The sequence below is a fragment of the Rhopalosiphum maidis genome, chromosome 2 (assembly GCF_003676215.2).
Source record: "Rhopalosiphum maidis isolate BTI-1 chromosome 2, ASM367621v3, whole genome shotgun sequence".
Lineage (NCBI taxonomy): Eukaryota > Metazoa > Arthropoda > Insecta > Hemiptera > Aphididae > Rhopalosiphum > Rhopalosiphum maidis.
In genome coordinates, this window is record NC_040878.1 from 48,648,869 (window position 1) to 48,762,152 (window position 113,284).

Below are 113,284 nucleotides of genomic sequence, written 5' to 3' on the forward strand. Positions count from 1 at the left end.
AATTTTGGATCGAAAATATTTTAAATCAAAAAATAATAATTGAAAACAAAATCATCATTTTAAAAGATGCTCTTAAAGTAATAACTGATTATAATTATTTAAGTGAATTAGACACAAATATTGTGTTAAAAGCTTCAAAAGCTCTTTACACTGCTCAGAAATGTAAATATTCAAACTTAATTATTCATGCATTTCATATTTTTTTTGAAAGCATTTCATCATGTCAAAAATTGCCAACTGATAATTTAAAAAATAATGACCAACCATTGTCAAATACAAATAGAATAATATCTTTAAAAAATATTATAAAACGTATCGTTGACCTCAAAAAATATATCGCAAAATTTATATATAATATATACTATTTGATGAATTTAAGTTCAACATTAAAATCTTCTGATCACACATTAATAAAATCATTATTATCTATTAATTTATATTTAGATCACATAAAAATCCATATTGATCAACATGAGAATGATGAAAGTGAATTAATTTTATTATACTCTATCGATGTCCAAAAAATAATTGCTCAAATGATTAACTTAGTTGAACGCTTTAGGTGTAAACATTGTTATATTGAAAATTATTATAATTCGTTAAGAAAAAAAAAAATTTGTGCTAAAGTAGACGATACAGCTAATAATAGTGTTCATAATTTAATTAAAGAAACATTAAATAATTTAGAAAATTATTATAACGATGGAACATTATACATGATTTATTTGAATTACGATATTCTGTTTTCGATAGATTTGTACGATCAAAAATATATGTTATTAGAAGATATATTCAACATTTTTAAAGATGGATCGTTTACTATTTCCGATTTAGTTGTTGAATGGAAAAATGCTACCAAATGGCCAACATTAAACAATGTTATGAATGAAGTGAAAAGTACTTACAATCTTCAAAATATATTTGAATATCAAGTATTATTAATTGAAGTAATAAAAAGCATTTTTTATATAAAATATATGAAAAAAGAGCTAGTAACCTCTATAGACGACATAGTAACATTATTAAACGAATTTGATGAATTTATTAATACAATGATACCCAAAAATTATCCAACAAATATGTATTATTCGATTAAACAATTTAGAAATTCACTATATAATCTAATATTAACCAAATCTATTTCGGTGTTATCAATTTTTTCCATGCAACAATTACGTACAATTTTGATTAATACAACATGGGTACTACACAACAATTGTGAAACATCTAACATAATTACAACTATAGAAAGTCTATCGATGAAAGAATTAGTGTCAAGAATTGCTGGACTGAAAAATTTTAAAATATTTATGAACATTTTTGAAGAGCTTTCATATGAATCAAATACGTTGAGTAATTATGATTTACAAACAGTAAATACTTTAAAAAGAATTGAAAAAAATGATAATCTAATAACAATATGCAAATATTTTTCATCGCTCCGAGAAAAATTACTGTTATTTCAAATGTTAATTGTTGGATTTCATCAAGCTAGTAATACTCAAAGAAAAATTGATGACTCAGATGTCGAAAGAGCAAAGACGTTTATTTTTGAAATACTTATGCATTTATTCCAAACATATACAAATCATGATACAATTAAAAAAATTATTTTACCTTTAATGATTCATTTTAAATATAATCAAAAAACAAATGAAAATTTAAAAATATCGCTTCAAGTTTTATTTTTGAATATTAATATTATAGAACACTTTGAATTGAATAATTGCGATTCAGCAAAATATAGTATTGATGTGTATTATAATAAAATAAAAGATGTTTTAGGAATTTCAGATTATCAAATTTTCAAACACGATGAGAGAGGTATTATTCAATTGAATAATTTATTTTGGGATAGTAAAGAAAGTATAATGACAAATATGATCGAATCAAGTACAAATTTTTTTCATAAAGATAATGTACGAATGGATATTTATTCAATGGTCGTTGATCGACTTATACAAAATGTAAAATTTGGTAGTTGTAGTAGCAGTGAATCCGGTCATGATGTTTCTGAACAACTTTTTCTTTGGGATGGGTCAATGGAAAGTGTTGAATCTGTTTATTCAGTAATAACAAGAGGTGTAATCGATTATCAGTATTTAGTCGCACTTCAGTGTTCCATAGTTAAATGGTTCATAACACAAATTATCGAAAATATTTTAAAATTTAAACAAATATGTAGTAGTAGTACAATTAAAGGATATTTTTCGGATTTTTATAAAAATCAAATCAAAAAATATACAACAGAATTTGAAGAGATTTCTTTTTCAAATTCTATAAAAATGTATTTATACAATACTTTTCATTCTTTTAACGTATCATCAGATAATATTAAAGAAGAAAGAAGTGTTACGGAGTCATTTATAGAAACGTCAATGTTGTTTGTGAATATTGATCGATTTATATCGAATCAGCCATTAAACGAAGATAATACTAGTCAGAGTATCATGTCAGAAGAGATGACAAAAATAAAAACAATAATTAAAAATAACATACAATTCTTAAAAGGTGTTGTAAAAAAGGTAAACGATTATAAATATATTTCTGAAGATGTACAATTTTCTACATGTATTTTTGTATGAAATTGTCGATTTAATACAACAATATGATATATGGTACCTTTTAATGTTACCATTATACATGTTTTTCATATTTTTTTTAAAATTTTAAAATTTTAAAAATTTATTGCATATACATTTCATTTATATTAATCATAAACCATAAAATATAAAACTCCTAACATAATATATACATATATATTAATAAATCAAAATAATCTATATTTTTTTTATTCTTTATTGGTTAAATAATGTTTATAATATCAGTTATAAAAAACATAAATTCTGATTACATTCATTAAAACATTATATTAATATGTAAATATTGTAAATTATAAATACTTAAATGTTATTTATTGAAAAAAAATTTTAAATGTTTCTTATAATTTATTAGAATACGAATTTCGATGTTGTTTCCTTTTTTTCTATCGGTTCACACTGTTCAAAGCGAAGCCTTATAAACTATAAATATGATTTATATAAAACGTAGAATTAATGTACATAATTTTATTTTACTTTTTTGGTCTAATAAACGGTTTTATGTTTTTTGTTGTCATTTAATATACTTATATACTTTTTGAGTTTTAATCAGTTTTAATGTACCTAGTCCACTACCTAAATACCAATATTTCGCGATTTTCTGCATAAACATAGATAAGTAGTAAACAAATTATTATTCTAAGCAAATCTACGTTACAAAAAAACTATATATCGATTAATTCTATATATAAATAAAATTAAAAATATTAAACATTACGTTAAAAAAATAAAATTTATAGATGTCAATTGACGAAACTACTAATGTTGAAGTGTGATATGTAGGCAATGTTTTAATTGGTATATCGGAAATAAATAATCCTGGGATAATATCTACTTAATTCAAAGGTGTTAGAAAAAGTCAACAACTCTACTACCTAAATTATTTGACGGATTTTTTTTTTTATATTATGGCTTGAAGGCTATACTGTATGTAAATGTTTTACTATTTATGAATGTATGGTACCATATATATTGTGAAAACAAGAAAACTTATACAATTTTTTTATTCAAAAACGGCGAATTTAATTTGTTTGGCATAATATGTCCTACACATAGAATGGTTGAAGAAGTTAGAAAATTTTTTCTATAAATTAATAGTTTTTTTTAAGTTAATTTTTTAAAAAATTAAAGCTTCATACTATACAAATTTGTTTAATAATTTGGCTCTTGTTGATCTTCTATTTTCAGAACCCTGCAGGTACTAACTCTTTGGGGCACTTGGTTAAATTCCGTTAACTATTATTGTGAATGTTTTCAATATATTAAATATGTTATACTTAAATTGGACTAAGATGATATACTGGCAATTAAAAATTCCAAATATTTAATTTAAAACGCAGAAATAGAATAAAATGTAATGAATACATAAAAAATAATTTTAGATTATTGGTTACTAAAATTACATACATATATTTAGAAATATCTGGAGGGATGTAACTAACAAAAAAAGTTTGTTCATCTTTTGTAAAGAAATGATTAAACACAAAATTAAACAATATCTTCGGAAAAAATAGGAAATTCAGTTTCAAAAAAAAATTAATAATATGCTAAAATTATTTTGTTTTAACTTCTTACAATAATATCGAGTATTCTTATTTTCTAAGAGGCGAAAGAATATCAAGAAAAAAAAGTCCCTGAAGATTTGATATCGATATGTAATTATTTAATCCATTATTAATTTGACCCTATTTCGTATGTACCATGTATACGCTGAATATAGCTTTTCAAAATACAATCATATTATATTGTCCGATCGTCAAAGACGAATTAAAAAAAAATGAATGTTCAATACAAGTTCTGATATAGGTAAAATAGGTGACTATTATTTCACTTATTTTTAAAAATTATTTTGGACAGAAAAAAATTAATTTATAAAGTAACTGTAGAAGAATAAAACAGCGTGTCTGTGAGTAATAATATAATATCATTTTATTTGTTATGAACAATAATGTAACAAACAATTTAATAATATATATTTTTTTTAAATCCCGTTTTTAAAGTTTTTGAAAAATTTGTAAGTACTTATGTTGAATGTTTTTCAAAATTTTTTAGTGTTTCAAAATCTGTACTTCAATTATAATTAGGTATGTGCATTCCTGCAGGTACCATAAAGTCTAAAATATATTTAAAACATAACTACAATTTTTGAAGACATTTGAATTTTTAGTTTTTACAAAATTGGATATTTAAACAAAGAATAATTTTTTATTAATTTTGTTATACTTCAAAAATATTATTCATAGACAATTGAAAGTTTAAAATATTCTTAGAAGTAGAGACTGACAAATTGTTTTCGCTCAGAATTGTTTATCGTATACTATTATTTATTATTTATTTTAATTCAAATTTAACTTATCTATTACAATTTAATGTAACCAACTTAATGATAATGTACATAAGTACATTCGATATATATAATAATATGTATTCAGAATTCAGATCAGTTCCCTACATTACTTGGTCAATTAAATCTTTTTTTGTTTAAAATAGTATATGCAAAGGTGCCTAAATAATAATTTACAAAAAGTGTTAGTAAATATTTTGTATAATTTTCATTGTAACTTTTTTTACTATTTAATTTAATTTTTGAATAAATTAAAATAATGAAACATATTTTGTAATAATAGTTTTATTTTTAAAATTTATATTTAAATTATTATAATCATTTTATTATTAAAAAAAAAAAATACTACAATTTACTCGGGTGGGTAGATAATAAATAATTACTAATATTTAATAAGTTATCGATACAAAATAAAAATACATTTTTCATAGTTTATAAATTTATAATTGATATGTACCTATAATAAATTAATAATGCTTTCACTACTAACCTAAAATAATATAGTAGAGAATTGTTGTTTTTCGATTAAATTATCATCTTTAATGACTGTTAAAATATCTTTTATATTTTTAATGGTGTTTTGCAATAAATGAATAAGATCAGATTTAGATGTTGTATACATATTACTTTGTTTTATATAATATTCTTCAGAATACTTTACTGTTGACATACTAATTATTTTGAGTTGTTGAAGTATTTTATCTTTGCATACTTGCATAATTGGTGTATTTTGGTTTCTTAATGCTATTAAATATTGATATAAAGAACTTTGTATATATGAACTTATAGACTCTGGAAACGGGAGATTTTTAAATACGCTTACTTCATTTTCAATAATTGTCAAACAATAATCATTATCATAATTTATTGTTTCACCATTATTTTTTTTTAAAATAATAAAAAATAATTGCTCAAAAATTCTTGAAATTACCCATTTAATTTCAAACATTTGAAATCTAACTAATTGTTGATAATCTACTATTGTATTAGATGATGTATAAATACTGTTACATACTTCATGAATAGACTTTTTGGATCCATTCCATAAGAAATTTATAATTCTACTTCCATCAATGATACTACAAATATGAATTGAATTTTGAATAAATTTGTCAACACTTGTTGAATAAACTGCTTTTTGGTTCTCATAAAGCTGATATATTTTTATTTTTTCACTTATAGCATTTACTGGTGTGTCTCTATAATTGAATAATAATGCAGCAAATGGTAAGTCGTAAAGTTGTTCACCCTTAACTTCACGTAATATTTCCCGATTAAATTTTAACAATTTACAGTTTTTTAATTCATAATATTCAAGTAAGTTTAAAGCTAATATCATATTTTGTCTTAAAATAAAAAAATTAACAGTATTTGTATTATTTTTTAATTTGGAAAAATTGATTATTAATGGTAATAAAATTTTATTGAGTTGATCATTATATAAAAACGTTTTATAAAACCACAATATATTAATGTGAACATTCTCAATTATTGATGTATCAGTTAATTGTATTACATTTATAAAGGTTTTATTAACAGTTACTTGTACATTAATATTCAGCCAAACCTGAAATGTGATAAAATTATAACGAAGTTGTTCAATGCTCTGATTACATACTATTCCATTATTGCTATATTCAATTTTTTCATCGGAATTCTCTCGATGAAAATAATAATCTCCCAAAGTATTTGATTCGTATGAGATCAATTCAAAAATCTGAATGAAATGGTTAAAAAATTCAAGTTTTAAAATATCCTCTAAAAACTGGGACATCACTAATTTATTTATTGTTTTACTTATTTCGATTGATTCGTTCCAAGTTTGTATAACCGGGGTTTTGATTAATAGTATTAAAGTATTATCTGAAAGAACTTTGCCATTAGTAGGCTTAGCCAAGTGAACATCATGATAAAGTGAATTTCTTAATGTTATGATCGGACTATATAAATTTGTTGGATAATTATTCGGTATTATTTTATCCACGAATTTATTAAATTCATCAAGTAATTCAACTATTTTAGTATTATTATTATTATCTTGACAATTTTCTATATGTAAATTGATAAATTTTATATAAAAAATCTCTTTAATTACCTCAATTAATAATATTTGATAATTGAATATTATTTTTATATCACCAGTATTTTTAACTTTATTGTAAATATTTTGTAGTTCATCCCATTCATTACTATCTTCCCATTTTACTTTAAGGGAAGGAAAAAATGTATATTCATTTTTAATGCTGAATATATCTTGGAACATTAAGTAATAAGGATCATAAATCTTAAATATTATATTTTTCGAAATATTCATTTCATCTTCATAATTTATGGATACACTCCTCAAATATGGATCAAATTGTTGTTCTGTGAATTTTTTCAATAATTCATAGTTCATTTTATATACATCGTCATTTTCTGAAGCTAAACGTTTAATGTTCTGATCTAAATCTTTATTAAATTTATATGCATCCTCAATATAACAGTGTTTGCAGTTATAACGTTCAATTAAATTTATCATTTGAGAAAGTACTATTTTTAAATTAATTTCATTGCTTTTTGTTTTAAAGAACTCATATAACTCATATTCTGTTGCATAAGTTTTCTCATGGTATAAAAATAAATTTATGGAGATTAAAGATTTTAATAAAACTTGATCGGTAGATCCCAGATTTGGATGTATTTTCTTAAATTGCATTAAATCATTTATCATTTTTGCAATATACTTTTTTAATGTATAGATAATTTTAATAACACTTGCTACACATTGTTCTTTTTTATTAATTTCTCCATCTTCAATTAAGTTATAACATGAAGTTGTGCAGTCAAAAAAATAAGTATATGTACTAATAATTAAATCAGAATACTTACACTTTAAAGCCGTATACATATACATGGAAATAGGTAACATTGATTCGTTAAATTTATCGACTGTCTCGAAGTTATCATCATCAGTAGAAAATGTGGATACGTTGTTACATAGTTCGCTGTAATCCACAGTTTTTAATTCATTGTCTATAATAATTTTTTTTGATAAAATATTTAGCTTCCAGAAAGAATTGTTACAAAAATATTCCATTGCTTTTTTTCTTTTTGCATTAGTTAAAATTGATTTAAATTCTGCAATTTCACTGTATATTCCCCAAAAAATTAAAAAAATTAAAAACTTCATCTTGTACGTTAAATAGCTTTTTATAACTAATTTAATTATATTATATTGGCAATTTTAATCAAAATAACGTTTCATAACGATAAATCCTTGAAGCTAATTTGGTTATTAAATTTATTATATATTAACAGAAAAAATATATAAAATATGGTTAACTCATTTTTTTTTCACTAACTGTATATCTTTCTTTATCTCTTTATTATTATTTAAAATAAGTTTTTGGTTTATATTCATTATATAATACTTCACATAAACCCGTCGTACGATATTTTAAATATGTATTTTAACAGTTGTTTATGGTTAAATATTTGGTGAATACCATCTGCTTTAATTTTTACTTTTTAGTTAACTTTATCATATGCGTTTGAAAATATGTTCAAAAACTTTTTAAATCTAAAATAAACGATTTTAAATTAATAACATAAAAGCGGAACTCAATTAAGTCGAATAAAACAATTTTTCTTTAAAAATTTAAAAAAATATCTTATTTGACGACTTTGACTTAGAACTTCAAACCAAGAAAAAAATGTACATTCACGATTTGCAAAATATTTCTCAAATTCTAAGACTAAAATAAATACGGAGAAATCTCATTACTATGAATGTATGAAATATAGTATAGCCAGTTTAGGACACTCTTATATATTAATATACAGCAGAATTACTTACTTGTCCACCTTGTCCTTTAATTATTTTTTATATTCTGATTTTTGAAAGTATACTTAAAGATATTTCCAAATATTTAGATTTTGCATGTAATTTAATTGTCCTGCATTGATTCCAACTTACTTTTTTTTAACTAGTTACTCGGTAAATGAGGTTTTTTTTAATTGTTGATGTAAATAGATCAATAGGTAGCACTGGTAGTAGGTACACGAACCACTCGTTTCTGAATAATGAAATTTAATACTTTAATAGTAAGTACTAGACTAAATATTATATCTATTTTAAATGAAACAATTTTTAAGGACTAATAATTAGACACTAATAATTAAAATTAAAAAAAAAAAATGATATGCTTTACATTTTACATTACCTACTTACTAAAAGCACTTTTCGTTCAATATAATTATATATTTGCAGTAGAAAACTCTTTAAATGGAATAAACAAGTATTTGATTTTGGAATATACTTCAAAATTCTAAGTATCCGAATTTCAATAAATCCATTATTAAAGAATAAAAGGGAATGATTGGTGATCATTGTCCCGGTGGGCCGATAGTCGTATTATAACTCTGGGTCGAAGTACTTGGTAATTGGTGAGCCAATCATAGTAATTTCCCGGGCTGGATATTTTAGTCAATCCACGGCTGAGCATGCTATTGATATATTACGTCCTAAAAATGTCTTGACAAAAGTATGGCGAGTAAGAAAATATCCTTTCCACAATGCAATTTATAAAAATATGATATATGGTACAATAAATACATAATTTTAATATTGAAAAAATGAAAATGAAAAGTATTAAAATGTATTACCATTTGTTATTACTATTTATACCATATTATTAAAATATGATACTAGAAAAATAGAATCATGAAAATGAAATATTTTTATGACGTGTATAATTAAATAATATGACAACTAAGAATTTTGGACATACGTCAACACTCAACGTAGCTTCACTTATTTGGATTTGTTGATAATTTTCTTTACCAATATTTAATACACATATTATAATTTGTATGGATTTTTGCAAAAATTTTCAAAATATATATAATTATCTTTGTTTTTTCGTTATAGAAGAAAAATAGTGAATTGCAGGATTGAGATCTGATTACAACCACAAATATGATTAAAAATTAAATATTCGTATGCTTAATTACACCATATAATATTTAATACGTAATTTGTATTTTATGAGTACTTTTAAAATGTTTACAATACCGTTCAGTGGCAATTGCGTTTATTTGAAAAAACAAAACTACTCCACCTTAGCAAACAACAACATTTCATTTTATTTTTGTATCTTATAATGGGCGGTAGTCGTTTGGGTGAAGGCAATAATTTTGACCAAAAAAAAATAATAGTCCGTTTAGGCGACTATCATTTGTACCGTTTGGGTGAGTGAAATTGTTTTTACCTATGCGAGTAAAATCCTGGTGACAGATACGGATTATATCGCTGAATATTATAAGCATTTTCATATAAAGCCAATAGATTACTTTAAAATGTACTAATTATATAATATGTAATTATGCAGCCTTGACCCTAGGCACAGAGCCTTTAATTCCTATGCGCTTTATGGCCCTGTGATATCCAGTATTTAAATGGCTTTATATGTGTAAAACCATCTGTTTAGGGGAGGAAGGATTGAATTTCGGTGTTAGTCCTTTAAAAATAAAAAATAAAATAAAATCTAAACTTTGATATGGTAATAATTTTAACAAATCTTAAAAACAATTCATTTTACTCCAAGTCTCCGATTATATAGAAAATTAAATAGTTAAAAACCATATAAAACAACTTATTTTACACCAATTTGAATATTTCTTTATCCCTCGTATTTAAATTTAAAACAAGATAATTGTAACAAATAAAAATCGTAGCCATACATTTTATTTTTGTTTGGCTCTAAGCACAGTGCCTATAGTGCCTATGTGCTAAATACAGCCCTGCCTACAATCTACAGTTCTACACCAACAATTTTATAACTCTTATCAGGGGATCAAACGATGCTGATATTATAAATATTTAAATATTTAATCAATCGATGGTATGCTCTATACCACGATTAAAGATATATCATGTTACTATTTTATGAACCACTGCGTACCATCAATACCGGTGGTTTTGAGGTTATGACTGATGTGATAATGAAAAATTTTCGTTTTCTTCAGACTACTAGATGATATTTAGCTACATTTTTTCGTTTTCTGAATTTTTTTTATTACATTTTACTAGTTAGGCAATAAATTATAAAAAATCTAAGTATGGACAACAAAATGAACGACTTTGTTAACAAAATGGGAGCTGCTAAAGGCTTGAGTTTGGGCATGAAACTTGTCGCTGGTGTTGGACTCGTTGGCTATGGTTTGGCGAATTCCATGTTCACAGGTAACATTATATTGACAGATTTTAGTTTATTCAAATATTAACATTTATGAATGTATTTTATGAACTACCCCATTTTGATTATTTATGTAATATACTTTTTATTAATGTGATGTCAGTTTTAATCGTTCAGCAATTATGACTATATTTCTTGATTTCTGGCTATTAGAAGTTCATACTTTATTATATATTTCAGATGTACATAATATATATAATCATATATTCGTTAATCTTATAATTATGATATTCTTAATAAATATATATTATTTATAAACATGTTACATACATTCATTTTTATTTATTTAAAGCTATTTTTTGTATGTATTTACAAAAATACCATTTTTAAATTTTTTGCTAAAATATTTCCTTTTTAAGCACTGAAATTGTTAAAAAAATTAAATACGTCAGTCATTCCTATTTCTATGTGGCATAAAAAAAATGACATTTATTTATTTTGTTATTGATCTTTATTACAACTCGGCAACAAGGGCCATTAGTTACAGTTTCATACAACTTAATTATATTTATTAAATTTTAAAAGTTAAGGATTTGCTTGTTTGGTAAAGAGTTGTGTCCAAAAGGGGCGTTTACAGTTTTGGACATGTTGAGATTTAAATTTATTTTATTTTAAATAGTTGGTTGTTAGTAGGTATATAATGTATTATTATTGCACAATAGTGTGGCATCGTCATAGCCAGATCTACTAAGGGGAAGTAAACCGGAGCACTTGCCCCGTAAGTTTTAGTCTAGGACGAAATTGCCAAATAATAAGTGGATTGATTAACAGTTAAATTTTATAACTATGCTAATTTTATACTTTTTCTTAATATGCTAGATCTGGTTCTGAATATCATAATGTTTTAATACATTAATTTTTGGTAATTACACATATTATAATATATATGTACCAAGATTTTTTGTAAATCACTAAACTATTAATAAATAATACTAAAATCAATATGTTTTAAAAATTATTGAATATTATAAATTGCATAATAATTAGCATAAATGATCGTTTTTTTTTTGTAAATTATCAAAAACTATAAACATTTTTTAAAAAAAGTCAAAAACATAATGTCAGGTTTTCAATGTCTTGTATAGGTGAAATATACTTAGGATGCTTCTATATTATATCATTATATTATGTAAAAACATCTTTGATATGAAATTAATTATTATATAATACAACCCCTTTACTATAAAATTAACAATATAATTAATGTTTTTAGACTAAGTTGGTTTTGTTTCCCAAGTTTTGTTTTATTTCTAGAATTTTCACATGTATACCTATTTGTTTAAGATAAAAAAATTAATTTTTACCTATATTATTTTTATAGTTGAAGGTGGTCATCGTGCTATTATGTTCAATCGTATTGGGGGCATACAAAGAGAAGTCTACCCTGAAGGATTGCATTTTCGTCTTCCATGGTTCCAATACCCAGTCATCTTTGATATTAGGTCAAGACCAAGAAAAATCTCTTCACCTACAGGTTCCAAAGATTTACAAATGGTAAAATTGTAATCATAATATACTGGTTATATTGTTTTTATACATGGGTTTTTTATCAGGTCAACATTTCACTTCGTGTATTATCCCGACCAGATGCCATTAAATTACCAGATATGTACCAACATTTAGGTATTGATTATGATGAAAAAGTTCTGCCTTCGATTTGCAATGAAGTTTTAAAATCAGTGGTTGCCAAATACAATGCGTCACAACTAATTACACAAAGACAGCAGGTATTAAATATATTACAAATTATTTTTATTATATTTTAATTAATAATTATACTCTAAGAAATACTTTGTTTAGCAAGGGAACTAATCTGCATAACACCCTGCTAAATGCCCTTAACCAGACTGGTTGTAATCAGTGACACTAGTAGCGCTGCCAATCAGTGCTGTGTCTAGCATAATCATCAGGGCTAGGATTTGTATGCAATAAAAAATTGTAAAATATGCATTTAAATTTTTATAAGATAAAAACAAAAATTTAGTTACAAAAAAACTATTTATTTATTGTAATACTTCAGTGATTGGCTGTTTGTCTTAATATAGTATAATCGAGAAATAAAATAAAATTTATAATTCACATTCAATAGTGGAAATAAATACGTGTGTTACATGCTAGGACCATATATTTTTTTAAATTTTCGAATATAAATGATCGGTGATTGGATCGTAGTATTGATTTATATTGACTAAAGATTTAATCGTATACCTATTGTACCATAAAATTGTATTTATAAAAATAAAATTTATGTTTGATAAAAAAACAAAGTTTTATACTTTAATCAGCGCAAGGCTATAATTAAATATGAAATGTACTATAAAATATGCATATTTTGCATTATTATAATCGAAATATGCAATAATATGCATTTTATTCAAAATATGCAAAAACATGCTGCTGCATATAAATCCTAGCCTTGGTAGAGAGCAGATGTTAATGTTCTAAAAAATTTAATAATATGCATGCAATTATGCACTATAAAGTAAAAAAATATGCTTAGAATTTATTAAAAATATGCATCAATAACATATTTTTTGTTTATGAAAAATTTAAAATAATACATTATTAATAATTTAAAAAATAAAATGAAATTTATTATTATTAAAATTAAAAATTAAAAAAGATATTTGCAAACTGCTGTTGAATTTTTTTGTTAATCTGTAAATAATATATATGGGTATATAATATATATTAGAAACCAAGTACCGATATGAGCGAAAATCAGCTATTCCCGGTTGGCACGAATATTACATATAGGCCAATTAGGCCTACAGCGGCGAAACAGTTTTATCTATTAATATTAGTTGTGCCGAGTCCGTTAATATAATACGAAAAACTTCAAATATGTATTAAAAGCATGATGAATATAGAAATATGATCAAACAAGTAAAAATCGAACAAATATGCAAAAATATGCAAAATTAAATTGATAAATTTTGAGTGATGAAACAAATTTCTATCTTACTCCGCATTAATCTAGATGTTATTAAAAAATATAATAAATGCATAAACATCCACTCCTTATTTATAAGTATTAAAGTATAAACATGCTATTTAAATACATGATATTGTGAGAAATTAGGAAAGAAATAATCAATATAATTGAAGATACTTCTCATTAAACCGATATTATTTATTTAAAAATCAAATTTGTTTTACATAAAAATTAATTACCTTTAAATAATTGTTAATGAAAAATAATTAGGTATCCATGTAACTTCTGCATTAATGCAATATAACGTGAACACTTATAGCTTCTTGAGACAGTGCATAATCACCTATTATCATGCTGTAGAGACTGTAAATGTTGAACGTGAAAATAATACAAATTAATATTGTTAACTTTCAGTAATATTAGGATAAAAAAAAGCTTTTGGTGCCCAGTGCACGCTCACCTAGGCACGACACTGCTGCCTATGGTTAAAAATAATGGGCAGCTAAGTATGCTAAAAACAGAAACACGAGATCTTAACGAGCCATCATTCCACATATTTTAACTCTTAGTAGTGTTCTCTTGTTGGATAATGTATAGCAATATTTAATATATTTTAATTTAATTTTTTTTTAAATCTATTTTAATTTTTGTAGTTACTATTTTCAAATTTTTTTAGTTTGATAATTAAAAATTTAAACTTACAATGTATATAGTGACTTTATTCTATACATTTGTAATATTATGATCACTTTAAAAGTACTTGTTTAATATTGCCCCGCCAGTACGCCTCATAAAATGTATCGCTCCGCCACTTTTGTTTGTTATCACGCCGCCATACAGTATGCTGTTATTGTTCCTACAATTATCGTATTTAGCTCGTGATGGATGGACCTACAATCAAAAATATATAAGATCAGGCTCAATAATATTTTCAAATTGTTGGAAAGCTTACAATAATTTAAAGCAAGCGGGATTCCATTACAATACTGTTAACCATAGTTACAATTTTGTTGATCCGGACATAGGGGGTACACACCCAAGACATCGAGATGTTGTGGGGTTCTGCTAAATGGCAATATGAAAAGCGTCGTGGAACAAAAAAAATTTTCCGGAATCGTACTTGACAGAATTTATGTGGAAAACAAGATACATTTGAAACTATTTTAAAAAATATATCTGAGTTTGGCCTCAATTCTAATTATGATAAAATAAATACTATACCTTTACTTATACATTTATATATATATTTTTTTTAATTTACAAGTATAATAGGTACATTTATTTTTTAACCTTTTATTATTAACAATAAATATAATTTATTTTATTTATGGCGGGATGATAAATTTTATGAGGTGTACTGGCAGGGCGAAGCACTACAACAAGAATACCATATATTATTTTATACCTATATTTATTAATTTAAAAATCGTAATATTTTCTTGTCTGAAGTTATAAAATAATAATCTACCTATCTTATGAAATTATATATTACTTGTATAAATATTTAAATTAAAATCATTTTTGAATAAAATTAAGTAAATATTATTGTTAATTTATTTATTAATTTCAAATTATTGTAATTTAAACAATTTTTTGTGTTACATTTTGTATTTTTTTTGGCTCATAATATATGAGCATTAAAAATGAACTAATATTTTTATTTTTACATATAGGTTTCTCTGCTAATTAGGAAACAACTTGTTGATCGGGCTCGTGATTTCAATATCATTTTGGATGATGTTTCTATTACTGAACTGAGTTTTGGTAAAGAGTATACTGCAGCTGTAGAGGCAAAACAAGTAGCACATCAAGAAGCGCAGCGTGCTGTGTTCTTTGTTGAAAGAGCTAAACAAGAACGTCAACAAAAAATTTTACAAGCTGAGGGAGAAGCTGAAGCAGCAAAAATGATATCCTTTTATTATTATATATTTATAGTACCATAATATTACGTATGATGTGACTTTGCCTTAACTGAAATATCTACTTAGGAGAAGCTGTTGGTAGAAATCCTGGTTATTTAAAACTTCGTAAGATCAGGGCAGCACAAAATATTTCTAGAACGGTATAATAAGACCAATAATTTTAAGAATATATTTAATTAATAATCTACTTGTTGTTTAGATTGCCACTTCACAAAACAAAGTATTCCTCAGTGGAAACGGACTCATGTTGAACATAAGTGATCCCTCATTTGATGAACAAAGTGACAAATTGAAAAGTAAGAAGTAAACTGGGTGCATTTATATCTCCTGTAGTACGAAATTATTATGTGAACTGCTTTAATATATTCCATACACAACTTTGTATAGTATCATCTTAAATTCAGTATAATGTGGTTCTGTTAAATTAATTTTTTTTTATGTGTAATATATACTTTGCTAGAAGTGTATAAATTTAAAACTAATAAAAAATAGTATATTGAAAACATTTCTTGGGTGACGTTTTTTGTGATTATTTTAGGCGGATCATATAGCATAGTATCGAATTATGAGACCAAAATTAAAGTTCAATCCAATGAAACTGTTGGTAGTATTGCGAACAAAACTGTAACCAACTTAATTAAACCAAATAAATTATAATAAAGATGAATTTTATTTTCGCTCTCTATTCTATTTGGTATTTTAAAATTTTAATGTATTTCTGTATAAAGACAAATGAGTAATTCATTATATTTTTATTTTAAGATATATTAAATAAATGGACTTAGTGTTCTAGATCCTTGATGTATTATTTAAAATTTGTCCATATCACTTAAAATATCATACTAAAATGAACAGAAAATTACCATACATTTTATTTAATGTTAAATATTTGTATAGTAATACATTTTATTATTTTAATTTAACTCATAGAAGTATTCATTATTTGATAGTGAAGCTTAACAGTTTAAATTCCATAAGTGTTATTGCTTAGGTTTCATCCAAATTCCACATACTTGACTTGACATCTGCTATGTTTATATTACAACTGAAAATTTCAAACAGGACAAACAAGTATTTGACACAAAATGAAATCAACCAAAATAAAACTTTTTAAAAGACTATTATCACAAGGTTTATTCTATTATAAAAAAAAATATGTATATATAGCTCAAATCTGAAGTGATAATAGTACAGGTGAGAAATATACAAATTTATAATTATTATCCATCACAGTAAAAAGTTTAATAATTGGTACAAACGTATATAACAAAAACGCTAAAACAAACATATAGACAAGCCAAATATTTATGTATGTATATGTAATAATAATATAAAAGGACACGCGTTAAATCTGCTGGTATATATATAATATAAAAATGTGCTTAAATAATAATAATAACAAAAAAAGGTAAATTAATTAGGAACCAATAAAAATCAACATTAAGTAGGTATTTATTATAGGTACGGCGTTAAGAAATCGTATGCGTAATTTACATTGGATGAGCATTTTGGTCCCCCAAATAAAATGGTAATTTGAATGTCCGTCCGAAATAAATTTTTTTTTAGGTATAAATAATATATATGTTATGCGTCATATTAATGAATTTATAGTATCATATTCGATAAATTTATTATTGTTCAAAAGCGAACGAGCGATAAACCGCACCATTGCTCCAGGTCCAGTCATATTATTTATAACGCCGGATGCTGCGATATACCGTACCGATAAATAGACTAATAGATTATATCAACACAATCGTAGACGATATCGACAGCAAGCAAATAGAGAGAGAAAGAGAGAATAAGTGGAACTCGGAAAATGCGAATAGATACCGACTAATTCGTCGTTCGCGAGAATATACTTAATAATTAATATCTTTGAATACACCGCGGCGATTTCCATCGTTCGGCAAATACGCAGCGTGTGCAGATGTCGTGAACGTTTTCGTTCTGCAAACAGCAGCTGCCAGACAATTGAAAAGGTTTCTGGTGTTTCGACGGGCGCGACGTAAACGTTCGCTGGTCAGTTTGGCAACGAGTGAGAACGTTCGGAATCGCTGCTGTTGTTCGACCGCCAACCGCTGGTGGTCGACCACGGCAATCATACAGACGTGGCCGTGGACTTGTACGGCGAACTGGTGACGGACGCCGTGCCGGAACCGGCGGTGGTCACCATCGCAACGCCTCCGCTGAGGATGGCGGCGCCGGCGGTGGCGGCCGTCGTCAGCTTGCCGTCCATGTTGAAGCAGTACAGGAGAGCGGCGCCCACCGAGCTCCGGCGCGTCGGCATCGGCGTCGACATGGTCCACCGGTTGATCCGCGGATCGTACCGCTCGGTCGAGTGCAGACTCGAATTGCTGTCGTTGCCGCCGAGCACCAGCAGCCCGCCGTCCAGTTCGACCATGTCGTGGGTGGCCCTGCAATACACGACAACCGTACGCATTATATCGTTGTACCTGTTGTTGTTGTGGTGGTGGTGGTGGTCGAATGGTGTTATAGGTAATAATTTAGTCGCGTATGGGCACACGTCAATAATTGACGTGATCGTAATGCAATATTAGTGGGTCGAACTTCGAATGATAGCGATTCAGCAGGTAACTATAGACGAAAAACAAGTCCGATAAAGTGTAGTATAAACAAAAAAATGCCCCTATTCAACAACTATTCGGCCGTCGAAACGTTATTAGTGTTGTTACATAGCCGGTTTTACGACCAGGCGTCCGGGCTATAAAGTGCCAAATCGTGTAACGTTCGTTCCGTACAGGACTTATGATGGCTATTAGGATAAATCCGCTTAAACCGCTTGGGAACTAAAATATGTTCAACTTAAAACGGACTGTAGCCATGTCTAGTATATATATAGATATACTATAATGTATAGTTCAGAAATCGTGGTACCTATGGAGAGGTATAGTTTGTAGTTTGAACCCTGGAAAATGACTTGGCTCCGTTTTTAAATCAACTTAAAATAAAGGAAACTAAATAACCACTCTAATGTGATCAAAAGTCAATTGCTGAACTGTAGGAGTAGACGTTTTAAATTTTTAGTTGATGATTTTATATTTTGACATCGTTTAAGAAGGGTATTTTATTTTTTAGAAATTTAACCATTACCGGTGGTAGAAGTGAGCGACAAGGTTTGTATAAGAAGTACTATTTTTATGGCGAAATGTACTTGTATACTTTGTATTAATTGTGCTCTTCGACACATGTTAGGTTACGACATTAACTGCCACCACAGTCATATTACAACGTGTAAATTTAATTGCTTACATTTTACTCCTTAATAAATAACCCAACACCTATACTCCAAACGCTATTTAATCAAGAAGTCCACGTTTTATCTTAGTACTCAACTAGATTCCTTGAATTAAGTATCGACTTTTTTAGAAGATATTAGGTATCATTTAATTTTCTATTTCGTATTTGGTTTAGTTTTTATAATACAAAAAATTAAATAATGCTTAGCTTTTTGTTGTTTGTTTTTTACTGTTACTGTATTCAAGATATGTAGTTTGGGATACCTGCATACATTTTATTAGTTCGTTATTAATTTATTAAAATTGAAGTTTTAAGATTACGTGTATAACATATTCACTCCTAGGCTCCAACATACATATGTTAAATAGTTATTTTTGAAATAACAACGTAAAAATAGCAGAAAAAGTCATTATTTGACCATGTGAGTTTAAGAATAGGTGGATTTTAAACTAAGTAGGTACGAAGTATGCATAGATATAATTAAAAAGTACATATGTCTGTTATTGTAATGCACGTTAAGGGTAGAAATAAATTATACCAACTCCCTAGACTTCATTTGAAATACATCATAGAAACTGATAAACTGAGAAAATACTTTCTTAGTTTCTCGGATGTTAAGTTACCTGCGACACTGCATGGTAGCTATGGGCTCCCAAGCATTCCGCCTGACATTCAACCGTTCGCCGCTCGACATGCACATTGTTCCGTCGTTGCCACCCACGCAATAAAGCATATCGTCCAACGTGGCTACGGCGCAGCTACTACGCCTGCTGCTCATGGCCGGCACGGTCATCCACTTGCTCATTCTGGGATCATACCTCTCCACTGTTGACTGGTAGTTGGTCGAATCAAAGCCTCCCAAAGCATACAGACAGTTGTCTAGAGAGTGACCACAAAACGAATAGGTATTGGGTATACATTGACAAATTATAGATATTTGATTGACTAAATAAAATGGAAAAGTTGACATGGGAAAATTTGAGATAGTAAAGTTATAGTTGACGAGATTAAATGTCCAATAGTGTCATATTATGTGATATATTCACTAGAGAACTATAGCAGTTATAAATTAGAAATAGCGGTATTACATTAAGTATAATATGTTTTATGCACCTATCTATCTAATTATCACTTATTAATCATGTGTATTTCATAAATATCATATTTTAGTAGTTGCAGTCGCGTATCTAACCCCTAACCCAGTGGTTGTCAAACTGGGTGCCGCGGTTTTTCCATAAATTACCGATTGCATTGAAATGTGATATAAGAAAATGCAAATATTTGTCAACTATTTATCCAAGAATTAAAAATATTTGTTAGCCCATCAATCACACATTTCTTATTAAATATATAAATAATTATAATTAATTCAAATTTTTTTTATCTAAAAAAAAGGTCAGTGTGCAGTGTATAATAAAAGTTTGAAAACCACTGCCCTAACCCTAAGGTACCTATTGAGTTTAATAATATTTCATGTTATTTTTTTCTTTGAAGACGATGATCCTTGAAAATAGTATAGATAACATGTAACTATAAATTTTTAAATATAGAATCTACACTGCAGATACCTTTTATATTTATAAATTTACATAACGTACAAGATTAATGGTCAGGTATAAAGTGAGTATATGATATAAATATCAAGTTTACCTTTTGGCTATAACCTACCTATTTACAGACTATAAAATTATATTAAAAAAAAAAAAGTTCCCTCGTTTACGTATATTATTGTTATATTAATATAATATTGTTACATAGGTAACAGAAATTAAATTAGAGGTTTTTGCACGTCATGGTCATGTCAGTGTCACATACGATGAGTGCTAATAACAGACCATATAATTTTATACTATTGGGTTAAGATTTTATGACTGACGAGTAAGCTGCGACTTCATAGGTACCGGTATCGGAACTTATTACATAAATGTATAATGTTTATTGTATATACACGTATCTTAAAATAATAAAATCTTGTAAGACCTTAACTTATTAATCTTACCAACGACGGATACGCGGCAATACCGCCGACGGGTGGTCATGCTAGGACACGATGACCAAACGCCGGTTAGTGGGTCGTATCGTTCCACACTGCTCAGGCAGGATGCGCCATCAAAACCACCGCAAACATACAGCAATCCATGGTTAGCGCTAATTCCCAAACAACTCCTCTTCGTGCCTAGTGACGTGACCGCCGACCACTTATTGCAGTTTGGGTCGTAGCACTCAGCCGAAGAAAGGTCCACTATGCCATCGTATCTAAAATATAATATATTTATATATATATACACGATGAATAATATAATATCGAAGGGTTCGAAGTTATAGTATAAAGGGTAATCATTTGATATATTATTTAATATTATGTATATTTATATATATACATGGCACATTTAATCGTTCAATATAATATGATTTTGAATTGAACTGAAGGTAACTAGGAAGACGGGAAGTACCTAATCGAAATTGGTTTCCTGCGTGAATATTAAATAACCAGGCTGCAGAAACAGCAAAGTCAAATATTGAGTTGGTGCAACAAAGAACTACTATCCAGTGCCCTTTATAATATATAGTATAGTATTATAAAGGAAAAATTTCGAAAAATGAAAAATGAAATACGTCCACTATATAATAATATTTAAATTATATAATTTTAAAAAACAATGTATTAACATAATTTTTTTTATTAAATTCTTATTTTTATCATCATTGTTATTTGCAACATATGATGCATGAATTATATATAAAATATATTATGTATATTAAATTAAACATATTATATGACGTATAATATTATAATTTAAAGTATAAACTACTATAAACCATATAAATAATGTGGGCATATTATTTAAATAATACTCGTTAGGTTGAATCAAGTGTAATTTTAATATACAGCTATATCTACGTATTTGAAATATGTAAAATTATGTAAATACTATACTAATTTTACTGTATGGTATAAATTAATTTTTTTTGAAAAAATATAAATATAACGTCATATAATATTATGTATTTATATATCCATCCTATAAGTAACTTAGACCCATTCACAAGGCTGTAACTGGGGGGAGGGTCTAGGGGTCCGTCCCTCCCTTCTCCCGAATTTTTTTTTCAGTTACGGCCTTGTCCGTTCATACATATACATCTGGGCACCTGGCTAAACATTTTTTACTAAATATATAGGTAGCTTAGTACACCAGTGCCAGTATGATTGCATACACCTATATAGGGTACAGGAATTTGGTATGGATAGATGATATAATAATAATACAACAGTATATTTACCCTCCGATAGCGTAGATCAATTTGCCCAAAGACACGATACCCGCACGACTTCGACATTTGGACATGGGCGCGATCGGCAGCCAACGGTCGTGTCTAGGGTTATAACACTCACCGGCGCTGTGTATAGTGAACAAGCTACCTCCTCCTTTTGAAATTTAACCATAAAATAAAATATTCGATTATAATTATAAAATAACGCATAAAACAATATATTATTAATTAGACTGCAGGTACGAATGTATAAATATTATGAATCATATGCTCACCAATGGCAAATATGTACGGCATAAGTCCATCCGGGCTCCTTTGTTCGGTCTGCTTACTAGCAAAATCAGACCTTTGGTCTGGCAACAAATGGTACTTCATGGCACCTAACAACAGGTCCTTGCAACTAGGTTCACTGCGCACCAATGGTTCCGTTTCGACTACGTTCAACAGGAACATCTTTGACATTTGGGCTAGTCGCACGTGTCCCAAAAGCTGCAATACGCAAGACATTCTAGGCGTTATATATACGAGTATATTTTTTATTACCTATAGAAATTCTCATAATATAGTTACATTAGAAACCTATAACTAGCAAGTTACTAGATTTTAAGGCTCAATAATCAATATTATATGTAATAATTAATTATTTGTCTCATTGCTGCAGGACACCGTAGTCATCGTAGTGCGTATTACACACGATTACTGCAGATTTATATGATTATATGATTATAATATGTTGTATCACTTATCTGCAATGACATATTAATACCAAATACCACTTGAGATATTTATAGGCTTTTCTATAGGGGAGGGGGGGTAAATTTAAACAAATTTATGTCTAATCAGAATCTCCGCCCTTAAACTATTTTTACAGATTACAATATTATGTTTATGCAACTTTTTATTGATATATTTTCAGTATTATTTAGACCAGTGAGTAAGACTTATCTGGAGATATCTTTAAGAGTTATCATCCTCACGTTCCTTTTTTAGATTACAGCATGTAAAATGTGCCTATTTACAGGAATGACAGGACCTTAACGTCCTTAACATCCATATAGATACAGCAAAATTAATTACAATACCAAATAAAAAAAAAAACTAACTGTATCCACACTGCATGTAGATACATTAGTACATGTATATGTCTTAAGGCTACTGACTAATTTATCATGACAGTAATAAGTTATTAATATAACTATAAGAAGTTATGAGTTAAAATTACAAATACCAATAATTTCCGCCTGGTTGACATCGTCGAACAACTGTCAACCAATATTGGTTTTATTTATATAATTTATCATACATTATTATTTTTTAATTTTTTTTTTATTTTTTGGGCGGAGAATATAATTGGTTTTGTCCATAATGTCATGGACCATAAAACAATTTTTGTGTCAAACAAAAATAAGATGACCTACAGGGCCCTAACTATAAGACACATACCTACATATATATAAAAAAAAACAATAAGGAAAAAATTCTAATTAAAATCCAAAAGAAAATACTAAATAGCCACTCATGGATGAAATAACGATAATACTGCACGCGCAACAAAGCAAATTTGCGTATTATTAGCACATTTATTAATATATTTATATATGTCATATTGGATAAATAATTTAAAATTTAAAACTAAGAACATATAAGTCTATGTTTTTATTATATTTTAATTTTACTGAGGCATAATGGGCATTTTTAAATTGTAATATTTTAAATATAGGTACTCATAACTTAACTTGCATAAAAATTGAAATATTGTAAAAGAAACCTAACACTATATTTACAGATAATTTCCTTATCTTTGAATTTTGGGTAAAATGTATAATAATATCTAGATCAAACAATTATTTTAATATTAAAGCTATTAATACATGATTGGTTCTGCTGAAAACATATAGTTTGTTGTACGTGGTTCGAAGAGCGAAAACAAATAGATATAGTGCGCTGACATCCTCTTATTATTTTATTAATACATCTTAAACATTTTTAAACAAAAAAAATATAAATAATAAACATTATATAATCATATTATTCAGTAACTGTAGCTTCAGTAACAGATTAGGTTTTAGAAATATTGTCAACAAAAAAAAAAAAATAATAAAAGAAAGGGATCTTAAACACATTACATTATATTTATTATAAATTATATAATACTTAAAAATGTATTATGTGATAATACAAATGATTTTATTTATTTTAATCATCTCAATGAGGTATGTATGCCAATCCTCTAGATAATAATTTTGATTTTACTTACAGAAGCAACAGCAATTATATGTGTGAAGAATTAAGGCCAAGGAGGTATAAAGCAATATCTCGTATTCTGTTTTTATCGTTTATATAATACTAGCTGAAAAGCCCGACTTTCCTCGTGTGTTAAAAAATCGATTCGTATATAAATTGAAAGCCTAGCCATCATGGACGTACGCATAAAAAAGTTTTGGGGGTGTTTTTGAAAATCAGTTATAGAAAAGTAGAAATTTTTTTTTTAATAAACATACGAATTTTTTTTATTAAAACTAGCTATACCTACTTTATTTTAAAGTATAAACATTGATATAAAGAAAAAGTTACAATACAAAATCTAATTTTCACGAAGTTTTAGCCATTATGTTAAGAATATCTTCACTAAAAATGTTAAGTCTTTTGAAGATTATAACCGTTTAAAAGTTTTATTATATATATTGAAAAAATAAATGATATACATATGATTGAAAATTATTTAGTGTAAATCGAGTGACGAGTGTTTGGTACACTCAAAAACCGTATACCGTTTTAGTACGTAAAATGTACGGCCGCCCGACGATTCGCCATTCGTCTAACGTCTTGGTATGTAATTTCCATTGCATCACACATATCTATACATTATATGAGTCAGCCTCGTGTGTTATTGGTGGCGCATCAGTTTCGTTATGAATACCTACGGCCCGTCAAATTCACTATTACCGGACGAAGCATCACATCGAAATCGCGCGTCTTCGCCGGTGATGCAAACGCCGGTCGGTCACCTTATCGTAATTGTTCCGTTGTGCTTATCATTATTGTTATCAACGACGTATTGACGTAAACATCACATACAGTTCGTGACCCGATGTCGGTGATGTCACCACAGTATTTTGATACATAATAAATATATATATTTATATCGTCACCATCACGGCTACAGTCAGGATACATTATATGGATCTCGTTCAGTATCGCCGTGTCACTGCAGTCAGACATTTTTGACCATTGGTCGTGTGTTCCCGCAATCCATGTCACTCGAGATTTGTTTATTTTTTTTACTTTTACAATATGTTGTTGAGACGTCTCCGACACCGACATCGCAATTTTGTACGATCGCTAAATAATACCATTTGCGATTTCGATCGGCTGCTTTATCGGTCACCGTATTATTTGTATGCGTCTTCGATTGCGTTCGGCCGTTCGTCAGCCTCCGCCGGCCGTGTCGCGACAGGTAAACGTCGTACACCGGGACGTTTTTATTTTGACATGCGTCCTAGTGTGCCACCGCTTCGTGGCAACTTACTCGACGTTAAACGATTTAGTACGTTTTTAATGTTTTTATCGTTGTTGTCCGGCGTCTTCGCCCGCCAACTTTCATACCGTTTGTCGTTATACCTTTGTACGCGCGATGCAGTACCGTTCTCGCTCTAACTGTATACCGTTACCCATGACGTTTCGTGTCCACCAAACAGTCGGTCGCATTGTAACGTAACGATTAATTGTCGATCTCTCGTAAATTAGTAACGATTGCTATAACTGCTATTGGTGCCGTTAAAAAGGTAGCACCGTTGTCCACTCCGATACCGCTTATAATTACAGCCACCGTGTCGCCGTCGGTCCGCGCGATTGTAAAAGGCGGGTGCCGCCATGCACAGGGGGTCGTCTAACCCGTCCATAACCGAGCATGCGACACCCGTGTGAACTCGTCACATCGTCACGGGATGCCGGAAAACGCGAGTTTGTGACTTATCGCCGGACTCCGTGCCTCATCTTTCTCGGGGGTACCTTATCTCTGTCGTCCTATCCGACGGCTTCAAATGAGAACTGCAATTTTACGTACGTCGTCGGCTCGTCAACTGCTGTATCTTCAATGCACGAAATCGTTGTATTACGATTATGATAGTATACGGTTACCGATGATTTCATTAATAACAACAGTGAGTCGGCGGCGGTGTATTCGATTTCATTGATGTTGGCCGATTCGTAGACTGCAGCCGTTTACTCTTGTGTGGTGTTTGACGTTTGAACTCTGAATTGCAATTGAACAAAAATTATGGTTTCGTCCGTGCTTTCCAGACAACGAATACAATTTTTTTTTTTTATTACTAGCCAGCTATAGTGTGATTTTCATTATTCTTAACGGCCAGTAGATATTAGGAATTAACGCCTTTTTAATTTCTATAGACGATTATTTTTATGTATAACAAGTAGTATCTACGGTAAATAGAATATTATGTTTTAATATCTTAACGAGGATTTGTATTATTTTTTACTCGTTTTATACTTTTAAGAGCGGGTCTTTTTTATCTTTAATTTTTCTTCTTTCAATTTAAGTTTACAGACATATTTTTCCAATAAAACTAGGTAATTTGAAAAAAATCAGTGTTCCATTCAATGATTAGAAATCGTCATAATTTACAATGAGTAGCCATGTAATTTATATAATCATTTTTATAATTTAACTTAATTAATGATATTTATTATCACTGAAATTACAAATAAAATGAAATTGGAAATAATAATAAGTGATTTACTCGTAGGAGTATTATTTGAAAAAAAATCGTTCAATTAATTAAATTTTACGCTAAACACCTGTAATATCTATTTAAATACAACTCCTCTTCCACTAGACAAAAAAAAAAAAAAAATAAAAAATCGGTCACTAAGGAAAGCATTTGGAACAACTCTCTGAAAAAAGTTAAAAATAGTGTCGTCACAAAATTGGATCATAAAAAAAGCCTATTCTTCTTTTATATATACCTAATGATTATCATAATACATGTGTAGTGTACATAACTGAACTACTGAAGTCTTTTTAATGCCACGTGTCGTATCAAATGTTTTACTCAGTTTCGTAACATTACACGTGATTTTTATAATAGGTATGCGTCTTAAATATGAAATAGCAACTGTAGCATATTTACGGGAATCCGCAATCCGTATGCCGTGGTATAATATAATATAATACAAGCTTATTATTGTGCGTAGGTACTAGGTAGGTACGTTCCGTCATATCACCGAGGTTGTCAGTGGAAAAAAAAATGTGGTAAATTTATAATAAATGCATCGTCCCGTAATTTGAACCAGATAATCAATAATTATTGTCGTGTAATAGCGTTAACATAATTATATTATATAGGTACCTACATATATTTGCTTTAATGTCCTGATCCGTTTGACAGTAATAGTATAGCTACCGCTATAACCATAATGGTTATTATTTATTTATTGCCGAATAAATATAAACGGTAAACAAAAAATGTACCTAGGTACCTAGGTAATTGTTTTATCTGTAACACCTACATGGCTATAATATAATATAATAACTGATGCAATCGGAAACCTATATATCAACGTGTCTAATCTAATAGTAGGCGATCACATTTATAACAAGATGACTGCCCTACTAATTTCACCGATCTTCCAACGAACGGCTCGAGTATCACATGTGCATCACTCATCAGTAGTCTTATGAAGTTATGAAATCGGGCCGAGTATCCTAAATTTGGTTATTATAAGAGTTTATGTTATGGAAAATTCCCTATGTATAAATAAATAATCTTGACAATTTTTAATAAATTTAGTATAATTTAGTATAAAAAAATATATGTATGTTGTAAAGATGATTTACCAAGTATACCCTCATATTTTTCTTTAATAATACATATTTTATTCAAATTATGATTTTTTGGAAAATATTAAATGACCATATTTTTAAATAGGTACTTAGATTTTGTATATTATTTTAGTGTCCTACGACGATGCCAATTTTTTTTTTCACATAAGAATCATTTTAAAATTATAATTTAAAATAACCACCCGGTAAATTGTCAAGTAGATGGTATTTTGAATATGTTGATGTATTTAAATTAAAATTTGAACGCGTAGTTTTTGAGTTAATAAGATAAATATGTATACCTATGCATCGTCTGAATAATTTACCGAAAAAGAATAATTTTCATTTGAATAAAAAGAACTTTTATTGACATAGGATACTTATTAAATAGTATCTATAAGTATTTGAAAACAAGGTCATAAAGTTTACTAAAAACTTCCAAATAAAACTAAAATTAAAATAAATTCAATGTTAAATGAAAAAATATGGGAGTGAACATTATTGGTGAATCACGCCATATTATATGAGTTGTGTTTCAGTCGTTTGAGTTTGTTATTGTACCTGAGCAATGTATTGCGATCGTTCGGAGGGATTGTGTTTGATCCAATCCATGACAGCCACAAAAACCTGCTCTTCGGACACAACATTCAATTTGTCGTTAGATACTAAATCTTCGACCTGAAAATTATACAAGCAGTATGTTTTATAATACAGTTTTTTTCGTCTGATAAGTAAATTGCATACATTTTATTTATAACCGGGTATTACTATACATTACTATATCCGTCAGCTAGGTGGTTGAATTATACAAACCTATCGCCATACTCCAGTTAACCTTTTACCGTGATTCAATCTATTTAACATTTAACCACACTCTTTCTCCTCACGCGTGGTTTTTAATCAATTTTCCTATCACGTGTAACGTTTTTGTATATATATATATATCACATATTAGTTATTAAAATAAACACTATATAGATATAATGCAAATTAACTATTATACGCGTCCCCGGAGGCAGCTAGCTCACTGTCTGCTAATATAATATATAAGTTCGTGTATTATTTTATTCAACCGCCTTCGCGGTGGAACTTTATCCTGTATTTTATCTCCGAGTCCCATTGATTTTTTACTAGGTACATGTATAATATTGTTTCGTTCCGTGTGCATTATATTAATAAGCAGATGTCTGCCGCGGGGATAAATCCACATACATATATGTCGTATAATATATTAAACAGACGTAGAGAGAGTCTTGACGAATAAAACGACATAATTTTATTTCATGTTTGTCAGACGAACGATATAAAATATACAAAAATACATATAATAGATAATGTTAAAAATATAAGTCTGTGCTGTAGAGAAATTTAATTAACATTTAACTTTATGGAATACAGAATGTTGCCAGTGTAGCCATAATAAAATAATATACCTACTATTACCTATATATTGACTAAAATTTGAAAAATAAACTAATGCTTAATAGTGATATTATTGTTATACCAAAAAGTATATTATTATCTCAGCTGTGTTAAAATCTTATTGTTTTTCCTGATTAAAAAGTAATTTCACGTGGAGTAGATACAATATAAATAATTGTAATAATAATAATAATAATAATAATGATAATATTTTGTGGAAAGGTAGTAGCAATTTAACGTTAGTACGGGGTGAAAATTCTCATTAGTCTATACCATGCGCTGTCAAGGACCCGCCGTAGACGGTCTGTGACGCCATATATAAACACCCCTTCACCTATGTCTGCAAGGTTTCACCCACTCATTATAAATTTCTACCCCAGTCCGGGCAGTCCGTCTGGGCTGACAGACTGCCAAGCGTCGACGACCTTTGGGGGACTCGCCGCAGCAGTTCTATAGCAGGCTTATATTAATATATTTCATACGTAAATAAAATGTGCTACAGTAGTAGCAGGTTGATTACCTCGGAGAACGATAGAAAAAGAAATTCTTCAGTTTTCACCACTTCTTCGAAATTTTGTAATGCATAGCGGTGTGATCGGGTCCTCAGTTCGTTGCACGAATGCGTCTCTAAAACAAACGAAAAATGTACAATTCATAAATACATTATTCTAAATAATTTATTATTTCTTATGAAAAAATACAAGTTTTATTTATATAATTATATTTATTCAAATCTACTATATTATAGATTTATATTTGCCAACGTCATAATATATTATATAATATCTAAAGATATACTGTATATGATCGAAAACTATTACTTTTGGTTTTATAGCTTATACTCATCTGAACATATACGCCACGGCCGCTTTATAGAGTTAATTTAATTTTTGGATCGTTACTTGTTAATCTACCGGGCTTCCAGATGGCTTTAAGCCAATCGTATCTAGAAAATGGAAGTTCACTGCGTCGACGACTTATACGATAGGATAGGTTTTAATGATATTATATTGGAGAGGTTATTATTTGTATTTCTTTAATAATTTTATTGGACACAAAAATATTATGTAAAAATTTCGAAAACCCTCGAGTATATAAGGAAACGCCAACGACTTCAATCTGCTCCACGGGTCACAGCTCCGCCGTTTTTACATAATAATTATATTATATTAACCAAATATATAGGTACCTACAGATAATATACGTTTTATACACTTGTACAATGAATTGTCCACCATACGTTGGTAACCGGCATCGATTGTTGTCGTGAATAAACATTTATTACGCGCGACATGCCATGCTATATTATACCATTTATACCTGAAGCTACGTATATAGTCATATATTATGTTTTCTATTATATTCGTATATTCGTATACTCGTGTTTAAATATTGTTTAAATTCGTATTTCTCTAGACGTTTCGTGTAATTAATTAAATTACTAAAATATATAATTGATATTCAGCGTGCGAGGACACTTACCGGCAAATTGTCTGATACCCAGACAATTAGTCGGATGTAACTGTTTCATCAGGAATGTACAGCACGCGTCTCGAACAGAGTTTATCTGGAGCAATGAAGACGCGGGTAAAAGTACCTGTGGAAAAAAAACACCATCATATAATATAACATATTCGTATATTGATATTATAAAGATAGTTGAAAAAGCGGAAAAGTTATTTTCGATAAAAAAATTCGCGACGGCAGTAGTGTCCTTGGACGTACAATGACACCACCACTATACCGTGACATCACTACTAGCTAGGTATATATTAATATATATACATAGTAATATGACGTTAAACGTCAGTCCTTAAGCACGTAACGTCTGACCTAGTTATGGTCGTGCCGCCGTGGGCGAGAAAAACGGATTATGTGTTAAGGGCAAACAAAAGTTCATAATCAAATGCCACGACCGATGAACTGAGCTGCAACGTGTGTAATAGACCGAATAAGGTCAACGACTAATTTTGTCTAATTTTGGATCCCGGTGGGATTTTTATAATCCATTCCACGAAAGTAAAATCCAAAATGGACAACTATTTTTATCGATTCGATTAATGTAAAATGTAATTTAAATCGTAAACTTTAAAGACGTAAACTACAAAATACGATAAATCAGATTAAACGGTTTTGTTTGTTATTGGTGTACCTAACTATATATAAATATAAATTAATAAACCGATGTGAATCATTAATAAAAATAAGGTACGATAATAGAGATAGAAATGTAGAATTGTTTTGGAAGAAAGAGAAAACTTGCGTCATCCTCTCTCGAGATTGATGATGATAGGATTATAGTTGGCGTGTGCGTGTATATACGTATATTACTTTCGGTTTTCTTTCTTTTCTCGTTCCTTTCGTATACCCCCCGAGGGTCGTTTCAAGTATATAATATTTCGTATGTGCCTTCACGAATGCCCTTAATCTTATTTTTGAGATGCGAATCCGTATTTCCTATGTAAGTACATACGTACTAGTGCTACTACATAGATTATGTCTTATGTGTGTCGTTTCTAGTTAGACGTTTGTTAGTGATAGTTACCAGAAAGAAACTAAAAATATGTTACTGGAAAGCCAGAAGATGCAACCGACTTTATCTATATCAGATTTTATACATACTTAAAATGATGAAGAAATCATTAAACAAAAACAAACCTACCACTCATTTTTTTATGTTTCCCAAAAACTTAAACATTTTAACATATTACATTTTATTTTAAAGCTATTTAATTATCCTATCGACCGACATACCCAATTACATCAGAAATTATGGAAATTATTATTATTAAATTTAAAAAGGTAAATATTTGTATCAAAAGTTAGAATTTTTAAAAATAAATCTTGTCTTAATCCAAATAATTCAATGTTTTAGAGTGGGTTTTTTGTTTGTGTATTATTTTAATGAATAATACCTAGAAAACCTTATAAATTTGGTTTTCTTATCTTCCATAATTTCAGTTATACACAGCCAAACATTACTGGTATTTTGTGATTGTAATTATTGGCTATTAATAATAATAGTAAACATCAAGCATAAAGTATATGAGGTATATAATTTATATTATGTTACACTGATGTAAAAAATAAAAATCTGTTGTTACATTTATTTTGAGAAATATTGTAATGAGTGGATGATAGTAAAAATAATAAAATTAAAAGCAATCAAATACATATTATTCTTATTTAATGCATCTTATAGACAGGCAGGTATATATATTTTTTTTTATGTTAGATGACCATTAGATTCCTCTTTTTCTAATTTAGGTATCTAGATGAGATAAAGATACAGTAAGTCTTATCTAGATTCGGTTTAACACTGTAATTCTGTTCATAGGAGTCAACACTCAACAGTCAGTGCACCATTTTTTAAACATTCAGGAATACATACTATAATATAGTAGATAATTGTGATTATATTATAATAGTGTTTAGAGTGAAGAGTAATTAAAATATTGCATGGAATATTGAAAATAGACAAAATAAGCAAATGTATTCCCACAATCCAACGACAAGTACCTATATTATATATGTATTATTATATGAACTCGTTAGACTGTACACATGGTGACGCCATAGTAGTTTATAGAATGTTTATTTAATTTCCAACTCCGATTTTATTATTTAAGTATTCAGCTCTAACTATACCAACTACTAGGCCAATTTCAAACCTAAAGTATAAATACAAAACATAATTTCTAAAACTATCGTATAATTAAATTTCGTTTTTTTTTTTTCACTTTTTATAACTAGAAGTGCTAAAATTATATTAATTATTTACACGGTTTAATATTATGTTTCAATCTAGAACAAATAGATATAGCCGTTAGGAAAGTTGGTCATAAAAAATAATCAATAAAAATATTAGTTAGATATAGCTGGTATAGGTACAAAATTATAATACGATATCAAATATAGTTATTATTATAATACGTCAAAACTAAATCAGAATTAAAAAAATTAAAAATATGTTATAAAAGTTATACACATATTATTAATTAAGTGAAATATTTTAATGATTCCACGTAATAATTATGTTTTAGATTTGGTTTATAAATAAATATAATCGATAACAGTCCTCTCCAAAAACTACATTTATTGATATGCAAAAACGAATTCTAAGATTTTACGCCATGGGTCCCTTCTATAATCATAGTTATGCCACTGCTAATACAGTTATTATAATAAGAACAAATATTTAAGTAGGTAGTATGTATATATAAAATATAATAAATATATTTTATAACTTTCAAGATTTACTTATTTTGCATTTTGTATTTTAACTTGGAGTTTGATACAGTATTACGGTAAAACAATTTGTATTATGAATAAATGAATTATACCAATAAGTAATAACTGACATAACTCATTATATACCTATATACAAACCTGAACATTTTCGTCTGTTATGTGTACTTGTCCAGTATATGAATATTCAATTAAAAGTTGTAGAGCGCCCAAGTCTACGTCATGTAGTTCGACTTCGGACTGTAATTTTTCAGCCATGTCATCTATTAAAAATAAATAAATATGTTTTAATGAGAAAAACAAAAAAATTATTTCACTCACCGTTGAACATTGCGTAAAAATAAGGACTGGAAGAGGCTAACACCAATCTGTGAGCTTTTGTTACGCTGTTACCGACTCGAAGAGAAACGTCACAGAGCTGTGAATTATATTTGAAACAAAAATATAACATATGATAACATAATATAATTGGACAAGAATATCGTATTTTTTTTTTTGTATTAAGTTGTCGTACTTGGATGTTGACTCGCATCTTGTTGATGACGGAAAACGACGACATAGGATGGTCGGGATCGTGGTGCAAGTAACAGGACATCGGTTCCGGTGATTCACAAGTCGGAGGTTCTTCGATGCCGGTCTCTTCGTGTTCTGAAATATGTTTTTCACGCACATATTAAAATACTTCACGATACAGAGCAAAGGACAAAGATGCACGCATATAATACGTTATTATAATATGTAGTTTAATCAATGTGAGTTACGATCGTAAATTTAACACGGGTAATTTTAATTATAACTCAGTCATGCAACTTTATTATAATACTTTTATGCCAATAGTGGGATAGGTATAATATATAATACTATGTATAGGATTTTATAATATTTAACCACACATTATAAGCGTTTCCTAAATAAATATCATATAATATATAGTGTCTTAACGCACCAGACATGACGGGAATTGATACCATCACAACTACTATCACTGGCGCCGCCAAAAGGATTCTGTCGATAACTCGGGCTTTTTTTTTTGGGGGGGGGGAGGGTAACATGTATTATTATGTGTATACTAAAAACTTTTTTTATGGTTTAATCAGTTTTATATGTTATACGCGTATCGGCTTTTATTTTATGGGCGTAACTTTCTTTTTTTTTTATGGATTCTGGACAAAGTGATATTAATCTGCTTCGTGGGCTTATAGAACAGTTCAAAAATCATATTACACTCAGTATACAGAAGTTTTGCACCGATTAAAAAACAATTTTAGTAATTTACATATGAATCCAATGAAGTGTTCTCAAAATCTAATTTATATATTAATTATTTATTATCAATGTTACTTATGTTATAAATATGTTACTTATAAATTTTAAAATTGTTAAAGTACTTGTAATAACTCCCAGTGTGTTGAAACATATTAAGTTATAATAAATAAAAAATAAAAAAAAATAAAAATTATATTCTTAATCGAAATTTTTGGGCTAATTCAATCAATAATAATAATAATATGATATAGTTTCTTAATACTTATGTCATGTATTTATAATATTATAATAATAATACCGTAATACAAATTGTAACTTGTAAGTTATTTAGCTATTGATTTTTCAATAATTTTGTAAAGTTCAATTGGAAGGATATTGTTAGATAATAACAACGTTTAAATAGATGTTAACATTTGCATAATTTAATACTATTTTTGAAGGAAATGCCTGATAACTTAGATAAGTCATTACAGGAACTGATATTGATAAATATTCACGGCTGGCAATTCTTACTTCTTAGGTACGTGCTTATAATTTAGTAATAATATTTATATGGCGAATTGATTATCATAATTTATCAGACATTATCTTGGTATATGTTACAGTAAATTATAAAAATATGTTTAACGAAATTTTATTGAACACATCATTATTTTATTTTAATGTTATATGTTATTAAAATTGCAAGGGTAATAATAATTGTAAATAGTGATTATAGTGAATGCGTCATTAATTATTATAATATTGAAATCCATACTAAGTTAAAACGCTTTTTATTTTATTATTGCTGTAAATATATATTAAATAGTCACCTAATTCTATAATTATATTTTGCATATCTGATGTATTCATGTTAAGTCCAAGAAATATGTAGTAATTTATGGTTTGGCAATTATTATGTGTATAATTCATGTAGGACTTAATTAAGACTTAACATATTATCATCTACTATAGTACTATACGTCTGTAAACTCTATTAAGTAGACGGGAAACAGAAAAAAAAAGAAAATTGTAGCATAACGACTACATATAGTATACATTATATATTGAAGTATGTTATTACTATATTGTAAATGATGACTTTTCTAGTGATTGGCATGTATACGCACAGCAGTCGCGTGTCTTGGGTCAATTGGCGACGACCCGACCGACCGGTTTAATCAGACTTGACGAGCGCCCACAAACGCACGACGAGCCTCTGGCCTGGTGGTTAGAGCTACCATACACGTTAAACTCTAAACGACAAGTTGATGGATTATGTGAATGGGTTTGACGGAGTTTCCCGTCAAACTTGATGGAATTATAACTGAACGCAAGAGGTATAACGAAAAAAGTTTATTTATATCCTTCGTTGTATGATATTTCCAAGGATCCGTCTTGCCAATCTATTTATTTATAATATAAAAAAATATATAGGTACGTATATTGTAACCGTGACTTATATTATTATGTAATAAAAAATTGCCACGTATAGGCCCTTTATAGCGTGTTAGTATCCGCAAATTGGGTTGGTACTGCGGCAAGGGAGTGCGCGATAAAAGTTCTTTTGAAAATTGTGTTACATATTTACATTTATGCGAATACCCACTTCGGAGTTAAATTATAGCACATAAATAAAGTCTACTGCATTTTTCTATTGCTAGGCATGTTGAGTGTTTATCATGAAAGTTTTCTTAAAATGTCAAATCCTACTTTTTCTTGTAGAATTTTCAACCATAAATTTAATACATATATATATTATATATTATTAATAATATTTACTAACTAGAGTTTGATAATATACAGGGTGATTCTTTTATCAAACAACACTCATTATTTCAAAAAGTATTAATGTTTTTGAAAATATTTTTTTACAGTTTCAAATTGTTAAAAAAACAACGTTTTTATTAAAAAATTATATTTTTTATCCTTATAAATTTAAAGTTTTTACTTTTTTGAATGACAACATAGATTTTTAATTTCATATTCCAAAGCAGAATAATTTTTTGAGTATTTTGATACATAAAAATCGAATTTAGGGCAAGTAGTTTATGAGTTATGCGTATTTAATGTTTAGTTGCGCGGAATGGAGTGGTACGGGGTTACCCCGCAAAATGTTTGTCCACTATTCCGCTTATCTATACTTTAAATAAGTATAACTCATAAATTACTCACCCTAAATTCGAATTTTATGTATCAAAATACTCAGAAAATTATTTTGCTTTGGAATATGAAATTAAAACAGTATGTTGTCATTCATAAAAGTAAAAAACTTAAAAAATTAAAAAATTATAAGGATAAAAAATATTTAAAAATATAATGTTTTAATAAAAACGTTGTTTTTTTAACAATTTGAAACTATGTAAAAAATTTTTGAAATAATGAGTGTTGTTTGATAAAAAAATCATTCTGTATATATATATATATTTATGTATTTTATACATTCAACAAATTAGTCAAAATGTTACTTACTGATGGAACACTACATAGGCACTATCATACATTTTTGATCATAATAAGTTTTAATTTTGCAATGTGGTTTTCTACATTTAAATGTTAAATCTTTGTATGTAAAACCCTTTTTTATGGTATAAATATGTATAAAATACTAGTAGTTGGATTATTACTTATTTTTAACGATTACGTGTTTTTAAAATAAAAAATTATATTCACTATTATTGTTTCTTTTAATTATTATTTCAATTAATTTTTAATAAAACCAAACATGTTTTTTATCTATACATTTTATACACAGATTTTATTATATAGGTACCTATACCGTAGCAATATATATGACGATAATAAGTAATTGGTAATAATAATAGGTAAAACCTATTCAAGTTAGCCTTCTAATCGTTAATTATTGTATTGAGTTAAACGTTTATACTAAATATTATTTAATACATTATAATAAGATGTGCGTGTAATAAGTACGTTAAATATATGGAATAAAAATATAAAACTTAATTAATTTGAGAAATTTTGACTAGGTACTTGACAGGCAACATACCATTAGTCACGTGCGTTGGAATTCATCATGTAGATACACTATACAGGGTTTTTCTATCTATCTTAGTAAATAGTAAATATCAAGTGTTTTTTTTTCAACTTTTAATTGTTTTAATTAAATGTAGCACCTATTTTTTTATTTTTTATAACTATCATAATTATTTTATTTCTTCTCCATACTTTTCTTATTTAAAATTAAAAAAACCTAAATTTTATAATTTATATTATATTCATTTATATTAAAATATATTATTTTAGTAACCAAATTTGATTATTAAAAGTTAAATCTGGTGGAATGACGATATATTGTCCTAATAAGTAACTATAAATATCTCACTTCGTATATTTATATATAATAGATTATAACTTGTTATACTTTTTCAAGTGAAAGTTCAAATAATTTAAATAAATTCTTAATTAGTCCTAAGTGTTAAAGTTAAACAAAAATGGCTAGTAAAATATAATAGGTGAATAATTTATATTATAATTATATAAAAGTAAAAAATATAGAGCTGTGTACTCAAGTTAGCAAAAAATACGATTATAGGATCGAGATAATGGCCCAGCAATCAATAAAAAAACACACTGTATATACAACGATCGTGTAATGTGCACATTATAATAAATTATAATTAATATTACAATGAACATGTTAGTATTTTGTTTTATGCGAGATGAAACTAAAACATCTGATAGTGTATTCATACCTATCTGGCTATTTACATATAAAGATAACTTATCAGGCTTATGCGAAAATTGATACTGAATGAGAAAAATATTTGCAATAAATATGGCATACAAAAGTGATGATAAGTACATTTACTCGTATTACCTATACAAATAAATTACATATAATATAAAAATATACAACTAATTGTTATAATATCATACTAATATTGTAATGAGAAATAGACAATAATAAAATATTCGATCGCCGAAAAACGTATTGTTTACTATATTATGTACACAAAATGTTGAAAATTATCACAAATTATAATAATACAATTCATATTATAATATGCTATATGCGCATCGTAACTAGGAAACATAATTCCGTCGATGTAAAAATAATCGATGAGAAATCAAATATTCAATTTTTTTCCAAGGGGCAATGGCATACTACACATTATTTCAAACACTTTTCGATTTTCTAAATTAATAATACATGATTAATATACTATAGAATAGGCACACCAACCATACGAAAACGAAATAGAATTTATGCAACAAGTTATATACATTCATCCTATATAACTCTACAACTTCTTAATATTATACATTTTTATAAACATCTTACTAGGTACTATTATCTTTATTATTATTATTATTTATCATTTTGTGGACGTAAACATAATGTTAAACGAAAGAATTAAATGTGTGCGGTCGCGTCTTTAATATGGTAATTAATTCATTTCGTTTCTCCTATTATATAATATAATATGTTGTTGTCTGTTTTAATAAGTAATATGCTTGTCATAGGAGTATAGGTGATTTACCGTTGACTGATATTACACTTTTTTTACTGCAATAAAATGTGCAAAATAGATGAGATAGGTCTCGTATTATATTTATCATAGTCACGTACCTCTTTTATACTCATAATAACGCTGTGGTTTTTTTGGAGAAAAGTACATTTTATAGGTAGGTATATCTATATCGTCAATATAATATGGTGTACGTTTAAAAAATAATAATAAAATAAAACCGTCAAAGTTATAATAATATGGTGTTCTTTTCGATATCGATACGATCGCTAGTATAAGCGAAGGTTGTAAGTAATAATACATACCTATATGTATACATTTTTTTAAATTTCTTGTATACCTATCTCACGCACATTCAATATTTATTATTCTATACGTCTATACCTACATGAAATATCCACTTCCTTTATTTCCTTATTTTTAATTATATACAATTCGAATTACATTAACAATAGTGTGGATCAAAATATTGATATGGATCGAGTTATGGAATAACTATTAAAGTGCGTTGTTAGAAAATCGAATAAATGTGATAATAACTATCATCGGTATATTTGATACCTATCATCGTTTATTAAAATGCATCTCGGAGACGTTTTCAAAATTATTAATAATTATAAACGTATGTGTAGGTAGTGCCATATTTCCTATATCAACACCTAAAAACGTCTTTGCGGTGCATGTTATATAGACGGGCAATGTTCCATTGCAGTCTCACGAGGACTAATCGGAAAATAATCGTAATGTATCTAAACGAGTTGAATAGTTGAAATCGGTGTAATTATATATTAGGTATACGTATAATATACATATACTGATTTATCAAAAAGAATAATCAGACATCTATATATTATCATTTTGTTATGGAACTTATCTACGTTGAATATTCTTAAATTATATTTACCCAATAAAATAAACATATTTTTTACGGTTTCTGGTAAATGTTTTTTTAAATATGCTCCCTCACGACTCACAATTACAATATGCAATCCTTTTTATCAGTGCGAATTGCATATCGTGGATATTCCATTCGTCGTGTTTAATCGCAAATAATCGTAATCACCCGAAATTCAGTCGTTTATGTTGTATACAAGTGAGTGTGTAGACGTGTTAATATACACACGAAGTGTAACGTACACCACATTATCACACGCCTTGTCGAAAATCAATCCGTCGACAAGCAACGCCGGCGACCAACACCCAATCGTCGACCGTCCCGCCAAGTTTCCGCAAATTCATGAAACTTGCAAATTATAGTTTAATGTATACCTATACTATATTTCTACATTATAGCAAACATGTATAGTACTTACGATAAAGTTTATTATCATCGTGTGGTTTTTTTCACACCGTCAAAATCTCCGCAATAATTTTATTAATAAGCTGCTCTTCGGCGGTTAACTTCTGAGAATATAATAAATATATCGCCGCAACGCAATATAATATTACCATTCTCTAATAATATGAACAAAACAAAACTATTATAAAAATCGTATTATATTTAAATTACTGTGGCCGTGACGATGACGACTGCTATAGCAGCAGCATCGTGAATTAAAATTTAAAACGTAAACTGATGTTCAACAAAAATCGCCGTTCAAATTGTGTGATGTATAATGCATACGTGAGCGGATGTTTAGGTTTTGATAAATATTATTGGATTTATGCAGCGCTTAAAAAAAAAAAGATTTTTTGATTACAGAATTAGTAGAAAAAATATTGTTTTCATGATTAAACATATTTTGGGGTTTATAGAGAATATATTTAGCTTACTATTCATTTTTTAAAATAAATTATTTTATTATATATTGTATATTAATTATTAGGGATAGCATTATGCCATTATATTTTAAACTTTTAAGAATCTAATAATACTCTTGCACTTTAAACGATTGCTTTGTTTGCACATATTTTGTATATATCGGGAACGACAATTAACTCCATATTTCCGCGTTTAGACTTTAGTCGACTCTATGACAAGGTACATTGTATTAGGTGTATACGTAAGATTTACAAAACATTTCAAATAGGAAAACTTTGTGTACAACATGCACACAAAGACGTTACACAATAAAATTAACAATAAAATCATATTATCAGGAATAGGCACGTGACTACGTGAGTAATATATTTATCACACCTATATTATAAGACATAAGCACGATATGGCACTGGTCCAAAACTTGTAGGTATACACCGGCGTTTTACGTACGTTTTGACTAAATCGCGGATATAATTCAAAAACAAAAACATAAAGTAAAACAATTTTGACCTCGATACAGGTTAGTATTAAATTATTTTTTTTTATAAACGTTTATTTTGTATTTTAAAAATATTTTTATTCTAGTCGACATTTGAAGAAGAGCATTTTATACCAACCATTTACAGTAAAGTAATATATTTTCTAAATTTGCTATAATGTGATGTATACCTACAGTTTACGGTTTACGCTATTTTGGGTTGAAATGAATAATATATTTGAAAATCAATGATCTTTATGGTATTTGGATGCCATTTGATTAGGTCCCATAGACTCTAATTTTGTTAACTAAGAAAAACAAGATGATAATTTGGTTTTTAATAAAGTTCATACCGACAATGAAAAATTATCTCTTTTGTTGCAAAAAATTTTTGTTTAAAAGAAAATGTAAATATAAATATTATGCTAAACATATACATTGAGAGGAATATGTTCTCTAGTAAATATTGATTCAGTCAATATTTTATTTAGTACTGGTAGCACTTGAGTATTATATAAAACGTTATTGAATATTAAATAATATGTGGATTTAATTCAAATTATTATTGCATTAGAATATTCTGTAAAAAAAACTTATCATTTCTCGGTTAATGAAGTTATGTGTTATTTATTATATTATTATTATTGCGTAGGTACTTAATATATACATGGAGGTAGTTAATCGTATTTATGCAAAATTTAATATTGTTTGTTTGTTTGTTAGTTAATAACCTGAGATATAGTATGTTTAATAAATTAATGTGTATAAATATGATAATGTTCAAAGTAATGAGTAAATAAAGTAAAATAAATACCTAAATGGCTATATGTGATATTCTTTTTAATTACATTCATAGAATAATGCACTGCAAAGGTGTAATATAAACATTAATATATACTACATACATAATAAATAATAATAGATTGATTTTCTTCGAGCAATGTTCAAAATATGTATATACGTTTTTAAACATAAACAATATTATCGTTGCTAACGCCAAACAAACAAAATAAAAACACTTTGAAGGGTTAAAGTTAAATACGAGAATTTTTAACATAGGTACATGAATAATTATCATTTTTAACACGGTTTTTCACTTAGCGTTTACAAAAAATTTAATTCAATTCAATTAAAATAAGTGGTATAATATAACATATCGCATACACACTTGTATATCGCCAGTTGATAGCGTCATATTTTCTTTGTATCATTTATAAGTTAAACCATTATTATACACCTAATACTGTTATATTTTGAGGGGAAATTATTTAATCTATGTGCATCGTACATTATATTACTTTACGAAGGATTCCTTAATATAAGTAATATCAAATTGTTTTCATCCCTAATAATTCAACCACAGGAGCAAACGCAGAGGAAGGGTAGTTTACTCTCCCTCACTGAAATATTATAAGGAAAACAAAATGAAAAATTAGAAACCATTTATTTTTGACAAAACCAAATATTACGATATTTTTTCGAAAACCACCCTGAAACATTTTCCAGCGTTAATCTCTGCAATTCAACCGCGGTGTTTTTATCTCACGCCACTGCATTACATAATGATTTATATTTTATATATTATATTGTTGTTGTTTTCATGACATAATTCTGTCCATTGTCGTAGATTAGAAAAAACAAGACGTAAAATGCGTAATCATTCGAATGTATTTTTAAAAACCATATATTATACACGTGCACAGCTGCAGCGAGATGAAAATGTTCTTATTTTTTTTTTATCTATTCGTACTACAATAAATTCAATGACACGCAACGTAGTTTAAAGTATTTATAAAACAAACCAAATATTTAATATAAATTCTATTTCATAACGCAGTCATATTTATTTCAATGAACTCTATAGCATACAATGTTATTATTGGAAACAAAGTTAAATTTATAGTTTATTTAAGTTTTTTCTTTTGAAACAGCTATAGGAAGACTGAAAATCTACAACGCACATGTTTAAATGCGCACTGCAAATTATAATTACTTAATCGTTACTTTATTTTAAAAATAACAATGAATACATTTTTTTATAATTATTAGTCCTATGATATATTTATTATATATAATAAATCGTGCGAAATCAAATTGTAACTAATTCAGTATAGGAGATTATTATATTAATACAACTTACAAGTAGGTATTGTGTTATGGTTTAAATTTTGATAAATTATATAAATTTGATTTTTCAACAATTCTTTTTTAGAGAGTTAAAATTAAATTCGAGCTTTTTGTATAATACGACATCGAAGAAAAAATATCATATAATACAATTTGTAATCACTATAATAAATTTTACCTACTATAAATTATATAATATGTCGTCTAAAATTTATCAATTTTTACACGTTTTTCAAGAATTAACATTGAGTTTTCATTACAAATATCCACGAAGTCAAATATATAATAGATATGCCTCACAACTCACAAATAGGAAGTAATATATTAATAGTTGCACAGCGTACAGTTTTACTGTCAATCTTCAAAAAATATAATAGTCATCAGTCTCAGCTGTATACAGCGTACTTATACAAGGTAATTCACCAAACATGGTGCCAATAACGCACTGAGTTATTCTAAATCTGATTTTTATAACTCCTTTATTTTGAAAATTTTTGTACTGCATACTTAAGCTTGAAAGAGTATCCTAGAAGATGCAAACTTCTGTTTTTTTTTAATGAGAACCTGTCTTTTTAAGTGTAAATTATTAGTAGATCGTTTTTTTGATAATTTTTACGTAAGTATCATAAAATATACTTTTATTCGATGAGAAGTAGTGTCAAATCGGGACAAAGATAGGTTTTATCATATTATTTTTATGAATTTCATTATTTCAACGCAATATTTTTAATTAATTATTTATTGAATAACTTTTGTAGCTGACGATGCAATGACTATATATAATTATAAATTACATTAAATTATATTTGTGGTATATGACGTATAAGTACAACACGTGTATACCTACTTCGTCGAAATAACCCAAGTTTTTTGTTCCATATGATTACATATCGCCAAGGTTTTTATACGTTGTCGTGAGTTACTATATTATTCATATTATTATGGTGTTATGTTATAATGTATGTTAATACACTGTGACTACTGTTTTAAGACGTAACAGTAGTTTTTGTCACTAAACAATTTGTCTTTATCTAGTACTCTTTCATTTAGACAAAGATTGTATGTATTTTATAAATATGGACATTTTTTGATACTAAGTAACTAATAAGTTGTAATTTGGAACTACGCTAACGATATATTATTGTAATTCTGAAATCCATAAATTTCTAATCGTAAATAACCACTATAACCTACCGCATGGCGTGTATTTACTACGAAAACAGAGAACACTCTAAAACTCAGAAACTATTTTTGAATTCAGTTTGCAGAATATTAAACTACTGGGCCATCAATAACACTGACTTGAAATTTTAACTCGTGTATTCTGTGCATACGCAAATAAACTTTTTTAAAATTAGAACTCCATTTATAATAACATTGTTTAATCTGTTAAATGTGTAAATGTAATTTTATATATTTCGACTAGGTAGTAAAATCTAAAATTGTCTAAATTAAATGTATTGTCGTCATATGGAAAATAAATTAAATAATCCTAGAATTTTGTATTCCTGATAACAAAATTTGGTGTATAATTGTTTTGAAACTGTTGATGTACCTATCTTAAAATTTGAACGAGTAGTTTCTCAGTTATTAAAATGTTTGTACTAAGAATAAAAACTTTTAAAAATGGTTTAGTAAATATTTAAAATATATATAATATTATATCTAGTAAATAGTATTTATTATCCTTTGACTATTTTTACAAATTATAAGTGCTGATAGATTAATATTTTTATTTGCTAAAATGTTCAAATTACTATAGCTCCTATGTCATTTAAATCTATTGACATAGAATTTTTGGCACATAAAGTTATATAGGTAATTAAACACATTTTCATTCAATTTTAGATTTAGATTTTTGTTTTGTTTAAATTGTCTGATTAGCAATTAATGTAAAATGGGAATTGAGTTTTTATTTGAAAAACAAAAGTTTATATTTTCATAGGACACTTCTTATATACCTAGTACAAACTATCTCAAGAATTTGAAATTATAGTTTTTAAGTAAGTTTATTTAAAAATTCTAAAAATCAAATTTTGAATGACTGCAATACTTATATTAAAGAAATATGGGTCAACATGCTTGGTGAATCGTATCGATTATTATTTAATAGGTCCCTATGTATAATTATATTAATTTGACTTAAACAATCTCAAAATTGTTCGATTCTTTATTCAGTGAAATGTCTTTTTTTCATAAATATCGACAATATCGTACCCATATATACTCATAGGCGTAAATTTGTCTTGTTAGAAGGGGGGGGACAAATTATAAACATAGAACAGGCCTGCGGAGGGTTTCGCCCTCCACACCCCCTACATATAAATTTTACAATTTCATTGTAATATTTATTATATAAAATGTATTTAAAAACTTCAAAATTATTTATTTAACGGCGTATAATACATAACTTTTTATCGTTATCGCTTATAATTTATAACTTATAAATAAACGTATAGCTTAATCATTTTAATTTTATTACAAATTTACTGTACAAAATTCATACATGAAGCTTAAATGTTTACATAACAGTATAACACATACCTATCGGATATCCTGATTAGGTATTACGTTTTATATTTTATAATTTTCTCTAATAATTAACCTTAAATGCCTTGAAAAAATTTAAAAAATATAGCGGGGCTAAGCCCCCTTAAGTCCCCCCAATTTACACCTATGCGATTTACTGTTGAACATATTTTTACAAATAAAAAAATTATTCAATTTAATATCTAAACACGTTATAAATTCTATCTATCTTAAAATAATATAATACTATTAAATTTGCATAGCTTTTAAAATTCAAGTTCAGTTTAATGAACTTATAACTATTACTATTATAATCACATTACTACACAACCAGTCGTATAATTATTGTGATTACTGTATATTTTTGGTTTACTAGATAGAATAAATAGAAATAGACAATGCATTATTGGTAATGTGTAAATATATCTCAGTAGTTTCAAAAATACAACAATATTGTAGCTTTGGTGCAAAAATGACAAGTATAACTTCGATTTTTATACGTTCAATGTTGTACAAAGATAAAAAAAAATTATCCAGATGATAAGATAACATTTAATTCATTAAAATTGTATCTAGATAATAAATAAAGGATAACTAAATATCCACATTCATACACAACACTGTATATAAGTTATAAATTTATAATAATAAATTTATATAATAAAATAATTGATACTATACAAAAAAAAATACATTATAATAACTAACATATAATATTAATGTATTACATTTTGGCCAAGAGGACCTCCAAATGGTCTCACGAGAAAATTAAATTAAATCGCTGTCGGTAGGTACATTTAAAAAGACGTTATATCACTCAGAATAAATTAAAATGTGAAATATTAATGACGATCTCCGTGTTTATGTAATGAGTAATACCCCGTATATACCCGTAATACGTAAACACCCCGTAAGAGATATCATGCATGATGTATTTAAATAAATGCTCCCCTGTGATAAGGATTCAGGTAAATTGTAGATGTAAAAGTACGTTGTACACCCTCATCCATAAAATATTACCAGGGTCGGACGAGGTACTATGGATCTCACCGACAATTAAACTACAAAAGGTCTAAGCAACGTCTGTATTTATTAATGAAGATGGGTCATTTTTTCACCATAAATTATAATAAACGAACTTTATTATAATTTATAATACTCAAGCTAACATATTTATTTATGTTTATTGTTTATTTTAGTTATGAGTAAATTATCAAGATTATTAATAAATAATTTGAATAATATTATCAAGAGACCTATTTATTAATTAATAGGAAATTTCCAAATTCAATTTTGTTTTTTTGGCGTAACTTGAGAACAAATAACCGTAAATACTTGAAATTGTCATAAAACATTAATGTTATTATTTTATATTTAGGATTTATTTTTCAAAATATTTTTGCCATTTTTGAGCTATTTATAAACATGTGAATTTTCAAATTTTTTTTTCAGTTTTTATATTCTATGAATGTTGAATTAAAATTATTTGCTTGGTATAAATGCTTGAAAATTGAATACAAGATTCCTCATAAATAGTTCATATGGAAACTATAATTTCTATAAAATATATTAAGGCAATTATTTTATATAGATATTTTAAGTTTAAATTTAGACGAAATTACTAATTAAAACAATATATAATGATTACTTTGTTATTATTTAAAAACATTATTCGCGGCAACTTACAACTTTTATATATACCTATTGAAGTATTATGAATTTTACTATATTATGTAATGACATTTTCAATTTATTTTAACTTTAAAATATTATCTATATTCTATATTTATATTATGATCTATATGAATCTGTTATTATTATTTTACGGTATTTACAAATACAATAATAATTTACAATAAAAAATATGTTATTATATTATTAATTACATAATCTAATTAGTTAATATAATGTGGTATAAACTATAAATATATAATATTATAATAATTAAATATTAATAATATAATACTTTTGAAAAGAATTATATCAGTCTAAACTAAAAGCAGAAATCAATTTATTCGTAAATTTCTATTTTCATGCATCTTCGCGTATTACTTCTATTGGAATTTGATAAGTCACGACTATACGGTTGAGTGCTAGGTTAACACGGCCTATGGTCAATGCTCAACCACATATTATTTAAATAGGATTGGGCCGGAGGCCTGTCTAGTGCAGCAGCCATTGTTCCTTAGGCATGGTAACAACACACGCTGTACAGGATGAAGCACTATAAAAGCGGCGGTTTAGGATTAAAAACTTTTGGGATTAAATTTTTAAAAACGGATAAGATCTCAAAACTCAATATATAATATAATATCTATAACCGCAGGGGTCGAGAATATTTGTATAGACCGAATAAACTTGTTTCCCCTGTATAATATAAAAACAATTTATGATAAACAAATGTATTTATATTGTAATATAGTACAAATGCGTTATTATATTCGGTGAAATAAAATTGCGTATTCGACACTAATATTGGATTTTGTTATACAATATTGTGTTCCCTTTCTTTTACATTAAATTGTGTATTGTTTGCGGCTGAAACTTTCGTTCGAAATCATGTTTATTATACTCATAAATTGTACAAAACAGAGACGATACTCAAACATTTACATTGGCGACACGATTAAATGGTCTCCGACGAGACGCTTTTCCATTGTAGTACTTTTATTATTCGATCGATAACTTACAAAAGCTTTATATTAATGCGGAAAAACTAAAAATCCGTGATAAAAATGTTCATAAATACTTCAACTTTAAATTATTAATTGTTATCAAAAACTCATAACAAATGTATACCATCACAAGGTAATTATGGGAATCGCGGTGACTTCGATTATATATTATTAATGAAAAAATCTAATAGCATACTTTATGAAGAAAAAGAAAATATTATCATAAGCAATTACAGTTTTCATAAAAAATATTTTTTTTCTAATTTAAAGTTTTATTATGAAAACTTTAAGATGTTTTAAACTCAATATACTCAATGAACTTATTATATTATTATTGACTGTCTATGGAAATTTACTTTATTAAGGTCATTATTATGCGATATAACTTACAATGATTATTATGCGTACATAATATTGTAGTAGATAAACATATAGTACCTACCTACATATAAGTGAATGAAAGCAAGGCTGGACAAGTCAACTAATTTTTCAAATCGTAAAGTTAAGTTAATATATTCATGGTTTCTATGGAAATGTATACAATGGTGTATTTATATATATATAACGTTATTTTGATTTTTATTAAATTAAAGAAATTTAAAAATAGTGTGTTTCATACTTGAAAGTCTAAATATTTAGTATCTACTTACAAAGTACAATACTTTATAATAATATACTCATATTCGTTTTTAACATAATAAATTTATAAATAATATTTAATATTAATATTTTTTTTTTATAAAATTATTATAAAACAAGATATATTTATAATCTATGAAGTTTATATTAATGAAAAAATTAATTTTTATAATTAAGAACTATTATTTTTAGTAATAAAAAATAAAATAAGTTGGTATACAGAAATTCATTCACCTCGACAACATTTAGTTTTAAAACCGATTTGAAAATCGTATATAACGAGGGTCGTAAAATACTGCGAAACAGGAGTTGTAGTATTCATGTTGGTAAAAAGTAGGTATACCTACCCTTCAAACCATTATAATATCGTAATACGCGCGATCGAACTTTAACGAAACTCTCGTATTGCGTATACCAACAGTAATACACACAATATATTATTATAAAGTATAATGCGATATATTAACGTGTTTAATATTATGCGCTTTCATACAACATCATTATATTATATACCTGTAGTCTGTACTCCGCGCTATAATGGCTACGTTGTAGTGTGTATTGCCGACTGCCGTATACTGTATAATATAATCAATGATTTATTTTTCAATTATCGCCGTATATTATAAAATACCTATGAGTATCTCACGATTCAATTACGATTTATCGTCGTATTTCGATGCGGTCCACTGTGTTATAATGTTTTTGTATGCATCTTATAATATAGTAATATATAGTTATACATAATATAGTTTAGAGAAACTCGTTGTTTATTAAGCTACCAAATCTATATTGTATGCAGCCGTTGCCCGTTGATTATAATAATATAATTTATATAGTAAGCATTTTAGAATATTTTACGACTTTGAGTACTTGTTTTCTACGATCTTAATGTTTTTTTTAGTGACTTGTCTACAGAGTTGCAGGTACTCATAGATATTACAATATCTCACTTATCTAATCTCTCGTCGAAATCGACGAACAGAGCGTAACTTGACTATTACAATAATAGTATTATGCGTATAATCATCATTATAATATTCATGTATATGAAATAAAATCAGGGGTTCTATTATTACTAGAGAGCATCTCTATCATGCACGTATACAGAAAAAGTTCAGGAGGTACTTCACTTATTGTATGTGTGCTTGATTCCTCAGTTCTCACGTTAATCATGTCTAAAATATAATAATGTATATTTATAATGTCAACAAATCCACTTCTTTTATATATTTACTAATTTAATTTATTAGTTATAAATTAATAAATTTGGAATATCTGAGTATTTATTTATGTCGAATTTATATTCGGTTGTATTCACTGAATACAGTAGTTAAGTAGAAAAATATAAAATACGAGTATAATAATTAATACGTAGTATTATTTTAATATAATATGATAATGGTAAACCATATTTTATTAATTCATAAAGAGAGATTAAAAATTCTGTATTTAAGTTAGATTGATAATTAAATTGTTTGTATAAATATATAAAAATGCACAATATATATTATTATATTCATATAAACTTTATAATTACGTTGGCTTTCATAAAAATTTATTTATTTTTTAACGAATTTTTAATAGGTCTTCTTCAAAAATTAGTTTTATTATTATCTTATAGTAAGTTCTTTTCATGATATTTAAATCATTTGTTTGGAAAAAAAAAATAATTTTAAAGTTTCAATAATCTGTAAAATCCGGATAATCCCTATACTTAAGGTTCAATAAATTATCTGGATTACAGCTCCCTGAAATTCTAATCCCCATAAAAAATAAAAACTGAAGTTAAAAAAAACACTACTAGTATTAGCTAATTGTTACCATCGCAATTATAATTAATTGCGTGTTATATATTATTAAGTAAAGGACTCGACGTGATAATAGCTTGTTATTATTGTCATGAATACTTCATATATTACATTTATATCTTTACTGTAAGTATAGAAAACTGTTTACAAATACTAATAAGTATATTATTATGAATTTGTTTTACTAAAGCTAATGAAATTTCAATTTAGAAGAAATATTTGTATTGTAATAATTTTTATATATTTTAATAATGAAAATGTCTTGATAATCATATTAAATTAATAACGCTTATATGTATATATTTATATATATGTGCGGAGGATTCTAAATTTCGTGTAACAAAGATGATTGTGGTGATTGTGTAAGAACCAACATATTTCCTAACATTTTTTTTACACAAAATTTGGAAGATGCTGTATACAGATACATCACAAATATATTATATTTTTTAATTTTATTGAAATTCAATAAAAATGTGTAACACAATTATGACGTAGTTGCCTACATATATACAATTTATAAAAACCGAGAAAGTAATGTGAATTTGATTGAATGTAATTTCCTTAACTATCAAATACTTTTAGTGCAATTTTCATATATGTATTTTATTATATTAGTAATAAATAATTATACTCTTGGAAACACATTTATCTTACCAAACGCTACTTTTAATCTTAAAATTTGCGTATTGTATTTATAATAATTAACAAAAATTAATAATTCTTGACATTCTTGTTTAAAAAAAAAAATGGTTATTACTGTTAAAGTTTAGTCCTACATTATTATACACATAAAAGTATTTTATTCTCCTAAACCATCGACTTTTATAGACTATAATAATAATATATTCCATTATATTTTCATTCGTGGCTACAAGTAATAAATAAAAATAGACTCGTTCAATAACAGAAAACAACACTTTCAAGTTTCAATAGTATTGCAGGACAATTTCAACTTGAATTGTACAAACATTTGTAGATGTACAATATACAATATATACCTATATAATAAACGATAAGCCGCGAAATAAATCGAAAAACTTAAATAGCACATGATGTTTTTCAACTCTACACATACAACATCCATATTCCACATAATAGTTTAATATGTGTATGTGTGTGTGTGCTATTAGATTTTCGTTTTGTCTTAAGAAGCACCCTTAATATACAGTCATATAGACATACATCATCACACTTATATATTATTTTATTATCTACTCAAAATACAAGTACCTTGTATAGTGTTTGTAAATGAATAGATTCAACCCTGAAAGTAAAACCACACATACTTCGTAGTTCGTGAATATAATATAAACTATTACTACTAAGTAATAAGTAATAAGTATAGGTAAACCTAAAGTATAGAAATGATCAAACAACTGACACGGGTACATATAGTAAAAATGTAAAAAAGAAATGTGGAATTATCCATTCATCTTTCAATCTTTGATCCATAAAAATGCATGATAATTATGTTATAAATTATAATATATAGGTACATAATACGTAAAATACGTGCATCTTATAATAACGGGTTGTGATCACATTCTATATGTCTCAGCGTTAAACTCAAAACGATGTTTGTGTATGATAATTATTATGATAACATTCAAACGTTCCGCGTTTAAAATGGGTCGTTAACGAATGACATATACTTATTAGTTATTATTATTTAATTAAGTTGAAAAGTTGGTTATAGATATTATATTATTATACATTCTAATATATTACATAATTTAATATCGATCATTCGACATTCGTTTTTAAATATCATAACTATATATACCTAACCCAAGTTCAGCTATAACCTAACGTCTTATAGTTAGACCGTTTCGTACGATCGATTGTATTCACGATCGTCGGTCTCGTTTGCGTAAATAGAGAAAACAGCGCTTTTACAAAGACACCGCTACCCAGTGGATGTAAATCATCGGTTATCGGTACACGCTTCAATACGAGACGGGTCAAATATGGGACAATACGCCACATGTATAGCGCGTATAGATTTCAATACCTTCATCGTTTCGATCGCCTTCTAAACCGCCACCGTGTAAGCTCGTACTTTAATATTGTGGATTGGATGGGTATATTTCTAATAGGGAAAACAAATTCAATAGAGCGGCCCGTCGACGTAGGTGTCGTGTCAACGCCCTGAAGCGAGTGTGGTATATACGCTGCCGAACAATCAAAACTTCCGGTCGGCGCAGGTCATGAAAATATATGTTTTTCTCTTATAAAACGTCATCGTGGATGAAATAGTATGGATAGTTACAATCGGTGCCGCAGTCACGGGAGACCGCTAAGGGTTGCACAAACCCCCTGAAATCGTTTCATTTTTTTATATCAGCACAGATGTGAAACAAATAGCGATTTACACGAATTTCCGTAAAATTAATTCGGAATTGATAACGAATGTTAACAAGTAAAATATTATTGTGTCAACGGAATAGAGTTATGTACATACATAGAGAGAAAGAAGAGAGATAGAGCGCGCGGAGAAGGTCAATGTCAAGGTCGGACACACAACGATCTATTATATTCGTATTTGTTTTTTGTTTTATAATTTATTTTAACTTTACCGATGATAATTTCTATTCAGTCAATGTTATATTGTGTTGATTTATTTGATTCAAACAACTACCAATACCAGTTACCAGCATACCATTTTCCAAGAATTAATAGTGATTGAGTTTTTTTTATTTAATACTTATTATTTTATGTTTTATTATATAATACGTAATACGGTGGTAGTATATACGTCAAGGGTTTTTTTTATACTGTATTATAACAGAAGTGAATTGTGACTATTTTTCCGCCCTCAATATAGCGCTATACTTACTTCTTATAAGACCGTACATAATATATCACATGAGTTATATTAATGAGTTCTTTCCTTTATGTTTTTTTTAAACTTGACATCATATATTCGTATATATTATATTTTATAAGCCATATATGATGAAGTGTCTAAATAAAATGTTAATAATAAATAAAAGTTCTACGAACTCTTAACAATTAACAAGCCTTATTAAAACATTTTTTAATAGTTTTTTACTTGCTTTTTATGTATACTATCTATGTATAGGAGTATAGTACATATGTATTCAGTATGTTTACGGCATGGTTTAAATTTGATACAACCAATAAACATTTATAAATTCAAAAAAGTAATAGACAGTGTATTTATTTTTAAACTAGTTGTAAGTGTTATAACATTACTTAAATAAAATAAAAAATAATATAGATACCTGATGTTGGAGTGTTGGACATACTCGTCACTCACCCCGTCAGACGCTGCAGGTGACTTAATTATTGTAATATTACATTTAAAAGCAATGATAAATTCGAAAAAAGATTTTTTTATTAAGTATAAAATAATACTGAACGCTTGGTTTGATAATCCTTATCTTCACTTTAAGAAAAAAGAAATTAGAAAATTATCTCTTCCAAGTATTAACTAAACTTATTTACCCAAGAAAAAAATCCGTAAAAAAAATATTGAAATAAATGTTATATATATATTAATAATGAACGAATCTTCATTCCACATTCAGAATTTAAATTTTAAACAAACACTTCTAAAATATTAAGAATCGTGTACAGCAGTATATAAAATTTCTTTAATAAAATAGGTAACGCTGAGGGTAAATATACAAAAAATGTAAAATAAAAATAGCGATAAAAGTTATTATTTTCGAGTATTTTTTCCGGTTGTTATGTATATTATACTATTTTAGTTGCGATTTACCAGTGTGCTTTTGCAGTCTATCCTTTGGTGAAAAAACAAAAAAAAAATCAATAAAAACACGAAAAAACAAAAAAGAAGCTTAAAAATATGGCACTTCATGTTTTGTTTGATGTATATGATTGAAAACCAAACGTAGTATTTTATTATTATTTATATAGACTATATATAACACCACACAACACTAGAACTAGACTAGACGTTAGTTGTAGACCAACTACAAAATGTTTTCTTTTATATGTGCGTGTTTGTCCAGTGGCATCCAATAACTCTATTACTAGCCAGTAGCCACTGTAGGTGAACTAACTTAACAATTAGGCAGTTCTGACCAAAGTAAATATCATTAAAAATACACTCTGCCCTTGCTGTCCAATAAATTGTCTACGTTGATTAAAACTTTTGCATTTTAATTTTATTGATTGAAGTGTATGTTTTAATTATTACGAATATTTCTTTAAATTATCATTAGTAATTTATTGATCGTGTAGGTGAAGTGAAAGTAATTAATTTGATTAAATTTGCAATCGATTAAAATTTTTTGAGTAATAGCTATAGGTAATTAAGTTTTTTGTATACGTTAATAATCAATCTGATCTTAAAAAAAATGAAATATTAAGGTGAAATGGACTAAAAATAAAAGGTTTTAAACCAATATTTTAATTTTTGATGTTTGATCATGAATGAGTAAAATTAAACGTTATAATACATGAATTATGCGTATCTTGTTACACTTGAAACAAGTGTAATTGCGCGTGTCATCGCCATAATAATAACATTAAAATTTGATTTTAATTATCACGGGCTCGAAGCATCCCCCTCCCACAACTACTGGTATCATATAATAAAACTCAATATCAATCAACACGATGCGCGATAGTTTTCTATTTACTATTTCATATTTTTTCTTCTTCTCTTATAGAACATAATCGATACGAATAAAATTGACAACAAAAACGCTGTCTGTCAGTTTAATATGTTATACTCTGTGTTGTACAGTCCAGGCACGTACGACTATAATATATTATGTATGTTGAATGTGCATATATGTGTGTATAAATGTATATGTTACATATGTACCTATGTAATATAATATAAGGTATGTTTCATTTTGCACGAATACCTACTCGTTTTTGCCGACTTTTTCTTTAGTTTGTGTAAATACTAAAATGTCAATTGCAAAAACACAAATAAGATATGTATACGTACCGATATACCTATAATATATGCACTTGTGTATAATGCAAGTATAAAACTAAGACTAACCTCTAACAAAATCCTAAACCATTGAAACATATGAGTTCGATTACTATACGCCCTAATAGAAACAAATAAAATTACATATAACACGTACTATGTATATTATTGTATGTTGTAAATTATGTACAATATAAAAACTGCTATCAAGTCATGTTGTGTGTAAAACGAAAAAGATACTGTCAGTCCAGTACGCCCAATAAACTTTGATCGCGTGATCGTTGCCTAATTTATACCTATATTTATATAGTAGCAAAAATAATGTTCGTAATTATCATTATACAGGAAAATAATATATAACCCTGCAGTGGTCTACTACAATTTCAGAAACGTTTTTTATTCAAGTAGATTTTTGAAATATAAAATTACATTAGTAAGTTAGATATTTTCAGAAATAGAAATTAGCCAATATTTCCGCTATAGTTTTCTAATACAAATTATCTCTACTCGAGATATTATTATGAGTCTGAACTGAAGATGAATAATACATACAATAAATTATTATAAGACGTTGATTTATTATGAACGGTATATTATATAGTAGATACATCATACACGCGGAAAAATAATAAAATAAAGTAATGACCAATGACCATTATTAGAAAATAGACATGTTTTAGTATATTTATAATACATACCTTAACTAATCATTATATCCGTAGTTTCGATTATTTGGTAAACTTATTTTAAAATCCTTTGTGGCTTGCTGTTATAAAAAGATCATATAATACAATGTGTACATAAATCTGTCATAAACGATTTCAATAACAAGTAATTAATAACAACAATATTTTATTTTATTTAGTCGTTATATTATATGCTTATGATTTATTAATTATTAAATTGTACACTACGCACTTAAGTACTTAACTAAGAGATTATATAGATAATTATAATAATTCATATTTCATACGTCATTTAATCATTACTATTAAGTATTAATATTATTTGCATGTTAAAATACGTATTGAAAAAACACAAAGACATATCTATATTCTCAAGTTTAGCGCAGAAATACAGGGAAAATGTAATTTAAAAACGATTTAAGGCAGGGACTGCAAAGCTGAGAATATTACATATTTATATTAGTGCTTTTGGCGGTCCCATACTGACCTATAGATATCGTATATTCATACATTATTATATACACCGCATACCGACTAGCGGCGAGGAGACAATATAAGATATATATGAATTTACATTTTACACGGAGATAAGATCAACTATATTATTTGTGAAGTAAGAATGAACAACAATAAAAATAAATCCACGTTTCTGAACTGGAAATCTTTTTAAAGTTAATTCTATTAAGATTTAAAGTGTTTTACGATCGGCTGAGAAACTTTTTACAACACGACCCAAAGTTTTATTTACATTTGTTTCGGTGAAATTAAAACGACAAATAAATTCTTACAAAAATATTATAACACGTATTGTGTATAATATTTTGTAGTTAAAGTATATGTGCAGTGACAATCAAATCATTACTATTATTAAACACCTTAATTAGATAAAAGTGCCAGCGGAAAAGCGACAGTCGACAAAGATGGGGTTTAGAATTCATCCGGAAAAGTAAATGAAGTATATAGGTTCCGTGAAAAAGTAAAATAAATGTAAACGTAATATTCACACCATCGTATTACGTGCAAGGGCGCATCCAAGGGGGTGGCTAACGGGCTTTTGCCCCCAAAAATGGCTAGCCCTAAACATTTTGATAATTTGATTTGGTATATTGATTTTAAATTATTATATAAAAAAATTATCATCTAACGAAATTGAAACATTACGTATAACATAATATTATATAATATATACCTGTCATTCCGGGTCTCGGTAGGGACCTCTGTTTGTATTATTATAAATACTATTAATATTTAAAAATGATTTGAATTTAGCCCCCCCCCCCTCCAAAAAAAAAAAATACCCTGGGTGTGCCCCTGATTACGTGGATTTTTATACGGGTTTTTAAATTACGGAAGAGATTCTCGCGAATTCAACAATATCACGATTCGTTGTATTGAAATATTTAATGGGACGCGCTTTCGTGAAAGCATTTAAATTTTAAATATATAAAATAATGCGTTATTGTCGTTGTTCAAAATATCACGTCGTCTCGACAACATTATGTACTCGTGCGATGAATGCAAGCTGTCATGCACATACATATTATAGTCTATAGGCTATCTGAAAATCGAGAGTCCGTCTACACAATATTATAATAATCGAGAGACCGCACTGCGCGTAATTCGTGTACCTGCCCATTTAGCGAATATTATCAATTATTAAACAGTGCCGCATTGCCGCGCAACAAAATAGCTGAAAATAGTTTCTACCTATTATAGCGATGACCGACTTCCAACGATCACCTGTTGTCATCTCCGCTGTTTATTGTGGTTCCGTGTGATGTATAAGCATAATGCGAGTCTATATATATATGTCATATGTATATCAATAGTTCAATGGAAAACGGAACCTTAAAATAACGTTTTTGCTGAAGCGGCGGATAATAAGAGACGTCGGAAATTCGGCACGGACCACATTTTCGGCGATTCGTCATGTCCGCGATTTTTTTTATTAGAAAAGTGATATAAAAACAAGCCGTTAAAAGAATAAAAAACTAGAAAGAAACTGTGAAAATCCGCAACTCGTAGCGTTTATAATAATTGTTTTTGCTATTGTTTGTCGATGTCATCGGAAAATCAAAAAGCACGTATATAATATACATATATATATATATATATATATATCATACAATTATTCGTAAATACAATAACAGCACAGAAACGGCCAATATTGTTAATATTTACATTACAAGTACACATAAACATACGCGTATTTTAATTAACTTAAACAGTTTTTTGGGCATAGCGACTGAATTTATTTCTTAGAGGCATCATAACGGTTTTCAGTTACCAAAATAGGCACTTATTATATTTTCATTAAAAAAAAATACCTTTATTTTATTATACAATTATTACTATTTTTAAAACTATAATAGTTAAATAACACTACCACAGTACTTATCTATTTTTAATATGTTTGATATATTTTAATAATTGTCTTATCGTTTCATTGGAACAATTGGGCAATTGTAGTTTGTACAGCCAGTACAGACACAATAATTTTTAAATTTGAGCAATTTGTAAACGATTTTGGATTACGTATTGTAGTAAATATTAACTTTTTATATATTAATATACAATTTTAAATTCTTTAAATAAAATTACTATAGTGATAGCCGATAGGTAATATATGAATATAAAATACAAATTCTTAACTTTAACGAAAGTAGTGATAGTGTAACGTAGGTTTTAACTTGATGATTTAAACTACATTTAATATAAGCTATGTTCATTCAAAAACAGTAAAACGAAAAAGTATATAGGTAGTTATTTTCCAAATTTTACCGTATTATTTTATAACTATAATCTATAGGTACCTACTAGTCAACGTAGTTTTAGTATTTTATAGGTTTATTAGTTATTAGTATTATTACTATAGGCTTATTTTATTTAACTAATTTATAAATGTAATATCAATAAATGTTAACTAATTCGCTAAAATCATGGATCCGATAATAAATAAAAATATTTTAATATATATATATTATTATTGTATTATATAATTTTAAACATATGTACCTATGATGTACCTTTTTTCTTTCTTTTTTTTTTTTGCGAAAATTTACAATCTGTACAAAATATACAATAGATACAATAAATAAATTTGAGGGAAAGAATCAGGAGAATGATGTAGGTATATTTGTTTATTGTATATAGGTATATAGTGTATACATTATGATAAGTTGTAATGAGAATATGACTATTGTCTATTGTGATTTGATTAATTATTTATTAATTATTATCAATCATTCAATTTTCCTATTTCTATATTGAAATATTTATACAAGGTAAAATCAATTGATTAAGTTTTAATTACATTACATAACGGAATGAATAAACTCGAATACTATAGGTAGGTATATCATCTAGTGTATTATTGCTATAAAATAAAAAATCAGAATGATGTAATTATTTAAAAAAAAATTACTATAATAAAATATCGAATATTGACGACTAAAGTCAATTTCCTGGATTATATAAATCAATACTTATATACATTATTTAAAGGATAATAACTATGATAAATAAATATATTAAAAAAAAATTATGTCATTATCCAAGTAAAACGTTAAATTCCAAAATACCATAATAAAGTCTTCACTTTTTTAAGTTCCTTACATTTTTTTATTGACTACCTATGACGATTGACGAATTTAAACTGAGATTTCTATACAAACTGAAACTTATTGTTTCAGAATAAAAATAAATGTCAGTGGAATAGAAACGTTAAAACAATGAACAATTGAATTCATCGAGTACTAAAGAAAAAAATGGGTGTATATTACTATATATACTTCACATATTATACAATTGATCAATTTAAAAAAAATGTATGGCTTTAATATTTAATCACTCAAATGCAATAACAAAAAAAATATTTTCATAATTATATAGAGTACTTAAATATAAAATAGACTGATGATGATGTATATCATACACGTATAATTTGCGTTCTAGTTCCCTTATTGTTAAGTTTTCACTTAGGAAAATGTGCTACAGTGTTTATACAATATATATAAAATATTAATGCGTAACATGATGCATGTATATTATGTATATATTTTACAAATCCTGGAACATTAGTTTTGTCATCGAAACCAATTCAGAAAAATAAAACGTTTACCCGCGTGCTCGTGGTATCCGGTCATCTTGCAGAAACAATGATCCACATTGTTACACGCACGATAAATGAACAAAACCACCATGTGCACTCCAGAATGCAGTATAAAATGTAAATTGCACATTAACTACAGTTGCATAGCAGTCTATGCAGCTGTGCTCGTGCACGACAGTAATATATTATCATGTACCTACCTAGGTATCTATTGTATATACGATGGATTTAATTTCGTGTATAAACTTATGTAGGTACAGCGAATTGGAGTTTAAACGTCATTCTTCCAAGTTTGATGGTTCGTTTCTTTTTTAAATTTGGTTTTAATTTTAATTTAAATACGCTTGTGTCTTTGTACAACACAATATTGTATGTGATCAATAAATATTAGGTATATATACAAACGATGCATGGTATATTGGTATACAAAATTTAATCTGGCAATTCCGAATCGGAAATTACGAAGGTCATAAAATCCCACATTTCCGGTCTATTGGTCGTCGGGACTTTAATTTCCGACGGCGACGTCCCGAATACAGTTTATACTTAATACTCTTTCCTTTAAATTATATTGATCAATGTTTCAGAAAAATCTTTGTAAATAAAAAATCTGTGCACAATAGTTTTTTCAATTGCATAACCGACGATGGTTACAGATTTGTAGCGGAAATGGCAATGCGCCTAATCTTATAGTAAGTCATTATATTTAACATTATGGCAAGTGGTGACTAAATAAGTAGGTACTGTGGTATTTATGTCTATCAACATATTTATATATTAGCCGATCAATTAAATACACTAATTTGGTGTATCAATAAAATGGAACATCAATAATAGTTGACCCGCAAGAATAAATACAATTCGGATAAGTATATTTTACATTAAATATTAATATTTATTTTAATTTTTTACCCTACTTTATAAATTTTTAAGTGATTTAGATACTTTGTAAAAATAAAAAAAATACCCGTGTGATAACTGTCTATAATAAAGATATTGATAAATATTATAATCTATTAAACTACAATTAATAAATATTAATTACCTGATGTGCATATAATTATATACAATTGTATTATATAGTTATTGCTTTCCTGATAAATATAGAAGTTGTGTTATTCATAGGTATATTATAAATTATGGCCATAACCCATAAGATAATATTCATTAAAAATAACCTTTAGCCTTTAGGTGAAGCTATGTTACATAGCCAATGTAGGTATTATATATTTCAAACAATAAGATGATCAATACTGTGTGAAATTTAAAAATCGAGGCCAATACTACATGAATTGATAGATTCTATGTTGCAGTGATTTGGACGTACGTGTTTATACGTATAGAACACTATAATAGTACAGTACTATATAAATGTATAATTATTAAATTTATTTTAGAAACTAAACCTTAAACAACTCAATAAACTACAAAAAAATTAAAGAAAAAAAATTATTATCATTCATCTAAATTAAAAATCGTAAGCATATGTTTAAGAAAAAAAATGTTCCATTTCGTTTCGTTATATTTCAATAACAAAAACGATTTGCTAATTAACTTCTTTAAATTTATTATATACCCGTGTATAGTGAAACAATTTTAATTATTTATTATTATCAAGCGATTGCGCGCTTGGTGTTTATTATTATCTTTAGAAAGAACAAGTCAGATATGGAATATTATTATTTTTTACTGATAATAAAAGTGAAATAAAATGTATTATTTTTCAAAATGTTATATTACAATAAAGAGTTTCATTTACAAATAAGTGTATTTTAGCTTTCCAATCTTTTGAATTGACTAGAAAACCTTCGTCAAACCAATAAGTGTAAGGCGCGGTAACATCATGTATTCAATAATGATATCACGCAGCTATTTATTAACAGCGATCGTTAGTAAAATGTTTCACAACTTTATTCACCAAGAAGGCAAGAGAGTTGATATAGGAACTCTCCTCCGAAAAAATAACCACGCAAGCACTATAAAGCAAGTGCGAGTGCTTATATACAATTCAAATCAAATAAGAGTATTTTTTAACTATTAGTGCCATTTTATCATTATTCATTTGGCAGATTTGACGCGTGAATTGTATGTATCGTCAGTGGTTACAATTAACAATTAAACGATTTTATATCATTTAGCCAAGTCATAAATTAGAATCATAACAAAAATTATGATAATTTAATTATATCTTGCGTTCTCTTTAAACGTTCATTTCAATAGAAGACCATGATGGTACACATGCCATCACCGACAGAGCACACTAATCGAAACAGAAGAAAAGTATAGTATAAAATATTATAATACATTTAATAATCAGAGCGATAGCCAAGTTACAAGTTTGTATAAATAATAACCAGACGAATTACTGCATCATACATGATATTATATTATTTTTGCTGTTTTCGGTAGAAATTTTCTGTAGAATCCTTGCGATTTATTAATTGACACTAGCGTATGAATCGAAAAAAAAACCAGACAAAACCCGAACTGAATAACACCGATATACGTGTTTCATTAATTGTGTTAAAGAGCGTTTATGCCAAGGTTCAAGTAAATTAGACCATATAAATAATTCAATAAATATTATTTCACATAAAAACTTTTCCATCTTCTTTAATCACCTTAAATGTTATTGAATTTCTAAGAAAAACCCTTCTAAAACGATTCCTGTACAAAATAAAATCAACACCCTTTCTAAATTTCAAATTTATATTCATGCAGTTTACTTTCAATCACATTCGAGTAGTTGTTCAATAATCCTGTCCTTACCTAGGATTCAAGTTAATTTCATACCTACCGAATTTCATCAAAATCAGTTCAGCTATAAAAATATTTTAATCTTTAGATAGGTAGTATTTGGTACTTTTATAAACGTTAAATTAACGGGCCAAATATTCGATAAAGATTTAGCGATATCGATAAATACCCCCGATAATAAAACCCATTAAAAATAATTGACAAATGATAATGCACCGTCTTCAGAAGATCTTATCGATTTGCACCGTTAAGACGCATGTCGTGTATAAAACTATCAAATCAATTGAAAATCAAACACAAAAAAGTCATTTATAAATAAAAATGCATTTAAAAATAAAAAAGCCAAAAAAAGTAAAAAAAAAATACATTTATCGTCATAAATATTAAATGTCACATATTTTTATAAAAAAAATATTTTTCTATTATTATTACTAAAAAAAGGCTTTTGCCTTCAAATTCAAACCCTAATAATAAATAACTATACTATTTAGATATGAATTTATAACGTACTTACTAAGTAAAATATTTACAGTAAATCATCACTGTCAAAAATTATTACTTGTCCTATCTTTATTAATAAGAAAATATTTTAGCTAGCCCTAAACGAAATGTTAAACGAGCGAATTATAGCGTATATGCAGTAGTAACTAATATTAGCTAAATAAATTTGCTAGTATATTTCACACAGTTTTCATTAGACGTAAATATTATAATAATAATTAATAATATGATAGCAACTAGCAAGTTTACAGTCTTAAACTAGGTACATTTAGTATAGGTATAAATGTATAATAATTAATAATTAAGTGCATAATATTTTATAAGATAAACGTAACTACATGAAGTGGCTGATCCAGGATAAAATTTTGGAAGTGTGAGTGTGGGGGAGGGATTCTAAACATAAATACTACCTAGTACCTACTAAGTAAAAAAAACCTAGTTGAAAAATTAGATAGTTACATATATTTTTTTTAAACAAAATTATACATAATTTGCCGCCATTTTTCTGGAAGACATATTACTCTGTTTAATATTTTATTGTATAAAAATGTTGAGGGAAAGTTGATTTCAATCAGTCCCCCTGGATACACCACCTCAGGTTTCCATAAACTGACATATCAACCATCAACTATGAATAATTCATAATATTATGTAGATTATGTATTTAAGAATTTACGTATCTATATATAAATATAAAACTACACTATTTACACTTCTATTAAGTATAAGTAATATTATACACGCTGTGTCGTGGAAGTAATGCGTAAGCGGTCCCCACGACGTCGTCGATTCAAACAAATAAAAAAAAAAACGTAAGAAAAGCGTCAGCACTCACTTTGACTAGTCGAAGACGTCGACCACGCGCCCGAGGATGTGGTGGCCATGTCTGTGGGAAAATTCGATGGCGGTAACCTGGAAAAGCGCTCCAAGTTGAAAATTTATCAAAATCTTTGAGGAGGGTGTGTTCGACGGTCGGTAGACAGGTAGTCTAAACGCGTCCGAAAATCTCGTTTTCTGTTTGGACCACAGTTCTCTGTAGTGACACCTATATTCTGAAAAAATTTAAAAAATAACCCTTTTTCGCGGTGGCGCCTAACTATAAGCACGAACGCTGTTAACTACAATGCAAAGTAGTACTGCACCAACGGTAGAACGGTCCGGACGACGGCCACGCGCTCACAAGTCACAACAGGCCGCGCACACGAGCTCGTCGGCGGTAGACGTCGGCAGCCGCCGCCGCGTCCCTTGACCCGTGTTCGATTGAGCGCCGAGGCGATCGCATCCGACCGTGGCCGAATGGATAATTCCCCCTTCCGCTGACTCTCATCAACAAAACGCACAACTTTTCCCGTTCGAATGCGATTTTCCTACGCCTCTGCTGGCACTTTAGTCACAGCCCGTGTTGTTATTACAAGTTATTGTAATATATTTTTTTTTTTAATTAATCAAAGTTTTATAGCAGAGTAGTTTGTCATCGTCAAAAGTTGCACCCCGAGAAAAATGTTCATTTTGAAAGCCCTCTTGCCGACCACTATTAATAAGCATATCTTTAGATTAATTTTGATGGTAATTTACACTATTAGTGTAACACTAAAAAATGAAATCATTACAGAAAATTACAGTTTTGAAGGAATATTTATATGAGTTTTGTAAAATATAGACTGTATAGTACCTATTGAGACAGATAATTTGGTCATATGTTAATAGTGAATAAAATACCCTCCCATTTATATTATTGAGACCATTGCAAAATGTAATAGTAAATTAGAAGTTGAACGTAATAATAATTTATTTATTAAAATAACAGACACAACTAATTTACAAAAATTATATAATCACAACTTAAATGTAATGTACTTGGTTTACCTAAAAAGAGTATAAAGTATAAAGAAGTTGTATAAAAATATAAAAATTTATTTGAATATACTATATCAATATTAACATATTTCAGCTGTGATCAGAAATAAAAATATTTTATGAATTTTGATTAGTTACATCATAATTTTAAATAATTTCAATAATTTTAATCATTTACATTTTTTCCATAAAAATAAATAAATAATCAACAATAAAATATACATTAACCATTAACCCAAGATGTAATGACCAAAATATAATATATACATAAATACATTTGAATATTTTGAATGCTAAGGAGTTAGATTCTAGTCATAAATTCATAATATTATAGAAAAATTAATAGGCAGGTCGTGACTTTGTGGGTCAAGGGTGCACCCAAGAGGGGGGCTAACGGGCTTTAGCCCCCTCCTCCAAAATGGCTAGCCCCAAAAATTTTGGTAATTTGATTTGGTATATTGATTTTAAATTATTATATAAAAAATTATCAACTAACAAAATTGAAACATTAGGTATAACATAATATTATATATTTATACCTGTCATTTCCGGGCCCCGGGAGATACCTGTTTATATTATTATAAATACTATTAATATTTAAAAATGATTTGAATTTAGCCCCTCCTCCCAAAAATATAAAAATATATCCTGGGTGCACCCCTGCGTGAGGTATATGCATAACTTAATTTAATTTAATAATAATTGGCACTTTTATAATATAAGATATATAAATCAAAATATAATTAATTTCACTAAAACATATATTTAATAACATACTGAACAGTGGACAGGGAAGTTTTCAGCCCAGTATTTTACAATGATATACCAATAGTAATAACTATAATAATCAATAAGTAATATAGTTAAATATTCAACAACTTCCCCTCCCCAAGCTAAAACATTGATCCAGCTCAGTACATTACAGAACACTTGCATATTATGGCCAGTCCAGTCCTACCCTAGAATAAGACTACAACTACAAATAACTCTTTTATTTATAGTTAGTACCTATAATCATTGATTAAAAATGCTAGTATTTATAATCAATGTTATAACCAATTCAAACTTAGATTCAAAGCTGTAACTGGTGGGAGGGTCCAAGGGTGTGGACCCCCCCGAGTTTTTTTAGTTACAGCCTTACTAAGGTTCAAAACTTTTAAAAACATTTTTTTATTTTTAATATTTATTATTTGTAATTGTTTTAGTAAACAATAGGGTTTTTGTAAAAAGAGGCTCTTTCACATACACTCAATGAGAGTCTATTTTATATGTCAAATGTGATAAAATCAAAACAAAGGAATACATTAATGGACAAATTTATGCTTCTTTTTCATTAAAACCAACAAAATCCAAATCTAATATTAACATAATATTCAGTGATAGATAAGAACACTGAACAAAAATTAAATAAAAAACATGTAGGGGGTAAGGAAGTTCAATTGTCCTATATAATAGATATAAAATATAACTCCATTAAGTTTGGAATTTTTTTTTAATTTTTGATCACCCTATTTTCTTTTAATAGGTATTAGCATATTATTGGCACATGAAATTTTCTTGAAATTTTAATTATAACATTTTGATAAGTGAGCCAAAAATGATTAGGTACCATGCATAGTGCAAAGGCCAATATTGTTTTAATTTTTTTAATTATAAATACTAGTTTGAAGTATTTTTGAATTTTTTTCTTTTCATTTTTTTATGTTTTGAAGAATGGAGATTTTTGAGACATTTTTTTTTGATGATTTTTATTTTTGTTTTGGTTTCAGTTTCTTCTTTGATTGTCTAAAAAAAAAAAAATACAAAAATAGGAAATGACTTAATCATTTACTAAGGAAAGTAAAGTCCTGAAATGTGATAACCAGCTTAATTGGTTATATAAAAACCTTTTTAAATAAAATTGTTATTACCTGTTTATTATGATTAACATTTTCTGTAACATCCATATCTAATGTTTCTACTTCTAATACAGTACATTCTTTGGGCTTAACATTTTCGTGAACTTTGTCCATAGCATTTATTTTTGGATTAATTTCAATGTTGTTATCGATTGCCTTACTGTCCAACTAAAAATATTTATAATCATAATATGATGATTAGAAAAATATTACAGTTATAACTACTTATAACCCTTTTCTACTTAAAAACTTCATAAACTAGTAATTTAGATCTAGATTACCTTATTATTAGACTCTTTTTTAACACAATTATTAATGTCTGCATCAAAACTTTTTAATTTAAGTATAGGACTCTGACAAATTCTATTATTATGCAAATTGGTTGTTTTACTAGTATCTTGTATGTTACATTCATGGTTAACTGCTTTACTATTTATCTAAAATATTTATAATAATAAATAAATTCAGTAACATTATAGAATTATAAATTATTCATCTGATAAATCTTTAATAAAAATACATTTTTTTAAAACAAAAACATTTCAAATAAAATTCAATAAATCTCTAGGTAATTGTTTTTTTTACAAATTAATAGAGTTCCTCGGGGGTCAGTTACTCTTTTCTATATAACCATTAACATTATCACAAAGAACATCCCTTTTATTGTCCAATAGACCCTTTACGCAAATGATTTCAATATTTATTGCTAAAGAAACAGCATAGCAACAATTCAAATTCACTTACAATGAGTCATTAACAAACTAATCAAATAGACACAGCCATCAGGTTTCACCCTCTTCTCTGAAAAATCACAATGTATAGTTTTTACACATAGATAAAATCATAATCTACTAAACATAAAAATGAGTGAATAAAAAAATAATAAATAATAATATCAAAATACTTGTTATTAAATTACAAATGTTTCTGGGTTCAACATATTAATTTCTTGAAAAACCCTATTACTTCATGTCTTGGTGTCATACAAATTATATCCTATACATGATTTAGGTTCCATCATCGAGGTTTTAAACTCATCATGTTTTGAAAATATATATATATAAGTTTATTATCCAATAAAAACCTGATTAAATATCTTTTATTTGAGTATCTACACATAAATCATTAATAAACATATTTATATAATCTATAACTCAGGATTTTGCATGTAAATTAGTACTCATCACTTAAACCCGATTCTCAGTATTTTAACTTAGCTGATATATCTCTGCTCACCATGATAAGACTCAAATTGACATTACACCAGAACCAGACATAGAAATTTTACAAAATTAAGACAAAGTCAAAGCCTCAGTAATATGGAAAAACAAGGAATTTATTTATTAATTCTCCAGCTCTAGATTAGTTCAGTCTATAACAGCAGTCTATGTTCATAATAAAAGAACATCATCTCCAAGACACAATCATTTTCACAGATTCCCCTAAGCACTATCAATAATATTAAAAATTACGCATAATCCATTAGATACTATTATACTAACCAATATATTCGAAACAAAATTAAACTCTTTTGGATCCTTGGACATTGTAATATCTTAATAGAAAATGAACTTGCTGATCTAGCAACTAATCTAATTAACTCCATTATCATAGTTTTTACTAATCACCTCTTTCAGGGACATACAAATGCTAATAATAATTAAGTTCCAACTAAAATGGTGTCAGAAATGTACAATGTACTTCACAAAATTAAACACAACACCGACATTTTGATATTTTCTATTTAAATAATATCTATAAAATTTATTAAACTATAACTTATAATTGGACATACTAAAATCTCTCACAATTACTTAATAGCCATTTAAGAACCCCGATATACACAGCCTGCAATGAAGTCTATGTCAATACAAATCACATAATTGCAAAAAATAACTTATCAGTTATCGCCCTTAATTTTTATTTTCATTAACATAATCATACACTACGAATGTCAAGTATACCACTACACCAAACAACCTCGGTCAATCTCCAACATCATGAAATTTATTTTTACTGCCAAAATACGTACACAATATCTTTTTTTTATACAATTTTATATGTAAATACATAAGTTAATAAAAATAATTTATACACCTAATGGTTTGTGCTACTGAGTCTATAACAAAAATAAAAACAAATTTATAGTTACCATATTTTTATATTTGTGACCAGCATAGTGAATTAGAGTTTCTTCATCAAACCTTATTAATTGTACTCTACATTCTTTTAGTGAAATTTGAGATACATCATTTGACTTTATAGGAAATGTGAGATTTAAATTTTTTTCCTGTTGATTAGTTTGTGTTTCCACTAATTTATTTTTGGAATTAAATGAATCTTTATTATTAGTATGTTTACTAATATTATATTCCTAAAAATATTATATCTTCGATAAAATTAAAATAATAGTAATAAATAATTTTAAATTTATAATAGTCTGTTACAAAATCAATGAGAATACTACTAAATCAATTGTTATTACATAAAAAACTCAATATTTATTGATATTTAGGACAGAAGTTCATATTTACCTTCTTTAAAAAATATTGGTCTTCAATATTTTTGTCCATTTTTTCCAATAAAACACTGCATTTTTGTTGTAATCTGTTTTTTGTAAGTTCTGTTAAATTATTTATTCTATGGGGATCTTTAGAGTATTTGTTTGAATCATTTTCAGTTGTTTTAAATAACATACCATTAATCAAAATTGATTTAATTTTGTTATTTAATGATTCAATCATTTTATCATTGTACAAACATTGGGAATCTGATAAAAGTGAACAAGTGTTAACTAATATTTTTTCACATAATTCACCAAAGTTAATAAGACATTGTTCAATATTTTTTGTTTGTAATTTTTCATATCCATTTAACAATGATCCAATTTTTGAATTTAATAAACTATTTAAATTGAAGACTCTAATTTGATAAATATCTTCTTGAGTAAAATTTTCATTACATGTTGCCGATTTTATTATGAATTCACGTAAATTTTGTTTGTTTTCAGACTCTTCGCCATTTAACAAAAGCCTAGTACCTCTAAAATTATTATTAATTAATACATTTTATATTTATACAAATGTAGAAACTATATATATTTTTTTTAAATTAATTTGAACATGTTTAATTTTTAAAAATCTCATATTAAAATATTTTTGTATGCTGAATCAAATAAATACATTACATTATTGCTATTTGAAAAGTATAAATATTTATAGTTTAAGTTTAAATTAAATTAAAAAATAAAGTTTTTTTTTATGTGGCCCAAAGTTTTATTGTATATTTCTAAAATTTTAATAAGGTTCCAATGTACTTAAGAAGAATAGTTGGTTCTATACTGAACATATAATTATAATTTCAAGTATTTAGCCTTTACTTTATAAACAAATATATACATGTAATTTTACAAACATTTAAAATGGAAATAAATATTAGATAAAAATTAATTTATAGAAGTATATTTCAGTATATTTCTAATAAGTTATTTTCTAAATGTAAATCAAATGTTAAACATTTAAAAAACAAATTTTAATCCAACCATTGATTATAAATACTACTACTAGTATTTATAATTAATGATTCAACTAATGAATATTATGAATTTAATTATGTTTTAAAAAAATAAAGGAAATTTTAAAATTATTAAATAAAATTGAAACCTATCAAAACTTAGTATTATTATAAATTTAATAATAGTTGTTTTATAGTTAATAGATTGTTTATATCTATTATACTACTTGAACAATTTTCAGATCTGAACCTAATTACCATTTGACTATCCCATGCATCCACAGTTTTTAATTTACATTTTTTATTTTACTTAATAGCATAAAAATTATTATTTAAAATGTTTTTATTGTACTAAATTCATTGCCCAATACTCGCATACACATCTACCTATATGATTCTATTTTTGTATTAAAATACATTTGTTATAAAATAATACAAGATTTATAATTGATAATATTTATATTTTTTTCTACTTACAGTTCCAGTGAAAAACATTTCAAAACTGCAGCTGCTTGAGATCGAAGACTCCATAAAACACTTGATGAACAGCCTAAACAATGTTTTAAATTTTTTGAACGTTTTGGCTTTATGTAGTAACTATCCATACATCTCTAGAAAAGAAAAGAAAATTTAATATATTTTGTGCATACTAACAGTTATAAATTTATAATTATAAAACATTTTGTAGTTGATTAAGTCAATGTAATGTAGGGATACTGCTTTAAAGATCTAAGTACTATTGACGGATTAATATCAGTATTTTATTGAATATTGAAAGACATTTTGACATTATCATTTTACTATAAAGAAAAACAAACAATTATTTGTTGTTTTTTAAATAACAATTTTAATTAGTGTGTACTGTATAATCTATAAGGGTTGGTTTGTTATTATTTATCCATATCATATTTAACATAGGATATTAGGATGTAGCTTAACAAATTAATATGTACTTATGACATTTTGAACTAGTCATTTTTAAATTGAATTTGAATTGAATAATACTTTTTATAGTTTCTTTGCTTTTAGATGATAGTGTATTGAGCAACTAGGAGTGAAATTACACCTTTTAACATTTGTGTTACGACTAGAAACATTACATGAATAGTGCGGCAAAATCAATATTAAATTAAGTTTGTTTTTAAATATATCAGCTTCAATTAATCCAATAGTTGGGAAAAGTTTGATAATGAATAATAAACAATGATAACAATATAATTGTGGAATTATATGTTTGAATTTTGAGTAAAAATAATTTATAATTTTGAAGTATAGTATGTATTCTGTTTACATTTTACTGAGATATTCTGTGGACCAATGGAATGATATTATAAGCCAGTATTGGGATGTATATTCACCCTAGTATGGCGTTAAAACTTAAAATGCAACGTTTCATAAATTATAGTTTAGATTGATTTTTTAATTTTGAAAGCTTATACAATGTGTTTTGGATAGCTTAAAAAGTATCAGTTGTGAGCAAGTAAAGAGAAACAGACAATCGAATAACCAATTAAAAAAGTTTACCTTACACATGTAGCTATTACATATTTTACACGTCTTAAGTTTGGTTTTGAGTGAGCATAATATACATCCATTTTTTGAATCTGATAATTTTTCAAAACAATTCTGGAATAATAAACATAATTTTAAAGAACTAAAATTAATTTACTTTTATCATATTTTTAAAAATCATTTAACCAATTACAAATAACACAACTTTAAAAATAATTATAATAAAGTTTTGTTACAATAAAAATTATTAATAGTCAGGGACAATACATTGGGCAAGGATGGACAAGTGCCTCCCCCCCCAAACATTTGATTTTTCCCCTCCATTGACCCACTACAATTTAATGTTAAAAATATGTAAATACTTAAATAAAGAAATTGTAAATCATTATTAATATATAAAATTATATTAATTACTTTAAAGAGTTTTTAGACTTAAGTTATATTATTTTAAGTTTGACTGTTATATACAAATTAAATATGCTTTTTTTGCACTTTTAGAAATAAAAATACCTAATATAGTTAATACTAACTGCACACTTTCTAAAATATCATACATTAAAAAATAAAAAAGTTATGTATTGTGCTTGTTACATATAAATAAAAGAAAATAAATGAAATTTGAAATTTTACTGTATAACATTTGTAACAATAATAATATAGTAGGTATATTTTTTGATTATTAAATTAGAAATTAAAACTATAAAATATTATATCCAAAATATTTTTAATTTCAGCAATACTTTCCTGAAAATATGGTATAAACAAATTAATGGGTGATCGAGTAGCCATATATAAGTGCTCCTCCCAAAAAAAAAATATCTGGCCCTGCCACTATTAATACTGCTGTTTATTGTTTGATATAAACTTTTAAAATTCTAAATCTTGACATAAATTATAATTTATATTTTATAAATCTGAATAAAATATTTTAAAGTACTTACTAAATATTAATGAACATTAATTATAGGTAGATAATTAAATTCATTGTAGAAACACTTACTTTACAACAAAGACATAAAAATTTTTTATGAAGCATAATTTTTTTATTCATGATGATATTCTGTTTTAAGTCTGAATTACAAATAGAACACCAAATAATACTATTTAATACATCTTGAGCATCTGATAAATAGGACAAAAATTGTAAATAGTATTATTAAATTACATTATACTTCAATTTTTTTAATACTTACTTTTATAATGATTGTTTCTGTAATTTATTTCTAGATTATCGGGAAGTAGAGTATTGTTCATTTTGTTTTTATTTGCACTTCATATAATTTAAATATAATATAATCTAAGACAAAAAAAAATACATAAGTAGATTATCATTTTTTATTTTAAATTCACACTATAGTATCGTCAACCAAAATGATGAATTGGTTTTGAAAGTAAACCTTTCTGATTCTGATTTTAAATTTATATTAGCAAATTAAAAAAAACTTAAATTGTTTAAAGGCTTTTTTGTAGACTGTATTTAATGTTTTTAACTCTAGTGCTAGCTTATGAAAATTTTGATTGTCTTTAAAAAAATCATAATATTACAGCATAGTAAAAATTTATATTTATAATAAAGAATGTACATTTTGATTTAGTCTTTAGTGTTTAATTTTTTTCTAATAAAATCACAGGGTTCATTTGTATAAGAATAGATTAATAGAGTACCTATCAATCTGTTTTGGTTGATTTATTAAATATAAATCTATTACCTATATATAGATGTAATATAAAGTGGAATTACCTATATATGTTAAATCTATAAAAATAATAGATATTGTATGTGTGCTAAATCCCACCAAAAGAATTCTTTATAATAAACATAAATTTTTCAGTTTTTCTATGTAACCAATGATAGAAATGTAACACTGAAAATTAAGAACAATAGTAAGTAAGTACATGAAAATCATAAAAAATAATTTAACAATGAACAAATTATTAATTAATGTGTGTATGAAAGATATATTATTTGTCCATGGATGATCTACACAACTACACTTTAGATTTGTATAAATACATATGTCATGAAAATCTCATTCTTATGTAAAAGATTTTCATGAGAACTTACTAAAATAGGTAAGTCGGTAAGAACATTTTTTTATACATCTCAATTTATCAATTTATTTTTTTGGTGATATCATAGAATATTCTGATTTCTGATCACAGCACAGATATATATATATATATATAATTAATATGTGTCACAGGATGATAATATTTACCATGTTTGTTTTCATCGGTGTGATAAGTGATAAAAAACTAATTGATAAGCAAAAGGAAAGTAGGCAACGTATTTACTATTTACACAGAATATTGTGTAATATTAATTTATTCTGTGGTAGGTACCTATTTACTATATAGTGTTAAACTGTTGTATATTCGTTTATAAATAATATCAATATTATATCATTATTCGATTAATATTGATGCGGCTCTTTATGTGAGCATAATGCATATTGCGAATTGTAAAATTCAAATTGTAATTTTCAGTTTTAGTTCCACGAGTAACATTATGTAAACGCTCTGAACAACAATAGAAATTTAGAACTTAAGAATTACATATTTTAGTAAAAATGTTAAGTTTGTTAAGACTATATATTTTCACCGAAGATCATCTGAAAGACAATCACACTACATAAAATGCACTTGTATAATGTGCGTGCAACGAATGTGGCCCTTGGAAACGGAAAGGCGGGAAAAGGCATTCCTATTTACCAATTAAGTAATGTAATTTATTGGAAACTGACAACGTACCTATTTTACCATCATTAAAAGTGAGGTGCGACAATAGGAACAATGTGAATGCAAGTATTAGTGGTAGGCTATTCCTAGAAAAAACTGCACACTTGAATAAACAGTCATGGCTAATGTTCAGGCAGTGACCGTCAGAAATATGGCCCGCCACCGATATTTAGTCTACTTGATCATATGGCTGTGCATTCTTTTCCCAGGTGACATTCTAACAGTCTGCTAGTTGATTTTGCATCTAAACTTAAAACTGTTTTAACTGTTTCAGTGTTGTATTTCAAGATTTCTGATCGCCCTGTTCCTGATAATAAGACTGTAAACACGTCCAAAAACTCTGCACTCAAGTATAAAAGACCAGTGTCCAAAATCGATTACAGTGAACTCACTGGAGTGTGTAATCCTCCCCACATGATTGAACGTGGCGATGAAGGAGATATTGGTATTTATATAGATTTAGAAACAATGTATATTACACAATGGCTTATTTAACTGTTTTAATATATATGTTTATAGGCTTGCTAAACAATAGCCTTACAATTCAAGGAGTAATAATACTGACTAGACATGGAGATCGTGGGCCAATGAATCATGTTCGGAACATAGCTGATATAGACTGCAGCATGGAACCTGATCAGGAGTTTAATGGTTATACAAAATTTTTACAAAACATATTCTTCAACATGTCATTACAGTTTTTAGGTCCCTTTCATGGGTACCCGTTATATCCACCACAAAACAATTGTTCAATAAGTCAACTCACCCCAATTGGTGTGTCCCAAATGCTTAAGCTTGGACAAACCTTACGTTCCGTTTATCACCCTTTGCTTAGTGTTTCTAATTCTGATGACATAATAATATATAGTACCAAGTATAGACGTACATTCCAAAGTGCATTGGCGTTTATGTATGCAATTCTGTCACCTGATGTATTATCCAAAGTCACATTCAAAGAAAGTGATAGTTACAGTTATTGTTTTGATCATTGTGCTTGTTTTAATGTCAATAATTTGCAAATGAAAATAAAACAGTCATCTGCAAAACGGTTAAAGAGTCGGAGAGTAGTAGAAAAAATGCTCAAGCGCATACATAATATAGTACATCTGATGTCCAGTAGTGTACGGGTAGACCCTTACTTACTAAGAGATTCTATTATGACATATGTGTGCCATGGAGCACCGTTGCCTTGCTATCAGGATGATTGTATAACACATGACAATGTTAAACAGCTTTTCAACTACATAGACTGGGACTTAGAACGTTATGCTAAACATGGGCTGTTGAGAAAATATGGACTTTTAAAGTCATATGGTTTTGCATTGAATATTGCAATGAATTTGTTGAAAATGGTATCTGAAAGTAAACCTCGTTTGGTTTTATATTCAGGTCATGACTTGACCGCTCAGTACCTATTAGCTGCCTTTGGAGTTCTCAATGCCCAAACCATGTCACCGCACTATGCTTCTCGCCTAGTGTTCGAGGTGTATCGAAACAACACGGTTGACACTACTTATCCTGGCAGAGACTTTTACTTTAGAGTTATTTTCAATGGCAAAGATGTGACCCAATCAGTAGCTTTCTGTAAAAACCATGCAGGTAGCTGGACAGACTCATCAATTTATCTGTGCCCAATAGAGTATGCTATTAGGTTCATACATGACGATTATTTTACCACTTTCAATGCTTCTAACTACAAAGAAGCATGTGGCACTCGTTCTTGATTTGTAAACCACATATTATGTCCTTATTTTACTAAAAAAAAACACTAAGCTATGACATTATTTTATAAGCCTTTTTATTGTTGAAATGAAATGATAAATATTAAATAAATATTGTTTTTTGTTACCTACTATTATGTGATCTTTAATAATTTTATTCAATCTGCTATTACGTAGAGTACTAATTGAAAAAAATATTAATCTGTGAAATACATATCAGAACCTTATTATGTATGATAATTATATGCATAATACATTTAATTGTATAGTTTTATAGTGTATTAGTGTAATTATAACAGTTACAAATTACTAAAATTATCTATAATAATACCTATATGTAATTTAGCTGCATTAAAATATTCCATTGTATAAATATGTTATTATTATTAATTCTAGTCACACTTGTCTTTCTATTAATTTTTTTCTTTATTGATCTATATTTTAATTTTTAATATTAATGTAGTGTTGTACCAAATTACTATTTTTTGTTATACCTTTTTATTTATTGGACATAGATTTATTAGAATGTTTATCACAAAGACATTAGTTTTTTTTAGTTTATGTAACAGATATGATGAGTATTACTGGTAAATATATTTATATATATTATTTAAATTATATTTTTGTATAGACAATAAATTATTAATTTATTATAATATATATTATACCTACAATTATTACTCATTAATCACAATTTAACAGGGTTGTAAAGAACACTTATATGTATCAAATGTGTTTGAGTAAATACTTGAATACATTAAGAAAAAGTATAAAGGAGTTTTCATAAAAATTCAAAATTTCAATGATGGTGAAGAGAAAGGACATGACACGTAGAATTATTCAATCTTGGTGGTTGCGGTTGATTGGAGAAAAGTTCAGGGGCAGTAATGCAGCATAATATGCTGCTCTTAGGGCATACATATGGCAAACTCTATAAGGATCATTCACTATGCACATTTACACGACTTGCCTGAAATTACTTAGAATCCTTTAAACCGGTCGGTATTGAATTTCTTATAAAATATAATATAAATATTTAAAATTTTCAATCTTAATAGCTAAGAATTATAAATATAATAAAGTTACTATCATAAGTTGCTATTAGTGTTATAATTCAAAAATATTATTCGTGAGAACTTGACATTTTTACATATAGAATTATATTATATTATTACTATACCAAATAAAATTTTGAAAATATTCATATTAATTTTAAGCTATTGCTTATTTATACGATATTACTAATAGTAAAATTAAATGTAATATAAATTTCTCCTTGTATAATAAATCGTAAATAATTACCCTATCAAAAATTTCAATTGTTTATAAATAGCTTAAAAAAAGTCAAATTATTTTGAAAATTTAATCGTAAGTAGATAACGCTAATATAAACATTTGGTTAAAATTTCAAGTATTTACAATACTTCATTTTTGAGTTACAGCAAAATAAAAAAATCGATTTTGTCGAAAACTGGTTATGCGTAAAAATTCCCGTTTTCCGTTACTTTTTTAGGGTTTTTTCTGACGCTTTTGAAAACTACTGAACATTTTTTACTCTTGACACCCCCCTTCAAAGTACCAACTATAAATTCATTTTCCTTTTCAAAGATGGGATGAAGTCAAAAATCAAAGTACTATTATTACTACCCCAAAACGTAATGACTGACACAAAAACAACATACATCATTGTAAAATCAATACATTCATCTACTCGGTTTAGAATCTAAAAATCATGTTTTACAATTTACAGTACAAAAATCCGGTTCCTTGTTCAAAATAATTTCAAGTTCTTTTTTTATCAATTATAACAATAAAACAAAATTTTAATCTTGTTAAAAACTGGTAATGCATACATTCCCGTTTACCACTAGTTTTTATTAATTTTTCTTGGATATAATTTTTTAAAAAAATATTTATTTTAAACTTTTGACCACTGAAATTATCAAATAAATACTATTTTCTACCTCAATATTTAGATTGAAACATACGAAAAAACAGATATTAGTAAAACTTAGTTATAATACGTTTGACGCTCCATCTAAAATCTAAGATATTAAAATTAAAAATAAATAAATAACTAGGTAAATATAATAATTTATTCAAATTTAATAATACATGACATTATAGAAATATTTATGTTCGGTTCCTAATTTTTCTGTTAAAGTGTTGGTTAGATAATTTAATTTAAGGTCATTCAGCTTACTTTACTTATAATATAGTCATTCACGTTCACTTCTATAACCATCACTCATCATGCATAACAAATATTTATAAATAACGAAATTGTATTCATATTAATTTAAGACTTAAAGTGTAGCCGGTGTAGGTATCTAATACCTATACTTTAGTACTGTACGCCTTATTGCTGCGTTACGTAGGTTATTCAGAAAGATTCACTAAGCATGCTTATTTCCGTTATTTCCGTCAATAATGAATACATTTAAATTCCTATTCATAGAATTTCAAGTGTACTTAAATACTTTATTTTTATATAATTAAATTTGTATGCCATTAGAAGTATTCTATATTTTTGCATGCTGCAAAATGTCTTTTATTAAATATGAATCGCGATTTTTACTCTACATTTTTAAGCTGATAATTTTCTTTGAAACTGTTCTTGTAATTACATTAAAAATCATATGAGTATATTCTGGGCTATTAAAATGTATACATTAAAAATTAAATACTCCCAAAGTTAACCTTTTTGTTGTACAAAAAAATTAAATATTATATTTAATGTTGAAATGTTGGATCTAGTAAATATTTATTATACGAGAAGATACTAGGAGGAAAATTTTTACAGATTAAAAAATGTTGATAGATAATTTATAATAATAATAATTAATAGGTACTAAAATATACGAATCATCATAACCTTCACATTTTTTATTTTTAGTAGGTACACAAAGTTAAATAACTTAATTATATACCCAAGGAATATTAACTAAGACATTTGAACATTCTTTTCCGAAACTTTAAAAATAGTTTGTGTTGAAATTTTATCCGTGTTATAATTACCAAGTAAAGAGCAAAGCTTATACATTATGTAGATCCAATAAAATATACAGTCGTAATAATAACAATTGACAGGTGAAAAAATGACCACATTAAATAATCCATTCGTTATATTTGCACGTTGTAATAATGAATAATATTATCAATCCTTAGCCAAAGGCGTTTCAGCATTATTATTAGGAATATAATTTTTATACTTCTAAATATATAATTATTTAACATACTAGCTATTATTGTTTATATTTTGTTTCATAATAATTTTAAATTGATTCATTGCCTAACGAAAATATTTTCTACCTACTATAATAATGACCAGACCATGATTACAACAGCGTTTATAATGTATAATATAGGTACTCGTATACATATGTTTTATGGATTAATTAAATAAAATAATTGCACACTATTTTTATAGATGTTTAATGTGTACAATTAAAACAAACCTTCATTATTAGTTTGATAGGTACTTAAAAACATAACATGTCGTCTTCACGAAATACGTTTAAATAGAACATAAAAGTAACGCGCATATAATAAATAATTTTTACTAGTGTGCAGGTGTAATTTTACAAAATAAAATGCAAGTACAAAATTGTAGATATTATCATTAACTTGTTAGATAAGTCCTGCAATTACGATCAGTACAATTTAACATAATATGTTATCTTTATGTATTCATATTTATGTTAAATAAAGGAGTAGCTGGGAAAAACATATTTTAATCTTAAAAACACATAGAATCTAAAATACATACAATTATTTTCAACAAGTTCATAAGAGCGAAAGCTACACAAACACAATTATTAAAAATTTAAATATTAAAAATTTATTATGTGAAAGATAGACAGAGAAAACAAATCGACGCTTCCAGGGAAGAAGGTCGTAAATGAAATTTTGGTCGAAAATGAGTTAATAGAATTTTAGCGTAAACGCCACAATTCTCTATCGATACGATTTTTTCACGAATTACTATCGATTTTTAAATATTTTGCATAAACGCCATTAATTATCGGGTGTGTAGTTATATTCGGCGTAAATGACTTTTATCAAGCGCAAACGACTATTAAATATGTCGTTTACGCTTTTTTTCTTATACCCGTCGATATGATGTTGTGAAATTATCTTGAGAAATAATGGGCATAAGCCCCATATTATCGTTAATAAGCTAATTTCTACCGTAATTATCAGTAAATTTTATAGTTTTAAGTAGAATACACTAGAAACATGATCAATTAATAGATTGATACATGAATTATACTTGTAAGTGATATTCCTATAGAATAGGACATATGTATTTTTATTTTGGCTTTCCTGTAAAATTACGAAAATGTCGTTTACGACCTTCTTCCCTGGAAGCGTCGAAATGTTGGTGTAGCGACCCTTTAAGGCTATATATTATTTATCCGGCTGGATTTACAGCTATGTCATCTGTCGTATCGCACCGTGTCCAAAAGTTGAGCTTAGCACAACTCACAGTAGATCATGGTTAGTGAAAGATACTATGATGATTACAACGGCTAATCAGAATGCGATACAAGGAACACGTCACAATAGACAACGTAGCGAAAAATCGGCTTAATAGTTATAGTTAACGGTAATACATTTTTTTCATGTCATTGTGAATTTTTTAACAAGTAAATAAAGCACTATATTAAAATTCATAATGTATTATATTATTTATTTATAATTTCAAACAAATACAATTTTATATTAAATTGCTTAGGCACAAGATACCATAGTTTATGATCTATACATTATCGTTAACAAATTATAAGCTATTAAGTTTCCATTTGTTTTCTGGTAAAGTTTTAAAACATTTGAATAATTATTTGACTTTTTTTAATTACAAGTATCGTCGTAATTTTTAATGATATTGCTTGTATTTTCAAATGTGTTCTTATACCATATCTATGCTATTAAGTCGTGCTAACCATGTACATTAAGTTAGGTATGACAACTGGTAATTACAAATCGTCTAAAAAAAATAATCATTAATAAATATATTTATATCATCATATCGATAAGTAATTATTACTTATATCATTTTTCGTTAATAGACGTAATAAAAAAAATAAAAAAAATCATAAAAATTAATTATGTATCTTTTACAAGTTATGTGAATGCGTGATCATTTAAATACATTTTCTACAGTTACTAAAACGACTGAGCTAGATTAGTTTTTTAAAACAGCATAATATAACCACAATAAAGTTGATTTTCATTCAGTTCTTATTAAACTTTTAGTTATAAAATTGGACAGGTACATAAAGTACAGTCAACAACATTTCACGGTAAATATTTATATTTTTATTTAGAAGTATAGGTATGTGATATATTTAAGATACCTACAGAATAAAATATCAGTTAAAATCCACATTGATATTATATTGTATGTACTCGTATATATACTATGATATGCATGTAAGTATATTGTGTATTTAGGTCCGAGAGTGAAATTTTTCACTAAGTGGTTCTTGAATATTATGACCAAGTAGTAAAATTTACTATCACACAATATTAAACATTTTTGCATTTTTTGTTAGCAGAAATGAACGGGTTTCGTTTAACAGTATTGTTTTCGATTACAACGATAATATTATTATCGAATTCAGTTGTATCTCGACTAATTCCTATTAAAAATGCATGGAAAGTATCGGATAACACGATATTAGAATGCAAAGTGTTTAATGGTGCTATATCAAAATGCCACGTGAAATATGAGCCGGCTAATATATATAAATTCACTCGTAACACACTTCCCGCGAGTAGTTTCAAACCAACAACGACATCAATAACGACACTGATGCCCAGTAAAGAACAATTCAATCGCGGAGGTTGGAGGTACAAACGACCACACAGTCCACGCGATAGAGAGGACCGTCGTAATAGACATCACAATTATCCAAAACCTAAAGAGAGGATACAACCAACACCACCGAGAACAAATTATAATATTGTATACTGCGAATGTTCTGATTTCTTTTGTAAACTTGATAAATTTATAGGATCGCATTTAAATGAATGCAACAAACATAAAAACGGTATTCTTCAAAATATACCCGGTGCTGTAAAATATGGAGTCGGTAAACTGGTGAACGGAGTGGCTGCAGTAGGGAAAAGTTTGTTAAAAACCGTAAATACCGCAGTTGACTCTATCGCAAAAGGCGCAAAAGTTGTAATAAGAGGTGCTTATGAAGTAGGTAAAACATTATTCAAAGGATTTTCTAAAGCAACTAAAGCTGTAACGTCAGTAATAGGTAATCTAGGTAAAAAAATTTTTGGTTGGCTGTAATTTGTTTAAATTATATTAATTCTAATTGACAAAAACTGAAGTCAAAAATTCTTTGTACCATAATATGTAATATAATCTAATTAGATAAAAGTAGGTAAATATTTTCACGACTAAAAAAAATCATTAGTTTTTTTTGTAAGCATGAACAGTTTTCATTGTTTCTTATTTTTTTTTTATAGTAAGTCAACGAGTTTAGATACAAATAGCCTTATTAAAAATGTCTATGGACAACTGTGGTAGTGTTGTATATACATTTATACAACACTTTTTATTGCACAAACAATCACAAAATATTTAATAAATCAATAGACATAGTGATTTAATGGTATTTTTTTTATAAATGATGTAGTGGCCCATGATTATTCCATTATTTAAGTGAAGTATTAAACGAATCAAATTTTTTATGTAACTTAATAGCTAGTACAGGTGATTTTATTATAAAACACATATGCAAATTATGTATGTATTTTAAAATTAAGTAATATTTATAAAAATAATACTTATATTTAATTCGAATCAAATTGAAATGAAACCTATATTGTTTTGTATAAATAAGTATGTAGGACATAAGTATTATACATTTATATTCTGTGAATAATTATTTATATCTTTTATTATTTGAGTATATTAAACATATTTTTCCTTTGGAATTTTTTTTATAAACATTATTACTAAATGGAAAATTCCTACCTTGTTAATATTTTTAATTTAAATTTGTATTTTATTTATTTTTATTCTTTATAAATATATTGATGTTCACGATTATTATTCATACATATATATGTTTTGAAAATTAAAAAATATTTTAATAATACAAAAGTAATTAGGTTATTTCATTCCAAAAGTATATTAAAAGTAATAATATACTAACTATTATAAATAAAAATATTATATTAATTATGTATTTATTCCTAATCCTCTACATATTTTAAGTTAAATTAAATTTGATTATGTTAGTAGATGAAAAAAAATCAGTGTAATATATGAGTTCAAAGGCTTGAACCAATTTTATAACAAGGAATTTTAGAAAATGACGATTAACAATCAATTTTTAAGTAAAAAAAGATTGATTTGAATTATTCGATGGAGAACACTATACATTCACTGATTATAGAATATATGAGATATTATATTCTACCTGTAGCTTCATATAATGATTTGATTATTGGTTATGTAAATGAAAGTTTTGAATATGAAATATTTGAAAAAATAATTATCAAAAATAACAAATAACAATATAGATTTTAATAGATGCACTTTCTAATACAATTTAAATAAAACAACTTTAAAAACTTTTTTTTTACATTTAATAAAATATTTAAAATTATTCAAGTTACTATTTTTTAATCTCTATAGTATAAGTATTGTATTAAACAACATTGTTCGATCTTGACGTCAATAACCAAATATATTGGACATTGACATTGAATGTATTTTATACTATTAAAATTAAAAATCAAATGATGCATTGTTGTAAACATTTATATTATACATCCAACTCTGTATTTGACTGCAGTTTATGTAAGTACTATCATTTTTTAAATTACTAATTAATAATTAATAATATGATATACCATATATACAACACACCCAACACGGGGTGTTGAATTTCATAAAAAATAAATTTTAAATAATTTTAAGGAATTACAAACAACATTTTGGAACATTTTTTATTATTTTACTATTTTTATCGTTAAATTTTTCAAGATTTTACTTTTTTGAATGATAGAATACATCTTTAATTATGGGTCTCACGGAGATCTAACAAATGAAAAAAATGAAATAACTTTTGTTCTAATTAATATTTTCATAAAATTTCTTTTAAATATAAGTCATAGGCACTTGCGCTACATTTTTATTTTTTATTTTTTAATACAGAAAATAAAAAACTAAAAAATTTTAAAATAGCTAATTTATAAATCTGACTTAAAAAAAAATTTAGATGGTAAAAACATTTTTTTTTAAAAATTCAGTGGCTAATTTTTTACAATTTTTTTAAATATCAATATTCTCATTAGGTAAATTACAATCAAGTTATGTTAGAAACATTATAATTTAAAAAAATTAAATTTTTTTTTAAAATATTTTATATAAATATTCTTAAATAGATGCATGTTAAAATCTATTTTTTTTTATTGTTCTACATAAACTAGATCATAATTTACTTAAGTAACAAGAATATTGATATTTAAAAAAATTGTGAAAAATCAGCCACTGGACTTAAATAAATGTTTTTATTTTATTTTTATTTTTGTTGCCATCTAAATTTTTTTTTTAATTAAATTCACAAATTGGCTATTTTCAAATATTTTGGAAAAAATTTTATGAGTTTTTTAGTTTTTTATTTTCAGTATGAAAAAATAAAAATAAAAAATGTAGCGCAAATGTCTATGAATTATATTTAAAAATTTTTTTTTAAAAATATAGATTAGAACAAAAGTTATTTTATTTATCAGATCTTCGTGAGACACCCGTATATTCCGAAGTCGAATATTACTTATATTGTACTATGTATAAAAATCAGATTTCAAAAAAATAATTTATTAGTTAAGTATTAGGATTTAAAATGTAAATGGATTTAATAGTGGACCAATATATTAGAGTCAATTTATCTATTATTATATTTAAAGGTAAGAGTATTGTCTAGGAAATGTTATTTGCTTTTATTGATATTATAATTTTAAAGTGAGTTATGAACATTTTAAAGTTGTAATATTTTACATAGTTATAATTCGCTTTAAAATGATAATATAAATTACAATATAGGACATGTTCTATATAATATTCTTATCTTTAAATTTAATAATAGTTAATCGCTATATAAAATATTAAATCAGACATTATAAAAAGTTTAGAATATGATGGAATAATCAATGAGTATAATTTCTTTAAAACTCGTAAAAAAACAATGTAAATTGTAAAAATTTATTGTTTTGTAATTTGTAGATAATAACTAAAACTACTTTATATCAATTGTGACTAATTTATAAAGATGATATAATGTTTAAAGTTTAAAATTTACTTTCTTTTTTTACTAACTTATTTAACTCCATGTGGAAGCAAGTCCTTTTAATTATTATGTATGAGATGGTGGACACTAGATATTCATAAATGATTAAAAATCATTTAATTGAATACTTAGAATTAAATCCATTCATATCACGTTTCACGCGCATTATTTTATGTTATTTTTTTTAGCTGATTAGATACCTACGCAAAATAAAATATAGCTGAATACTTATCATAACGTAGCTGTGCATATCAAATTTATTGTATACTATATTATAAATTAATTTTATTATATATCTCATTTCAGGTTTATTAACGGCATCATCGAATTCGATCACAAACTGTTTTTATTAAATTCGTTTTTCCCTGTTAAATTATACTCAATGAGTAAACGAATTTGGAATACTATTTTTGCTTTTTTTATCTCGTTTTTATTTTTTGTCAAATTTTTCTTTTTAAGATTCTATTAAAACCGTTTAGCGACTTATCTCATTACATAACAATCTTGTTCCATATGCCAGACATTATTACCTTTGTAGTGATGGTTACATCGCTTTATTATCTCAGTAACTTGGGGTATCGATTTTGTGAATTGAATAGATTATGGAAATGTTTCTTCTAGGTTTAATTGCTTTGCCAGGAGGACGGACAACTTCATAAATAACAATGTTAGTAGAACGTATAAGACTGTTGAACTTTCTAAATTGCTTAAATTGTTTAGTTTGGGCTATGGACCGGTCTTATTGGTATATTTTACATTTACTTTCGCACATGCTTGGATCGAAACATTTTTGTTTACAATAATATATAAGGATTTTATAGGTAATGATATTTTTCCATTTATACCTACAACACATTTTTAACATGATTTCAATCTTATACGTCAATTCGTGGGTCATTGAAGAGGTATGTATTTACTATTTTTAAATAACTAAATGATTAATAATTAACAGTTGGTATTTTTTTTATAATGCGCGAATACGTTATGTTAATTTAAATTTTTATACACGAAACAAATTAATTCGTAGATTTACTTGTATTACTATGATTAACAGTATGTACGAGATACAGTGTACCTAAATAGTATAATTATGCATTAATTATTAACATTATCTTAAAATTACTTGCATTATATTAAATTATTATGACTATATGTATATAATGACTACTGAGTACATATTATAAGTTAATTGTCACATGTAATTTACCATTATCGTTACTACTCCCTACTATTTTTTCTTAAACAATGTAATATATTTTTTAATATCAGTTCGACTGGTTCGTTATCTGCAGATCTTTGACATAATATTTGAAATTATGAATACGGTGTTCTAAAGTATTTTGTTTCCAATTAGATGTTAGCCCAATATCATTTAATTCTATTTTTGCGATATCGACACTTATTTCCTGTCACATTTTATCAATTAGCTTCCATATCGTAGGATGGTTATGCCCCACTACATGTTTGAATCTATTATTCCAGCTCTCAGAAATATAAACAATATCAAATACTATATATACATACGTATATAGTAATTGACAATGTTGATGTTCCTCATTTAATGTCGATTCGTGCACGTTCCATATATTCTCTGGTGGATACAACGCTTTAATTCAACGTATTATTTGAAAAAAATATAACTAAGCTCAATAAAACATTTTTTTGTCACACCTGCACCGAAAGTTTGGTTTTCGACCACAGTTGAAACGCTGGAAAGCAACTTTTTTCCGTCCAGCGGGCGGAAAAGAGGAAATCCCCAAAAGTGCCGGGCACGTATGTCTTTCATGAAATTGTTTTTTTAGAATAGTCTATTATTGCATAGATCTCTGCATAACCTTTTCTATGAACGCTGGGGCGTGACAAAAAATAGTATGTGTGGCTTACTTCCTGCCTTTGCCACACAATATACTATTGTTTAATAATTTTTTTAAGAACTAATTTTATTTTATTCTATATTTAAATAAATAACTCGGACTTTTTTTCCTAATATCGTAGATACTATATTTATAATCAATGCTATAATTTATGATTCTGATCCATATTTGCACACTATGACTCACAATGGTCAATGACGAGCTGAAGGATAGCTTGTCGACCTTGTTGTTACTATGAAATAAACCTTCCGATGTCGTTGTTTACAATTTGTCCAAGGAAAACGTCCAGTATAGGTAGTAGTATATACTTCAGTCTACATTTGAAGAATTATTGGATGATTTGACTTTTTGGATTTTTGTTAAATGTGAAGCGCTTTTCCTAACAGTAATATTAATTGAGAATAGATGATTAATATGATTAATTTACATAATCAGAGGCCTCAAACGTTTAGGCGGTTTAACTACTTATAAAAGTATAAAACAAGCACAGAACAAAATAAATCCTTGTTAAAATATTAAAATATAATTTTCTACTTACCGTAGGTACTACGACGTGTTATACATAAAAATAATCGTCTGTAGGAAAAAAAGACGTTAATTCCTATAATGTTAGAAATAAAAAAAACGTTGTAATCGATGTCTAATAACTTAACCTCGGACAAAAGTCGAATATAGTTCATTTGCAATTTTAAGTTTAGACGTCAAACACTAAACAAGAAGAACATATTAAAATATGTCTGCAGGCTACGAATCAGTAAACATCAATGAAATCGAACTCACTGTCTCACTGTTATTATCAATGAAGTCATCAATACCTAATAAATACCTAATAGTATTATTATCATTATGTATATGAATAAACTGAATATAATAGCATCGAATCCGAATAGCACTAATTGAGCACTAAATAATAATGGTGATATAGCGGAAAATAGTGCTCAAACTTTTCCGCTAACTTCGCGCACCTATTTCGTAGACCGAAGATACAGTATATGAGAAGCAGCGGGAATAGAATATGATGACGTTATGATAAGTCACTTCCACGTGTATATAAACTATGTACCAACGGGGACGGCGACAAAAGCGATCTCAATCAAATGGTGAACAGGTAATCGCTAATACAAAAAACATCACAACAGCTGTGGACGATGGTTTAATGAATACGAGACCGTTGCATGAATACAAAGGTGACGTCTAGACGAGTATTTATATTATTATATAATATATACTCGGATTTTGCGTTTGCGGGAGGCGACGGAACAACCTGTAGCGGACAACGTAAAAAAACCTACTTTGCCGCGGCACAAATGGACGCAGGAAATTTGTCGTCCCAATGTTCGACAGTGTGCGGTGTACGTGTCTCGACGTTTTTTGTGACGGACTTAACTCATATATTATGTATAGTATAGGTAATGCCACATCAGAATTCGACACGTACTTACACAATAATTAGTTACTATCAGTTTATATATAGTGAATGACATAGTACCGAAGTGTAAATTATGGTATTTTACAATAACGTAAACAGCGTGGAATTATACAAAGATATACAACGTCGCTGTCGCCTTTCGACGATACAATAGTTGACGAACCGACAACGTACGTAAAATTGTGGTTCTTAGCTGAAGCCGTCGCAGAAGACGACTGCAGCGATGCAGGATCGCGGGTACGAAAAAGAGGAGGCACTACGGAGTTTGGCGGTAAACCACCAACGCACCTTCTCCGGCACTCCGTCTTGTGACGAGTTCACGGGTATCGCACGGTCGGTTATTACCTAACGCATAAGACTCCCTCTGCATGGCGGCCAGCCGAACGACACGCGCCTTATACGATCACGCGGCTCGGCGGCGATGGTGACAGGGTGGCTTGCGGTACCGAAGTGGACAACGACGCTGCCTTAATGACACCAATAGCAGTTGTGGCAATTGTTACTGATGTACGAGAGCTCGACAATTAATCGTTACATAACAATGTGACCGACTGCTTAATTTTGGATACGAAACGTCATATATAACGGTATAGTTAGAGCGATGCACTGCATGCACTGCATTTGCACGTATAACAAATAGGTAACGGCAATCGGTAGAGAAGTTGGCGTGCAGCGATGGAACAATCCGGCGAAGAAGCCGGACAACAACGAAAAAAATATTAAAAACGTACCGAAGCATTTGACACCGAGTAGGTTGCCAAGAAGTGGTGGCAATAACAAACGCACGTCCATATAAAAACAGAGTTAGAGGACTTGGAGCAGGAGTGATGAGACACATGAATACATAAAAAAAATACGGTGACCGAAAAAGAAGCCGAACCAATATGCAAATGGTATAATTTTGCAAACGTACGAAACCACAATGTCGGTGTCGGAGACCGAGATATTGTAAAAGCATAAAAATTAAAAATAAATCAAATATTGTGTGACGTGGCATTACGTGGAAACTCACAACCAATGGTCAGCATGTCTTTGAGTGCTGCAGTGACGACGGTACTGAACGAGATCCATATATTGTACAATATATATCCCGTCTGTGACTGTGGTAACGATATATATTTATTTATTATACATATGAAAATATTGTAGTGACATCATTACATCGCTGACATGTCAGTTTTGCATCGGCATCGGCGTGCGCTCGGCATGCTGCATGTATATACATTATACGTATCAATCTGGCACTTCCCTCACCGTTCGGTTATTGGATTGGGAATGCCGTTGACCATCACGGCAACGCTGACCTGTGAAAAATTACCCCCGCCGTCATAACGTGCCACTATCACCATAATAATATTTGGATCTGTAATCAGGTGGAATCGATAACCGCTGTTACAACTAACTACCATGCCGCCAAAATCTTTGGGTGGCCGTCTGACCAATGGCATATCAGAGAGGTGCGTGGGAATCAGATCTACCCTCTTTGGCTTTTTTTTGGTTAAAATAGCCCGACGGTCGCATGTGCAAGCTACAATGTTCGCGGAAGCCGTTCGTGCGATTTAAACACTAAAAACCACGTAAATTCAGATTTTTACGGCGAAATAGTCAAAAAGTAACGAATTCCGAAAAAAAGTGACGAGCCGATAAAATAAAAAAAAATATAACGAAATTTTCGCGTTTTTTGTTAGTAAATTGATTCAGCAACACAACTGACGATGCGTGTAAAGTTTCGTAGTCCAACATCAACTCCTTCACCTCGAATAATTGATTACGACTATTTTTCAAAAAAGTGGTTTAAGCTGGATTTAAGTACTTAATATTTGGATTTTTGCAATTTTTTTGATTTAATAACATAGGCCGACGGTCGCATGTGCAAGCTACAACGTTCGCGGAAGCCGTTCGTGCGTTTTAAACACTAAAAACCACGTAAATTCAGATTTTTACGGCGAAATAGTCAAAAAGTACGAATTCCGAAAAAAGTGACGAGCCGATAGAATATAAAAAAAATATAACGGAATTTTCGCGTTTTATTGTTAGTAACTTGATTCAGCAACACAACTGACGATGCGTGTAAAGTTTCTTAGTCCAAAATCAAGCTCCTTCACCTCGAATAATTTGAATACGACTATTTTTCAAAAAAGTGGTTTTAGCTGGATTTAAGTACTTAATATTTGGATTTTTGCAATTTTTTAGATTTAATAACATAGGCCGACGGTCGCATGTGCAAGCTACAACGTTCGCGGAAGCCGTTCATGCGTTTTAAACACTAAAAACCACGTAAAATCAGATTTTTACGGCGAAATAATCAAAAGGTAACGAAATCCGAAAAAAAGTGACGAGCCGATAGAATAAAAAAAATATAACGGAATTTTCGCGTTTTTTTGTTCGTAAATTGATTCAGCCACACTACTGACGATGCGTGTAAAGTTTCGTAGTCCAAAATCAACTCCTTCACCTCGAATAATTGAATACGACTATTTTTCAAAAAAGTGGTTTTAGCTGGATTTAAGTACTTAATATTTGGATTTTTGCAATTTTTTTGATTTAATAACATAGGCCGACGGTCGCATGTGCAAGCTACAACGTTCGCGGAAGCCGTTCGTGCGTTTTAAACACTAAAAACCACGTAAAATCAGATTTTTACGGTGAAATAGTCAAAAAGTAACGAATGCCGTCAAAAAGTGACGAGCCGATAAAATAATAAAAATGTAACGAAGTTTTCGCGTTTTTTTGTTCGTAAATTGATTCACCCACACAACTGACGATGCGTGTAAAGTTTCGTAGTCCAAAATCAACTCCTTCACCTCGAATAATTGAATACGACTATTTTTCAAAAAAGTGGTTTTAGCTGGATTTAAGTACTTAATATTTGGATTTTTGCAATTTTTTTGATTTAATAACATAGGCCGACGGTCGCATGTGCAAGCTACAACGTTCGCGGAAGCCGTTCGTGCGTTTTAAACACTAAAAACCACGTAAAATCAGATTTTTACGGCGAAATAGTCAAAAAGTAACGAATTCCGAAAAAAAGTGACGAGCCGATAAAATAAAAAAAATATAACGGAATTGTCGCGTTTTTTTGTTCGTAAATTGATTCAGCCACACTACTGACGATGCGTGTAAAGTTTCGTAGTCTAAAATCAACTCCTTCACCTCGAATAATTGAATACGACTATTTTTCAAAAAAGTGGTTTTAGCTGGATTTAAGTACTTAGTATTTGGATTTTTGCAATTTTTTTGATTTAATAACATAGGCCGACGGTCGCATGTGCAAGCTACAACGTTCGCGGAAGCCGTTCGTGCGTTTTAAACACTAAAAACCACGTAAAATCAGATTTTTACGGTGAAATAGTCAAAAAGTAACGAATGCCGTCAAAAAGTGACGAGCCGATAAAATAAAAAAAATATAATGGAATTTTCGCGTTTTTTTGTTCGTAAATTGATTCAGCCACACTACTGACGATGCGTGTAAAGTTTCGTAGTCCAAAATCAACTCCTTCACCTCGAATAATTGAATACGACTATTTTTCAAAAAAGTGGTTTTAGCTGGATTTAAGTACTTAATATTTGGATTTTTGCAATTTTTTTGATTTAATAACATAGGCCGACGGTCGCATGTGCAAGCTACAACGTTCGCGGAAGCCGTTCGTGCGTTTTAAACACTAAAAACCACGTAAAATCAGATTTTTACGGCGAAATAGTCAAAAAGTAACGAATGCCGTCAAAAAGTGACGAGCCGATAAAATAATAAAAATGTAACGAAGTTTTCGCGTTTTTTTGTTCGTAAATTGATTCACCCACACAACTGACGATGCGTGTAAAGTTTCGTAGTCCAAAATCAACTCCTTCACCTCGAATAATTGAATACGACTATTTTTCAAAAAAGTGGTTTTAGCTGGATTTAAGTACTTAGTATTTGGATTTTTGCAATTTTTTTGATTTAATAACATAGGCCGACGGTCGCATGTGCAAGCTACAACGTTCGCGGAAGCCGTTCGTGCGTTTTAAACACTAAAAACCACGTAAAATCAGATTTTTACAGTGAAATAGTCAAAAAGTAACGAATGCCGTCAAAAAGTGACGAGCCGATAAAATAAAAAAAATATAATGGAATTTTCGCGTTTTTTTGTTCGTAAATTGATTCACCCACACAACTGACGATGCGTGTAAAGTTTCGTAGTCCAAAATCAACTCCTTCACCTCGAATAATTGAATACGACTATTTTTCAAAAAAGTGGTTTTAGCTGGATTTAAGTACTTAATATTTGGATTTTTGCAATTTTTTTGATTTAATAACATAGGCCGACGGTCGCATGTGCAAGCTACAACGTTCGCGGAAGCCGTTCGTGCGTTTTAAACACTAAAAACCACGTAAATCAGATTTTTACGGTGAAATAGTCAAAAAGTAACGAATGCCGTCAAAAAGTGACGAGCCGATAAAATAAAAAAAATATAATGGAATTTTCGCGTTTTTTTGTTCGTAAATTGATTCAGCCACACTACTGACGATGCGTGTAAAGTTTCGTAGTCCAAAATCAACTCCTTCACCTCGAATAATTGAATACGACTATTTTTCAAAAAAGTGGTTTTAGCTGGATTTAAGTACTTAATATTTGGATTTTTGCAATTTTTTTGATTTAATAACATAGGCCGACGGTCGCATGTGCAAGCTACAACGTTCGCGGAAGCCGTTCGTGCGTTTTAAACACTAAAAACCACGTAAAATCAGATTTTTACGGTGAAATAGTCAAAAAGTAACGAATGCCGTCAAAAAGTGACGAGCCGATAAAATAAAAAAAATATAACGGAATTTTCGCGTTTTATTGTTAGTAAATTGATTCAGCCACACTACTGACGATGCGTGTAAAGTTTCGTAGTCCAAAATCAACTCCTTCACCTCGAATAATTGAATACGACTATTTTTCAAAAAAGTGGTTTTAGCTGGATTTAAGTACTTAATATTTGGATTTTTGCAATTTTTTTGATTTAATAACATAGGCCGACGGTCGCATGTGCAAGCTACAACGTTCGCGGAAGCCGTTCGTGCGTTTTAAACACTAAAAACCACGTAAATTCAGATTTTTACGGCGAAATAGTCAAAAAGTAACGAATTCCGAAAAAAAGTGACGAGCCGATAGAATAAAAAAAATATAACGGAATTTTCGCGTTTTATTGTTAGTAAATTGATTCAGCAACACAACTGACGATGCGTGTAAAGTTTCGTAGTCTAAAATCAACTCCTTCACCTCGAATAATTGAATACGACTATTTTTCAAAAAAGTGGTTTTAGCTGGATTTAAGTACTTAGTATTTGGATTTTTGCAATTTTTTTGATTTAATAACATAGGCCGACGGTCGCATGTGCAAGCTACAACGTTCGCGGAAGCCGTTCGTGCGTTTTAAACACTAAAAACCACGTAAAATCAGATTTTTACGGTGAAATAGTCAAAAAGTAACGAATGCCGTCAAAAAGTGACGAGCCGATAAAATAAAAAAAATATAATGGAATTTTCGCGTTTTTTTGTTCGTAAATTGATTCAGCCACACTACTGACGATGCGTGTAAAGTTTCGTAGTCCAAAATCAACTCCTTCACCTCGAATAATTGAATACGACTATTTTTCAAAAAAGTGGTTTTAGCTGGATTTAAGTACTTAATATTTGGATTTTTGCAATTTTTTAGATTTAATAACATAGGCCGACGGTCGCATGTGCAAGCTACAACGTTCGCGGAAGCCGTTCGTGCGATTTAAACACTAAAAACTACGTAAAATCAGATTTTTACGGCGAAATAGTCAAAAAGTAACGAATTCCGAAAAAAAGTGACGAGCCGATAAAATAAAAAAAAATATAACGAAATTTTCGCGTTTTTTTGTACGTAAATTGATTCAGCCACACTACTGACGATGCGTGTAAAGTTTCGTAGTCCAAAATCAACTCCTTCACCTCGAATAATTGAATACGACTATTTTTCAAAAAAGTGGTTTTAGCTGGATTTAAGTACTTAATATTTGGATTTTTGCAATTTTTTTGATTTAATAGCATAGTCCGACGGTCGCATGTGCAAGCTACAACGTTCGCGGAAGCCGTTCGTGCGTTTTAAACACTAAAAACCACGTAAAATCAGATTTTTACGGCGAGATAGTCAAAAAGTAACGAATTCCGAAAAAAAGTGACGAGCCGATAAAATAAAAAAAATATAACGGAATTTTCGCGTTTTTTTGTTCGTAAATTGATTCAGCCACACTACTGACGATGCGTGTAAAGTTTCGTAGTCTAAAATCAACTCCTTCACCTCGAATAATTGAATACGACTATTTTTCAAAAAAGTGGTTTTAGCTGGATTTAAGTACTTAATATTTGGATTTTTGCAATTTTTTTGATTTAATAACATAGGCCGACGTTCGCATGTGCAAGCTACAACGTTCGCGGAAGCCGTTCGTGCGATTTATACACTAAAAAACACTTAAAACCAGATTTTTACGGCGAAATAGTCAAAAAGTAACGAATTCCGAAAAAAAGTGACGAGCCGATAAAATAAAAAAAATATAACGGAATTGTCGCGTTTTTTTGTTCGTAAATCGATTCAGCCACACTACTGACGATGCGTGTAATGTTTCGTAGTCTAAAATCAACTCCTTCACCTCGAATAATTGAATACGACTATTTTTCAAAAAAGTGGTTTTAGCTGGATTTAAGTACTTAGTATTTGGATTTTTGCAATTTTTTTGATTTAATAACATAGGCCGACGGTCGCATGTGCAAGCTACAATGTTCGCGGAAGCCGTTCGTGCGTTTTAAACACTAAAAACCACGTAAAATCAGATTTTTACGGTGAAATAGTCAAAAAGTAACGAATGCCGTCAAAAAGTGACGAGCCGATAAAATAAAAAAAATATAACGGAATTTTCGCGTTTTTTTGTTCGTTAATTGATTCAGCTACACTACTGACGATGCGTGTAAAGTTTCGTAGTCTAAAATCAACTCCTTCACCTTGAATAATTGAATACGACTATTTTTCATAAAAGTGGTTTTAGCTTGATTTAAGTACTTAATATTTGGATTTTTGCAATTTTTTTGATTTAATAACATAGGCCGACGTTCGCATGTGCAAGCTACAACGTTCGCGGAAGCCGTTCGTGCGATTTATACACTAAAAAACACTTAAAATCAGTTTTTTATTCTTATTCTGCAATTACCAAAACACAAAATTAAATTATAAAGTGGTATGAATCTTATGTATTTATAATTTATATATTAGTTATACTTTTACAAATTATCATTGAATATAAATAGTAAATTCTGGTATTTATAATCAATGGTATTTTCTTTCAACATTTTTTTTTTTAATAAATGTTTAGCTCTATATGCCTGTTATGGCGATGCTCCTTTTAAGTGTTAATTAAGATTATAATATTTAATAAGTATTGTTGTAGTAAATTTTTTTTTAAAATTAATTTACAGGTTATAATTATCTTAGGTACATAATTTATTTTTTTTAATAATAAATAATATTATTATTATTATAAAATGTACAATTATCATTATATTTTTTTCAATTTTTATGTTATCAATTTTATTCAATTTATTGTCCTTAAAACACTATTGTGTTCTCTTTTCATTCAAAAATTACTTTATCTCTTAGCTCATTTATTAGTATATTATTGTTTTATAAAAAAATGTATTCCATTTAGAAAATTATAAAAAAATATATTTTATGGACATATACACATAGTTTCTTCTTCCTATTAAATACTTGAATAAAACAATATTGAAAATGTCTGTTCGGATACTATACAAAACTGTAAATTATATATTAAAATATTATATTAAAGTTTTGTAGATATTTGATTCATAATAATTTTTAATTACTATTTATAATCAATGGCGGCTTGTAGTAGTTTAGCACAGAAGTGCTATGAAAAAATGTAATAACTAAAATACATCACACAAAAAATTAAAATGATAAAATAATAATACAAAATTAAATACGTCGTGTGTCGTTGTCGTCCGATTTGAGCGACAAAATTCACCGCACATCATAAGCTTCTATAGCCGCCGGGCCGTCGTGATGATATTATTATTATTCGTATATTACACCTATACTTTGTACGGGAAACCGGTATTTTTATGTGCGATTTACAATGTCGCACAAGCTGCAGTGTTGCATAGGCCTTTAGCTATCCATATACCCGTATGATAACATCGCGAGTTCGTTACGATATTCTAAGAAACTATGAAAATTATTTTAATAATAATTATATTTATATATAATATATGTTGTTAATTTGTTAATGTATAATATACTATGTACTAAAATATGTACCCATTTATTTGTACTATAAATTGTTAATTTCTGTACGGAGTGCGACCGCACCATCGCACATATGCACGAGCCGCCACTGATAATAGCACGTATTCGAAGATTAGAGAACTAACTGAACCTGTCGCGTCTTCGCTATATGGGAAGGTAGCACTCTGCACGGACTCGCTTTTATTTCCCCGCCCCGTTGTCACAACAGTTATCAAATTTTCCACTGTGTCTAGCCGTTGGTGGCGGTATTCATCGCCACTAAATATTATTGCCGTACGTCCATACAATTAAGGACACGCACGGACGCACAAAATCGATTTGTCGTCGAAGTGTTCAGCGAGGTAGGTATCTCGACGTTTTTTGTGTTGGACTTATCACATATATTATGTACGGTATAGCACGGTATAGGTAATGCCACGCCAGCATTCGACACGTACTTACACAATAATTAGTTACTATCAGTTTATATATAGTGAATGACATAGCACCGAAGTGTAAATTATGGTATTTTACGATAACGTAAACAGCGTGGAATTATACAAAGATATACAACGTCGCTGTCGTCTTTCGACGATACAATAGTTGACGAACCGACGACGTACGTAAAATTGTGGTTCTTAGTTGAAGCCGTCGCAGAAGACGACTGCAGCGATGCAGAATCGCGGGTACGAAAAAGAGGAGGCACTACGGAGTTTGGCGGTAAACCAACAACGCACCTTCTCCGGCACTCCGTCTTATGACGAGTTCACGGGTATCGCACGGTCGGTTATTACCTAACGCATAAGACTTCCTCTGCATGGCGGCCAGCCGAACGACACGCGCCTTATACGATCACGCGGCTCGGCGGCGACGGTGACACGGTGGCTTGCGGTACCGAAGTGGACAACGACGCTGCCTTAATGACACCAATAGCAGTTGTGGCAATTGTTACTGATGTACGAGAGCTCGACAATTAATCGTTACGTAACAATGTGACCGACTGCTTAATTTTGGATACGAAACGTCATATATAACGGTATAGTTAGAGCGATGCACTGCATGCACTGCATTTGCACGTATAACAAATAGGTAACGGCAATCGGTAGAGAAGTTGGCGTGCAGCGATGGAACAATCCGGCGAAGAAGCCGGACAACAACGATAAAAATATTAAAAACGTACCGAAGCATTTGACACCGAGTAGGTTGCCAAGAAGTGGTGGCAATCACGGACGCACGTCCATATAAAAACGGAGTTAGAGGACTTGGAGCAGGAGTGATGAGGCACATGAACACATAAAAAAAATACGGCGACCGATAAAGAAGCCGAACCAATACGCTAATGGTATAATTTTGCGATCGCACGAAACCACAGTGTCGGTGTCGGAGACGTCTCACCGAGATATTGTAAAAGCATAAAAATTAAAAATAAACCAAATATTGTGTGACGTGGCATTACGTGGAAACTCACAACCAATGGTCAGCATGTCTTTGAGTGCTGCAGTGACGACGGTACTGAACGAGATCCTTAATATATTATATCATATATATCCCTTACTTTGACTGTGGTGAGTGGTAACGATATATATATACTTATTTATTATATACCAAAATATTGTATTGACATGATTACATCACGTCATCACTGCATGACATCGTGCTGTCAGTTTTGCATCGGCATGCGCTCGGAACGCTGCATGTATATACATTATTATACATATCAATCTGGCGCTTGCCTCACCGTCCGGTAATTTGATTGGGATTGCCGTTGATCACAGTAACGCTGACCTGTGAAAAATTTCCGCCGCCGTTGTAACGTGCCACATCACCGTGATATTTGGTACTGTAATCGGGCGGCGTCGTTAACCACGCTTTTACAGCTAACCACCATGCCGCCAGTCTTTTAGGTGGGTGTATAACCAGTGGCGTATACAACGGGCGCGTGGGGGTCAGATCCCACTCATTGACTTTTTATTTTTTTTGTTTTTGCTTATATTATGCAGTATGTACTACAACGTAATATTTTGTGATATTATGATCTATCGGCTCCATTGAATTTTGACATTTGTATCAATGCTGAATACCATTATAAATTTATTTTATTTTATTTGTAGCAAAGTAATGTTTATTTAGTCGAAATGGTCAATGATGAGTGACGACTATGATTATACTTTATTATAGCTTATCTTATTATTTATAGGGACAATACTTTGTATATAATATGTATGTAGGCTCGATTAAAACGGCTACCTATGCTTCTTCCACTGTGAGTGTGTTTAAAATGTTATCAGATATATTATCGTTATTATGAAAAATGACTAGTGACATCATTATCGCTACAGGTCTAGTTCACTGCGTATACATAGTTCATAGTAGGTACCTACCATTCATTTATTTGAAATCTAATAAAGACACTTACGGGATTGTTGAAAATGTATTTGTTACAGAAACGGCTAAATAACCTAAAACTTATGCCAGTTTATAAAAATATTTAATTAAGTACAGCAGAATTTTAGACTAACTAGCAAAAAAAAAGAGATAACTAGAATTGTTAATTTAATTATTATTTATTTTATTTATACATAATGATATAGCATTTTATACATGGGCGGATAGACAAGTTTTTGCCTACCGGGAAATATTTATAAGGGCTTCATAGTATACATAATAAAAAATATATATAAAAAGGTATTTTTTTTTTATGTACAATTATTTACCTAAGCCTTAAGGTAGTCCAAACAACACTTTATTCTTATGTTTTTTTTGAATTTTTATGCTCACTTATATGAGTATAAACATGTTTCCAATCGATAAACCCTTCGAAAAATGAACCGGTTCCATCACCATAAAAGATAAAAATACAACAGAATGAAGCTTTATCTTTGAAACTATATAAGATACCCATTTACGATTCCCACCATCATTTCGATTAAAAGTTTTTGTTGGTGCAAAAGGAACAATAATCCTCATTCTTCGATTGAATATGATAGAATGACCGAAATTTTGAAAAATGTGCAAGTGTTGGTTTTTTTAAAATAGTTTTCAGATAATGCTAAAAAAAATAAGAAACTTAATAACTACAATATTAATTATTATCGTTAAACTATTGTGTATGAAAAATTGTACCACTATTGAGTTCATTCAATTGATATTCAGCTCATTTAAAATATGAATCATCACTATCATTTTCTTTGTCTGTGGTTAAAATATCTAAGAAAAGAAAATAGGAAGATTGTATAACTGTTGTTAGATTTAGCAAAAATCTAATTAAACGATTGAATCATCATTAAATATATGCACCTGATTTTTAGATGCTTTTAAAAGTTAAAAATTGTCTAAGTATTATACATTAATTTGTGGAGGTAAAAAATGTTTTATATCTTACTGTTTATAGTAGAGTGTTTATTTTATACAATAATTGTTCCATTATTGAGTTCATTCAATTGATTTTCAACTGATTTAGAATGTGATTGATCATTGTTATATTCTTTGTAAGTGGTTAAAATTTCTATCATGAAACTTTTTATGAACAAAATTGTAAAAATGTTGATACACACTAAAATAGTAGTTACATTTAACAGTACCTAAAGGTTATATTTGTAATTTGTATAAAGTAGTATATCATGGGACTGAGGTCAGGGAGGGGCCTCAACATTAAACATAGGCGAGGGCCTACCTTTCAGAAATTATGTCTACACCACTGCATATAACGTGCGTAGTGGACTTATACCGACTTAAGTAGTTTACTAATAATATTTATATTTTTCATGATAGTCATTATTCATACTTCATTTTCTATTGTATATTAATTTGCAATATGTTCACTATTTATCAGAAATAGATAAAAATAAATTAATATAATTTACAAATTTGCTTTATTTTGATATCACGGGTGCTACTGAAAAGTAAAAGTACATACGATGTCCAATAACGTTATGGGGCACTTAATTTATTTGTATATTGCATGAAAATATGACGCTAATACCATATTACCTATCACAATTCCATAGGTATAAATAGCGTTTAAGATTTGGAGGTGCTGAGCCGCTGAAGCCCTAGCTACTGAATGAAACATTTATGCAAGTAATCAACATCTAAAAAATGTTTTAATATCGTATAACATATACAGGTATACCATAACTGCGTACTTAATTACAATATTGACAGAAAATAAAACTTACTAAACATTTTTTTCAAATGTATACTATTTAATTTACTTATAATAGTATTGTCAAATTATATTTATAATTAGGGCCCGGAACTTGGAGACCTAAAAATCTTTCAAAAATGCACACAAAAAAGTATTAAAATTACTGAAAAACATCAAAAAATGACTTAAGAAATAACCCTAAAATACCAAAACAAATAACATTTGCAAAAATTACATTTTTTAATAATAAATCATCATTTTAAATCATTTATTTATTAATTATTATTTTATTCATCTAAACAATATAAATATTAATATATTGTATATATTAATATTTGTATATAATATTAAATATGTTTTTATTACTTAAACGATTAAATATTATGTGAATATTTTTAAACAATACATGTGTTACATTGAATTATCAAAGTGTATTTAATTTTAATATTTTTGTAAAGAAAAGATCGTCAATTGTCCGATAATAAAGTTTTGTAGGTAGAAATACTTCTTTCCACTTCCACAGATGTGATTGGTGCATACTTGAAAAAAATGATGGGCCTAAATTAAATTTAAAACGATAAAAAGAAATAATGTCAGTAATACAATATGTTGTACAATACGTTAGTTTTTCCAAGCATTTAGTTTGTCAAAATAATATATAAGAAAAATGTAAAAAATGTAAATATATCTAAAAAAATGTTCTAAAATTACTAAAAAATGACAGTTTAAACAAAAAATACCAAAAAATGGTTCCATTGAATTTTACATAACATAAGTCACATTTCTGTAAAAACAAGCCTCGTATAAACGCATTAGAAAAAAAGATGCAAATGCATCAAATTCCGAGCCCTGTTTATAATATATAATATACTAAATACTTATATACATTATATAATATATAACTTTTAGGAAAACAATAGGAATTATTAAGACTGTAAGTACCTATATGGCTTTAAACTTTAGAGCAACAAGTAATATATAATATAGTATATCAATAACCTATTCAATAAGCTTCAAATCTGCCATCATAGAAGTAAATACCTATGAACAGTGTTTATTAAACACCTAACTACCTAAGTATGAAATACAAAAAATAATAAAATTTATGTTTATTTTTGTATATATTATTATACTAAGTTTTTAATTTCAAATCAAATGAGATTTCACAAATGTTTTTTGTTTGTTTATATTTAATGTAAACAATATATATTTAATTATTTTTAGAAAAGAAGAATTATTTCATATTTACGATTAATTCGGATTCTGAAATGAGTATTGATATCAAGTGTCAAGTAAATATTAAAATAAAACTAACTATTGTAATTAAATTATATATATAACTATATTTATATATATATATATATATGCTTTTTGGATTATCTAATTTTTTATTGCTGTTTATTTTATGGTCACTATTAACAATTATCTTTAATCAAATAGATTAAAACATTCAGATGCATTAGATATCAGCTTATGAACCAAACTAATTAACAGCCTTTGGTTTCTTCAATTTCGATTTAAAATTAACGATGTTTGTGAGTATATAATATTGATGTGGTGTCACTGACGCCCCCTTCTCTCAAGTCCACATGTCCTGTTGTTTTCTTACTTTAAGCCTTCAAAATGTACCTACTTATTGTATAAATTAAATGTATACAGTAAATATTCGTTAAAAAAAAAAAAAGTAAATAAAAATTATAGTTAAATGGTTAATCATAATTTGGTTATAATTATACAATTGATTAAAAAATAACTATCAAAATTTCAAATAACATACAATTATAAACAATGATATACTTACCCACAACTTCTATATTAATACCAATAATACTTAAATGTTGTGGTATAAATATGCAAGGCTGGGCAAGTTAACTAATTATTTTCATTCGTTAGAAGTTATTTAAAAAAAAAAAAACTTGTTAAGTTATTGTATAGCTGTATAGGAAATAAATTGTGGACGAAGACGTCCGAGACAATGGGTCTGTCTTTATTTCTAAAAATATTTTGCTATTTATATTTAGGTACAATAAAACCTCTCTAAAACGGACAGAATCTTTTTAAGATCATAAAACTATATCTTACAGACTTATCGTAGTGGAACTGTATAAATAGCTTAAAAGTAGTCTATTTCAAATATTTTTGTGTGTATTCAAAAAGGTCTTTTGTAAAAGTACCGAGTTTACCTATGATTAGGCAAACAAATTTAAAAAATTGAATAATAACAAAAAATAATAATTAACCACTTTATAAAATTATGTTATTACAGATTTTAGTATTATTAATTTCTGGGATCTCTACTATGATACAAATGAAAGACCATCCGTGGAATATGGATGTTATACTTGAAGAACGCATTATTAAAGAATCGTCATTACATCAGAAATAATTACTAGCAAATAAAAATATACAATGGAAACGCTGGGTTAGGCTGTATAAATAACTGATTAATGTTAGCATAAATGTAGATGTGCAATAGCATGAAAATTGTTTATTTAAGTTTAATTCAAATTAATAATTTATTTATAACTTGAATTTGTAAAACTAATATATTATATTTTAAGATAATATTAGTCTTGTTATTATTTGTTTAGTGCTACTTCCATATTATTTATTATTTTAATATATTATTTATTTTTCAAATATATAGTATCTTTATTATCACTTAGTATTCACCATAACTACTATGACAGTAAAGTTTTTAAAATTATAATGAATTGGTGAACCTAATATTTCATATCTACCTGTTAAAACATTTTTTTAATGTTCAGCTGACAACTACATAAGTTTTCACGAGATTTGAGGACATACCTAACTAAATTAATAAATAAAACGATTCTATAAACAAACTTTAAATTTAAATATAATAAATAATTTAATATAATATATTATTATAAACGATTACCTATACATACTGGCAATTTAAAACAAAAGAAATTCAATATAGGTACAAATAAATACATTATGTTTAAATTTAATAATATAGTTTGGTACATTAATATTAGGTGTAATCTTAGAACTTTTTTAATAAAAGTGTGAAGAAAAATATTTAAAACGTAAACTATATGTTTTTAATTTAACAAAACCAAAGTTTAATATGTACCTAGGTTAAATTATATTACATTGTGTATCTAATATTCATATTATAATACTTATTTGGCTGTTTCACATTATGAAGGTATTAACAAATATGTGCATAAAAAAAATGATTACTATAAAAATTTTTGTATAAACAATGTTAATAATATTTTTTTAGTAATTGTTGAACTATCATAGTTGTAATACTAATAGTAGCTATAAAAAAAAATTAATATTTAAATGATTAACATAATATTATAAATATGTATCAGGGGTAGTTTCAGGGAGAGTTAGCCTTCCTTACTGTATTTATAAAAAATTGTATATTGTTAAAAATAAAATAGTAAAAAAAAAAAAACTCATAACATCAACTATTATATAATTATAAACACGTCCAAGAGTGTAATTCGTGATATGTACCAATTATCTATACCATGAAATATAAATTAACTACATACAATAACATAAAAAATACCGGGGTATGATATTATCATGACTTTACCAAGTCTTGAAAGTCACCCCTAATAGGTACAGTGATATACAGTTAAGCACATTACACTGAGATAGGTAAATTAAAAATAAATTATATAACAAGACAACAAATAGGAATTTCCAATTGATTAAGTATGAATTTAAATTAAGTAACTATTATTAGCCACTAGCTAGTATCACCTAGGTATTTATATATCAAATTACCTACCTAATTTTAAAGTATAGGCACCTAATATTTATTGTTTAAAAATTATTATAATATTATCACACCTTAGTTTATGAGTAAGCTATTTTCAATCTTTTAATTTTAATGCTTATAAATAAAAACAATTAAACAACTATCATGTTTAATATATTTTATTCATTCTTGTTTATATAAAAATTATTCTTATATTTTTCAGTTAGTGGTTTTGAACATAGATTTAAATAATTTTACAATGTACATGCCATTAGGTTAAAGTATGATATGTGCATACAATAGCAGCAAGTATCATATTTAGAAAATCTGAAGCTCGTTTAAGTAATTTGAGCATAAACACTAATTCATGGAAATGTATGCATATAACGTCAACAAATTATAACATAATTATTAATAATTTCTGTCACAAACTTCAAGCTAACAATTAACCTAAAATCAGAATCATAACTGATCACATAATGTAAAAAACAAAATGCTTTTATTCGTTATGTATAAAAATCCATTATCATTATTAATTCATGATAAAACAAATCCATAGATAGCGTTTTTGATAAATCAGAAGGTAATCAACTTTTTTTTTATATAATTGATATATTTTCAGGATTAACATTATAGGCATACCATTTATTATTAATTTATAAACAATATATTATTTTATGATCAGGCCCAATAGTATGACAGAATACAGCAGAACACAAATTTTAGTTTACTTTATAAACAATTTTAATATAGGCACTAAAACAAACATCAAAAGTTCATAAAACATTACATTGTCATATCAACAAAATACAATAATAAAAACAAATATATTCGTTTTGATAACATAAATAATAGTTATTACTCTATAAACAAGACTATGTTTTACACGCACATAAGATACTGCATTTCTTACTTGACTACTTCATCTCCAAATAGTAATACTTATGTTTACTTTTGGTGGCCTCTGCACCTATTACATTGGAATCTTTATTTTTGGATATTACATACAATATATTATCATAAATAAAGTATGAAAAAAAGACCTTACAAATCGCACAAATAATTATTATTTTGGTATAGTAAATATCATACTACACATAATATTGTAGTAACGCAATATATATTTTAGGATCACCTTTGACTAACTTGCTTGTAGATGTAGAGAACCTAGTTCTATAAATATTAACTAAGTATAATAATAATGACTTTAATTTTAATACAATTAACGCCAATAAATAATAATATTAATAATAATAATAATGGTTAAATTGTCTGATAGACAGCTTAAAAATTATAAGCTAAAAAAACAAATGCTTAACAAATAAATTATAATTAAATTGTAAATATAAGTATGTAAAAAAAGAAAATTAATAGGAAGGCAAATATAAGAGGGACGTGATGAGAGAATAGGCTTATGAGAGAAAAAATTGTTGGAATACAATAAATATATCATGTAATAAATAAGTGTGGCTCATGCTCTTCAATGACTTATGTGCGCAGAGATTGTTCAATAGTAAATGGAGCAAATTTTCGGATAGTAGGTGACTATGTCAACATAACTAAAATCGCGATACGTTGAGATCTTCAACCTGAAAAAATAAATAAACGGCATGTAAAAATATTATCACATGTGGCCAACTAATAAATTACGTTTGGCTGGTCGGTTGTCTTTATAGAAAAACAATTTTATCAAATGTTTGACGTGCAACGGACGTCATTCAATCGTACCTATTAATAGATTTGCATTCAAGACATTTAAAATTGTTTTGTTACTTCTTTATATTACCGGATCAATCAAAGGTTATCAAAATGTCGTATTAGAAAATAAATAATTTTCGTATTGATATAATATTATCATTGTGATAAACTAATACTAATAATAAATATTATATGATACCTAATTGATGAGCCTACTTGTTTTGTTTAATAAATTCTGATATTATAACTATTATAAACACTGTTTACCTTTGAAAGGTTATGGTGTGTCATATTTCTCGATTTATTTGTATACATTTTGATGACAATATAATGATTATAATGTATATCTTGCGGATAAAATGTCCTTGTAAAGACAATGTGAGATGTGAGCTAACTTATCGATTAAAAATACTTAACTATGAAGCAGAAATTTATTTTATAAACGCTATGCGGTATTTTTTTTTTTTTTATTATTAAATTTAATATTACGTCATTTTGTATACGTATTATTATTATATATTACAAAAAACTATAAAGCTATTTATTAATCGTTTTACAAATGAAATTAAATGACCGTATGTAATCTGCAAATTAGTTGGTAATAATTTTATAAAATTTTTTTTTGTTATCAATTACTTTTGATTTAGTAAAAACTAAATAGCACTTATTTATAAATTTATAATACACGAATTATATAATAATAATAATAACTTTAAAACTTGATGGTTGGCTGATACAGTGATACTGATACACCGTATCATTTAAATAATTTTAATTGGATTTTGTGTTTTTAACTAAAATTGTTTGTAATAAATGTGTATTTTTTTTGCTTAGTTTCAAAATTTTTTTTAAATGTTTTACTCCACCGTTAAAAAAATTACGAGGGTAGCATTTGTACATTTAATAAATTAAAACTCACCATATAATTAATAATGGCAATATATATCACTCGTATCGATCATCGGTGTCCTCGTAGAACACAGCTTCGTTAGGACTATAATACGTAGTCATCACATAAACAGCAGCCTCGTATGTTGCCATCATAATGGCCGTGTTAGGTATTTGTCTGACCAGCTGTGTGGTTAGTCCACGGTATAGCCCCCTTGGGCCTTCTTCGCCGTAAACCGTTAACAGAGTCTGGAAAAAGCTTCGATACTTGGTACCTTCTTCCCGGAGCCTAGTTCTAGCAACTTCTGTATAAACACATGAAAAACAAAAATGATTATTACGTTTACAAAGATAATGTAAATTATCTAAATTATAATAATGTCCAAATTATTTGATTATACTGTATTTATAAATGTAAGCAACTCATATTTTTTGTATGTAATAAAAGAAAATACATTTTGGTTATTTTGCTTCACTTTGAGAACGAAATTTTACTAAATTATTTATGCAAACCAGAGACACCGAAATTTGATTTTTGCTATGACAAATCACATGGCCTATAAGTTAATTAGTAGTCGGGGAAATTTATATTAGTACTTGTGGGTGGGTGTTTAAGTTTAAAAAAATAATTGCCATAGACGTTTCAAAAGACATCGGTGCTTCTGAATTGTAAACTATAGATATAGTTAACGCAATACCGTGAGGATAGGCGATGGACGAAGCAACAGTCTTAGAAATGGCACCGGCCATCATAAATTCGAGGAAATCTTTGGACGTTTTGGTATTATCTTCAGACTCATTGAGTCCAACACGGGCAGCTATCAGTCTCGCTTTGATTGCTTCATAGATGACAAAGTGCACAACGGTTTCGGATATTCCAAAGTACGAAGCTGTAATACCTTTGTAGAAACCTTTTATGCCCTGTGCACATACATAATAACAACTTATTTTAATTAATATAAATAATAATAAAAATGCTTTTATATTAAGTTGATGTCACACGGTATGACTCACAACCACTTATGATGTCTTCGTCTTATGAATGTATGGAATCAACTTTGCGTTTAGCAGTTTCAATTTTTCGTAATAACTATAACCATTAATAATATAAATAATTGATTTATTATCAAACTTGTGGGTAAAAACATTATCTAAGTTTACACTAAGGGTTTTTTTTATAATTTTTTAATTTTTAAGCAAGTTATAAGTATTGTTAATTATTAAGCAAATCGCATAATATTTTACATACGTACTCAAAACTATCTTATAAATTAAAATATCGTAAAAAAACCCTAAGTAAATTCAAACAAACTAAAGCATAGATAATGTTCTTCCTTGATTTATAATAGGCCAATTCATTATATTATTTAAGATTATTACATAGAATTGGAATTGTTGAACACAAATTTGCTGTTATACGTTCATAAGGCGAACAACTGCTGGTGTGGAGACCTCTTAATAGCAAGGGTAGATTGAGGTGTGTGAATATTTACCCCTGTCCTATATATCCTTCTGATACATTGACCGGCGGTGAGTCTTTTCCCATTTTTGTTCAAGTCCAACTGTAGTCTAGTTTTGACCAGCCAAATAGGATTAGTTGCTGAACATGAAGCAAATCCTAAAAATTAGAAACATTTTAAAACTCCAAATTATATTTACAGTTTTTTAATAATAGAACATTTAAAAAATATGTTATCTAATTAACTAATCCTATAAATGACTGAACTATACTCGTACTCTAACCAGTGATAGAACATGCAGGGGCCCGACAAAAATTTTTCTTTTATGTATCTTTCTTCACAATATCCAGTATATAGAATAGATTTCATTGGCAGTCAGCCCCATGCTGACTGAATAATCGGATATATATAAAATTACTAGAATTGGCCTGTTCTCTTGTTTGATAATGTATATAATGTGTATAAATTGAAATAATACAGAATAATTATTATGAAATATAAGGATTTCATTGTTGATGGAATATCAGATACTCGAATACGTTTGACATTAAATAATTAACCTCAAATGTTCACGCAAAAACAGGATTTTGCATAGAAGCCAGAGAAATGCAATTTCTCAATAGACTTATTTATCTATGGTCATGAGCCAGACAAACGTATAATAAAACAATATTTACTCTCGAGCCTCTATTTTAGAAGTATATTAGTATATTTTTATCATTATACTGTAGATTACATTATTAAAAGATTAATCGATTACGTAGATATTTATATTTATTGAAAACTGAACCACGCGAATCACTGCAATACCGCCAATAACAATTAAACAATAAAAAAATAATCAACCATTGATTTTTTGAATTTAATAAATAATAACTAATAACATTACCTACCAAGTTATTAGTTAATTATAATCTTAAAAATACCACTGTATTTAAGATATATTTTATACTGCGACAATACCGTACAAGAAAGGTTAAACTAAACAATAGGTTTGTATTCAAATTGTATTCTTTATTTTTGTAGGTTAAAGCATAATAATATATTTAATAGTGATAATAAAAATAATATTTATACACACAGTATTTATTCTCAATTAGCAAAAATATTTTACATGGATTTTTACAGTTAATTTGCGTATTTTTTGTATTTTTAATTTTATATATAGTTATACACTGATACAACGCAGCTACATATTTGGTATATTATAGTCTATAGTGTATGTAGATGTGATTTTCAATAAAGTATTAGATTTTTCAGATTTAAAAAAAAAACATGCAAACGCATACAACAATCACATATACGTTTTGATGGGACGTGAAATCGACCGGAACAGGTCAAAGCACTATATAGTGTAATTTAATCTATTCTATATACTAGTGTGATATCAACAATATTAAAACTAATGTAAATAGTTTTTAATGCGTTTTACCTGGATGCACAAAAAAAAAAAAAATGCACAGGCGAGACAAGGATTTCTAATCTAAAACCGTATATTTAATTCTAAAATGTAATTTTAAAAATGGAAATATTTAAAAAAAAAAACTGTTTTGTATAATAATTCGATATAAGTATTTTTTAAAGAATAGATGTTTGAATTACCTAATTTTACTCAAAGCTGAGACTTGGTTATACACTGTTTTCCGTCACGTCTCACATATCGTACTCTGTGATTTTACGTACTTTATCAGTTATACGGGGCTGCGTTTTTATTGTAGGTATCAGCTATACGCCCCGTATTCATCGACGTATTTTGTTGCCTACATCATATACAATTATAATTTAAACGTGGTTTTTCATCACCCATTCCATAAGGATAGAAAACGCTAAGGAATACGTATGACATACGAAATACGTAGGAAAACACTATGTAGAATCATGGTTACGACCTGTGGTGTCGTATATACCGCGTTTTCCGTCTGATCCAATATTCATTACGCTAAGTAATAATCACATGTTTTTAAATTGGGATTGACTATATTAGCGAAAAAATTTCCTCAATTTATATTATGAAACACGCCCCGTATAGCTGATTATCTACAATAAAAACGCGATGGAAACAGGGTGTATGGAATGCACTGAATAGCCCAGGGTTTAATTAATTTATAATTGTATGATCGTATTAACTTAAAATGAATTATGATACTGAGTACAAATGGTACAATTACGTTTTGTTTGATCGCTCATCAATGTTCTCAGGATATTTGTGTTGTGGTTTGAAAAACATTTTTCAAAGCTACCTACACAATTATTATCACAAAAGCCTACATATTTTAACGATATTAATTAAAGAATTTATCGAGTATAAAAAAAAACTTTAATGACAATAAATAATTTAAATTATTATTTAAGTATTTA

The 113,284-nt window shown here is 27.8% G+C and overlaps 5 protein-coding genes and 1 pseudogene across 5 annotated transcripts in view; 3 read left to right on the forward strand and 3 right to left on the reverse strand.

Annotated features, from left to right (window-relative positions):
- Positions 1 to 10,927: 10,927 nt before the first annotated feature.
- Positions 10,928 to 16,736, forward strand: LOC113551789 (prohibitin-2). Its single transcript, XM_026954274.1, has 7 exons — positions 10,928 to 11,170; positions 12,505 to 12,677; positions 12,737 to 12,910; positions 15,792 to 16,025; positions 16,103 to 16,180; positions 16,240 to 16,336; positions 16,579 to 16,736. The coding sequence occupies exons 1-7, from the start codon at positions 11,047 to 11,049 to the stop codon at positions 16,695 to 16,697; spliced, it is 999 nt and encodes a 332-aa protein (XP_026810075.1). The 5' UTR covers positions 10,928 to 11,046; the 3' UTR covers positions 16,698 to 16,736.
- A 508-nt stretch (positions 16,737 to 17,244) lies between these two features.
- On the reverse strand, positions 17,245 to 66,044 carry LOC113551415 (kelch-like protein 17). The gene is made up of 12 exons (XM_026953651.1): positions 65,672 to 66,044; positions 34,601 to 34,734; positions 34,408 to 34,504; positions 34,228 to 34,349; positions 31,321 to 31,435; positions 30,359 to 30,465; positions 28,978 to 29,094; positions 22,850 to 23,063; positions 22,584 to 22,728; positions 21,301 to 21,557; positions 19,925 to 20,180; positions 17,245 to 18,457 (listed from the first exon to the last, which is right to left on the reverse strand). Exons 1-12 carry the CDS (start codon positions 65,718 to 65,720, stop codon positions 18,142 to 18,144), a joined length of 1,929 nt encoding a protein of 642 aa, XP_026809452.1. The 5' UTR covers positions 65,721 to 66,044; the 3' UTR covers positions 17,245 to 18,141.
- A 784-nt stretch (positions 66,045 to 66,828) lies between these two features.
- LOC113552019 lies at positions 66,829 to 75,433 on the reverse strand. The gene is made up of 10 exons (XM_026954670.1): positions 75,358 to 75,433; positions 74,810 to 74,913; positions 74,617 to 74,738; positions 73,629 to 73,730; positions 72,582 to 72,715; positions 71,126 to 71,633; positions 70,744 to 70,965; positions 68,873 to 69,028; positions 68,604 to 68,759; positions 66,829 to 68,478 (listed from the first exon to the last, which is right to left on the reverse strand). Exons 2-10 carry the CDS (start codon positions 74,868 to 74,870, stop codon positions 68,353 to 68,355), a joined length of 1,587 nt encoding a protein of 528 aa, XP_026810471.1. The 5' UTR covers positions 74,871 to 74,913; positions 75,358 to 75,433; the 3' UTR covers positions 66,829 to 68,352.
- A 488-nt stretch (positions 75,434 to 75,921) lies between these two features.
- LOC113552956 (2-phosphoxylose phosphatase 1) lies at positions 75,922 to 78,207 on the forward strand. Its single transcript, XM_026956017.1, has 4 exons — positions 75,922 to 75,951; positions 76,104 to 76,564; positions 76,630 to 76,800; positions 76,875 to 78,207. Exons 2-4 carry the CDS (start codon positions 76,474 to 76,476, stop codon positions 78,077 to 78,079), a joined length of 1,467 nt encoding a protein of 488 aa, XP_026811818.1. The 5' UTR covers positions 75,922 to 75,951; positions 76,104 to 76,473; the 3' UTR covers positions 78,080 to 78,207.
- Positions 78,208 to 87,933: 9,726 nt separating this feature from the next.
- LOC113552496 lies at positions 87,934 to 105,528 on the forward strand (annotated as a pseudogene).
- Positions 105,529 to 107,564: 2,036 nt separating this feature from the next.
- Positions 107,565 to 113,284, reverse strand: part of LOC113552174 (mitochondrial carrier protein Rim2) — a 16,249-nt gene continuing 10,529 nt past the window's right edge. The window contains exons 4-7 of the mRNA XM_026954910.1: positions 110,960 to 111,084; positions 110,165 to 110,387; positions 109,498 to 109,771; positions 107,565 to 108,469 (exon numbers count right to left, since the gene is read on the reverse strand). Of these exons, the coding sequence (XP_026810711.1) occupies positions 109,524 to 109,771; positions 110,165 to 110,387; positions 110,960 to 111,084 (596 nt within the window). The 3' untranslated portion in view covers positions 107,565 to 108,469; positions 109,498 to 109,523. The remainder of the gene's footprint in view (positions 108,470 to 109,497; positions 109,772 to 110,164; positions 110,388 to 110,959; positions 111,085 to 113,284) is intronic.

Coding starts and splice junctions, on each gene's coding strand:
- LOC113551789 (XM_026954274.1), top strand. CDS start 11,047: ATGGACAACAAAATGAACGACTTTGTTAACAAAATGGGAGCTGCTAAA. Junction 12,678..12,736: donor GTTCCAAAGATTTACAAATG/GTAAAATTGTAA, acceptor GTTTTTTATCAG/GTCAACATTTCACTTCGTGT. Junction 16,026..16,102: donor AAGCTGAAGCAGCAAAAATG/ATATCCTTTTAT, acceptor TGAAATATCTAC/TTAGGAGAAGCTGTTGGTAG.
- LOC113552956 (XM_026956017.1), top strand. CDS start 76,474: ATGGCTAATGTTCAGGCAGTGACCGTCAGAAATATGGCCCGCCACCGA. Junction 76,565..76,629: donor GCTGTGCATTCTTTTCCCAG/GTGACATTCTAA, acceptor TAACTGTTTCAG/TGTTGTATTTCAAGATTTCT. Junction 76,801..76,874: donor TGGCGATGAAGGAGATATTG/GTATTTATATAG, acceptor ATATGTTTATAG/GCTTGCTAAACAATAGCCTT.
- LOC113552019 (XM_026954670.1), bottom strand. CDS start 74,870: ATGAACAATACTCTACTTCCCGATAATCTAGAAATAAATTACAGAAAC. Junction 70,966..71,125: donor ACCAATATTTTTTAAAGAAG/GTAAATATGAAC, acceptor TAATATTTTTAG/GAATATAATATTAGTAAACA. Junction 69,029..70,743: donor GTCACAAATATAAAAATATG/GTAACTATAAAT, acceptor TAAATATTTTAG/ATAAATAGTAAAGCAGTTAA.
- LOC113551415 (XM_026953651.1), bottom strand. CDS start 65,720: ATGGCCACCACATCCTCGGGCGCGTGGTCGACGTCTTCGACTAGTCAA. Junction 34,505..34,600: donor AGATGCGAGTCAACATCCAA/GTACGACAACTT, acceptor TATAATTCACAG/CTCTGTGACGTTTCTCTTCG. Junction 23,064..28,977: donor GATCGCAATACATTGCTCAG/GTACAATAACAA, acceptor TGCGTATTGCAG/CTTTTGGGACACGTGCGACT.